Genomic DNA, 144,179 nt, shown 5'->3' with positions numbered 1-144,179 from the left:
AACACTAGGTGTGCCAAATACACTCAAGTCTTCTTCACCAGCCTCCAGAACCCCTACACCCTACAGTGGCATCATGGCCCTTCTCACAATAGGGTATGGACATTGTAGGGCCTATTGACCCTCCTTCTATGATGGGTCATGTCTTCATTCTAGCAGCGACAGACTATTTCCCTAAATGGGCTGAAGCAGTCCCGCTCAAGCAAGTTCCTAGTGCAACGGTGGCCAATTTCATGCGACATCACATCATATATTGGTTTGGAGTTCCTTGGGACAATGGCCCTCAGTTCAGAAGTCATCACATTGATCGCTTGGTTAACCAGTTTGGTTTCGAGTGGAGGTACTCAACTATGTACCAACCTCGAGCCAACGGATTGGCTGAAGCATTCAATAAGACCATGTGCAACGCTTTAAGGAAATTAGTATCAAAGACAAAGCAGAACTGGCATGAGAAGCTTCTTGAAGCCTTCTGGGCCTATCGCACTACCACACAAGTAACACTGATTCCACTCCCTATTCCTTGGTCTATGGAGGTGAGGAAAACTTACCCCTCGAGATTCAACTACCCTCGTTACGAGTCGCCAGACAGCAAGGACAGACTGAAGATGAGAGAGTCAAGCTTCGCTATCAAGAATTGGATGCGCTTGATGAAAAGAGATTGCAAGCCCAGCAGAATCTTGAGCACAATCAAGGGACAATGAAGAAAACCTTTGACAAGTTAGTCAAGGCTCGCTCATTCACCCATGGAGATCTTGTTCTAGCTGTCAAAAGGCCGATTGTTATGCATGGACGGTACAAAGGGAATTTTGAACCCAAGTGTGAAGGTCCCTTTATAATCAAAAAGGTCTCGCCATATGGAGCTTACATACTAGCACATCCTAATGGAGAGGAGGCAATGCCCCCTATCAATGGGCGATACCTAAAGAAATACTACCCATGATGCATACTCAAAAAGACATGATTAGCAACAGCAAAAGATTTAAAAAGGAGGGTAAAAAGAAAATGAACAAGACAGTCCAAACACAAATTTTAACTCTTTTATCACAGTAAGTCAAAAAGCCCATTATGAGGAGGTTACAAGTCTCTTGTATATGAGGAAAAGAGAACAGTTGACACCCGAGGTGTTTCTCTTGCATCTGAGGATAAGAGGATGGTTACATGTCAAAAATAAATGCTCTCCTCATGAAGAAGAATCAAAACCACCAAAGAAATGCTCTCCTCATGAAGAAGAAGCAAAACCACCAAAGAGGATGGTTACAGGCTAAAAGAAGAAGCCAACCATTTTCAGGTCAGCTTCAATTCATCTGACGAGCAAATCAAACATACAAAGCAGACTTCTCTGGCGAGGAACTGGCCTATGACGGAGAGCATACCTTGTTCATAGTGGATGCCCTTCCACAAAACAACATGGATTTCACTATTGTGCTAGAGGACTTGGCTTTCAACGGGCATCATAAGCCGGGCCTTACCACTGGTCACCACCCTTTGCCTACCAAAGTCAGTGTCGTGCGTGAACATCGGCGCACATGACTCATCGTCGTGCACAACAATTCCCAGATGCCACTCACTGTCACATGCGAGCAACATCGTGCGCATCATGATGCCCACCATGCACTGATAAACGCCGTTTGAGGCTAGTGCCGATTGTGCACTCAAAGCTTAGCACTTGCTGTGTTGCTAACTCCCAGTGCCGGCTGACTTTTTTGAGGCTAGGGCCAACTGTGTCTTCCGAAGGTTAGCGTCGACTATGATTCTACCTCCCAGTGCAAGCTACCTTTCTTAAGGATCAACGCCGGCTATGTCAACGTCGGCTATGCTTTTAAAAAAGATCCAGCGTCTGCTGCATATCCTAAGTCAATGCCACCATGACTATTCACCCCCCGATGACTTTTAATTTTCCCACGCCCCCTCGATTCCTGTGACTCCTCATTTTTTGGCGTAAGACGTTTCACCTCCCTGATGATTCCACGATTTCCAATGACAACCGTCACCACATCCTAGCCTAACACACGTCTCACACATGTGGAATCATGACTGTTCACCTTCCTGCAACCGTCCAGCTTCAGCTACGATCCATCTCCTCATAGCCTTCGAGTTCCGTCGAGAATTTCCTTTCCCATCGAAAAGCCTCTGCAACCGTTCTTCAAGTCACCGGAAAACCATTGCGCACCCACCGGAAAACTGCTAAAAACTAGCAAAACTTCCTGGACAGACCTCTATTGTAATTTCCCCTTCTTCTTCCGTTCACCAGAACTCTCAAAATCACAGCCAGAGTTCCCTTGCTTCCTGATGAACTCCCTTTCTTCTCACTGCAAATTCATGCAACCTCACAAAAGCACGGCCTTCCTCGCTGGCTTAGCCGGAACCTCCCCTGCTCACTGGCAAAACTTCTAACTTGGCTGGAATCCCCTGTGTGTTTGCCAAAGCACTCATCGAAAACTACCTTCTCACCTTAAAAATTTTTTACCTTAAGTTTTTATCCTTTGGTGAAACAATGAAAATGGGGTTTACCCCCCGTTATATAGTCGATGCTTTCCTCAAATGCCCCTCACGAATTAAGAATCCCTGCCACGTCAAAGAAGGTCAAACGTCAATGGGCCGGACCGGGTCGGGTCCTGACTTGAGGCCTAAGCAAAGTTCTGCCGCCCATAAAATCCCATGCAACACAGACCAGGACCGGGTCAGGCTCGGGTCAGAGCCCGAACACTAACCTACACCCAGCACCGGCTATGTTAACGAAACTACCCAGCACTGGCTGTGTTTTTAATAACTTTAACGCTGGATGTGTTCTCAGTAACTCGGAGCCGGATATGTTCAAGAGTTAGCACGACTGCCCTCATTGTTGGCTACGTTTTTTAAACCTCAGCATCTTCCGGGTATTTAAGAAATAATATTGGTCGACCTCAGCGCCGGCTGCGTTTTCATAAGACCCAGCGTCGACTGGGTGTTCAAGAAATGAGCATTGCTGCAAGCCGCATGCTAAATCCGTTTGTGTTCTACTATTGTTATCCCCAGTAGAGTTGCTGACTGTGACCTATTATCCCTAGTAGAGTGGTACCCAGGTCGTCCAACCTAGGCCATGACTTCTCATCCCCAGTAGCAGTCATACCATTACTGCAAACCATTATCTCCAACGGAGTTAGGGTCATTTTTACCACTGCGACCCCTAATGGGCCTGCCTTGCACCTAGTTATCCTATCCTCAAGGAGTTGAGTACCATTTTTCACCTATAAGGGAACCACACTTGCTCTCATTATCCCCAATGAAGTCGGTCTTCCCATCTGAGCCCCTTGTTAGCCTGAACCATTTTATCCCCAGGGAGTCAGATTCCCATCTACAGACTTATTTCCCATGCAGCTTAACCCACATGGAAACCCACGCCTCGGTCCATGCTGCATGGCCTTAAACTGCATAGCCTTGGTCTAGGTGCACGACCCTAAATTGCATGGTCCAAACTATATGACCATAAACTGTAGCGGAGGTCTAGCATCACGACCTTAAACTGCACGGTCCAAACTATAGGACCCTAAATTATAGTACACGTCCTAACCGCATGACGTTAAAAGCTTCAGCACCCTGGTCTGAACTATATGACCTTAAACTGTAGCGAAGGTCTAGTTGCACGACCTTAAACTGCATGGTCCAAGCTGCAGGACTCTAAACCGCATAGCCAAGGTCCAAGCTATATGACCTAAAACCATAGTGCATGTTCTGGCCACATGACGTTAAACTGCTTAGAACAGGTCTGAGAGGCATGACCTTAAATGCATCCACCACATACGTGCACATGCCCTTTATGTGCATCTTCATGCATGCCTTTCCTAACCGACCCATTTCATGTGCGCACCATCTTCACCGACTCCCCAGTGAGTTCACCTTCCTTCATTTTCATCATCTATCACTCCCTAGTGAGTTTTGCTCATGCTCACAGGACAGCGATCCATTCCGCCATCCATACTCGTCGTCAATTAGTGAGTCACCACTTTCCACCTTCCTTTCATACATTACCCATCGTTCATAGGTAGTCTCGTGCCATCTCCCCAAAGCAAGCTAAAACTACAATCATACTCACTCCATGGCCTCCATAGACTGTCATCCATCCCCACCACGGTCTAGTTGTATGACTTTAAAACTGTAGTGCACGTCCTGGCCGTCTGACATTAAACTGCTTCGCACAGGTCCTGAAGACATGACCCTAAACACACCTTCACAAAAAAAAAACAAAAAACAAAATAACGGGCATGGTATACACCTGGACAAGGGAACGTCATGAGTAAAAATGATGGATGGGCATGGTCATGAAGCCATGACTAAAAGAGTTCCATGAAAATAGAAAAAAAAAAAACCCGGGCACGATGAAAACCCCGAAAGGGCATCGTGAGTAAAAAAGGAAAATAAGGGTGGACATGGCAGAAAGTTCATAAGTAAAAGAGCTCCAAATAAAAGGAAGTTGGTGAAAACTGTCTCTACGGTGCCGCTTCTAAGCCCAAGTGAAAATCCACAAAGGACGCTTGGACCAATAAGCAGTTTGATGTAGCACTCGCCCCTTCAGATGACTTCAACCCACATTCAAAAGAAAAATCCCTGATGTCACAATACCAGGACCCAAAAATACAAGCCTCAAGGAAAATATTCCAACAGCCTGAGTCCATTCGTAGGAAGGACTCGATGAGCAGAAGATTTGCCAAGAAAGCAAGACAAGTCTCATGAAGAAGAGCATCATTCTCAAGTTACCAGCACACTCCAAAAATGTTGAAGATGCCTCAAGAAGGTTAAGTCAGTCATGACTTTGATGCCATAATCAGGATCAAGTGGTATCTTGATCGTCAGAACTACACAGTAGTGGCTAAGGGTTATAAGCTGGTCACCTCGATAAACTGAGGTACCCTACTTGCCGAGGAATAACTAGTGCACAAAGTAGATGGCGCTGACAGAATGCCCTTCAGCACACCATTCACAAAATCCTCGAAACATGGTTCAACACCAAAGGATGCAAATAAACCCTGACCAAATGGGAACAATGCCCTTCAACATGGCACTCAATTGCGAGATGAGCTTGATTCTAATCAATAAAGTCCGTACAAAATCCTCAACTATCAGAATCACAACTAGTCCCTTGAGGGTGAGGACTTTGATAGGATCCCTCAAAAAATTCTCTTCTGCCCCTAAAGTCTCCACAGACGGACCTACGAACAATGCATCCCAACATCTAAGCATCCTAGTTGCAGCATTGTGTGAATCTCTTCGACGTTCACATGGTCCTGTGGTTAGGAAAAAAAAAAGTAATAAAGTCGAAGGAAATTTTTCAAATGTTGTCCTTTTCTCTTCCCTTGAAGCACAACAATCGGTGGGGCAAGCTGTTTGAACACATTTTTCGACACCTTAATCCCTGATGTGGAATAAAGAGGAAGCTGGTCAATAAAGCCTGACAAAACAATGAAATTCTCAACAATTCTCAAAATAACCCCAAAACTGGTCAAGATCTTCATAAGTACTCTAAAAGGCCACTTGCCAAGTTTCATCACAATCCGACATGTCAAATGCAGTGAACACAAAGAAACAACTTCAGAAAAAATAGCCTCTAGCACCGTGAAACGAGCCCTTACAACTAGAACTATGTTTTTAGTGTGTCAAACAACTGTCAGACAACCACCATTGGATCTGACACCATCGAAAACCCCTATGGGTCAAGTTTCATCTTAATCAGACAGTTCAAGACAAATTTATGAGAAAAAACATTGAAACATGAGGAGCTACACACTATTCCCATGTGGCCACCCTACACCAAAACAATATTAAAAGTGATTGTTTTCACAATCACAGATAGAGACTTTCGGGACCCATATCTCACCTGTTTCGAGTCGGATCGCACTCAAATTCTGTGAGAATGTTTGTCTCGTCAAGATGAGCATTTTGATATGTGGTACACTCCGTGATGACACCCGAGCAGGGAGAAAAGCTAGAGAGAATTTACAGATTCGTGAAGAAGTTGCAGAAAATTCAGCAACGACACACCTCACTCGAGCTGCTAAATCAAAGCGATCACGCATAGGATCGACATGAAACTAATTCCATCGTGTGTGTAAGGTCTAGGGCTATCATTGGTTCAAACCCCATACATGATGAATAGCTGGATTTTACACAAGAAGGAGATGAAGTGACTGTAAATTTCGGTCATCGAATTCTAGGTTCCGGCCAAAACCCAAAAGTTGTGAAATCTTCTTTCGAGCTCTAAATCGCATCCCATTTGTTGCCACACGATCGTGATGGTATGCTCAGTCCACTACAATAAGAAATCACAGAAAAACATCAAGGAACGAGCATGCTATTGATCCGAAATTTTCAAGATTTATGCAAATTTCAAGTCTCATGATTGTGGTCTAAAAACATGATCCATGGCTCGAAGTTGGTATCAAATTGATCGTCATGCCAAGCCCTACAAGAAAACAATCATCTTTCGATCAAACGGGCATCAAAACAACCTCGGATCAGTCACAGAAGGTCACGCAAGTTCTAGGGCAGCAGCAGGGACTGTTCTATAATTCTATCTATTGTTAGCCAAGGGCAAAACAGTCCTTTTACATCCTATTTTCTTAATTTTTTTAATTCAAAATAATTCCAATTATCATCAATTAGGCTAGTTCTTGGATATCCACCCATGTTTGGGCTCCATTCGATATAAACATGCAAAACTTAATTATAGAAGACCTTGGGTTCATTCTTCAATCATTCAATAAAGATGTCAATTCTTACTTAAGTTCGTGTATGTATCTTGGAGTGAGAGAGAGGAGAAAGAATAAAAGGGTCGATACCCTCGGTAAGGTAATTTTCTCTCCTCTTTTCTCTCTCATCTCAATCTCTCTCTTTCTCTCTCCTCTGTTCTCTCTCATCTCTATCTTTATTTTTCTCTCTCATTCTCTCTCTCATCTCAATCTCTCTCTTCTTTTCTCTCTCATCTCTCCCTTTCTCTCTCGTCTCATCCTATCTCTTTCTCTTTCTTCCTCCTCTGGTCTATCATGTCTCTCTTTCCCTGCTCTTCTTTCTTTTCTTTACTCACCCATGGCGAACCTCTTATCAGGTGTGATGCCTTCCTGTTTTTTAGATACAAACAGTGAGTCGAGCCATGACCTGGTTGGCGGGCCGGACCTCTGTCAAAACTCTCTTGTCTCTCTTGTGTCCTAGACACCGAAGTCCATTGCTATCTATGCTCTCTCTTTTGTCTCTCTTGTGTCCTAAAAGATGATGTCCATTGCCGTCTGTGCTCTATCTCTTATCTTCTTCCACCATAGTCGGCGAGGGCTCAGTGCCGCCTGTGTCTTCTCTTTCCTCTTCTTCGACCACAACCAACAAAGGCTTAAAGTTGCCTTTGTCTTTTCTTTCCTCTTCTTCCACCTATGTCTTCCCTTTCCTCTTCTTCCACCACAGCTAGTGAAGGCTTAGTGCTGCCTGTGTCTTCTCTTTCTTCTTCTTCCACCACAGCTGGCGAAGGCTCAACGCCATCTGTTTTCTCTTTCTTCTTCTTCTAACACAACGGGTGAAGGCTCAGCACCACCTGTGTCTTCTCTCCCCTTCCTTCTGTAACAGTCGGTCGAAGCGCATCATCGCCTGTGTCTTTTCTTTCTTCTCCCTACTCGTCACAACATGTGGGGACACATCACCATCTAAGTGTTCTCTCTCCTTCTCTCATTGTCGTTTGTGTCTATCTTTACCTTTTATTTTCCCTCTATCCTCTGTCACGCTCTTATTCTCCTTTCCTTCTCTTTCTCCCCTCCTTTCTATTCTCTTCTTCTTCTCTTTTCCTTTTTCTTTTCTCTCTCTCTCTGATCTATATTCTTTCTTTTATTCTTTCATTTGATTAAGAGGGGTCGAGACTAGCCTTCCATGGTAGTTCTATCATTTAGCCATAAAGTCGTTGTGCTGGTCAGAGTTATTGTGTCCGCTTTATCGCTACGATAGACTAGCCATTGTGTCTAGCTATTCAATATTAATATTATCGTCTAATAGTAATTCTGTTGAGCCGGTCTGAGTTACCGAGCCTGTTCTACTGCCACATCGAGTCAATTACTTACTAGTTTAGCCACTGTGTCGGTCTCACCATCTGGTCAAATTCTTCTAACCTTAATGTTTCTTCTCTCATTCTTCTCTTCCTCTTTTTGAATGTGCACGCTGGTGTATGTTCCCCAAAGGCAAGGTGGGGTCCCTTGACCCACTTGTCTTGTAACATTTTCCATATGTGTGTGATTACAGAAACAGGAGAATATAGGCCAAGGGAGGTGATTCTGAACCAGTTTTATGACGGGGGGGCTTTATTCATGATCTAAGAGGGTACCCACGCGGGCCAGCCCGAGAAAGTCCCGAACCCACCTTAAATTCCTCTCTCATCGGTTTGTCTACCTGCCTTATTTGTTAGCAAGGTTCCCGAGAGAGCTATCTCAAGTCCAAGGTTCCCTCGAGACCCCAGACACGGGCTGCCATATCATCTAGATCCGGAAGGAGAGATCGAGGCACCTAACCAGCCATATTTACTTGTTTAACAGCCTCCCTCTTGAGCCTTTTCTTCTTTCCACGACCCTGGTGCTCTTGCCATGAGCCGCGTACTTTGATAGGAGCATGGGGAGTAGGGACTTCAAGGGTAAGAGTTTGAATCTACTCCATTATCTTGTGCAACAAAGCCTTGAATTCTTGAGTGACTTTTTGCTGTGGAGGTGGTGTGTTATCCATGAACACTTCACTACTCTTCACAAGTTTATCCAAGATGACTCGAAACCCATAGCAGTGGAACAAATCATGTCCCTTCATTAGGTGGTATTGGCATCACAATTCCTGACCTTCCTTTTTTAGATGTTTCGACATCTTAGGCAGGCAAGGTGTAATAATCTCTTGTTGTACCAGCTTTTCGAAGATTATAGGGAACATATCGAGAGATAGCCTGTCCATGAGAATGCTACAAAGCTATTCTCTTGTACCACAACCATATGTTAGGCTTCCATAGTCTCTTTTGCCTTCTGAGACCTGTTCAATTGACCTCTCTCTTCTTCCTTCATACTATGAGAAGTAGAGGGGAGTGCTTTAATAGCATTTTGCGAGGTTGTTGGTTTAGGTGGTCCGCAAGTTTGAACTGGGATGTTCACTATGATTCATCCTTCAACGATGGACTCTCATATAAACATTTTGAAACTCGCACACTAAGATATCTCATGGCCATACACTAGGTGGAATGGGCACCAGATATTTTTAGTATCTCGAACCATATTCTTGAGTTGTCTTGTTGAAAGCGGAGTAATCAACCCTTGTAGCACTACCATTGTAAAAAGGTTTGGAAGACAATGGTTACATGGTCTGTATTTACTCTTCTTTGACAGTGACTACATGTGAAGCCTCTGTAGTCTCGAAATACTTTCTGAGACTTTCTAAATTAATTTTCCCTTTCTAAATCAAGGTTTTGATGTGGCCTTTGAGTTGAAGGCAGTCTTGCATGGGATGGCTTAACATCCTATGATATGCTCAATAACCCGACTTGATCTGGTCTTTTTGGTTTAGGAAGAATTATCATGCCTTGTTCCAATAACATTCTCAAGAGAGTCGGAACCCATGCTTTGTAAAAATTGTACTGTTTGTTCAAATTTTGTGTGAATTGCTCCACTAGTACAAGTTTTGCAGTGGAAGCACCCTATTATAACCCTGATGTTGAACTTGCTAACGTTGGAGTTCCCCTTGACCCCGTAACTGCATTATCCCCCAAGAGGTGTCTAATGTCTTGAGAGGGGTGACATTAGTTGAGAGCTTGAGGATAATGGGTGCGGTCGTGACCGCTGCACTGACCGTGTTTCTTTGTTGACAACACGAGGGTTAGGTTTATTGTTGATGAAATTCCATCATTGACCTCCCCCAGAAGTTTAAACTTGAGTCCCACCATGATGTTTGTGATGACTATCCATTTTTATCACCTTCAAAATCATGTCTGAGAAGGTGAGAGGGTTTGAAGCCTTAACATGAAAGGAAATTTCTTTCTTCGTGTTTCTTATGCATGCCTACACGATATCAATCTCAAACATGGGGATGCTTTGATACACCGCGAGATCCCTCCATCTCTAGATGTATTCATTTTACTGGTTCATTCGCTCCTTGGGTCATTGTGATAAGTTTTATGGCATGAACTTCTCGGCCTTCCTCGTAAAAGCATTTGTAGAAAAAATGTTCCATTTCTTCCCAAGAATGAACTGAATTTGGGTGTAAACGTGCATAGCACTTGAAGGCAGGCCCAACTAAGATTTCCACAAACTGTTAAAGAAGTAGTTTGGGGTCAGAAGTTGACTCTTGACATGCTGACATGAAGTGTGCCACATGTTGCTGAGGTGGGTGCCATCAAAGACATGCAATATTCCTTTTTGGTAACCTAGTGGAAAAGGGATTTGATCAATAAAAGGTGGTTAAGGCTTCTCATAATTAACGTTTTCCTATGACTTTGAAGTATGTAAGCCTTGGATACTTATATTGATCATAGTTTGAATGTCTTCTTGGGTCACCGCTGGGGAAATAACTTGAGATGCTATATTTGGTTGACCATCAAGAGAGACAGATTCGAAGGTCTTGGAGTTTGGGCCATAGGAGGAGGTGGAAGCCTCCTTTATTCTTCTTCGAATTGAGGGGGAGAGGAGAATTGGCCTCTTGATGCGAGGATACCCAATTGGCCGAGCATTTTCTAGGCCTTTGAGAATGTCCAATATATTGTTCAAGATCTCATTGAAATGCACCATCGGATCTTCAGGACCATTGCCATCCTAGCTGACTACCATCACATCAGCTCTTTCTTCAGACCTAACTGATTCTTCGATGGGGGTAATCCCGATCCTTTTCACACCTCAATCTAGCAATCCAAGTAGGAAAGGCTCAGATTGGCCCAATTGAACTTGGGACTGCCTAAAAAATCGGGTGATTATTGGCTCTTGACGACCTTGGGGCCATGTTTCTGGCAAGCATGGCGCGAGACGGCCTTGGGGCCATGACTCAATTCTGATTGGCTCATGACAGACTTGGGGCCATATCTCTGTCAATTGCTCGTGACGGCCTTGGGCCGCGATTCAGATGAACTAGGTTCATATTCTTGCACCCCTATGATGCAGTTGTGAACGATGCCATGTGTCTCTGGTCCTACCATGGTTTGCAATGGGTAGAGCGAATTCCTCTTTAGTATGTCTTCTGAAGTTGAAGACTCTACTTTCTTTTTCTGGAGTGGCACCTTCATCCCCTTCAGTTTTTACTTGCAATTTCCAATAAATTTTCTCCCATAATTGGAATTGGCTTTGACATCCTGATCGACTGGGTTGTCCCAAAGAGATGAGATCAAAGTTAATCAACTTGAACAGTGTGTGATTCCTTGAGAGGAGGGAGCATGCAGTCGATTTTGGAGGTTTTGGTTTGCTTGAAGAAGGGATGAATTGCTTCATCGTCAGGGGCATCATTTTACCCTAAGTCCAATCTCGAGAGCTGACTCATACATATGAAGAAGGAATAGACAGGATGGTACTCGAAGGTAAATTCTTTGAGTACCACGTAGCCATGGGCTTAGGGGTAGATGAGGGTGTGTGTAAATAGCCCTTTCCCGTATGCCTAATATTTAAGTGTTTGGGGTGGCTTGGGAACCAGCCCCTGGTGAGGTGAAAGGTTTGGCATTTGAAATGCTAACCCATGCAATTATGGTAGTCTTAGGACCACTCCTTTTAGCATGCAAGTGCATGTTTCATTGTGACCCTTGACTGGGTCGTATGTCATGTGCTCTTTCGGGTGCAGTCTTTAGACTGCCCTCGAGTCATGTGAATATCATAAAATGCACGAGTGGTTTGAGTACCACTCTTGTGGATCCAGGTCCCAAGAGACCCAAAGTAGGTGAGGGGACAAGGGTGAGATTTTGCTTGCCTCAATTTATCACAGCAATGGTTAAACCATTGTCCATGACATGTGTAAGCATGTGGGGAATGGCTTTGGAGCCATCCGAGCAAGATGGTCCGGCGAGGGAATCGCTAGGATGATATGTGTGAGGCAACGTACTAATAGGGGTAATGCCCATGTAGAGTGAGGGTGGGGTACCTTTGTGGTTACCCACAGAGATGGTGGCCTTAGAAGAACCAACCATAGGAAGAGAAGGAATGGTGTTAGAACGATTCTTAAGCTTATGACTGGTAGAGTGTCTACAAGTAGTAGAGTGAGCATGAAGAGAAGTGATTTTAGGACCACTCATGCAATTGACATTAATGGAAGTACCTTTGATGTCGGAAGAGAGGGAATGAAGGGTTTGACTAGCCTTTCTTGAGTCTCCCTTAGCCTAAGCAAGGGTGATAGGGCCCGAGTGACCACTCAAGATATACATAGGAGCAGCGGAATGAAAAATTATACTTCCCATGGGTGAATTCGCGAATGTGGGGATGATGAAATCCCTAATTCGGATGAAAGAGGAGTAACTGAACTCCATAGCAGTTTTAAAGAAAGAAAGAGATGAAATATATGTTTGAGAGCAGTTCATGCCAACCATAAGGTGGCTTTTCCCAGTGGAGTCGTTAGTTGGTCGGGGCATGGGTTGACCGGTTCGTGTTTAACCCCCTCTCGAACAACCGCGTGGCCTCACGAGGGTCGCTCACACGCCTCGTGGTGTCACTTTGTGCAGATATGTGTGTCCAACTTGTGAGAGGATTTTAAAGAACGACGAAGAGATGAACTAAGGCACCATCCTCACCGAGTTGGGGTCATGGGAAATGCCCGAACAGAAACGCCCTCTTAGATCAATTCACGAAAGCCGTTCGGTTGTCCAGTAGCATGGTTTGGATGCGAACCCCTTTCAAACATCAACACTTCATCTCGGTTCTTTCTTAGAAAGCTATTATTGCAAATTCAAATAAAAATGTTCTTCTTTATTAGGTTTTGTTAATGAGTGGCTCGGTGTGGGAAGAAAGCCTTCTCGTGGCTCGGACCCTATATGACCGGATAGTCAGTTGAGATAGCATGACAGTCAAAATTCTGAAGAAGTCTAACTCGGGACGACTACAACTCAAGTGAATGGATGTCAAAAAAGCAATGTTTCTTACAACCTCGATTGACTGTGCGAGAACGTAGTTAGAGCAACAACCTCATTATTAAGACTCTAAAATATTGTCTTATGACCTTCCAGGTTCAAATGTTTTAAGCTACGAGAAGGACAATCAATGAAGTAAATGCATATGGCTAGGTGTGGAAAGAGAGTACGAGTATGAGTGTGAGGGGAGCACAAGTACAATTGCATGACGAGAGTGCAGGTAGGAAAGTGCATAGAGCACATGTAGAGGGGCACGAAGAGACCACAGGTAGGAATGTGTATAGAGCACGGGTACAAGTGCGCGACATGGCGTAGGTAGAAGTGTGCGTAGAGCACGAGTACAAGTGCATGAAGAGAGAGCATGTAGGAATGTGTGCAGAGAATAGGTACAAGTGCGCAACAAGGCACTGGTAGAAGTGTGTGTAGAGCAAGGGTACAAGTGTGTAGCAGGGCGTGGGTAGAAATGTTCATAGAGCACGGGCACAAGTGCGCGAAGAGAGCACGGGTAGGAATGTGCGTAGAGCACAAGTACAAGTGCGTAGCCGGGCACGGGTAGAAGTGTGCATAGAGCACAGGTACAAGTGCGCAATAGGGCATGGGTAGAAGCAGAGAGTGTAGATGGGTGTGCAGCATGACGCGAGTAGAAGTGTGCGCAGCAGAGCATGGGTAGACAAGTGCGCAGCAAAGTGCGGGTAGAAGCAAAGAGGGAGCTAAGCCTGCCCTAGGCACGGGTCAATGACCTCAGGCAAGAAAGAATGAGAGTGGTGCATGTGTTCCTAGGTGCACCTCGATGAGTCCCCATGAACGCACGTGAGAGAGAGGGCTTAGGTTTGGGTGTAGTGTGGTGTATGGAATCGGTTACGGTGGAGTAGGGAATAGGCGAAAGTGTATGATAGTTTAGAGTTATTTCTCTCTCTAAGAAATGTTTCTCTCTCCTCTCCCTTTGGTCTTGAACTTAAGAGCAAATAAAAGTGAATAAATACAAATTCACTCCAAAATGCTCACATATTATTATGATGAAGCCTTCAAAGACTAAAACTTTCTTACAAGTGACATGGGTTTCCTTATATAGGGCAACCACTAATTTGGGTTGGAATGCCCAAAAGTACCCCAAATTGTCAAAAAATACACTATTAATGAATTAAAATAATCATCCCATAGTTGGACCAAATGACCAAAATACCTCTCGGCACTTTTTAACAAATGACCAAACCATCCCTCCATGAGGGGCCTCTTGCCATGGCTAGTTTTCGAGAGCTTTTTCGAACACTTATGATGGTAATTCGGGCGATCAATCGTCGTAGAATTGATGCTTGCACTTTGTGAATGTTTTGATAGCCGTTGATCATCTTGAAATAGATTTTTCAAAAAGAACCCAAAATCCGATCAAGTCATAAACTTTGCAAATCATTAACCATCAATGTTGTTTGATTTGTGATATTCCAAGTCTTCATTTTAGTCACAAATTGGAGAGGACACTGTCACAATCATTTTGCAGTAATTTTGGTTCGTTTTGATCTAGAATTGAGCATTTTCCAAATTCGATAGTTTGCCGAAAAATGGTTTCAGGCAACCAGAAAAACATGCCCATATTCAACCTTAACATTTGCATCATCTGGCTTTCGATTACACATAAAATTTGTACCAAACTGTAGCTCTTCGACACACGATCGCAACGGACCCGTATTTGCAATGATCCGTCACTGAAATCTTGAGCTATAGCCTTACAAAGACATGAACATTTTCTTTGAATTTCTCTCTAAAAAATCTCTCACTTCGGGTCACACCAAGATGTGTGCCTTATATCAAAATGATTGGGTCATCAAGATCTAGCTCGTGTCCAAATTTGAGCTTAATCGAACAAAAACAAGCAAGATATGATCATTTGAAAATCCTCTTGAATTGAGATGATACAGTTTCAATAAATGGAAACTGGTTCGCTAAGGTCGCACCCACCCTTTTATAATAAGTTAGGCTTACAATGGTCATGGAGAATCCGATTGAATCGAAATTTGGTATCTAGTTGAAATTTGGTATCTAGGGGTTTTTCCACATTCTGGTTTCAATGCAGGTGGTCTGGTACTATTTTGAGACCCCTAAAATGGGGTTGTAATTGTAGGGTCCACTTTCAGTATGATAGGAGCTGGTTTTGAAAACCAAATGTTATGTCAAAACTTATCATAATGTAGCAAAACTTTGAAAGTGTCCTTTAGGTACGCCAAACTACTCTTTTAATGCAATTTGAAGTCGTTCTGATAGTTCTTTACATGTTGCCCAGTTTTAGGCTTATTTTTACGGTGTTTCCATGGTCTGGCGGTGTCTTAAGTACCAATATGACCAAGTTGCTACTGGCTCTCTCCTTATTCGCTTCGAGGATATAAGTACATAAAAAATCATGTGCAACACCCATCCCATACATTCTTTTTCCTATACACCATACCTCAACCTACATGAGCTGGACATCTAGACCCTAGACCCTAACCTTGACCCAAGACTAAGACCTCTCTCTCTCATGGGCATGCAAAGGGACCGATAAAGGTGTACCTAGGCTCAAGCTCATTCTAGGTCCACTCTCTCTGCTCTCTATCTTTCTCTCTCTTTTTTCTCTTCTCTCTCCCTTTCTCTCTCTTCTTTTTTGTTTTTCTGCTCTCTCTTCTTTCTCTCTCCCTCTCTCTTCTCTCTTCTTTCTCTCTCCCTCTCTCTTCTCTCTTCTTTCTCTCTCCCTCTCTATTCTCTTTTATTTCTCTCTCCCTCTCTCTCTTCTCTCTTCTTTCTCTCTTCCCACTTGGACCCAAGGCGGGTCCAAGAGCTCAAGCTCTCCCTCTCTTTCTCTCTTTTCATATCTCGTCCAAGCCTAGACCCGCACCTAGGGTAGGCCTGGCCACTTCCTCTCTCCATATCTCTCTCGTATCTCTCTCTCTCCTCTCCCTTGGCTTACAAACCCATACCTCATGCGGGTTCGTGTATCTTTCTCTCTTTTCTCTCTCTCACTCTCTTACTCTTTACTCTCATGTCTACCCTCTCTCTACTCTCCCGTCCACCCTGTCTATCACTCTACTCTCCCATCCGCCCCTCTCACCCAACTCCCCTATCTATCTACCCTTCTCTCTCACACTTCCCTATCTGCCCCTCTCTCTCACACTCCCCTATCCACCCCTCTATCTCATATTCTCCTACCCATCTCTCTCTCTCTCTCTCTCTCTCTCTCTCTTCTCATATTCTCATTGTTTGCCCCTCTCTCCCTCATAGCCTCTTGACCGCCCCTCTTCCTGTGTCATCTCCTCCATCCTCTCATCTTCCCCTAAAGTTAGACCCGCACCATAGGCGGGTCCATCCTCCTTTAAACCTCTCCATTCATGCTTCTCTTATTGTAAACTCTTTCTTCTCTCTCTTTCAACCCATATACCGATCTTTCATTTTATTTTTCCATTATTGTGTTATTCATTTATCTTCTTCTCTTATTTATTACTTCTTTCAGTTCTGAGCACCCAATTCGGGGTCTTCCTGAGATAGTGCCCTAGGGTTCTAACTCTCGGATTTCTACTCTAACCATCAGCTCGTACAGTGTAGTCGAGTTATAAGAGACATCGATTCTCTTACACTCGGTCACTCGAGTTGAGGTCACACAGTGTTCGGGTTGTGAGGGGCTTTCCTCTCTCTCTTTCTCTCTTTCTCTCTCTCTCACACTATCTTCTCTCCCTTGATCACTTTAAGGGGGGCTCTTTAGGTTAGTGACATAGCTATAGGCTCAGTCCTATAGTGCCACTTTCCAAATCCTCTGGGTACCAAGGCTTCAAGCATCTCTGATCGGTTGGTATACCTGCCCTTGCTCTCGAGCAAGGTTATGAGAGAGCGATCTCAAATCCCGGGTTCGCCAGAAACCCTAGATACGTGCCCCAGATCATCTAGATCCGGAAGGTGAGATCGAGGCACCTAACCAGCTTGACGAATCCACTAGGGACTTACTACCCCTTAGTCAGCTCGCTCTTGTTTGTACGTGAAGTCAAATACCTAAAATGGCTGGCAAATGTGGTTCCAGTCAAGAAGAAGAATGGCTAAATTAAGGTCTGTATTGACTTCCGTAATTTGAACACTCCCTGCCCTAAGGATAACTTCCCCCTCCCGTTCACCGATATGCTGGTCAACTCCATAGCTCATTGTCAAATCTTCTCCTTTATGGATGGGTATTCCGGTTATAATCAAATCAGGATGGCACCAGAAGATGAGGAGGCCACTGTGCTCTTAACCCCAAGAGGCATCTTTTGCTACACTGTCATGCCTTTTAGGTTAAAGAATGTTGGTGCCACATACCAGCGAGCCATGACGACCATCTTCAAGGACATGATCCACAAGGAGGTCGAGTGCTATGTGGATGACCTGGTGGTGAAATCTGAAACAAAGGATGCCCACACACAAGACCTTAAAAAGGTATTCGAATGACTGCATCATCACCAACTTAAGATGAACCCCTTGAAATGTGTCTTCGGTGTATGCTCAGGAAAGTTCTTATGGTTCATCATGAGGTACTGAGGACTGGAGATCGAGCCAGTCGAAATCGAGGAAAATCAGGACATGCCACCGCCTACGACCCTCCATGAACTGCGGTCTCTTCAAGGAAAGCTCGCCTACATTTAAAGGTTCATCTCGAACCTTTTAGGGTGATGCATGCCCTTTTCGTATCTCTTAAAGAAGGACACTCCCTTCATATGGGATGAGGCGTGCCAAGCTGCACTCGATGAGATCAAACAATACGTATTGAGTCCTCCAATTCTCTCTACACCAGTGTTGAGAAGGCATCTCATCTTGTACATGACCGCTCTTGATGAGTCACTCGGGGCACTCCTAGGGCAGAACAATGATGGAGGGAAAGAGACAGTGCTCTACTTTCTCAACCGTAGATGCAAGGGGCTGAAAAGAATTACCCTCCCATCAAAAAGATGTTCCTAGCGTTGATCTTTACGGTACAGAAGCTCCACCATTACTTGGTCGGTCACGAGGTCAAGTTAATCTCCAAGGTGGACTCAGTCAAGTTCCTTATGACCCGGCCATGTTTGTCAGGACGTTTGGCCAAGTGGGCATTATTGTTGATGGAGTTCGACATCACGTATGTACCATAGAAGGAAGTCAAATGTCAAGCCCTAACAGACTTCCTCGCGGCTCACCCAGTTCCTTTAGGATCTCCCCTGTTGTGCGACCTCCCAGATGAAGAAGTTTTATGTATAGCACAAACTCAGCCGTGGGAAATGCACTTTGACGGAGCATTCCAGTCGGATAGAGGGGGTGCTAGAGTTGTGTTCTTAACTCCCGTTGATGGAATGATCCATCTATTCTTCTCACTTGCAAAAACATTTTCTCATAACGAAGATGAGTATCAAGCCCTCATAATCGGACTGAATATCTTCGGTGACTCTGAGCTGGTCATCTGGCAGCTTAAGGGAATTTATGACATAAGGAAAGATACCCTCAAGCCTTATCATAACACGGCCAAATCCTACATGGCCCAGTTCGATGATTTCTCCCTGAGTCATATCCCTACAAGGCTAAACTCGCTGGCTGATGCACTCTCAAATCTCAATACCACCATTCAATTGTCTTCATCAGGGCCGACTCTAGTTTGGGTAACCGAATGGAGACACTTTGACTTAAGAGACGAAGTTGATGCAGATGACGAGATGGATGTCTTCCCTGAATGCCTGCCTTACCCATTCGGGGCACTCCTCGCAGCTAAGGATGTCATTGAGGCAGAGCAAGAAATGTCCCAAGGAAAAGGATCCAAGGTCAAGGAGCAGGAGCCCGAATTCTTCGACCTAATGTTTGCGGAGGTTGAACAAGTAGAGGACTAAAGGAGCCTATCATGGACTTCATAAAGCATGGAAGGCTACCTCAGGATCGGGTGGAACACAACGGCATACGACGGATGTCCACCGTACACCCTTCTCGTTGGAGATGTCCTCTTTCATCAGTCATTTGAAGGAATTCTCCTCAGATGCATCGATACACAAGAGGCAAGCAAAGTAATTGAAGAAGTGCACTCAATTATCTGTGGGCTGCATCAGTTTGGCCCTAAGCTCTATAAGTGCATACGCAGACTTGGCTATTGCTGGCCTTCCATGGTGGCTGACGCTCAAAACTATGCCAAAAGATGCCAAGTGTGCCAGATTCACTCAAGCCTCATTCATCAACCCCAGGAGCCCCTCTACCCTATAGTGACATCGTGGCCCCTTTTCCCAATGGGGTATAGACATTGTAGGACCCATCGATCCCCCTTCTGCCTTGGGTCATGCCTCCATTCTAGCGACGACAGACTACTTTTCCAAGTGGGCTGAAGAGATCCCTCTCAAGCAAGTTCCAAGGACTGCGGTAGGCAACTTTGTGCATCATCACATCATCTACCGATTCGAAGTTTCGAACCAAATAATCTCTTATAGTGGCCCCCAGTTCAGAAGCCATCATGTTGATCGCCTGGTCAACCAGTTTGGCTTCGAGTGGAAGTACTCATCTATGTACTACCCTTGAGCCAATGGATTGCCTGAGGTGTTCAACAAAACTCTGTGTGGGGTGCTCCGGAAGTTAGTTTCAAAATCAAAGAAGAATTAGCACGAGAAACTGCCTGAAGCTTTGTGGGCTTATCGCACCACCACTCGGATTGCTACAAACTCCACTCCTTGTGCCCTAGTCTACGGAGGTGAGGCAGTGTTGCCCCTTGAGGTTCAAATACCCTCACTCTATGTCGCTATACATCAGGGACTAACTGAAAACGAGAGGATCAAGCTATGCTACCAAGAGTTGGATGCCCTTGATGAGAAGAGACTAGAGGCCTAGCAGAACCTCGAGCTCAATCAAGAAAGAATGAAAAGACCCTTTGACAAGTCTATCAAGGTTCGCTCATTCACTCGTGCGAATCTAGTTTTAGTAGTCAAGAGACTGATTGTTATGCATGGGCACCACAAAGGAAAATTCGAGCCCAAATGAGAAGGTTCGTTCATAGTAAAAAAGGTCACGCCAAACGGGGCCTATGTACTGGCAAACTCGGATGAAAGAGAGGCGATGCCCCCTATCAATGGACGATACCTAAAGAAGTATTATCCTTGATGTATCCCTAAAACGTGGTATGTGTAGAAAGAAAAGAAGGAAATGGAAAAGAAGAACATCAAGCTAGTTCAAAAGAAGTTTGTTCTTCCAATGCATTAAAAAGAGTTACAAGTTACAATCAAGGGCCCATTACTAGGGTGACGACCCAAAATTTTCCTGGTCAGTTAGAGTCATGACAGGATAGAGAGGCTGAGAAGAGACCAGCGCAGGTTGAGTTGGAGAAGAGGCCACCGCCAGTTGGAAGAGCCACCACCGGGTGGATTTGTGAAGAGGCCAGCGCCAGTTGGAAGAGACTAGCGGCGGATGAGTTAGAGAAGAGGCTAGCGACGGTTGGAAGAGCCAGCGCCAATTGAAAAAGCCAGCGCCGGTTAGAAGAGGCCAGTGTCAGTTGGAAGAGACTAGCGCCGAGTGAGTTGGAAAAGAGGACAACGTCGATTGGAAGAGTCAGCGCTAGGTGGATTTGTGTGAAGAGCCAGCAACTAGTGAAGAGGCTAACGCAGGGTGAATTTGTGAGCAGCACTGGCTGTGTCTCTGACATGCATGAGTTATGTATGCCACTTGTTATATGCATGCTGATTGAGTGCCACATGTCAAGATTTTACAGTTTTGGTGACACTGGGCCAGCGCTATCATTCTTGCTTCATCTCTCTCTCTCTCTTTCTCTCTCTCTCTCTCTCTTTCTCTCTCTCTCTCTCTCTCTAAGACAGTGGAATTCAATGGTGTAGATCTACTTACTGTGATGTTAGCTCATTCCATCTTATTTTCATAACTGTAGAGTGAAGAGTGTTGACACCTATGCTTAAGGTGGGTGACCATTGGGGATTTGAAGCTTGAAGACGAGACGTTAAAAATTCATCCTTTGAAGACTTTTATTGTACATTTTGGATGTCTTAGTAATGTGTAGTAGACCTCATTTTGTGTATTGTGAGCCAGTAGTGCCAAGAAGAAATTGTAAAGGCTTTTTAATATTGGATGAATGAGATGGCTATACTTTTGAATTGTTATTTGTTTAATGAATGGTTTTATTCTAGTTTTCTTTCATGGTTTGCTCTTGATTCCACATTTTCATGCGTTTAGCCACTCCCACCAGAGTGACGTTCACGACCTCCGGTCGCGACCTCGCACTCTATTGCTCTTCGACAGGGGTCAAGGGGCGGGGTCGTGACAGCTATGATATCAGAGTGGGGTTAGGATTCTTGGCCTAGGGAATCTTAGGAGTGTCTGAAGGGTAGTTTTGATAAGCTAGTAACTGGGTGTTTCTGTTTTAGGTTGGAGATGTCGAGGACTCCTACTACCAACTCGAGTTCAAGTTACGAGAACACCGAGGCCTTCGATGAACTCGCCATAACTTTGAAGGCCTTGACACAAGTGTTGAGAGAAGCTAGGCCAGCTCCTTCTACCCCCGCCCCTGATATGAATGCTAGTAATATGGTAGAAAGGTTCAGGAGGATGGCACCTACAAGCTTTGTAGGGCATGAGAGAGTAGAAAAAGCTGAGAGATAGAGAAGGCCGATAGCAAAGATCTTTGAGGTTCTAAATTGCACTGACGAGAAGAAAGTCAGGCTGGGTACCTTTATTCTTGAAGGAGAAGTCGAGCACTGGTGAAGCTCAGTAAAACAGTCTCGGGAAGTGTCAGGAGTTGTGACTACTTGGGAGAGTTTTCTAAAAGTCTTTTATGAGAAATACTTCCTTGACTCTGTAAGGGAAAGAAATGAGGTAGAATTCATAGAGCTGCAACAGGGGAATATGTCTGTTGAGCAATATGCAGCGAAATTTGTTGAACTCTCCATATATACGCCGGATATTATTAGAACTGAGGCGCGAAAGGCTAGCAAATTTGAGAGGGGCCTTCGGCCCAATATAAGAAGAAGGATTATTGCAGCAAACCTTAAGACCTTTGCCCCACTGCTGGACTTAGCCTTAAAGATGGAGAGAGATGAGGATGATTTTTGGGCGAGAAGAGATGGAAGGTTGGGTGTCACCCAGTCCGGGAGTTTTAAGAAGAAGACACGACGCCCTCCAAGGAGAGAGTGGAAGGGGAGAAACAATCAAGATGGTGTCAGGATCCCGGGGATTGTTCCAAATGATGTAAGGGGCAACCGACGCCTAGTTTGCCCCCACTGTGGATTGGGGAACCATACGGAGGTGGAATGATTCAGAAAGACCAAGGCATGTAAATTGGGCCATTTAATTAAAGGCTGCCCTGTCAAAGGATCAAATGACAGACTCAGAGTTCAAGAGCGGGTGTTCGCCCAGACCAAGCAAGAAGCTAAGGCGTCAACCTCTGTGATTCGAGGTACGCTTTCTGTGTGTGGAATTGAAGCAAGAGTTTTAATTGATCCTAGTTCTTCCCTTTCATTTGTTGAACTACACTTTGCATGTCATTTGAATGTTAAACCTGTATGACTTGTTTGGGCCTTGATAGTATGTACGCCTATGGGAGAATCAATAGAAACTGATACGATGTATAAACAATGTGGGATTGTGATTGAAGGGCATTTGGTGCCTATAGATTTTATACTTTTGGATATTCAGGATTTTGATAGTATTTTGGGTATGGATTGGTTGTCTACCCATCATGCTACAGTAAACTGTTTTGATAAGACTGTAGGGTCAACCTGAACTACATTTTAAGTGCATTAAGCATGTTCCTCCTTTACACATCATCTCAACCCTTTGGGCCTCTCGCCTGTTAGCTAAAAGATGTGTTGGATATTTGGCTTATGTAGTAGAAAATCGGGGTGTTCAGTCAAAATTGTAAGAGATATTGGTGGTGAGAGAATATCTAGAGGTCTTCCTTGAAGAGTTAACTTCTCTGCCCCCAACTATAGAGATTGAATTTGAAATAGAGGTAGCCCTTAGTACTACTCCTATTTTTAAGGCACCTTATAGGATGGCCCCAGCTGCGTTAAAAGAACTGAAGGAACAATTGCAAGAATTGTTGGATAAGGGGTTCATCTGACCTAGCATGTCACCATCGTACACAACAGTTCTATTTGTGAAAAAGAAAGACGGGTCTTTAAGGCTATGCATTGATTATAGAGAGTTGAATCAGGTTACAGTAAAGAATAAATACCCACTGCCTAGAATTGACGATTTATTTGATCAACTGCAAGGAACTGAAGGAACAATTGCAAGAATTGTTGGATAAGGGGTTCATCTGACTTAGCATGTCACCATCGTACTCACCAGTTCTATTTGTAAAAAAGAAAGATGGGTCTTTGAGGCTATGCATTGATTATAGAGAGTTGAATCAGGTTACAGTAAAGAATAAATACCCATTGCCCAGAATTGACGATTTATTTGATCAACTGCAAGGGCCCCAAGTATTTTTAAAGGTTGACCTTCGGACTAAGTACCACCAACTATGTATTAAGGAAGGTGATATCTCCAAGACGGCATTCAAGACTGGTTATGACCACTACGAGTTCTTAGTCATGCCATTTGGATTGACCAAAGCCCCAACTGTCATTATGGATTTGATGAATAGAGTTTTTAGATATCTGGATGATTTTATGGTGGTCTTTGTTGATGATATTTTGGTGTATTTCAAGAATCAGACAGATCATAAAAAACATTTAAGAATGGTCCTCCAGACTCTAAGGGTGGAAAAATTGTATGCTAAGCTCAATAAGAGTGAGTTTTGGCTTCCCAGCGTGGCTTTTCTTGGGCATATTATTTCCAAAGATGGGTTGGCAATTGATCCTTGCTAGATTGAGGTTGTGCTTAAATGGGAGAGACCTATGAATGTATTTGAAGTCCACAGTTTCCTAGGACTGGCGAAATATTACAGGCATTTTGTAGAGGGATTCTCGAAGATAGCACTTCCCCTAACCCGCCTAACCCAAAAGGAAGTCAAGTTTTCGTGGTCTGATAATTGCTAGAGAAGTTTTCAAGAATTGAAGAAAAGATTAAGTACAGCCCCGATATTGACCTTGCTTGAGGGGAATGAAGATTTTGTAGTTATACTGATGCCTCACACAAAGGGCGATGCAAATGGGAAAAATTATAGCCTATGCCTCTAGGTAGTTAAAGCCTTATGAACAGAACTATCCCACCCATGATTTAGAACTGGCAGCGGTGGTTTTTGACTTAAAAATCTGAAGACATTATTTGTATGGAACTCAATTTAAAGTGTTCACCAATCATAAGAGCCTCAAATACTTGTTTTCTCAGAAAGAATTGAATATGAGACAAAGAAGATGGATGGACTTGCTTAATGATAATGATTGTACCATCAACTACCATCCGAGTAAGACCAATGTTGTGGCAGATGTTTTAAGTAGGAAGCCGATGGTGTCAATGACTTACATGATGGTCTAAGAGATGAAGCTACTAGAAGATGCAGAAGAGTGGCATCCTGCTCTGCCCCTTAATGATGGGAAAGGAATAATTTCATGTATGATAATAGAGCCACATCTTTATCAGCAAATCCGGGTAGCGCAAAAGGAGGATCCTCAGTTCATGAAAATTTTCGAGGAAATAAAATCATATGGTAAGGAGGACTTTGTCTTGGGCAGTGATGAAATGTTGAGATTCAAAGGGCGGGTTTGTGTTCATAACAATGAGAAGGTAAAAAAGGGCTATTTTAGAAGAGGCACATCACACCCGTTATTCAGTGCATCCAAGAAGCACAAAGATGTATCAAGATTTAAAAAGAGTCTTTTGGTGGAATAACATGAAGAGAGAGGTAGCACAATTTGTTTCCAAGTGCTTAACCTATCAACAAGTGAAAGTTGAACATTAGAAACCTGTGGGACAGTTACAGCCCTTACCTATGCCAGAATGGAAGTGGGAGCACCTAACTATGAACTTCGTGTCCGACCTACCGAGATCAAGTTCAAGGCATGATAGTATTTGGGTCATTGTAGATTGGCTTACTAAAGCTGCTCATTTCTTGTCGATCCGTACTACTTATACCATGGATAAGTTGGTCCAATTATACATCAACGAGCTTGTAAGACTGCACGGGATGCCCGTTAGTAATGTGTCCAACAGAGACTCAAGATTTACTTCAAGGTTTTGGAACAGCCTGCAGTCGGCTATGGGGACCAAACTTACTTTCAGTACAGCTTTTCATCCTCAGACTGATGGACAATCCGAAAGGACCATACAGACCCAGGAAGATATGTTGAGGGCTTGTGTTTCATATTTCAAGGGAAACTGAGATGATCACTTTCCCCTGATAGAGTTTGCTTATAATAACAGTTTCCAGGCTAGGATTCAGATGGCGCCTTTTGAGGCATTGTATGAGAGGAAGTGTAGATCGTCCATATGTTGGGATGAGGTCGGTGAGAGAAGACTGTTGGGACCAGAGATTGTTCAAGTGACCTCAAAAAAGATCGCTTTGATTCAGAAAAGAATTAAAACAGCTCAAAGTCGACAGAAGAGTTATGCCGATAAACGGAGATGGGAACTTGAATTTGTGGTGGGTGATCGGATCTTTCTGAAAGTATCACCAACTAAGGGCATAATGAAATTTGGCAAGAAAGGGAAACTGAGTCCACGGTTTATTGGACCCTTTGAGATTTTAGAAGGATTGGAGTCGTGGCATATCGATTGGTCCTACTGCCCGAGTTGGCTAATGTTCATAACGTGTTTCATGAGTCATTATTAAGAAAGTATCAGCCCGATCCATCCCATGTCCTAAAGTATGAGCCAATCCCGATCAGGCAGGATTTAACTTTTATAGAACAGCCTGTTGAGATACTGGATAGAAGAGTCCAGATTTTACGTCACAAGGAGATTCCTCTAGTCTGGGTTTTATATCACTTGAGGGAAGAATCCACGTGGGAGCAAGAAGATGAAATTACCTTGTACCCTCATTTATTCGACTAACGATTTTGAGGATAAAATAATATTTTAAGGGAGGGATGGTGTGACGACCAAACTTTTCCCGGCCAGTTAAAAGGCATGGCGAGATAGGGAGGCTGAGAAGAGACCAACACCGGGTGAGTTGGAGAAGGCCAATGCTAGTTGGAAGAGCCAGTGCCAGGTGGATTTGTGAAGAGGCCAGCACCAGTTGGAAGAGACTAGTGCCGGGTGAGTTGGAGAAGAGGTCAGCGCCAGTTGGAAGAGCCAGCGCCTGGTGGATTTGTGTGAAGAGGCCAGCGCTGGTTGGAAGAGACTAGTGCCGGGTGAGTTGGAGAAGAGCCAGCGTCGGTTGGAAGAGTCAGCGCTGGGTGGATTTGTGTGAAGAGCCAGCGCCTGGTGAAGAGGAAAGCGCCAGGTGGATTTTTGTGCAATGTCGGTTGTGTCTCTGACATGCACGAGTTGTGTATGCCACTTGTTATATGCATGCTGATTAAGTGCCACAAGTCCAGATTTTACAGTCTTTTGGTGACACTTGACCAGCCACCTCAACTCAAGAGTACTTAAGGCCCCTTCCTCACCCGTGCCACTCATTCTTACTTCATCTCACTCTCTCTCTCTATCTCTCTCTCTCTAAGACACAATGTGGGTAGGAGTGACTGTTCGTGAGCAACCACTATTGGGCGGGTGAGAGCGGTGAGGAGAGGAGTCGAGAAGACACCATTGTTGTTTAGGTAAGTGGATCCATCACCATTGCATGATAGTCATAAGGAAGCATGGAATTTATGCATGTAAAACGAGAATGAAAGCGTATGTGATGTAAGAAAATCCTTACGTCCTTTTATTTAGAAATTGGGGTAATGGTGAATGTTAAGAATGAATGCATGATTCTTAGATTACATAAGAAATGCATGCTATGCATGATTATGTGTGTATTCACATTGTGAGAGAGTGGTTGTTATCATGTGTCTCACCATGAAATGAAGATCATGGAATGCATGCTTGAGACATGTTGTATGCCACTGTGAAATTTCAGAAGTTTGCATGTTCTTGTAAGAGGCTCTTGAACAGCCAAATGGGGTCCGAGTGACCTCAACCCACCCCATTTGAAAGATATATGAGTCTAGTAAAATGTTTGTTTTTACCAATTGCTGAAATTATTTACAAAAATGAAGTTATGTTTTAAAATGGGAAGGTATATATTTATTGATTGTTTTCATGGATTTTTCATTTATACCACTGCGGTCACTGATTTTAGCTAGCCAAACGAAGCTTTTTTTCGGCCAAACTATAGCCATTTGAAAGATCTTTGAATGAATTAAAATTTGAATGCGGAAACTATTTTGAAAAGCTTCCTAGATTGAAAGTTATATCTTACTTTATGAAGGTATATCGTTGTAGGCAGTATTGATGAAAATCAGAACTATCACCTTGTTTGCCATGAATATTTGAACCACTAAATGGAATACAAATACTTTCAAATTTTCTTTGTTAGAAAGATATACGTCTTGGCGTAAACTTTTATTTTGTACCTGCCACAAGTTGCCTTACGGTTTGAATGTTATAATGATTTGAAGTAGGGTATGTTGCTACCCACTGTACACAACAGGGTTAGTTAACCCTCATTTCCTTGAACCTTTAAGAGGTCAAACTGAATCATGTTGTCTTTAAACCACTCTCAAGTGAGGGATAGGTGTGTTTGATACAAAATTTATTTTGGAACCATCTTCAAATTCTAAATGATCCAAATGTTAGGACCCCAACTGTGAGCGCACGTATGCATGCATGATAAATCAGGGAAAGAAGCTACAAAGACTATGGAAAATCAGGGACTTACTATTCAAAACACCAGTTTTGGTAAATTATATCAATAAGTTCTCCATGCCTTAGAAAGACTGTGCAACCAAGTTGAATTTGTCAAAGAACTGGAAAACAATAAGCATCTTTTGGGAAAATCTTGTGATAAACAATCTCTCAAGATCAAATGTAATTCAGGAAAACAGTTTGTATGTCCACCTAAATGGAAAGATGACAAAAACCTCAAACATCGAAAGAAAAAGAAAAATCTCAAGAGATTTAAATTTCTCAGAAGATCAAGGTTCCGAAATTTTAAACACAAGAAAGGAGACAGTTGCTATGTCTGTGGTAAAAAGGGGCATTTTGCAAAAAACTGCCCTAATCAGAAAAAGAAGAAAAAGATTATACACTTCCTTTCACAAGTTTTGGATGAAGAAATTGATGATGATTTAGAATCTGTGTTCTCTCTTGATGATGAGCAAACTCCAGAAACCCTATTGTCCATTGCATATTCTGAAGACAATGAGGTAAATAAAATAAGAAACACTCATGTCAGAGATATTGTCCCCACTGGAAGATCATGCAGAAATAGCCAGTTTACCCTTTCAGCCAACTCCAATAGCATTAGTCCAGATACTTCCTGAACATTATGGCAAACCTTTGTCTATTACAGCCTTTTTTTATATAGGAGCATCAGCTAGTATCTTAAAACCAGATTTGCTACCAAAACAGTTTTGGGAAACATATAACCAAACTTTTCGAGCTGCTAATGGTGAAAAATTTTCAATAAATCAGATTAGCAAACCCATTCTGATAAAACTATTTCCCAAACTTCTTATCCAACACTAACTGTTAGAATCCTATTTGCCCAATAGAGAACTATTGCTTGGATTTGATGTCCTACACCAAGTAAAACTTCAATGGACCTCCAAAGGATTACATTATAGGAACCTAACCTTACCCTGGATTGCTTCTTTTGACCAACCTCACAGTTTAGAAGCCATTCAACAAAAAATTTTGACAAACTGCTGTGCAAATTCCCATACTGAATTTCTCAAAAAATGCAAAACCCCTCTTTGGAGAAATCATAACTTTTATGTCAAACTACCTTTCAAGAAGAATAAGGACATAAATCCCACAAAAGCTTCACACAGAGGTTTAAATCCAGATCTTTTGGAACAAGCTAAACTAGAAATTCAAGATTTGATAAAGGAACAATTAATTGAACGTATAAGTTCTCCTTGGGCTTGTGAAGCCTTTTATGTAAATAAAAGAGCATAACAAATCAGAGGAAAACTGAGGTTAGTAATCAATTATCAACCTTTGAATGCTTTTCTTGCAGATGATAAATTCCCTCTGCCAAACCAAACTGCACTATTTTCACAAATTTCTCATGCGCACATCTTTTCTAAATTTGATTTAAAGTCCGGTTTTTGGCAAATAGGAATTCATCCAGATGATCGTCCTAAAACAACTTTTTGTTTACCAAATTATCATTTTCAATGGACTTGGTTTAAAAAATGCACCTACATATTTTCAAAGTTTTAAGCACCATTTTTTAGCTAATCTCAACACAAGCACTAGTATATATAGATGATATACTTCTTTTCTCTCCAGATCTTGATAGTCATATACTTCTATTAGAAAAATTCTATTCCTTCTATTGTAAATATGACATTATGCTTTCTGAAAAGAAATGTGTTTTTGCTACAATGAAAATTGATTTCCTTGGTATGCATTTCCATAATGGGATGTATAAACTCTAACCTCATATAGCAAAACACTTACTAGAATTTCCAGATATTTTATCTTCTGTAAACCAGATTCAACAATTTCTAGGAATTGTGAATTATATGTTCCCTTTTATTCCATAGCTTGCTCTCTTCACTAGTCCACTCTATCTCCTTCTAAAGAAAAAAACACCACCTTGGACAAAAAAACAGACTGAATGTGTTCTTGAACTCAAGAAACTTTCCGATAATCTTCCTTCTTTAAAAATCCCCTCTACAGAAAAAAGGATTTTACAAATTGATGCTTCCAATGAATCTTGAGCATGCATCTTACTTGAAGAAAAAGACAAAGAAAGAATGATTTGTGGATATAAACGAAGAAAATTCAAAGAATTTGAATTTCATTACCACTCAAATTTTAAAGAAATTCTTGCAATAAAAAGAGGAATTAAAAAATTCTAATTTCATCTGATAGAACATTTTTTCGTGGTAGAAATGGATCTTTCAACTTTTTCGAATATGCTCAAATTCAAAAACAAGATACTCCCAAATCCACAGTTACTCAAATGGGCAAGTTGGTTTTCACGATAGAATTTTGAATATAAACATATTTTTGGAAAGAATATTATCTTAGCTGATATGTTTTCTTGAAAGAAATATTCTGAAGATACTATGCTTCAAATAGTCCCTTCTGCGAAGTCATAATAAGAATGGAAGAAAATGAACCAAGAGATATTCCTGATGAAATTTATGACGTCATACTCACCAAAACGATGGAAGCACGAAATGAGATTATGCAACAGAAAATGCATGAAATATTAATCAGAAATCATGGAGAATGTTTTCAAGGAATTCGATGCCATTCTACATATCCTTTTGTATCCTTATTCCAGACCAGACACTATTATAATATGCCTAAAGAAGCCATTTGTTATCTGGTATCTTACCCAAAACCACCATATATGTTTCAATTTTCATGTGAGAAAATTATTATCGACATTGTCTTTTCATACAATGGAATAATTATTTCCATCCCAACCCCAGAGCCTTCAACTTTTACAAGTTTTTATTAAAACATTACCATTATAATTAATGGACCGAATCCTTTGATTATTATCATAGACCTTATGTTATTGTAGCCTTTCACCTAGACCTTCAATCCCAGATTTATTCTAAACATACTTTTATCAGCCAACACCCTCATATCCAAACCATTGGATGATATGATTCTAATTTCCTGAACTTCTGGTTATTTCAAATTGAATTATGGAAAGAACTCAAAGTCCCTATGTGATACATTAACATAATCCAGCCAAAATGGATTCCTTTGGATGTCTATGCAGGAACAACAGTATGGAATGATGAGACTTCTAGAGGTGCTGCCCGTCTACACCAATTACACTTATGGCTTGCTGACCATCCTCCACCACAAGAAGGACCAACTGATAGCTCCAGTGATGATTCTTATACGGGCCTCTCACATAGTCCATCTAACCATTCTTCACCAAGTTATGATTCAGATGGATTGCCACTAGACTATGACACAGATTAGAAGGTCGTCTGTCACTCTATTGTTCAAGATAAGGCCACCTGTCACTCTACTATTCAAGATAAGGCCACCTGTCACTGTTCATGTCAGCCACCTGTCCATTGTTCATGCCACATGTCCATTGTTCATGACATCTATCACTGTTCATGTCGGCCACCTGACCACTGTGCATGTCACCTGTCCACTGTATATGTCGGTCACCGACAGCTTTTTATTTTGTTTTGAAGTCCAGATTTCAAATCCGGTGCTGCTTTGGTGTGCTTTAGTTCTTCTTTCCAGTTAGCTTTGTTTCTGGTATGCTTCTTTCAGTCTTGCTTTGTCAATGCTCAGTTTCTAGTATGCTTCTTTCAGTCTATTGATGATGTTTTTATCTTGCCGCTCCTCTTACTCTGTTCATCCCCTTAGACATTTTATTTTGATTGTAATGTTCTTCATCTATATACACTCTGTCTGTTTCGGAATTATACACTCTGTATGTTTCTGAATGGTTTGTTCTTTTGTTAAGTTCTTAAGAAAAAAATTCATATCATTAAAGGGTTTTGAAGGAATATTCAGCTGAGTCGAAACAGACGAGGCCACAACAACTGATTCAGTGTCAGAATTTTGAAACATTTGGGTTTCTTATTTTGGTATTTGGGAACCAGTGGGAGGATGGACAGTAGTTGGTGGTGAAGTTGACTGGGGATTGGGAATTGGATGTTGGGATGAAAATGGGGCGTGCATATTTGGTTTTTTTCTCAATTGGGGAAAAAACATCGCTTCAAAAAATTGTCTTTCAAGCTCAAATGTCCTTAATGGTCTGAAACCGTAATTTCTAGGAGAAATAAGGTCAGTGGCTGGGTATAGAGTTCTTGTGGGAGGAAAAGGGTTAAGATTTCTTAAAGTGGGATATGCCAAAGATTGGTACTGGGATTGGTATTGGTACTGAGGATATTGGGATTGATATTGGGATTTCCAAAGGTCTTTTTCAAGGCTTTGAAGTTGTTTTTCCAAAGAAGCTTTCTCTTTCCTTTTTGAACTATCAAATAAGATTGCTCATTGATATCTTTTACTGTATACAAAATATGCATCTATTCTTCATACAACAATTGAATTCTTTCTTTTAATTGAACTATTATACCTGATTATCCATGCATCTGGGTAGAGATTGCGTTTTGTTTTTCTTCTATCCGAAGTAATACCAAATTCTGAGATTTGGCATTCTCAGCTTGCTAATTCAAACTCGCTTTGGCTAGAGAAATGGTCTTTTGTAAACCAGTGTTGCTTCTTGCATTGGGATTCTTTATTTTCCATACAAGCTTTTTATTTTCTTGGGGTCTCTCAAAATCATGTAAAGGAGGAAAATTTTGGGTATAATTTGAACTTTGAGGATCAAAAGCTAAATAGTCTAGAATTTGTTTATCTTTAGCATCATCCCATCCTGAAGGAACTATTTCTGAAACAGGGAATTTGGATTTTTGATTTGAACATCCATATATCACATAATAATCCCATTTTCCTGAACTTTCTCCAAGCAAACCAACAGATGGATCACCTTCAATATATCTTTGATGAAGATTTTGTTGTGATGATTTTTTCTTTTTGCTTTTTCTTTTTGGAAAATCATCTAAAACTTCTTCAAGACAAGTAGAGCAATCACAAGTATCAAACTAGTTATGGCCATCAGAAGTTTTTTGTTTGTTAACTGGCTTTCCTGTTTTATCCAAAGCAACAACAGGGACTTTTTCAAGCAGTCCATGAAATTGGATTGGAAATATTTCTTTGGTCTGGCTCTCAGCTATCCTTTGATTTTGAAAGTTTATCTGCACCGTTCCATCTGGCATTCTAGTCATTCTAGAATATGATTGCATCAATGGTTGACATTGATTTTGAAGAATTTAATAATTTGTCACCCATATAGATGGAATTAATTCAAGCAACCTTTCTCGAGAGATTTGTCTAGGAATATAATGACAGACAGGTTGGGAATTGTTATCAACTTTGATAAATAGTGTTGTATTTTCATGTTCTGGGGATAAAGGGGTAACTATATCAAAAGCATGGTTTTGTAGTCTATATACAATTTGATAATGGAGTGTGGCTACAGTGGATGTTTCAATCTGTTTGGTGCCTGTAATCTACAACTGGACTTTAAAAGCAGAGCTCAAATAAGGGTCGTTGATAGGAATATTAAAGTTTGGGAAGAAGGTAACAAATATGGCTCCTGTGTTCAAGGTTGTTTGTACAGTTCCAATACATGCATGCTGGTATTCTAAAAACCTATAATCTAACAAAGCAATTCGAGAAACTGCTTCCATACCTTTTCTTCCATGAAAAGTTAGAGCAAGCTTTATAGCATCGAAATGAATATGGGTATAACTATCTTTAAGCCATTGAGGAAATAGGTTACTGGGTAAGGTAATGGTAACATATTGTTCAGATTGGGTAGCAGGTATTTGATGTTGGTCAAAAGAAGAGCTTGAACATATTCTTTTATAGCTTCTGGGTTCTTCTGTCCACACAACTTTTTTATTTTTTTTGTCCAATTTAAACTAGACTTATCATAGACATGGTAAGGGTTTATCAACTGAGAATTAGTTTCTGAAAACTTTTCAGGGGTATAGGTTATTTCCAAAAGATGATCTTGTTTTGAAAACATAGGTCTGAGATTAGAACTAGAAGAAGGGATATTATCAACAGAAATTTCTGAAACAACATCTTCTGCCATTTTAAAATATAGATTATTATGTTGATTGTATATTTTGAAAAGAAGGTAAGGCCAGCTTTCCTTTTGCGTTAACAAAGTATGAATTGCCACCACGGCCTTCTCGCCTTCAATGGAATTCTGTTATGTTAACTTCAGAAAGCATTGACAGTGGAATAACATCAACACTGAAAATCAACCTTCAGTACATACCACGTTTTCTGATGCGAGAGATCCTAGACCAGCTAGGCAGACGCAGAGCATACTAATCTCAATCTGTGCTAGAGATTAACCAAGTCAATATAATGACCATTAATTTCAATTTAAACTTAAAGTACTTTAAGCGTGCTCTTATATCTTCTCATACGCATAATTGTAGATATTGCATGCATGCATTTACAAGGGGACAAGATACATGTGCCTTAATACATTTTCTGTATGAAACTTTTTCACATGAATACTCATCTATAAAGGGCCATCACAAAATATCACATTTTGGGTTATCTTCCCCATCAAACAAAGGCTGATCTTCATCAGAATCCCTTTGATATGGAGTTTTTAGGGGACCCAATCTCAATATGGCTCTCCTTAGGAACTTTATTAGGAAATCAATCGATTTGGCCCCTCTTTTTTAATTATTTTAAATTTTTTAATTTTTTTTTATTTTTATTGGCCAATACTCCAGGTCGTCACCGATACGCTATTTGCATGCAGGTTCATTGGATGGCCGATTCATGTTCTCGATCTTGGTTTTTAAACATTGAAACAACCTGGGTGATGTTTCCTAGACATATCTATCAAAAAGCACCCTATGGGCCGCATTTGATAACAGAGAAAATGGGGAAGGTCTTCGATTTTTCCATGTACTATAATTTTCACCCATAACATTAAAATCGAGGGAAGTCGAAACTCGTATTTTGAGTAAAGTGGCAGACCATAGGGACCCTGCGCTGCCACTTTAAGAGAAAATTGGAACTCAAATGAGCCCTAAAAATAGAGGAAATAGTTTATATAAGGTTGCAACTTTAAAATATAGAATTAAGGTGCACCTAAATAATCCATCATAGAAGGTTGATGTAGTATTAAAGTGCACCTCAAAAATCCATCATAGAAGGTTGTTTTAATGTTGGAAAACTTGCAAATTGATTATCTTGATGGAGATTTATGAATATGAAAAAAAAAAAAAGATTTTCAGTCCTAAAAATAGTGCATCTTGTAATAAATTATTTAGACTATCTATTTGCAAGTGTTTATAGACCTACTTAATTTGAACTATTTTTAAAATTTAAATTTTTACATTTAGAAATGAAAATAAATTCTCGAGCCATCGTAAGAATGTTTGACAGTAAAATTATATCTATAATAAAATTTGCAGTTGCGCCTTTAATTTGATGGAAAAAGTTTATAGAAGAAGGTTGCAACCTTAAAATGTGGGTTTACAATTGCACCTCAAAAATTCTATCAGAAAATGTTGTTTTAATGTTAAAAAAACTTCTAATTGATTATCTCAACATCAAAATGTATGAATATGAAAAATAAAAAGATTTTGAATTTCGAAAATAGTGCATCTTACATCATATTATCTAAACTGTCCATTTTCAAGATTTTCATATGTTTATAAATCTACTTGATTTTGTTCAAAATTTTATAATCACATATAAGAATAGATTTTTGAGATAATCCATGAGTTTTTTCACCAAAATTATATATTACGATATAATTCGGAGGTGCGCTTTAATTGGATTGTTTAAGGTTGCAACCTTATAGAAACCATACCCTAACGTGATTGTTTAACCGCGCAACGTTACGCATACCACACTCACAAATAGAACTCTTCAATTGCGCCCCGCCTACCCCAATCTCAACCTACCATTGCCGCTCGGCCCAGAGAGACGCAGCCCTGCAACGTTTCTTCTCCTCGCCCTAAGGTCACTCTCTCTTTGTCGGTCTCGCCATCTAGGAACCCTACTCTCTCGCTCTGGACGGAGGATTGCAGGTACACTATTCCCTCTCTCTCTTGGTATTGATCTCTTTGTTTCTCTCTCTACAATTTCTGAGACTGGTTTTGCTCAGCCTCATTTTCGTGTTGTCTCTAGATTTTATTGAATCTTCAGATGGGTTTGAGTCACTCTCTAGACCTTGAGAATGGTCTATCTCTCGACATTGTGGCTGGAGGTTTCATTGATCTCTCTCTAGAAGGTTAACAGGGTTTTTTTGTTAACGTTGGTTTTGCATTAGAGAATACCCAAATCTAATATACGGTTTTACTGTTAAAGAGATTTTATGGAATATCAGTACCCAACTTTGACAGGTTCAAGGTGGTTTATTCTACTCATTTAACTGAAGAATCATTCACAGGCTTGTTGTCTAGTTTCTTTTTTTTTTCTTCAAATTTTCTGCATTTTTGGTCTTTTTACCATGAATGGCATGTTCATTCTGGTATTTTTATTTGCATTGTGTTGTGAGGTGCGAATTTTTTTGCTTCTTTTGAGGTGCTGTTCATTTGCCTCTTTTGAGGTGCCATTCTTTTTTAAATGTGCTTTTGAGGTGGAATCTGAGCATTTTTGGTGTGATCGGATTCTAGTTTTTCATGATCTGCTAATAGTTGGCAACCTTGTGATTTGTTATTCATCTGTTGTTTGATTGCTTTGCTATTTCTGTAAATTTTCACATCTTAAGATTCTTCCATGAATATTTTATTCAGTTTGTGGATGATTTATTCATCATTAGTGCTGATTTTTTCTTATGCACTTCTTTTGAAATTTCTACCATGGATAAGTTGACCAGTCAATTAAATGAGTGGTTGGATTGAAATTTGTTCTCCTTTCGTTTGGTGTTCTAGGATAAATTGTTATGTTATTTTCATTCTTTGGAGTACAGTCGGTGTTTAGCTTCTAGTTGTCAATATGCTCTGCCTGTTTTTTGGGATCTAAATGTTCAATGAGCATTGCACGATATTAGATCAAACTTAAATCTCAACCATTACATTTATAAGAAATGCAAATGTAAAAGTTTTGGCCTAAAATTATTAGAAGGATTCATAATTGATTTGACTGGATGTTTTCATGCAAGTATTTTCATTCAAGGATCCATAGTTGGTTATATGGAATTGTACTAAGTTATATTGTTCCCATATTTGTTTGTATTTTTTGCCTCGAGTTATAACGGAATATTGTCATGCCTTGAGTTTCATAAGACTTTCGTGGTGAACTTTTGATATGGTTATGTAATTATCATTTATGGTGTACTCGTGTGGTTAAAATTTTATTTTTTATTGAGGGTTTTTCTCTCTTAAGTCACATAGATATGAGATTAAATTTCAATCTTAACGTTACATTGTAAGAAATGCATTACATTGGTTGTAGCAAGATAATCTTTTCAAACTATATATTTTGCGCATCAAATCAATGAAATACATAATGAATGGTTAAAACATGCTGTTTCCTGCTTTTCCACCAACATATGAAAATAGCAGCACCACAATTGATCAAACAAGGTTCCCCGCTTTCAAGCTACTAATTTTAACTTTCTTCCTAGATTACAGGAAAGTCACAACAGGGAGAATCCTAGGGAAACTGCAGAGAAAGTTATCAAATTCACCCTTGGTCTTGGCTTCTCTTCATAGAGTCACTTCTCTAATGTATTCATGCTATATTGCTGTGGGTTACGATTGTTTCATAACTCTCTCTCCCTGAGTGTTAGCTCTGTATCTCTTGCGAAGAGGGAGGAAGCCCTTTGATGAGGACACGCAATTGTGGAGTATTTGGAATTGCCCAATAATGGAGTTGTGATGCTAGAGAAACAAATGGGTAGGTTCCTTCTTCTCCCCTTCATCAACAACAATCAGTGTAAGCTGCGCCTCACAAATGCATATTCCCAGAGGTGGAGATGGCTTTACCTAGAGGAAGGAAGAGCTTTCAATTGTGGAAATTGCTTCAATCCTCTTTCTCAAATCAAGGAGCAACAACAGGTTCCCATTTCTCCGACTTTTAGGCCATTCTTTTGTGCATTGATTGAGTTTGTCTCTATTATTCCATTCAATATCATAATTTCAGCTTATCTTGTTATATATGGATATTTCCCATTTATGTGCTCTGGCATGTCTATGATTTTAAAGAAGAAACTCAACTTTGAAAACAAAGAAGAAAGAAAAATTTTCAGAGAACAAAATCATGCCTGCTACAAGTAATCTATGTGCTAAAGATAGGAGGCATCAGTGTTTGATATGTGCGGCATTTGATATATCTGTAAAATGTAGTCAGTATAGTTCTATAACCTTGCTGTTTTTTTAGATCTCTCGTTCTCTCTTTCTCTCTCAACAGATAATTTATCATTATTTGTAGAGATAATGTTTATCAGGAGATGTTATTGAACCCTGTCAACGCTGCCAGGAGCCAAGAAGACCTATATCAAGTACTGCGGAGCACAAACATTTGAATTAATACTTTTCCTAAGTTTTATCTGCTTCCGATCTATGTCATTATTCACTTCCCTGTAATTGTAATGCAATTGGGATGCAACGAATTTGGACCTATTTGCTTTGGTTAATAAATAATCATTTGAGCATAAGTTTTCTTGGTAGCTGGAACATTGTGCTTGTGACTTTCTTGAAGTTCGCTAAGGAATCCTATAGATAGTATGTTGATGCAAACTAAGAAAGATTATTGCCCATTTGGCGAATGAAGTAATTGGAATCTTTAGACCAGTATTGTGATCAAAATGTTTGTTGTCTGCCTAGTGTCTTACTTATGATGTTCTTCATTATCTTTTCTTCAAAAACTCAATTTTAGTTCCCTTTTGAGTCACCATCAACTTCCAACTCGCCAAAGGTACTCTCATCCTCAGAGTTCCTTAAGTTCAAATGGCCTCTTGGGTTGAAACCATTGAATATATGAATGATTTAGCTCTTATGACAATGTTATTAAATATTCTTCAGTTAGCATTAGCTTTTGCACATGTATATACATACATATAGACATACATACATATGTAAAGGACCAGGCCTTAGGGGAATAAGTAAAGACGCACGTCAAATTTCACTAGAAAATGCAATTCTGGCATTCGAAAACCCTCAGATTGATGATCTTGACCTCAACCATTATGGATCTAAAAAAAGGATATCAAGCCTTAAATATAGTAGATCTTGTAACCCATTATTTGGGCCATTTGCTTACAAATCTCCTAGATTTGCAACATTTCATTTAATCAAGGGAAAAAATAGATTTTCTTGGTTTTGGAGGTGTGTCCTTACTTCTTTTATAATACATGGTCTTATATACCCGCATCCTATATGCACACACGTATGCATGCACTTTTTTTACACCATTCATATATATGTTGTGCATACCATAATTGTTGGGAATGGGATCCAGAATTGCTCTAAGATCGGGATTGGGATCAACGGATTGAGAGAGTCCAAAAGTGCCGGTATGTCGGGAGTGCTGTCAGTACATCATTTTACACATGGAACCTTTTGAAGCAAGTTCATGCCTGCAAATTAAGACTGTGCAATCTGCACCAGCCAGCTATATTGGACGGTCCACGTGATGGGAACACTTGGAAAGAATAACTTTTCTATGGTATCTCATTATAATAAACTGTGGATTACTGCACTCTATGATCTGTGCGCCACATTAAATTCATGTACCCATGGAGTGAAGACACTATAGCATTTGAAGTTTTGGACTTCGAATGATGAACTTTTAAAAATTTTTTTAGGCCATCTCTCTTATTTGGTTTCTTAATACATATTAGGAGAGAGACATTATGGACCAAAAGAGATCATAAAAATATGTGAGCATCTAGACATTGAAAGTCATGGCTAGGGTTCTCAGCGCCCGCGCCCTCTTCCCCTAGGGAGGCACATAAGCCTCAAACCCTTGAAGTGCCTTGAAATCTCCTGGCATTTAACATTGGCAAGCCACATGAAATACTGACACAAACCTATATAACTATATTACATTTCCGTGGATCCCTGATGCACATGTGGCACAAATGGAAAAAATAAAAAATAAAAAAAATCAAATGGCCATAGATATTGACTATAATAATATGCACTATCGAATTTGCCCACGATTCATCCCATTTCCTTCGAGGGAGTGAAAAAGGGGGATGATACTATGAATATGATTTTAGATACTAACATTGAATCAAAATCAATCTTGAGTTTAAAAATTACTTCTTACCTGTAAGTTGCTTTCTAGCTGATCCAACTTTGTTTTAAATTTACCTTTTTTCTTTCCCAATGTGAATATCTGGCAATTTTCTTTCTCTACAGTGCAAGTCAAAATTGACAATTTTACCCCGGGGTTCTATCTTGCCCTTCTTCACCCTAAATCAAACACCCAGCCCCCCCCCTTTTCTATCCCTATTTTGTGCTTTTTTCTCCACTCTAAATTGAACCCTTTTCCTCTCTCTCTCTCTCTCTCTCTCTTTCTCTCTCTCTCTCTGCTGTTGTATGCTTTCCTTTCTCTCATTGAATCATTCTCAATCTCTTCAAATCCTTTAAAAAATCTCTCTCTCTCTCAAATCTCTCTCCACTTGTTGCACATCCTCCTCTCAATTTTAAATAGTTGGCTTCAATGATAGCTAGGCTTCAAAACTAGAAAGAGAGGAGTAATATGTGTGTGTGTGTGTGTGTGTGAGAGAGAGAGAGAGAGAGAGAGAGAGAGAGAGAGAGAGAGAGAGAGAGAGAGAGAGAGAGAGAGAGCTCTTCAACTTAGAGATAGAGAGCTTGAGAGATATTGCGCTAGCATACTTTGAAGTCTATTCTTGGACGCGACTTGCGTTTTGAGTCCTCGTATTACTTTAAATCATAGTTAAGGGAACCTTGTGGGTACGGTGATGATCCCTCTCCGAAACTTCGATCCCACGGTTCCTGCAAGGGATCTTGTAGGGACCCCATTTTTTTTCGATTTTGGGATCTCACTCCCATAAAATGGGGACCACGTTCGATCCATCAGTGGAATCCAGTTCCATTTCGAAATCGATCCCCACTCCCATCAACAATGGTCCAAGGTTGGTGCGTTAAAATTTTGGGTTCCATATTCTACTTTCATTAACGGATGATACCAGGTTAGAGATTGCCATTGTTTGAAGTTCCCATTATTTAGGAATCATAAGTTCCATGATGTTAAAATCCAGTCCCTTTTTTGCATAGCACGAAATTCTATTATTTTAGGTTCTTAATTTTTTTTTGAGAATGTTAACTTTGTATAAGTAAAAGAAATACTATCTACGACATTCCACATATCGAGTGCTCAAAATACAAAAAATATAGCAGAGAATGCACAAAAGCTCAAGGGGAGAGAGAGAAAGACCAAAACAGGAGCGACCCAACATATTGGGTGCTTAAAAGACAGAATCTAAACCGAGAGAGCGTAGTTGCTCAAGGGGACAGAGTAAGACCAAAAAAGGAGCAAGCATAAGATAATACAACGATTATGAGTGAAATTTTCCAAAACAGAAATAAAACATTTCTGAGAGAATCTTCAAGATTTTCTGGTGGAAAATGCTGTCGGGTCTGGCTGGGCTTCTGCTAAGATGGAACTGATGCCCTTTGGGAGGACTACTGGTCCATGATATTATTAACCCGCGATGCTAAGATTTGAAGTCCATACTTGGCAGTTGTATGTGTGGTATCTGCTGTCTTCAGCAGTGTGGCTTCCCATAGATCAAGCGGTTAAAGGCGATGGGGCATATGGCAAAGATGGAGTCTGAGATGGTAACCTTAGTGCATATATGGCATCTAAGGGCGAAGAAGGAGTTGAGAGAGATGAAAATGAAGAAAGAGTTAATAATTCAAAAAAAAGAAATTAATAAAGAGTTGTGAAGAAGATTGAGATGGATTGTGAAAATTCTGACAGGGAAAATGGAACAGGTCGGGCTGCAGAGGTTAAAGATTTGGCTGTAAATGGTTGACTGAGGTGGGGGTCTTGGGGGCAAGGAGGTTAAGAGAGAGGGTAGTTTCGTATGTTTTGGTCATTAATACTCATTTTTATATTTTTCCATCTTTTTTAGAAAATTTTAAAATAGCCCTTGGAAAACATAAAATGGGTTAAAATCTATTGTTTTCATTAACTTTCAACTTCATTTGAATTTGTTTTGTTTTAATCATTCTTTATATGCTTTTCATATTTTAGTTGATTTTTTTTTTATATTTTATTTCAACACGTTTTTGACCGCCCGAGACTTGCCCTGTTAGAGCGGTTGAATCGTCTGGTTTACTGGTTAGGCCGGTTAAACCACTTCCAGGCCTATGTCCGGTTAACTGTTCCGGTTTGATTTTGCGAACATTGATCTCAACTCCTTCTCCAACACCATGAAGCTTCTCACTTGGAACATTGGAGGCTTGGGACACTCCTCCAAAAGGGAGGCCGTCAAGGACTTGGCCTCGAAATATCATCCCAGTATTCCTGCTCTCACTGCGAGCCCTCTCTCCATCTCATCCTCCAGGTTGGAGGCCATCCCAGTGGGCCCAGTGGGTTGTCCTACCTGCGGAAGGGACTTCAGGGGGTATCTGGGTGATCTGGGACCCCACTGACCACCTCCTCCTATCTTCCCATCTAGGGGAATTTTATGTTACTGTTCTCCTGTCTCGTATCTCAGATGGCTTACTGTGAAAATTCTCAGCAATTTATGGCCCCTGCTTTGCTTCCCTTCGTTCTCGCCTCTAGACAGAACTGGACTTCGTGGCTTCCCTACTCCACCTAGTCTGGTGCTTCTGTGGAGAGTTTATACTACTTGATGGTCTCATGAGAGAAACTCCAGCTCTAACATCTCTCACGGTATGACGGATTTCTCGGATTTCATCTTTAGAAATGATCTCCTAGACATCCCTCTACAAGGAAACCACTTTACCTGGTCCAATCACTCCCCCCAACTTACTCTCTTTAAACTCGATAGGTTTCTCTTAGCTCTGAATTGGGAGGAACTCTTTCCGAGATTCCATGCCATGGCCCTGCCGAAACCCACTTCTGACCACTGGCCCATTCTTCTTAACACCCAAGCTATTCGTAGAGATCCGAAACGTTTTAGATTCGAATTGGCTTGGCTTGATGAAAAATCCCTACCAACTTGATTCAACTCCTCGAAGAGCAGGCTATAAACTCCAAACTAAGATTCAACTCCTCGAAGCCTCCCTAAAGACCTGGAGTCAGTCCATCCTTGGGAATTACTCACAAGTTAAGTCCTCTCTTCTAAATTCCATCCAAGACTTGGACCGTCTTGAGGAGTCCATAACTCTGAAAGCCATTGAATTTGATTTGAGAACCCAAACCAAACTTGAATATTTCTCTACCCTCAAAAAGAAGAGCTTTACTGGTTCCAGAGATCTAAAGTCAATTGGCTCAAAACAGGGGACCATAACACTCACTTCTTCCACCGGATAGCAAATTGTCGTAGAGACAATACCATTTCGACTATCAAGTCGAATAATAGCTATCTGATACAGCCTGGAGCAATCGAATCGGCTATTTTAAATTTTTTTCCAGGCCCTTTATGCTGCTCCACGAGTCCTAGACCTTTAATGGTTGACTTTGACTTTCATACCTTGTTGGAAGACCAGGCTCTGTGGCTGGAGCGTCCTTTCCTTGAAGACGAAGTCTTGAAAGCCTTAGATGACCTAGCCAAAGATAAAGCTCCTCGCTCATATGGGTTCCCCATTGCCCCTATCAAAATCTTTTGGGAAACCTTTCGCCCAGACTTCATGAGTTTCTTCATGGAATTTTTCCATCAGGGACAACTCCATAAAGCCATTAACGCTACTTTTATTGCCTTGGTCCCAAAGGTTGAAGGGCTAGAGGAGCTAAAGGACTTTCGCCCAATCAGTTTGCTCAACTCCTATAAAATCCTAGCGAAGGTGCTGACCTCAAGATTATAACAGGCCCTTCCCTCTATTATCTCGTCTTCACAGTCGGCCTTCATTAAAGATAGGCAAATCTTGGACGGATCTCTAATTGCCCACGAGTGTATCCACTCAAGGCATTTGGCTAAAAAGCCTAGTCTCATCTTTAAGATTGATTGGGAGAAAGCATATGACCATGTTGATTGGTCCATACTGGATGAGACAATGGTAAGAATGGGATTCCGTAATCTTTCGAGGGGATTACACCAAGGGCATCCTCTCTCCCCTTTTCTTTTCGCAATCTCAGCACAAGTCTTTAGCCGATCTTTATCCCGAGTATACCTGACAAGTCTCCTCACAGGTTTTAAAACTTCTCACTGAGGCCCTATAGTGTCGCACCTGCAATACGCAGACGACACTTTGGTATTCCTAGATGTATCTCCTCAAGAAATTGATTACTTGAGGCTCCACCTGAAATGTTTCCAAGTGGCCACAGGCTTCAAGGTCAATATGGAAAAATAAAAAATGATGGGTGTAGCTATCGCCAATGCCGAAATCAGAGAGCTTATCCCAAATTGGGATTGCAAAGTTGAGGACCTTCCCACAACCTATCTGGGTCTACCTCTGGGATTGGGAATACCGAAAAAGATACATTGGTCTCACGTGATAGACAAGGTTGATAGACGTTTGGCTGGGTGGAAAGGTAGATACCTTTCTCAAGCGGGCAGAATCACTCTGATCAGAGCAACCTTGGCCAATGCCCCTGTGTACCTTATGTCTCATTTTCAAATGCCAACTTTAGTGGCAAATCGGCTTGACCAACTTATGAGGAACTTTCTCTGGTCAGAACATGCAGAGAAAACAAAATATCATTTAATCTCTTGAGGTAAGGTCTGCTTACCCAAACATCAGGGGGGGTTGGGGATCAAGCTCCTAAGAAAACACAACTTGGCCTTTTTAGGAAAATGTTGGTGGCACCTGAACACTCATACGGATTCCCTCTGGGCTCAGGTACTACACAGTAAATACAAGATTCCTGAACACCCTTGGGTGCTAGAGAGGAGACTTTGGAGCAATGCATCAGGAGCATGGAAGTCGTTCACCTCCTCCCTCGCATTGTCCCAAAAATTCATCAGGCTTCATCCAAGAGAAGGAACAAGAGTGCGCTTTTGGTCAGATCTCTGGCTTGGACACGCGCCGCTAAGGGACCTCTTTCCATCCCTTTACGCCATCGTAGCAAACAGAGATTCTACTATAGAGGAGGAAATGGTGCCGGAGGGAGGTCGAAGAGTGTGGAACCCCTCATTCAGAAGAAACTTCTCCGAGGAGGAAACAAACCACTTTCTCTTCCTGTCAACAGCTTTGCACCTTTTTTTCATCCCTACACATGGGAGGGACCAGCTGGTATGGTCTCTTGCCCCTACAGGGGTCTTCTCAGTGGCCTCTTTTTATAAGAAACTCATCCAACCTCCCACCTTCCCCTTAAACCTTGCTTCGGCTCTTTTTAAGGTTTGGCATACTATAACACCCCTTAAAAGTGCAGACCTTCAACTGGATAGCAGGTTCTCAAAAGGCACTTACTGTCGATCACCTGCAAAAGAAAGGGATTCCCATCCCTAACAGATGCATCATGTGTTTGTGTGAGGAGCAATCTAATCCCCACCTATTCATCCATTGTAATCTTGTCCATGACCTCTAGAGTCTATTGCTACACCTGTTCGGCATCCATTGGGTCACACCAATGATGGTCAAGGACCTAATAGCTTCGGATTATGCATTTCAATGGCCGAAGGCTGGAAGAACCCTATGGAAGGCTGCAGTGGCAACAACAATTTGGGTGATCTGGAAGAAAGAAATGCCAGAATTTTCCAAGGACAGGTTAGCCAAGTCCCAACACTCTTTCATAAGGTTACATCCTTAGTGACCTTCTGGGCTTCTAGCCAACACCTTTTCAAGGGTATCTCTGCGAATTCTTTCTTAAGTCAATGGGATAATATACTATTTCACCGACCACGGAAGGCGCAAAGATCAAGCAATTGGAAGCCACCCCCTGACGGAGCCATTAAACTTAACTTCGATGGGTGTTCTTTGGGGAACCCCGGCCATGCAGGAGCTGGTCGTGTCTTTAGAGATCACCAACGCAATATCCTTTTTACTTCGAATATCTTGGCTTCCAAAATTCCCAGTATGTCGAATCAATGGCCCTTATGAGGGGCCTGAAAAATTTTGATCAATCTTGGGGGCAACACCTAATAGTGGAGGGTGATGCATATAACATCATAACATGGGCAACCGAGTGATCTATACCTCCATGGTATCTTGCTTCGATTTTTGATGAGACTGCATACATCTGCAGGGATATGGCCGTCTTATGGATGCATACCTCGAGGACATCAAATGAGTTCGTCGATCTCCTGGCGAAGGACGGGGCTAGGGCCCATGAAGAAGATCAATCCCGGTCCATCTCCTTTTTTGCTTTGGACCACAGAGGATACACTTAGAAGAATATCTTATTGTATACGGGCAACCTTATAAGCCCATTTTTTGTACAAGGTCTGTTCACCTATTTTTTACCGAGAGTCCCGTCTAGAGGTACTCTCAGATTAACCCAAAACTGTGCTCCAATTTTTTATAGTAATACAAAAGTTAACGTTTATCAAAAAAGAAAAAAAAAATAAGGATGAGAATGGAAGAGAGAGAGAGGGGGTGGCTATTTGTGGGAGAGTGAAACCCATTTTTCCTTTATACTCTTATATATATATCTTCCCATTCTTTTTGTTTTCTCTTTCTTTTTATTTTTTTCTTCCTTTCCTTTTTTTTTCTATTGGGGGGGAAGAGGTGGAGGGGCCCCAAATTTACCTTTGAGGGCCCTGGCTGGGGGATAGAAGAGAGAGTGAGGAGTGGAGTGTACTTAGAGAGAGGGGGAGGTTAGAAAGAGGAGACAAGGTAGAGAAGAGTTAAGGGTTGGGCTGTGTACGTTGGCCTAATTGAGCGCCTTCTTTTGCTAATGTATCAGCAGATGTATTGGCCTCACGGAAAACCAACTTGGAGGTGAGTGCTGGCATGGAGTTATATAGAAAGTAGATGTATTCAAAGATGAATTGTAGTCTCCAAGGAGGGGCCTGCTGTTTTGTTGCCCAGAGGATTGTGTTTTTGGAATCTGACTCTATTATAATTCCTTGAGCTGTATTTCCGAATGAAGCGATGTACTTGAGGCCTTTTAGAAGGGCCATAGCGTCAACAAAGGTGGAATCTTGGATTTCGATGTAGGTTGAGAAGGTCCATAGGGTGGCGTTGGAGTTTGCGAGGTGCCCTCCAATTCTTGAAGGGCCAGGGTTTCCGAGTGAGGATCCGTCTACATTGAGTTTAAGCAGGCCAGGTGGAGGAGGGATCCAGGTTGGGTTGGGTCTGTTATTGTGGGGGGAAAGATTGAGGATGGTTTTCCAATCTGTCAAGAAGTGTGAGATTGGATATTTCCCAGGATCAAAATTGTTTCGGCCCAAAAGGAAATAAGGATAGAGATGTTTTCGAAGATTGCTTCTTGGGTCCTTTGGGTACCTCTAAAGATTCTCGAATTTCTTTCTAGCCTTGCACTCCACAAAAGGGCTGCTATAGATAAGTGCCAAAGTTTTTTCCCTGTTTTGGTAGATGGGGGGGGGGTCACCCATTGGTGGCTAAAGAGCGTTAGTAGGGTGGACCATAAGGTAAGGGAAACTTCACAGTGTAAGAACAAATGTGGAATGTTTTCCTCTTCCTTAAAACAGAGAGTTCATTTATTGGGGAGAGACCCTTTTATTTTAGATTCTTAATTTGAACTAGGCGTAGTCTAGAATGACCCATTGTTTTATTAAGTCCTATTGTATAAGCCAACCCCCTTAGTTGTGAGAATATATATTCCATTTAAAATCTTATATTTATGATGTCCTATTGTTTTAGAGCCTTAAATCTAATTATAGTTGTGAGATGATAATATATGCTTTCATTTCAAGTTTAAAAAACTTCTTTTACATCCAGAGAGGAAGAGAGAGAGAGAGTAGTTCATCTTGTCCTCTTGCCCCTTCGGAGAGCCTTGGAGAATGATGGAAGCAGAGGAGACTACATTTGAGGAAGATGACTCTTGAGTGGTAGGATTCCGGGTTGCTGGGAACTCAAAGGGAATGGTGCATGCCAAACTTTTGTCATGGCCTGAAGATGTAGTGGTCATAAGAAAGACTAACTTATAGAGCTACATAATTAATCTATTGTTATTCAGGCAAAAATAAATAAATCCATTGTTTAGTGCGGGGGGGCTCTTGATAAGGGATCCCTGATAAATGGCACTTACGGACCTCGGGACCAATCAGTTGAGGACCTTGATTTCTATACTGTAAGAATTTTGATATTAGAACAGGATGAACCCCGTTATATGACATACTTAAACCTCGATTCCGTAACCAAGGGAACTCCTACTAACTCTACTTACAACCTCATTTATTTGTGTAGTGGAGCTTAGATTCCTGCTAGTCATAACATCGAACCCATTGACATTGGATCTCACTCCATAATCCTAAGGATCTCGCTCCTTATCTTGTTCATTGTACGGCCGCCAATCCTATCCCTAAGGAGCTTCCACTATAGGGCGGTTCGGCGAATCCCGCTCCTGTCTCCAACAACTATGGTTTAAATGAAATCAAAGTATCAACATGCTGTGCAAAAGTAGTGTGTGATTGTGTTCCGGTTGTTTCTTAGCTTCGCTGCCTTAGCTTGATAGCGTAAAGAGAATTTTATGCCATGAGTAGGGGATGCTGAGCATGCACGAGAGGAGATGATCAACATTCATAGCTCACCACTCGCAATGGTTTTTCCCAATGGTTTAAAAAACGGATCAGTGACTCGGATCGGGCACCCAAAAAACCTATCCGGATCGGCGAATCGGGGATCCGGTCCGGATTGGGAATCGAGTGAATCGGTTAGAATAAAGCTTCAAAAAAATCCGAAAAAATTATTAAAATTCATCATAAATATTGTTTTTTAGGAATTCAATAAAAAATGAGGGTACTCCATTAAGAATTTTCATGTTTTTGAATGAATATGCGAATATTGATATGTTCTTTCCCTGCATGAACCGCCATTCAGCATTTAATTACATCACACAAAAGGATAAACATAGAATTATCATGGAATAAGTATATCAACATACATGGACCACAATAAAGCATAAAATTAGTAACATACGATCTAAAAATAAAATGATAGACGACGTTGTTGTTCTTCTTGGTCACGCTGGTGCCATTGATTGAATTCGTTTGACAATTCATTGATTCGATCTAAAAACGAATCATCGATATTAGCAGGCGTCTGACTATTCCCAAATCCCTGAGTGTTTGTGTTTTGTTGTGTTTCCAATCCAAAATCCCCGAAGCTTGTCCATCCTTCATGCTCACTTGCACTGTCGTGCTCATCCTTACACTGTTGCTGTTGGGACTCGATATGTGAATAATATGGCTGGGATAGGGTGGCCTCAGAATCATCATCTCTCTCATTTTCGCTTAGACCCCCTTCCCACTCTCCCTCATTAGGTGCAATATCACCGACATCTCCGACGAATTGTGGATACGTTGGTTGACTGCTTCCTCTTTCATGCTGCTCATCACTTTTTTCGAGATCTTCATCACCGATAGCCTCAAGGAACGCTCTCTTGTACAACACTGGCTACTCCTCTTTTACTACCCATTGGTCTGCTGTGTTTGTGACAAATATTGTGTCTAAGTGTATCGGCCCATAGTCTTTAAGCTTCCTTTTTATTTGTCGCTCTCTGAGGTTTAAATTATAATGAACGTAAACTAGTTTATGAAGCTTCTCAGAAGCGAGTCGATTCCTCTTAGTAGTGTGCAACCATTGGAACGTACTCCAGTTGAGCTCACAGCCAGCAGCAGAATATGTCTGGGAGAGCACCTTGATTGTTATCTTCTTTAGGTGTATATCTCCCACCATTTAGCTGGATTAAAATGTAAAAAGCATTGTAAGGGTAAGAACAATTCATAAGATTAAATATATGAATGAACAAAATATTAGCGAGGGGATAACCTGGATCCATCATAGTTCGAGAATTCTTGGCAAGTCTAGTTCCTAAGGATCCTATAGCATACCTATACATAACAAGTTAAAACAAATATATTACGTTTTAGTGCATTATTCCTCACTAATATAACTACTCAATGAAGTTCTTACCCAAACATTAAATAATACCTCTTGTATTGCTGCTACTTGGTTTCGATGGCTTCTCTCCAACCTTGCAATAATGTATCGGACCCCTTCCATAATCTTGTGGGGTTGTTCAGGTGTCAAATAGAAAAATTTTGGGTTGAAGTAGTAACCAAAAAAATATATAGGTAGAAAAATGTCATTTACAATTTCATAAAAAAATGATTTAAACTGAAACATTGTAATGATATAAATAATATTTATCAGCATAATGAATTGGACGTCCAAATTTGGTGTTCCACCTCCTTTCTATAATCTCGATCACTTTGCTAGTAAAATTACACTTATCCCCAATAGCTGATTTCGCCCTCTCAATACCTTCATAAAGGATACCCATGGTAGCTTTCTTGTCAGCATCCACCATTCTTAACACCGTGACCAAAGGGGCAGTGGCCTCTACAACATTGGAACATCGAGACCAGAACCGCCTATTTGAGACTATGTTGTCCACTTTTATACCGGTACTGGACTTCGAGAGGCGGTCATTTAACCACTCTTCACAGGTAAACAATCTCTTTAATGCACCTTCAGACTCTCGAATGGAGTCCACAGCTAAGTAATAGGTCGCAAAGCGGGTTATGCAGGCCTGATTATCTCTTTTTTCTTATAGTGTTCTCTAAACAGAAATAAAATTTTAGAGTGGTTGTATATAAATCTCGACACCAACCTTCTTCTAGAGTCTCCTTCACAATTTTGATCTCGCCGATCTCTTCTAACATAAGATCGATACTATGTGCAGTACACGGGGTCCATACTAGATGCTTTCTCTTATCCATCAACTTGCTGTCCGCAGAAACACATGCACGCGCATTGTCTGTAATAAACTGGACTACATGCTTATCTCCCACCTCTTCCATTATTTGATCATATAGTCGTACGTAGAAGTTTGTATCCTTCTTTGTCCCTGATATGTCTTTGCTAGACAAAAAAGCGGTACCTTTTGGGGAATAGGCCAAGAAGTTTAAAAACTCCTTTTTGCTAACTTTATTCAACCAACCATCACTCATGAGAGTAATGCCTGTCCTTGGCCAACTCTGTTTATATTCTTCAATCCACTTTTTAACTTCCTCCACCTCTTCATCTAATATTGGTCCATTGAGCTCATATGTCATCAGGAGTTTTATCCCGTACTCGACTCTCTGGATTGCACTGACCATAGGTGGAAAATATGGGCTATTGGCTGCATCAAAGGGAATCCCTTTATCGTAGAACCATTTATCAACATATCTCTCTAACATGTTTCTTGTACCTTTAACCATATCTTTTAGGGTCATCTGTTGTGACTTAGGCTTTGAGAGAAATGGGTCTTTACGACCATGACTTGCAATACTGGCACTTCTAGGTAACTTAAAAACAATTTCTTCAACATCTGATTCTCCTTGATACATATTGCCACCAATCCTTCTATACATATTTGAGCTGGGCTTGCCATACATGCTCGAGCTGGGCCCGCCATGCATATCTGAGCTAGGCCCACCACCATGCATGTCTGAGCTAGACCCACCGGGCATTCTAAATCCACGTTCCCTCTGATATTGTTCATGTAAACTCAATTTTGTGGCCATGTCCAGCTCATTATTATATTGCTCTTCTGTATCATTCCTGCTTGTTGGTGTATATAAACTAGCTATCTCCTCATTCATCATATGTTTAGCAATTTTTTTACCTTTGTTAGCATTAAGAATTGCCGCCATCTGTTTTTTTACATTACTAGGGACACTAGTGCATGCAGAAACTTCTCCCTTAACCTCTACCAAGTGTTGCGTAAACGTATGTACCCCACTACTTATCACTCTTTGACAGTAATTACAAATAATTTTGTCTTTTTTGTTGGGATCAAGTCTGACCCCATGTTGCCATGCAGGGTCTTCTGCAGATCTTGACATGATTCAACTGTTTCAAGATGTAAAAAGTATAAAATTAACCTGACAGTTCGAAAAGAAAAGTAATCACCATGTGTAGTGATAATATGTTGCGGTAGTTCATGTAGTCATATTTGTTGTTATTTGTTATTGTAAAATACCTTTATTGACAATAATATTTTCATACATATCAATTACAAACATTCAGGATAATATAATACAAAATGTAAGCTCCAAACATAGCTACAACTCAATTATCAAGAACATACATTTTTTGCATTAAAAAATTAATAATAAAAACAATTCTTCACAGAGCCAGCTAACATCAGTCATTCCAACTAAAAAATCCATGAACAGCAGATAAAAAAAATACAGTTTTGCATTAAAAATATAATAACATGCATTTTTTTGCATGAATAATCTATCAACATACAATTTTTTCAACAAAAACTTTAACAATAAAAATTTAAAATATGGTTTAATACCTCATGATAATTAAAACCTTGTCACGATTTTCACATCTTTTCGGAAAATCATCATTTTTCAAAAAATTCGATCATGGAAAAAAAAAAAAAAAAAAAGTACACCAAACTCAAACAATAAAAATTAAAAATTGGGTTTAATACATCATGATAATCAAAACCGTACCACGATTTTCACATCTTTTCGGAAAATCATCATTTTTCAAAAAATTCGATCATGGATAAAAATAAATAAAAAAAAAAGTACAGCAAATTTTCAAAAAATTCGATCATGGAATACAAAAAAAAATTAACAAATTTTCAAAAAATTTGATCATGGATTAAAAAAAAAAAATCACAAATTTTCAAAAAATTCGATCATGGATTACAAAAAAAAATTCGATCATGGATTAAAAAAAAAAAATCACAAATTTTCAAACAATTCAATCATGGATTACAAAAAATTCGATCATGGATTACAAAAAATTCGATCATGGATTACATAAAATTCGATCATGGATTACATAAAATTCGATCATGGAATACATAAAATTCGATCTTGGATTACAAAAAAAAAAAACAACATAAAAAAACAAAAAATTCGATCGTGGATTACAAAAAAAGAAAAAAACAATTCAATCATGGATTACAAAAAATTCAATCATGGGTTACAAAAAAAAAACACAAAACAAAAAATTCGATCATGGATTACAAGAAAAAGAAACAAACATTTCGATCATGGATTACAAAAAATTCGATCATGGATTACAGAAAATTCTATCATGGATTACAAAAAATTCGACCATGGATTACATAAAATTCGATCATGGATTACAAAAAAAAAAAAAATACAAAAAATTCGATCGTGGATTACAAAAAAAGAAAAAAACAATTCGATCATGGATTACAAAAATCTCTATCATGGGTTACAAAAAAAACAAAAAACAAAAAATTCGATCATGGATTACAAAAAAAAAAAACAAACATTTCGATCGTGGATTACAAAAAAAAAAACAAACATTTCGATCATGGATTACAAAACATAAAAAAACAAACATTTCGATCATGGATCATGGATTACAAAAAATTCTATCATGGGTTACAAAAAAAAAAAAAAAACAAAAATTTCGATCATGGATTACAAGAAAAAAAAACAAACATTTCGATCATGGATTACAAAAAATTCGATCATGGATTACAAAAAATTCTATCATGGGTTACAAAAAAAAAAAAAAACAAAAAATTCGATCATGGATTACAAAAAAAAAAAAAAAACAATTCGATCATGGATTACAAAAAAATCGATCAAGTATTACAAAAAATTTGATCATGGATTACCCAAAAGGAAAAAAAAAAAAAAAAAAAAAAAAATTTTGTTCTTCACAGAGCCATCTCACATAAGCCATTTTAACTCAAAAATCCACCTCTAAGTGAATAAATTACATTCAATTGAGTACATTTTCTGATAAACAACAATATAAGGAATCAAAACTCTAAATTTTTAACACATTATTTGTAATATATCATGAAAAAAAAATCAAAAGGCGGAAAAAAAAAAAAAACAGCGGAATTTTTGTTCCGCAGACATCTCTGTGTTCATCTCAAATTTCATGCTGTAATTGACCACATTACATAAAATTGAAAATGTTAAATCATAATAGACACAATAAAGATTAAAAACCCTACAAATTTGAACTCATTATCTTCAAAATATGCAGTGAAATTAATCATATGGCGGAAAAAAAAAAAAAACCCAAACTTCTTACCTGGTTTTGTGAACCGGAGCCTTCAATCTCCAAAAAACTCTGTTTTTCTCAACAATTATCACAAATTAGTAACAAAAGGTTTTGATGCACAACTTTACGATCAAAATGCCTACAAATTTTGAAAGATTCATGCCCTATTTGGCATGAAACACAAGGAAAGGCGAAAACCCTAAAAATGCAAGTTTCGTGATCCAAAAACACCAAATTTTTCAACCATTTAATTCGTGTAAAAGCTGATTAAAGCTGTTTACAGCCTGCAAATTAGATCACATGCCAAAAAAAACAAGAAAAATGGTAAAAAAATGACAAATTTCGAAGAATCCCGTGAAGAACACTGTGCAACCCGTGTTCTTCACGGGACTCGTCGATTCCGTACAGTGAATCGACGAGTCACTGTGCAGAATCGTCCGGTTCTAGAGAGAACCGGACGATTCCCGTTTTTTATAGCGATTCGATCCCTCCTTGGCGATTCCCGAGTCGAACCGGGCGAGTCCGCTTCGACTCGGCTTTTTTTTAAACACTGGTTTTTCCAAATTCAACTTCAGGGCCCATGACTTTGGGACTATGTTGCATGGAAGGTGCATTGTATTGCATTCAGTTATTGACCATTTTCTAGCAAGGGCCACGTTAATTACAAATAAAACGCTATTTAGTTATTTGAATTTTCCATTATCACTCCTTGGATCAATGGCTCTTCTATTATCCCCAATCCTAGGATCAATAACTCTTAGAATCAACTCTGCATGTTGATTGCACAATATTACTATAACCTTATTCATAACGTTTTGTCCTTTTATTATCTGTAGAAAACGCATTAGGACTTTCTGAGTTTGATTGATTATAGTAGCTCAAACTGTTTGTGGTTCAGTTTCCAATCAGAAAAAATATAAAAAAATAAAAATTCAATTCATTGGCTTTTGAATCTTGAACTATGGAATGTCAATCCTTTATTGATGGAACCTCACTACTGGGTATCAATGCCATTCATATTTGATGCTTTGTTACTCTTGGGATCTAGATGCAATCTATGTATGGATTGGGATTTTGATGATAAGGAATTGAGACCCCACATAAGAAATTCGAGAGCCATAATATAAGAAGATCAATATCGTTAAGAATGGGGATCGAGATTCTTAAAAAGGGGGATTGAGATCCATAATAAAATATATTGCAACCCCCTTGAGATCCCTAGGGTCGTGGGAGTGGGCTTCGGAGCCAGAACACCACCCATGATGGTCGATCCTAGTAACTATGATGTATTCAAATGAACACACATGCACATGCATGCATTTTGTGCACACCATGTATACATTGTGTATATATGCATATATGCATACGCATATGTGGATGCATTTTATTCTCACCATTCATGTTCACATTATACATTGCAGTATGCATGCACATTTATTGTTGATGACATGAAGTCTGACTAAACAAAATGAAACAATTGCAATCATTGAGTGAGCAAATGAGGGAGGCAGGAGGGAGGGAGAGGGAGCTTACAAGGTGAGGGTGGGAGGGAGGGAGGGAGGGAGGGAAGTAAGGAAGGAGGGAGCATCAAGGAGATTAGAAGGTGATGAAGGGAGGAAGGTTACAAGGTGAGGGAGGGAAGGAAGGAAGGAGGGAGCATCAAGGAGATTAGAAGGTGATGAAGGGAGGAAGGTTACAAGGTGAGGGAGGGATGGAGGCAGGGACGTCAACGAGATTTACTAGGTGAGAGATGGAGGGGTTGAGGGAGGGTGGGAGGGTGGGAATGAGGGAGGAAGGAGGGAGTGAGGGGCATCAAGGGGGTTACAAGGCAGGGTGGGAGGGGCGTCAGGGAGATTACAATGTGACATCTCAATGACTAACGCGTGCACATGCATAATCTGCATCATAGATGCATGCATGCATGTTACTAGAGCATGTTCACATTTGTCCTCTGATTTTTGTTTACGTTTCTTTGCAGAAAATTGTTTGCGGATCATCTATTGATACAAATAAATGCTTCTTGAGATACCGTCATCCGTATGGCTTCGGGGAGAAGAAAAATAGCAAGCTTCCTGTTGTAGGTACATGGTCATGGTAAAATATGTTTATTTGAATGCAAGTATACTTTTATTTTAGTTAACGTTAGCAGGATATGTTTTAACTTTCTTAGGGGCATTTTCACGAATCACCCAGTTTGCTACAAGCGCAAGTTTGGAAGCAAGAAAAGAAAATTACTATAGAAGTATTTTCCCCTTGTCGAGATTTTCCACGGCCTTGGAATTTGGAGTGAAAGGAGAATCTGCACATTCAAGAATCTTGGGTAAAACTTATCTCGTCCTAGTAATTACTATATTATGGTTTATGTTCTTAATGGTGATGTCAAATGATAATGTAATATCATGATTGGTGTTTTATTCTAATATTGAAGATAATCATGAGATGGAAGGCAAGGAAAATATCATAAAACCAATGGTGGAATTCAGCAAAGTTGATATAGGGATGCTCCCGTCCGCGATACTTGTTGGGCGCCCTAATGTTGGCAAGTCGGCGCTCTTTAACCGGTACGACAAAGCAGGACAATAACTTGTTTTTGTTGTACTAATCTCATCCTTATTTTATTTAGTGTGAAAATTGTTCTTGTGTAACTATTCTAGAATTTTACATCTATGTTATTGTAAGCCCTACTTGTGTCTTCTTTTGCAATTTTTCAGTTTAATACGAAGGAGAGAAGCTCTTGTTTACAACACTCTAGATGATCATGTTACTCGGGACATACGAGAAGGTGTTGCCAAATTAGGCGATCTCAGATTTAAAGTATTGGATTCAGCTGGTTTAGAAATGGTAGCCACTTCAGGAAGTATTCTTGATAGAACTGCTGGAATGACTGCAAATGTGTTGGCAAGATCTCATTTTGCAATATTCTTGACAGATGCTAGGTTTGCTTCATGCTTGTCTGAACGTTTGAGAGTTTCTGTTAGTTAATTTGTAGGTAGACTTGCTAATGCTTTTCATTATTGCTTGTGATGAATTATGCTTTTGTGGAGTTGAATTATGTGGATTACCTCTCTACGTTTTCTATCATTGTTTCATGTGATTAGAGATGGACTCCAACCACTAGATCTGGAGGTGGGGAAGTGGTTGCGCAAGAATGCACCGGGAATCCGTATCGTCTTGGTGATGAATAAATCTGAATCATTGGATGAGCATAGTGGATCCCTTACTGGAGTGGTAGCAGAAGCTCATAGTCTAGGTTTTGGTGATCCTATACCAATCTCGGCAGAAACGGGATTTGGCATGGTGGAACTCTATGAAGCCCTTCGCCCTCTTCTAGAGGAATATATGATCCAAAAGATGGAGGGTAAGACTATGACTTTTATATTTGATTCTCAAATGATATTTATGACTCATAATTATTTGGCTTGAAAATGCTCCTAATGCTCTCATTGCTATATGATTGTTGCTCCACCTTTTGAGATTGCCTGCCTCTTTGTTATCTTTTTGGAATGATGTGGTGTCCTTAAGCCCCTGTTGGGTCCTTGGAAAAAATTGTTAAAAAAACAAACTATTTCTTGTGAAATACATTTTTTACTAAAAACATTTTCGTATAAATGGTTTTTGTTGTTTGGATTGAAAGATGTGGCTGTGTGGATTTCTAGATTATGAAAGGATTTTCTTTTTGTTTTCATTATTGTTGAATCTGAATTCCACTCACAAGGGCCACAATATACTGCTGTAAATGAAAATTGATACCTGAAATATAACCCTAGGACTTTTTCTTTTATTGCCAAATTAAATAAACACAATCTAGGAATGAATGCCATGCTTCTATTAGCAATTTAGTTACAGCTAATGTTCCTAGATATTCAGAATAAACATGCAAATATGACTGAAAATAAAAGCTAACAGCCAGGAAGACTTACTCGAATGTGCGTAGGTTCACCCCCATAGGACTTAGTATACCCTATACCCGATTTCCTAACCAATGGCACATTTTGTTCCGATTGGTCTTGATGAATTTTTAGAGCTGGGGAGCTTCCTTAGGCAATATCTCAAACTAAGTTTCTAGAGAGCATAAAAAACAATTAGGGTTTATTGGAACCCCTTTGCACCTCCCTTTTCTAGGGCTGTTTGTGCCTCTCTCTTTAAACCCTAACTAGGGTTAGGCATTCCACCCCCTTTTTCTTATGGTGGTGTGCCACCGAGAGAGAGAGAGAGAGAGAGAGAGAGAGAGAGCTAGAGAGATGAGATGAGAGTGGGGCATGAAGGAGAGAGAAATCAAGAGAGAGTGGATAGGGAGAGCTAGACAGATGAGATGAGAGTGGGGAGTGAAGGAGAGAGAAATCGAGAGAGAGAGAGAGAGAGAGAGAGAGAGAGAGAGAGAGAGAGAGAGAGAGAGAGAGAGAGAGAGAGAGAGAGAGAGAGAGAGAGAGAGAGAGAGAGATGCTTAGGATTTGTCTTAAGAATGGAGGGGGTTCCCCTCGTTGTATAGGCCTCAACTCTCCCCAAAGTTATGCCTATCCAATTATGCCTATCCAATTATGACTTACCTAGACCAATAGGAATTTAGGAAACCTATGAGGTGTGAGTGAATTAAATGTGACATCCATCCTGTAAATCAACCATCATGATTTAAAGGATTATATTAAGAACTTTATCCCTTTAATATTTGACCCACTTACCGTTCTAGTCTAATTAGCGCTAGACGATTCTAAAAAACATTATAGAACTTCCTTATTTATCTCTTTAAAATTGTAGGAAGTCAAAATAATGAAATTTAGGTCAAAACTAACTCTCACGAAGTAAGCACACATAATCTTTTCTTTTAGAAAGATTATCTAACTGAACTTAAAACAGATTTTAACTAAAACAGAAATCTGAAACAAGAAAGGAGAGAGGCGTGCCACCCCTATGGGTGACATGTGGGCCCCATGCCTCACCCATGGGATGTGGCACACCCACATATGGGGCTGGATCCAAGGGCCCAACCTATGCCCCTACACGCTACAATATCTTCAGAAATATCCTTTTTAAGGAACTTACAATAGGAAATGATTAAAAAAAATTGAAAAATTTCTAAAATTCACAAAAATATTTCTAATATTAAAAATAAAATATTTAGAAGTAGACTAGTACCAATTGGTCAAAGTGAGTGATTGCAAGGGCACTCCACCGGACCTAGTGACAGTGATTCACGATTGTCTTTTAAAACCGCGGCAACGAGACCTATGATCCACAGACTTAAGGCGGCAATGGGTTGGGTTTGGGCTAGACTGGCCTTGGCCCTAGCTTAGGCCTGGTCCCTAAGGGGCTGGGCTAGGCAGGCTGGCCCTGCTCAGCCCTGACGGGGCCAAAGTGGCCTTGATCCAAGCCCGGCCTTACCCGAGCGGGTCTGAGTCGTGCTAGATAGATTGAAACATAAACCAAGTAAAGGAAAAAGAAGGTCGTGCTGGACTGACACGGGCCAGCCCTGTCATGAGCCGACCCTCAGGGCCTTGTGACTTGGTCTTAGGCCAGCCCTTGGCTACATTTTGTTTCCCAAGCCATGGTTGTTTAGGGCTGGGCCGGCTGGGCCTCCTCGGACTACCTAGCCCATTAACACCTTTACCCACAGTCTCATGCAGAGGCTCGTCAAAGCTGTCACGGAATGTGGATTCTTGCAGTGCCCCCTTAAAAGCAAGTCAAGCACCTATTATTATAGTGTTAGGACTCTCCATGCACATGTATACGTATTCCCTTCCAGTCTTGCTTTGTTGTAATGCAGTTGTTAATTTGTTATATGTATATGCGGTGCAAAAGTTTGTTGAGGAATTAGCCCTTTCTCTCATAGTCCTACATCCACACACAGGAGACTACAGAGCTATTCTGACCTATAATGCATCCTTGGGCGTCTCTTCGACCTCAACAAGGGATGACCATCCCTAAACCTTTTTTGGTAGTGCCATATTCCTAAAGATAAGGGTTTGGGGCATGACCAAGGCCATAGACTGCCTAACCCTTGTTCAGTCAACATATACTCTCAATGAAGTGCATAATTCATTATAAATCATATATGCATGCACTCATGGTCTTTAAAGGCTATAAACCCCAACATCTCCCACTTGGCCTTTGAAGGCCGTATAATCACTCCCTCTCAGTCTCTCTCAAGCCAATCCCATATACATGCTTGGTAAATATATTTGCCATCAATCCTTTTGTCAAAGGATTTGCTAACATAGCCTCTATTGGGTGATAAGAACTTTGATCTCTCCTGCTCGGATCTTGTTGTGAGTGTGGTAGTAGTCCGCCTTAATGTGCCTTGATTCTTGTGAAATGTGGCTGTTTAGGAACATAAATTGCCGCCTGGTTATTGCATAAATTTCTCACAGTCACTTCACTAGATCACAAGGTTTCAAAAAACGCTAGGCGGCTGACCTGGCGCCCAACGCCCATCGCCTAAGCGGGCGCCTAGAACCTTGGGCGCTCTGTAGTACAAGTTCTATATATATAAAAAATATATTCATATATTTGTGTCAATTTTGTAATTTATTGCATTTGAAAATGTTGTATTATTGTAATATATTTTTTTATTTACAAACATATGATACATCGCATGTTGAGAATAAACTTGTTCAAAATTTCAAATTCAAACCACACAAAATTTAAAAGTTTCATAGGATGATAATCTCCAACTCTCCATATTACTAAGTGAAAAAGTTTAGGAAGCTTCGTCAAACCATAAAAAATCCTTTTGATTCTCAGAAATAGGTATAGCTAAGACATTAAGGGTTTATGAAATTGTTCTTTTAACTTTAGGGGTTAAAAATAACTCCCATAACCTATTTAAACCTTTTTTGGGGGTCAAAGATACCCCCTTTTCCCTTTTGGCGAAAAAGAAAAAAAAGGAAAAAAAAAAGAGCCCACGTCCCTGGGCTCACGCCTAGGCACCTGGCTAGCCCTTCTGGTCGTCCTCCTGGGCGCCTGCCTAGGTGCCCGCCCAGGTACATCTACTCGTGTTGGGCTGCCTGGGTCTGGGCGTGCGGTGTTTTGGTTCAGGGCGTTTAGGCGCTGGGTGGACCATTTTTTGAACCATTGCTAGATCAAATCTGAGTTACTAGACTACTTGACAAGCCACATACTCTAGCTCCATAGTTGAGAGTGCAACAATGTCCTATTGCCTTGAGCACCAGCAAACGACTCCACTGACAAGTGTGAAGATACCCTGGATGTGAACTTCATCTCATTTGGATCGCCCTAATAGTACACATATGAATATCCCTATATCTGTATGTCCGTGCCGCTCCATAAGTGAGTGCAAGATCAACATTTCCCTTCAAATGTCGCATAACTCCTTTAATTGCTTTCTAGTGCTCCATGTCTGAATTACTTTGGAACCTACTAATCATACTCATAACAAATGAGTCTGGTCTCGTTTCTAACATGGCATTCATCTGTGACCCGACTGCACTTCTTTATGGGATTCTTTGCATTGTCTCTTCTTTTTCTTCTTCTCCTAGATTACGGGACACATGGCTGGACTTTAACTTGGTCTTCTTATCAATAGCGTTAATATAGGGCTAACAATTTTCCTTTTCAAATCTTTCCAGTATTTTCTTGCGGTATGTCTTTTGGGATAATTGAATCGTTCTTTCTCTTCTGTTCCATGTGATCTCAATTCCCAAAGCATATGGTGCCATTCCATGATCTTTCGTATCAAAATGCTGGGACAAGAAAGCTTTTGTTTCCAATCCAAGGGTCATTGAACTACTGGCGATTAACTTATCATTCGCATATAGAGAGATGAATACAACATCACTTCCATATATATATATATATATATATATATATATATATATATATATATATATATATATATATATGAAAAACCTAAAAAATGCCTATAGGCGAAATGTTACAGTTTTTCGTCACCGCCACAGATTTGCTATGTCCATGGCTGTTTATTGAATGGACTACCCAAACGCTGTCCGTTATGGCTCCGCGTGATTTTTTGACCGTCATGGACCTAGTATGCCCGTGACGGTACCGCCACAGACATGCTAGGCCCGTGACGGTCGAAAAACGCACGCAACCAGATTTTTTCTGACGGTGATGCCTTTATGGGTGAAATCACTGTTCATTTTCGCCCATAGGGGTTGCGTATATATATATATATATATATATATATACACACACACAATAGTTCTCCTGGTTAGGCACGAAACCGGCTTTGGGCAAGGTCTCTTGAAAATTAATGTTTCATTGCTTTGATGCTTATTTAAAGCCATAAAAGGATTTTTTAAGTTTACACATCAGTTTTTCTTTTTACTTTTGTTTGAAGCCCTCAGGTTGTTTCATGTAAATTTCTTCTTTTAGGTCCCTATTTAGAAATTTACTCTTTGAAAGGTGGACTTTGTGATTCAGCTAAGTATATGCGGTTTAAAAATTTTCTCAGTTTTCTTTATTTATATTGGCTAGAACATTTACTAGTGTCCAAATTAGAACTTTTAATCCAATAACTAAACAAATCCAAATTAGAACTTTTAATCCAATAACTAAACAAAAATTAGGCCAAGGATTCTCACTTGCATGCCACTTACATAAATTTCGTTCAACTCATAAACAAAGTTACATATCACAAATATGAGATGAAGGAAGTATGGAAGCGAGTAAATACCATATACTGATATACCTTACCTGGGGTTACCCCCAAGGACTTGATACACCCCACTTGGGGTGCCTTGAACCATGGTGCACGGGATTGAGGTCCTCAACTTGGTCTCATGTTGTGGGAAGCCTAGGTACACCGTAACTTTAAAGCATATACCACAATATGGGATAGGGTACCTTTCTTCTATTCTAGGCTTTTAGTGCAAGCTGGGGCATGCCGCCCTTCCTAGACTTGCATGGGATGTGGCACCCCTCCTTACCTTAATGTAGAGAGAGAGTTGAGATGAGAGAGAAAGAGAGGGAGAAGAGAATGGCGTGCCACTTTTAGAAAGGGGAGAGAAAGAGCTAGGTCAAGGGAGAGAGGTATGTAGAGATTATCCCCCATGGAGGGTATTTATAGTGCAGAACTAGGGTTTGGGGGTCTAGGGTTTACCATCCTTGTGGAGACTTAATCTTAACTATCAATCTTAGAAGACCTGTGGGGTGAAGAGATCTTATTCACCCATTCTCTATATCAACCATCATGATTAAAGGGAATGTATTAGAACCATTATCCTTTAATTTCTTTAACCCATTCCCATGAAATATTTGATATGTAGAAAATAGGGAAAAATCGCAAGTTATGGAATAACTTATTAAGAAAAGCATCTTTATCAATCCATTCTATCTCTCAATCACAACATTTCAAAATATTTGAATCATTATCATCATAGCCTTTTCCCAATTATTTGGGGTTGGCTACACGAATCTTGGGCTGCCATTCTGCTCTATCAAGGGCCATACACTCAGTGAGGTTATAGGGCCCCGTATTTTTTCTCATTACTTCCAATCACGTCCATTTGAGCCTACCATTTGCCCTTTTTGAGCCTTCCACTTGAACCAACTCGCACCTCCTAACAGGTGTTGTATTGGGTCTGCGCTGCACATGGCCAGCCTAACGTAGTATACTTTTTCTCAACTTATCGCCTATTGGAGCCAAACCTACGTTGATGCATCGGAAAAGAAAGAAGCAATCAACATGAAACACAAGAGAAGAGTCTGTCTACAATAAAACTTTTCATTCATTCAATCAAAAAACCATCCCTTTTACATTGAATGATGTGCTTTTATAACAACCACTTTGTTTTAAAAAATTTCCCTTCCAAATAAAACGTAAGCCATTCTTTCCCTAATTGATAACCTTCTATCCAGGTGCTTCCCATTCCATAATCTTCCTTTTCCCTCTTATCTTTTTCTTCAACATCATTCTCCTAGCCTTTTCCCAATTATTTGGGGTCGGCTACATGAATCTTGATTCGCCTTTCTACTCTTCCAAGAACCATATCCTCAGTCCTTATCTCTTTAAAAAAAAGAAAAAACTCATATCTTTCCTTTCTCTTAGAGATCACCTCCTAGCCCTTATAAAAGACATGCCTATTAAAACAAACAGACTCTTATCACAACTCTTACCTTCTAAACCTAAAGATGACGTCCAACCTTAAAAGATAGATCTTTCTTGAAACAAAAGATAAACAAAGGATAAGTTCCCTAAAACTAAAAACTGTACCCTAAAAACAAAAACTTTTCTTAACTAAAATTCCTAAAGATTAATCAACAAATCTACCCATAACTCAAAAAATAAAATAATAAAAACTAAAAATAAAGTTTTGAATCAACCCATTCTTGATATGCATCATTCTCCTCGGGTCGGAGAAAACTCATCCTCGAGTTTTGAAATGTGTTAAGATCAAATTTGCATTAGTCCTACAACCTTCTTTATCTTAAATATAGTAAATGCGATCTTGGGACTTGTGGGTTTTTGCACTAATTAAATCATTGTGATTGTGCACTTAAACCCTCAAGGAATGGGTCACTGTCGATAGAAATTGTTTACCACCATGGGAGCATCTTCGAGATGAGAACTTTCGATAAAGTTCACATATTGATTCCTCTTTGTGTCCTTCATCTTTTTCTTCGTCAAATATCAATTTAACCACAAAATCTAAATTATCATCATTAGTGATTGGATCTCTTACAAGATCTTGTTCAAAATCTAAGTATGTATAAAAAATTGGTGGCAAATACCAATCTTCGTCCAGATGATTTTCGATACAATCTACATCAAAATTAACCTCGTTCTCCTTCAAATCATGTAGATCAATTAAATCCAATAATCAATTATCCTAAACATGAGGCTCCCAACACGGAGCGTGTGTAGAACTAGAGGTCAAGGCAGCTTCATTATTACGCTCCAACTTTGAGTTTGACTCTGATTCGCGTCATTCTATTGGGTTCTCAGGAAACTACATCTTCAAATAAATCATGAGCATTTGGGTGGTTTCAGACTGAGAGGGTGGCTTTCTAGCTACAATTTTTAGGTGGATATTGGTGGTCCTAACTCTCTCTCTAACGAGCCCCAAGAATTTCTTGTCCATACAAACTCCAAGTAAATAATGCACCATATAGCTGTCTAAATGATCGGATAACCACAAAAAACAGCCACAAATTATGCGAATCATGACCATCCTTCTCAATTAATTTCCCTCAATCAAATTAAGAACTAAATTAAAGCTTAAAAGTAGATAGACACAAATAAGTATATTTTGCATCTTTATGTTCATGATGACCATAGGTTTTCCAAGCTTAATACTGCAGAAATATAAAATTTAAAAATGGAACAGTAAAGCATCAGACAATTCAAGGGGCCGCAAAAAAATGCAATGAGTATGAAACCTATAGATTACGTATATTACCAAGGACTAAAAAAAACAGTGGAAGACATACATATAGAGAAGGTGAGGGATAAAGGTGTACTTTTTATTACTTCACTTTTTGTCTTCAACGATATGGTCCCCTTAGGCTTTCAGAGGGTGTGAAAGGAAAAGTGAGTATGATGAAAAATGTAATTAGTAGAGAAAGACGGAGATGTTGGGAAAGAAATGGTGTAAAAATAGATGTTGGTGAGGATAGTAATGAGAGAATGAGCGAGAGTACCAAGAATGAGAACAAAGAAAATGAAGTAGAGAAAGCAATGTTGATATTATACTTGTAGTGTTTGGTAGTGGTAGTTATGGGGCGTTCGAATTTTGAAAATCGTTATTTAGACATACACGTTTTTGTCTAGGGGTGTATTTTCGGCAGTTTGGATTTTTAAAACTCATACTAACGAGATGCACCTTTTCAAAAGGTGTCTCTATGTCTATCTAGAGAGTTTTTTTATGAATCCATTCTCTTTCTCACGTATTTTGCTCTCCCCCCTCTCTCTCACGTATTTCTCTCTATGTCATCTCTCTTTCTCATTTACGTTCTTAATTTTACTCCCCTAAACTATCTCACATTTATCCTTCTTAAATCTCATTTTCGTTTCACTATCTCTGTCATGTATTTCTCTCTCTCAATATCATATCTCTCAACTTTCTTATTCAATTGACTATCATCTAGGGGTGTCGTTTTGGCAGTTTGGATTTTAATAATTCATAGTAACGTGATGCACCTTTTTGAAAGACGTCTCTATGCCTATTTAGAGAGAGCTGTTTTAGGAAACCATTTTCTCTCATGTATTTCTCTCTCTCCCCCTCTCTCTCACATGATGTATTTTTTGCTCTCCCCTCTTTTACGTGTTTTTTACAAAATGGATGCACCTTTTTAAAAAGTCATCTCTATGCCTATATAGAGAGAGATTTTTTAGGAAATCATTCTATCTCTCACATAGTTTTCTCTCTCCCCCTCTCTCTCATATGTTTTTTATAAAATGGATGCACCTTTTTAGAAAGTTGTCTCTATGCCTATCTAGAGAGAGATTTTTAGGAAACCATTAAATCTATCATGTATTTTTCTCTCTCCCCCACGTTCTCGCATGACGTATTTTTCTCTCCCCCACTCTTACATGACGTATTTTTCTCTCTTCCCCTCTCTCTCACATGTTTTTTATAAAATGGTAGCGATTTTTTTTTTTTTTGGTGAAGAGATTCAACGGTTTGAGGAAAGGATGTCTATAAATCTATGCGATGGCCATGGAGATGCAACCCGTATTTTTCTCTTCCCCTCTTTCTCACATGACGAATTTTTCTCTTCCTACTTACATGACGTATTTTTCTCTCTTCCCTTCTCTCTCACATGTTTTTTATAAAATGGTAGTGATTGTTTTTTTTGTTAAGTTTTATTTTATTTTTTGTGAAGAGATTCAACGGTTTGAGGAAAGGATATTTATTTATCTATACGATGGTAAGAAGATGCAACCCTTTGTTTTCCTTTTTATCTCCCGTAGTAGTTATCTTGATTTCTTTACACAATGCTCACCCTTAACACCTATTTAAAGTCACTTGCTCTACACTATCTCTAGGCAGTGGGTCCTCTTTTATTTTTTTGACACTTGTCCACCCCTTAACCTTCGCGTAATAATGTAATAGTAGGCGAAGGTTAAGGGGTGGACAAGTGTCCAAAAAAAAAAAGACCCTATGCCTTGAGATAATGTTGGGCAAGTGACTTTAAATAGGGGCATTGTGTGAAGACAATCGAGATAACTACTATGAGAGATATAAAAAAAGGAAAATGACGGGTTGCATCTCCTTACCATCCCAAAGAGAAATAAACATCATTTCTTCAAATTGTTAAATATCTTCAGTAAAAGTCTAAACCCCAAAAAAAACTTTTTTCTTAAAAACAATGCAATCGCTATCATTTTGTAAAAAACACTTGAGAGAGAGGGGGAGAGAAAAAAATATGTGATAGGATGGTTTCTTAAAAAATCTCTCTCTAAATAAGCATTCTATTTTCTATTATGGTAAATTTTCCATAGTTTGAAGACATCAATGTAACACAATTATTTGGATACGCGATAAGTGTTCACTCAACTAATCACATCTTCTTGCAATGGGAGATTGCATAGATATACAATGAGAATTTAAGAATAACAAAGATTTCAATTAGCAAATGTGAGCAAATAGAGGATTGACAAAAACAAAAGCCGTTATAGAAAGAATTAGTGAAGCACAATTTGTTTGTTGTAATTAACCTTATCATGCAGCTGGCATGGCCAGGCAAGCTCTTACTGCTCCAGTGGTGGGTTGCATTTAATTAAAAATTAATATGCTTGCCATATTTGGGCTCTTATGCTTTGCCTTTCATGCCCACCCGCTTTTTGTTATATTATTCGTCAGCACCCACCCTTGTTTTCCCTCCCCTCCCCTCTCCCTATTCTTCTTCTTTGCCTTATCGTATTATATATAATGCCATTGCTCTGTTCTCTCCAACAAAAAATGCATTCTTAGAATCCAAGATCAGAGGGGATGTTGCTATTGCCTCTCTCATCCTTGTTCTAATTCTCCACTATAAGAAAGGATCCAAATTGGACTCTTTTATTTGTTGTCGTACTATTTGTCTCTCATCTCTTGTCCCCAACTCATCTTTTTCCCTTCTCTCTTTTATCCTCGTCTACCCTCTAACACCTCTTCCACTCATGTTAGACCATAGTCTCTCTCTTGAAATAAGCAATGAGATATCTCTCTCTCATACCTCTACTTCACCACCCTCTCTCTCACCTTGTCTTGCTACAAAACTCTCTCTTTCTTTTAGCACGCCCATCCCATAGTTCTCTCGATCTATAACTTTGAAAGCATGCGTGCTCATCCTCTCTCACCCTTGCTCAATATCTCTCTATAATCATTTGCAATTTGAAAAAACTTGTTAGAACCTTCAAAATTGGTTTTAAAGTTGCAGGTCCGTTTGTTTGATAAACTTTGTTTTTGGCAAGAATCTTAAGATGAGCCATTGAAGTTGCAGTGGTTTCTCTTTGTGGGTCAAATGTTTTGTTGGAATTTTATTTTATTTTATTTTTGTACTGATATTTGGGTACATTCGTCAAATGGGTTGTTATTGATATCGGTGAAATTTTTTTAATTGGAATCTTCAAAGGAGTTCTAGTTGCAAGGCTTCTCATTTTGTGGCTTAGATTTTTCATCAGAAATTCCTACAAAATCTTCAAAGAGGGTATTGAAATTAGAGGTGGTCCCATTTTGTGGATCAAGTTTCTAGCCATGAGGAAAATATGGGTTCTTAGGGAATTGCATCTTCAAATTAACCATGAGCATTTTGGTCGTTTTCAAATCGAGAAGGTGGCTTTCAAGCTACAGTTTTCAAGTGGAAATTGGTGGTCCCAACTCTCTCTCTCAAAAGAGCCCCAAGAATTTCCATCTAAAACCAATGAATAAAAAAAGAGCATAAAACATTCATTCAGAGGAGGAGAGGGATAAGGATGTACATTTTATTACTTCACTTTTTCTCTTCAACAATATGGTCCCATTAGGCTTTCAAATAGTGTGAGAAGAAGAGTGAGTATGATGGAAATTGTAATTATTAGAGAAAGAGAGAGATGTTGGTAAATAAATGGTGTAAAAATAGATGTTGGTGAAGATAATAATGAGCAAGAGTAGAGAGAATGAGGAAAGAGAAAATGAAGGAGCGAAAACAATGTTGCTATTCTACTTGTAATGTTTGGTAGCGGTAGTTATGGGGCATTCAAATTTTGAAATCCATTCTTTAGACTCGTACCTTTTCATCTAGAGGGCGTCTGTTTGGCAATTTGGATTTTAAAAACTCATAGTAACAGTGCGTACTTTTTCAAAAGGCTTTTCTATGTCTATCTAGAGAGAGTTTTTTAGGAAACCGTTCTATTCCTCACGTATTTTTCTCTCTCCCCCTCCCTCTCACGGTATCTCTCTATGTCATCTCTCTTACTCATTTACTTTCCTACTTTTTCTACCCTAAAATTTCTCACATTTATCTTTCTTAGATCTCATATTCCTTTCACTATCTCTCTCACGTATTTCCCTCTCTATATCATATTTTTCAACTTTTTTATTCAATTGGTTCTCATCTAGTGGTGTCTTTTGGCAGTTTGGATTTTAAAGCTCATAGTAACAGGATGCACTTTTTAAAAAAAATGTCTCTGATAGTAGTTATCCTATTTAAAGTCACTTAACCCCTATTTAAAGTCACTTGCCCTATATTATCTCTAGGCATATGGTCCTTTTTTATCTACTACTATATTATCTACTACCACAAACCATTGAATCTCTTCATCAAAATCCAATTTTTTTTTTTTTCTAAAAAAAGCAATCACTACCATTTTGTAAAAAAGATGTGAGCGAGGGGACGAGAGAAAAGTACATCATGTGAGAGAGAGGGGGAGAGAGAAAAATACATGAGAGGTAGAATAGTTTCCTAAAAAATCTCTCTAAATAGGCATGGAGACGCCTTTTTTAAAAGATGCATCCCATTACTATGAGTTACCTTATGCAAAAGCCTCGGGGTAAAATCCAAACTACAAAAAAGGCACCCCTAGATGAAAAGGTGCGTGTTTAAAGAACAATTTTCAATATTCGAATGCCCCAAGACTACCGCTACCAAACACTACAAGTAGAATATCAACATTTTTTTCTCTTCTTCATTTTCTCTTTCCTTATTCTCTCCACTTTCGCTCATTCTCTCATACTATCCTCACCAACATCTCTTTTTACACCATTTCTTTTCCAAAATCTCTCAGTGTCTACTCATTACAATTTTCATCATACTCACTCTTCCTCTCTCACTCTCTGAAAGCCTAATGGGGCTATATCGTTGAAGAGAAAAAGTGAAGTGATAAAAGGTGCACCTTTGTTACTCTCCTTCTCTGTTTGTTATGTGCTATGCTCTTTTTTTATTCCTTGGTTATTTTTGTAATCTGTAGGTTTCATACTCATTGCAGTTTTTTGTGGCCCCTTGAATTGTCTGATGCTTTATTTGTCCATTTTAAAGTTTATATTTTTGCATCCTGGAAAACCTTCTTTTCTCTCTCAAATTGATTACCACTAAATTTTCTTCTTAAACTGTAGTTTTTTATTTAACAAGGTTTTAAACCTTCTTTTTCTCCCATTTGTGTGCATGTAGATGACATGGAATTAAATATGACAGAAAGGAAAGATATATTTTGTGTAGTCAGAAACACAATGGATAAAATTTACCTCTTAACCTGCATACATCACATATAAATGTCCAAGTCATGGAGCCCTAAGCCTCTAAGATGCCTTACTTCAGGGTTTTGGTGCGCCCAGAGCCTGTTGCAATGAGTACACCCCATCGCATAAGATGAATTTTAGATTCCAAATTTTGCAGCTCTATCATCTAGACCACCACAATTATGATATGACAAATGAATTTTAACCGCCAAGCATTCTGCCCCCCCCATAAAGCAAAGCCGGTCGCACTACTGTCTTATAAAACTTCCTCTTATGCTTCATTGGTATGCGGTTATCACATAAAACTGCGGTTGCATATCTCTAAATCGCCCACCCAGCTCTACTTCTATATGCGACATCTTATTCAATCTCTCTATTTTCTTGGATTATTGACCTAAGATATCAAAACTGTGCTATTTTGGTATTTCTTGGCCATCAATCTGAACTACTTCCTCGTTTCTACTCCTATTAATACTAAACTTGCATTCTATATACTTTGCCTTAGTTCGACTAATTTTAAACCCTTTTAATTCTAGAGAATCCCCCTAAAGTTCTGACTTTGTGTTGGCGCCGTTTCAGGTCGAAAACTATGTTGTCTGCAAACAACATGCACCATGGTTCCTCATGTTGTAAGGGCATAGTTAATTCGTCCATAACTTAGATAAAGAGGTCTGGGTTTAACAAATTTATAGGACCCAAACTAGATTTGGACTCGGAAAAAATTTAGGGGACCCGGACTTGGCCCAAAAATTAAAATATATTTAAATATATTAAATAATATATATATTTATTGTTTAAATATTATAACAATATATTTTAGTTATATTTATTTAAATATATTAAATAATATATGCAGTTATTATTTAAATATTATAACTATATATTTTAGTTATATTTATTTAAATATTATTAAAATGTTATATATTAAATATTATTTAAGTAATATCACTATTCAGGTGGGGTCCACATGGACCTGGACCTGGACCTGGATGCGAATAAGGCTTGCTTGGTCCAATTTTTAGACCCATACTCAGACTAGGGCCGAGTCCAGTCGTCGAGTCTCGGGTCGGGTCCGGGTTCGGGTCCATTGCAGCCCCTAGTTTTAGAGAGAGAAGGAGCTCGTGCAAGGTGCGTTAACCCCTTGAGAATCCCTCCAATATATAGGCACATATAGGAAAGAGAAGGAAGACACTTGTAGAGTGAGTGGTCAAGTATTGCCTCTTAATGGCCACATGGCTCCCCACTCCTGTGGTCTAATGCTCCCTTCCTTTTCCCTTGTTATTTTTTTGAGTGGGGTAAAGAAAGAAAAGAAAAAGAAAATAAATTGGGCCCTTTTATTTTTCAAATATTTTAGAAACACATTTTTATCAATTAAATCAGTATATATTATGGTTTGCAAAGATTGCCATGGTAATAGAGTATATTACAAAAGCTTAGTTTTCTATATTGACATTGCATTTCTTTTGGGAGACATCCAATACTTTCAGTACATAAAATAATTAAAAAGAAAATGTAATTCCATTAACTATTTGGTAGATGGCTGGACCCTTATGCCTAATTATGGTAATAGTAGAAAATTTTGGGCATTCCAATTCATGGGTTTTTCTCCTTTTGATTCCTTCAGGAAGTTGAGTTATTCATTATTGTAGCCTTTGGATCTCTTCTAATGTTTTTGTGCTGTTGCGGTTGTAATCTTTTAGTGTCATTAATAGTCCTTTGGAAATGAGAACTACCTTACTAATGCTCTTTATTAATGTCATTATGGAAACAAAATTCCCTTATTAGCGTCCTCCTTTATTTTCTGGATTATTAAGTTGATGAAAATTTTACTATTGTAAGTCCTTATTTGTCATTAATGCTTGCAGAGAAATGCCATCAGGATGAGAATGCCACAAAAGATGTTGAGGCAAAGTTGCCACTGCAACTAGCTATAGTCGGACGCCCTAATGTTGGAAAATCCACATTATTGAATGCATTATTGCAACAAGAACGGGTTTTGGTTGGCCCAGAAGCTGGATTGACAAGAGATTCTGTTAGGACGCAATTCGAGTTTCAAGGACGGACAATATATTTGGTAATAGCTTAAATTCCTTGGTGCATTTCTCAAGTTTAAAAATTTAATATGGGGAAATGGTAGTGTGTTGCAGCCCGGTTACCAAAATTGGTGCTCCGCCCATTGAAAAAACAACATTTCCTGCGTGGGGACATCCAGAAAAATTTGAAAACCCCTTCAGTTGATCTTAAGTTTGATCTAGTTTGGAGACCCAAAATACCTTCAAACCTACTTTAATCTATTGCCCACTAGAATGGGTGGTCCAGATCTGACAATACAATTGCAGTAAATTTGAGGCATTTGTGGGGCGCCAAATCGTTTTGTTTTTAATTGAAAATGTTTTTGGGGTGTGAGAGAATTCACTGCAAAATATTTCCAGTCTCTTTCACACCCGTGATGTGGTTTTTCTAGTAGGCAGGAACACACCATCATTGCCCTTTAATATCTTTTTCCTGTTTCTTTTGCTTTATGACATTTAAAACCATCAATAAAATTAGGCATACATAGTCTTATTCTTTTAGGTAATTGAAGAAACATAAAATTTCTGGTTAGGGTTGTGTGTGTTCAATACTGATATCTCTTTCTGTAGAGTCATTACTAAGTTAAACTAAAGCTCTGAGATGCAAATATTTCAAATAAACAATGAGAAGACGCTCGTGTAGTTGATGTGATCTTATGACTGATTTTAGTTACAATAATATGTTTGGATCACATATAGTTAACTGTCTTGCAAAGCTCCTGACTAGAGTTGCATATAACAAACCTTGGTTATCTGCATATTCAATCCAAAGTAGTCTCCTTACTGTTGGACATTCAGTGGCAGCTAGTTGCTCGGGGCAATCGAGGGACATGTCCATCAGTAATGATAATTCTGAACATTCTTGAATGGGTTACCTTTCGATGTAACCAGAAATTTGAGATATTCCAGCTATCATAAGGAAAAGTTTCTTTGATCTAGTATTTTTTTTGGTGTGCATGTGTGTGTATGTGTTTGTTTGGAATCCTCTCATAAGCCATAAGCACCAATTTATAAATAATTAGGATTTTTAGTTGATGAAATTTTCAGGAAGTTGTTCTTGAATTTAATATCCATACAAGGGAGAACTCCAGTGTTTCAAGGTGGATTTCCATTTCCATGGAAGCTGAATGTTTATGGCTCAGTGTGAATCTTTGGAGCACTTCTGATAGGAAAATAATGATTTGGGAGTCGAATCGTTTTTGAGAGAATATTTGACTGTATATAAATACAAGGAGTTCCAAAAGTATTTAAAACTGGCTATCCACAGGTCAGGAAGTTTGTACAAGAGTGACGTTCAGAGACCACTCACTAGTGAGAGCTGAATATGTGGAAAGGAGCGAGCGTTGCGTCACACGGTGTGTGACCCCTGTACAAAAAAAGGGAATAAAGACGAAGAGCGGGGGGGAGGGGGGGGGTTTGGATTTATTAGAGAGATAGGGGTGAGAGGTCGAATATAAGAAGGATGGGGAAGTCCCTGAGCAAACATAACCAAAAAAACCGCCTTGGAGGGTTTGGAGTCACAAAAGAAGCCCTCAGAAAGCATCTGTACAGTAGTGGACAAAAAGTAAAAGGAACGTGCCTTGTCTAAGGCTCCTGTGAATAAAAAAAAGAGAGGGGGGCTGGGGGGCTGGGAGTGTTGCAGAATCGAGAGCCAGAAGAGAGGGTTGGGAGGGCCATAAAGAGTGGAGCCATGGCATGTGGACTCAGGGCTGCTGCTGCATCTACTTGATGTCTTTGCTTGTTGCAATGGATGTTGCCCTGTGGTTGGTTGCTGCCTTTGCCTGCCCCTGGGTCGTAAGATATCTCTTACTGCTGGGATAAGAAAATGCAGAGACTAGCATCGGATGTCAACAAAGCTTTCTGAGTTTTGGTTCGAGAGAGTGTAAATGTTGTAACAATCCACGAGTCACACATTCGAGAATATGAAAACAATGAGACTCAGAAATATCCTTAAGGTTGAAAGGTCCCATATGACCTTATTGTGCTTGGAAGTAACAAGGAAAACATTATGAATTCATGGAGCAAACTTACTAGATCCATAGTCTCGATCTCTATGATTTCTCCTAAAGTAGGAGTCCAAGAGTGCGGCATCCCACTTCTGGAACCACCATGGAAATTAAGATAACTGGATCTTGGGCAATTTTAAATAGGGAGAGCCACCGAGTGGCGAAAACATTGGTAGCCTAGCTAACCACAACCATACCTTTTTTACCCCTTCTAGGACTATGCCTAATATGGTGCTTAAACCTATCCCAGCAATGGGCGATACCTTTCCAAGTTCTCGAGGCTTGTGAGGGACATCTTGGGAATCACCCTGATTCCTGATGACTTTACTTCCATTTGATGACCTTTTTCCAAAAAAGGTTATCTTTGTTAGCGAACCTCCACAACCATTTCCTTGGGAGAGCCAATTTAGCTTGTTTGATCCTCCTGATTCCTAGACCTCCCATAGATCTAGGTTTAGACACTACATCCCTAGCTACAAAATGGAACTTTTGACTTTCTGCTTTTCCCCATAGGAAGTTACGCAATAATTTTTCTAACCTATTTGAGTCTGAAAAATGCATATGGAAAAAGGACATTTGGAAAATAGGGATTTAGCCATAGTTGCTTTGTTGAGTATGATGCGCCCCCTATAAGCGAGAGGAAACACCCTTTCCAGAAGGTAAGTCTATGGTGGAAACATGCTCTATGCCCTCCTAGGTTTACCCATGAAAGAAATGGCTATGTGGAATTAAGGGAGTAAAATAAAAAATTGTTCTCTTTTATTTATCAATCTGAGTTCACTTGCGCATGCACCAATGCATAGTTAGGGGAACTGTGGGGGTAGGGTGGCGTTCCCGCTTTGGATCCTCGATCCCACGGTTCCTCCTAGGGATCTCGTAGGGACTCAAGTTTTTCAATTTTGGGATCTCGCTCCCAAATAAAGGGGATCACGTTACAACCATTAGTGGATTCCAATACTATTTCGAAATAGATCCCCGTTCCCATCAACCATGGTCCAAGGTTCGGTACATTATGATATTGGGTTCCATATATGTGGAATGTACTTTAAAAAACAGACGAATCCATTTCCATTTGAAAATAGATCCCCGCTTCCATCAACCATAGACCAAGATTTTGGTACATTAAAATTTTGGGTTCCATGTTTGTGGGCTCTCTCTCTCTCTATTGCACACACTCACACACACCTCTCTCTCTCTACTGCACACACACACTAAACTCTCTCTCTGTTATGCCTACACATGGGTCACATAAATACATAGGGAAAGAGCACAAACGCACACTCAACTCTCTCAGTTATGCACACACACACACACTCAACTCTCTCTCTCATGCACACACACGAGTCACAGAAATGCATATGGAACAAGCACAAGCGCACACTCAACTCTCTCTGCTTATGCACACACAAGAGTCATAGAAATACACTGGGAAAGCACAAGCTCACACTCAACTCTCTCGCTACTGCACATACACACACTCAACTCTCTCTCTCTTATGCACACACGAGTCATAGAAATACACAGGGAAAGAGCACCAAGCACACACTCACCTCTCTCTCTCTCATGCACACACACACTCTCAACTCTCTCTTACACACACAAGAGTCACATAAATACACATGGAAAGAGCACAAGTGCACATACCTGTAGCATGGGAGAATGGAGCTTGTAGTGTGGGAGAGTTGGGAGGAGCAATCAGATTCACCAAAATGAGCACCACAAGCTAATGGCGAAAGGGCTGTGTGGGCTGGTTTTGGGTCCAAGGGTTAATATAAAGGGAGGTGGAATTGGGTGGGGAAGAGGGAAGGTTGGGGTGGGGGGGGGTACGTGTTGGTGATCTAAGTATGTAGTTGATTAAAATAATAAAAAAAATCCAATTTCTGTACTTGTAGATTATTTTTTGTATTTATGTGTAAGGAATATCTTTGTGGCACGAGGGACTATGTTATTAAAGTTATACCTCTAATGGGATTTGGAGTATATATAAGAAGAATGCAGTACATAAGTATACTATGGACTATCTAATAGAGTGATCTATACTTTTAGCATTTATCAAGTAGTATATGGGCACTTGATGTATCAAATTCTGGTAATATGCATCTAATTAAATAGGCTATGTCATACATATTAGATTTTGGACTAAGGACCACAAACTAAGTAGCAAAATAATCCATACTCCTTAGATTCATCAAGCATATTGGCAAGTGTTGCATAAAAATATGGTTCGATGCACTTATTTAAACATAAGATGTCATACATATTACATTTTGGACTATGGACCACAGACTGTATAGTAATGTGCCTAAAAGTATTTAATATTTCATCAAGTAGCATGTATGCATCAAGTAGCATGTATGCTTACTTAGAAATAGGGTGTCATACACTCATGTGTACATATTGGATGTTGGAGCATGGACTATGGACATTTACAGTAAAGTATTAAGTAGTATTTAGCATTTATCAAGTAGCATGTAAGCATGTGATGTATAGAAATGGGGTTAACTAGAAGATACCATACATATTGGACTTTGGAGGGTGGATTATAGACTACATAGAAAAAATATGATTCAAAGCACTTATTTAAACATAGGATGTCATACATATTAGATTTTGGCCTATGGATCACAGGCTATATAATAAAGTGCCTAAAAATGTTTAATATTTATCAAGTACCACGTAAGCATGTGATGTATAAAAATAGGGCACTACGGATTTATTTAACTAGAGGATGTCATACATATTGGACTTTGAAGTGTGGACTGCAACTAAGGGAACTCGTACTAGCTCTACTTGACAACCTCGTTGAACATGTAGTGGAGCATAGATTCTTGCCAGTCAAAACCTCGAACCCATTGATATGGGATCTTGCTCCCATAAACCTAAGGATCTCGCTCCCTCTCTTGTTCATTGTACAGACGCCGATCCCAAACCCATGGAACTTCCACAATAGGGCGGTTCGGCGATTCCCGAACGGATCCCTCTCCCGTCTCCAACAACTATGATCAATACACTGCTCTAAATAAGAACTAAAATTATAATACAAGAGGGGCTCTCTCTATGGACATATACACATATCCCTTTGCAGGGTAGCTTCTCTGAACCACAGTCCTGGAATGTGAATTACATGTCAACCCCCCCCAAAGCAAGTCACATGTATATATCACTATAGTGCAAGGGGGCTCTCTCTATGCACAAATACACGTATCCCTTCTCAAGGTAGCTTCCCAGTAATGTTGTTGCCATATATAGATGTCGTGCGGAAACTTGTTAAGGATTTAGCTGTCATTCTCACAAGTTTACATTTGTACAAAGGAGATCACGAAACTCTCCTGGCTTACAAACAATCCTTGGGCATTTCTCCGACCTCAACAAGGGATGACCTTCTGAAAACCCTTTTCAATAGTGCCATATGCCCAAGAGTAATGGTTTTGGACATGATTAGGGCTGTTGACCGCCTAACCCTAAGTCAATCAACTAACACACACTCCTATTGAAGTATATCGTCATCATCATTATCATTTTGGGGTCGACTACATGAATCCTGGTTCTCTATTTTGCTCTATTAAAGGTCATATCCTCAATGAGGCCATAAGTCCCCATATTTTTTCATACTACTTCCAATCATGTCGTTTTGGGCCTACCCCTTGCCTTTTTAGTCCTTTCACTTGAACTAACTCGCACCTCCCAACAGGTGTTGTACTTGGTCGGCACCACACATGGCCTGCCCACTTAAATCTACTTTATCTTATTTTATCGTCTATTGGTGTCACGCCTAAATTCTCTCGAATAGATTCATTTTGAATTCTATCCACTCTTGTCTTGCCGCTCATCCATCTCAACATCCTCATCTCCTCTACACTCATTCTATCGGTATATTGTTTTTTGTCTGCCCGACATTTCGCCCCATAGAGCAAAGTTGGTCTCACCGCTGTCCTGTAGAACTTGCCCTTCAGCCTCATAGGTATGCGGGGATCACATAAAATTTGCCCACCCAGCTCTAATTCTGTGTACGACATCTTCCTCGATCTCTCTAATTTCTTGGATTATCGACCCAAGATGTCGAAAGTGAGTGCGGTCTTTTTTGTACTTCCTAACCATCAATCTTGACTACTTCCTCGTCTGTGGACTTTTATCTCATTTGGATCACCCTTGTAGTTTTCATTTGAATATCTCTGTAGCTGCAAGTTCTATTCCCCTCCATAAGTGTGTGCGTAATTAACTGTTTCCTCTAAATATCATAAAACTCTTTTACTTTCCTTCCAATGCTCCATGCTTGCATTACTCTAGAACCTGCTAATCATACTCATTGAAAATGATAAGTTCGGTTTCATCTATAACATGGCGTACATCACTGACCTAATTGCACTCTTGTAAGGAATTTTCTGCTTGGCCTCTTTTTCTTTTGAACTTGTGGGAGACATGTATAGGTTTAATTTGGTCTTCTTATCAATGGGGGTTAATATGGGCTGAAATTTTTCCATTTCAAATCTTTCTAGTATTTTCTTGCAATATGTCTCTTGAGATAACTGAATGGTTCTCTCTCTTTTATTTCTGATCCCGAAACATAGAATGCCTCTGAAAGATCCTTCATGTCAAAGTGTTGAAAACTTTTGTTTCCAATACGAGTTATTCAACTATTGGTAATTAACATGTCATCCACATATAGAGAGATAAATACAACATCATTCCCACTGACCATGACATATATGCAATAATCCTTCTAGTTAGGCACAAAACCAGCTTTCAACAAGGTCTCTTAAAACTTAGTGTACCACTGCCTCAATGTTTACTTAAGCCCATAAAGAGATTTCTTAAGTTTACACACTAGGGTTTCTTTGCTCTTTTTTATGAAGTCCTTTGGGTTTTTTGTATAAATTTATTCTTCTAATTTAGAAATGCATTCTTAACATCCGTCTGATGGAGTTTGAAGTTGAAATGGGCTGCCATGGCTATAAGGATCCTAGTGGAGAGGAACTTAGCTACAGGGGAGAAGGTCTCATCATAATCTATCCCTTCTTCTTAAGTAAACCCCCTTGACTACCAATCTAGCTTTGTACTTATCTAATTCCCTTTTGAGTTCAATTTCTTTTTAAAGATCCTCTTGCAGGTTGTGGGTTTTCTATCAGAAGGTAGGCTCACTAAGTCCCAAACCAGTTATGTTTGATTGAATTAAGTTCATCAAGCATGGGCTTCTTCTTTGCTGTGCCTTTTCTAATAAGGTAATAGACTCTTGGTAGGAACAAGGTTCATGCATAGATACCTCTTCAATTCTCTCATAATATTCTCCTTGATAGGTGAAGAATTGAGGTCTTCTCCTAATTCCATTTCTTCTCCTAGGATGAGGTCGTTTGGGATCTTGGGCCTGACTTGTAATCACTATTATCTCATAGAAATCTACTTGTTTACGAGTGGCACGTCCCTCAAGGAACTCATCAAGGATATGGGGATCCCTACTTTTTAGGACAGGCTTTGTGTCAAGGTTGTAAAACTGGTATCCCTTACCATATGGTGGGTATCATATAAAGCTGAACTTAACGATCTTGGGGTCTAATTTTGTCCTATTTTGATGGGGTATCAAGAAATGAGCAAAGCGGCCCCAGATTCATGTGATGAAGGGATGGAGCACAACCGGTGAAAATGTCATGAGGACTTAGTGGGACAGCCTTTGTGGGAGTCCGATTATGGATATAAACGGCTAGCAAAACAACTTCACCTTAGAAATCCAGAGAGAGCTTAGCATGCCCCATCATACTCACCATTTCTACCAAGGTCCTATTCCATCTCTCGGCTATGCCATTTTGATGAGGAGTGTACGACATAGTATATTGGTTCTCAGTACAAAACGCTTTAAATAACCATGAGGAATATTTTCCACCTTTATCAGTTCTAAGCACTTCAATTTTCTTATTTGTTTGGATTTTCCCCCAACTATGTATTCCGAATCGGTCTAGGGCTGTTGACTTTTACCATAAAAGATATACATGGCCGAAACTGGAGTGGTCATTAATGAAAGCGATAAAGTATGGCCTGTGGCTTCTTTTTCTTGAATGAACCGGAGTTGGATTTCAGATACTAGTTTTACGAGTCATTCTCCTTTCTTCTTCGGCATTGACCTTGGTGATGATCTCGTCCAGCTTTGGCATCTTCTCTTGTGCAGTGAGGGCTGAGATGAAGGCTTCTCAAGAGCTTGGCATGGACTTCACTTGGTGGCACACTTGCATATTTTCATCAGGATTTTGTTTGGGTGGCCTTGAGTTCTCAGATTAGGGCTCTAAAAGTTTGAATGTGTTCGGTCAGCATTCCTTCCTCTTTCATCTTTAAGTGAGAGTATTGTTTCATTGCCATGGTTCTTCTAGTGAGGTAAGGGGTAGCATAATCAGCCTCGAGCTTCTGATGAATTTCTTTTGTAGTCTTCAGGGGCTCGTGCTTGAGGGCACGAGTGTCTTCCATGGTATAAGGAGGAGATGCTTAGCCACGGATTTTTTGGCTCTCCCACTGAGCATAAGTCTCACATATAGATTGTCTTTCATAAACATTCCCTCATGGCGTGGGTGGGGTTTTCTCAGTAAGCATTTGGGAGTCCTTGAAAAAAAGTCATAGCCAATTTTCCTTTACCAACTTGTATAATTCTTCCAGTCAAAATTTTCAGATTGAATAAGCTCAACCATAAAACTTTTGGCTGCCACCTTTCTTGACTGAAAAATAAAAGAAAACTCATGACCACTCTGAAAATTCAAAGGAGTAAAACAAAAAACATTCTCTTTTTCTTTAATTAATCGATCTGAATTCCACTTACGTTTGCTACAATATGCTTTTGTAAATAAGAAATAAAACCCTAAATACAACCTAGGATCTTGACTTTTACTTCCAAATAGAATAGACACCATCCAGGAATGAAAGACAAGTTTCCACTCACAATTCTAATAGAAATAATGTCCCTGAAAATTCAATAAATAAGCAAATAATGGCTGAAAATAAAACCAAACAGCTGGGAGGACTTACTTGAATTTGGCTAGGGTCACTTCGAAGGACTTAATCTACCTCACACCTTGATTTCCTGACTGAAGACACACTCTGATCCTATTGGCCTTGCTGAATTTTGCTTAATTTTCTGAGCCAGGAACCTTCCTTAGGTAATGCTTCACTAGGGTTTTGTGAGAGCATATGCTAGATTTAGGGCTTTATGTAACCTCTGGAATGCCTAGGGCTGCCACAAGGAATCTCCCTTTCTCTTAGGACTGCGTGTGCCTCCCTCTTCAAGCCCTAGGTGGTGCACACCACCCCCTTAAGGTTTCTTGGGTGGTGTGTGCCACCCACTTTAGAGAGAGAGAGAGAGAAGATAAATGAGAGAGATTGAGGTCTGGAGGAGAGAGAAGAACTAAGAGAGAGGCTAGTGAAAGTTGTGCAGAGAATATGGGGTCCCCTCCTTATATAGGCGTTAAGGACTACATATATGCCTATCCAATTGTAACTCTTCATAACTATTAGGATTTTAGGAAATCTATGAGGTGAAAGAATTTAATCAGAGCGATCAATCGCATGAAACAGTTATCATGATTTAAGAAGGAATTGTAGGAACCTTATCCCTTGAATCTTTGACCTATATCCACTTTCGGCCAAACTCGGATAAGACCAATCTTAAAATAATCTTTTAGATCTCCCATATCGTTCGAGTTTGTAGGAATTCAAAAGTTATGGTTAAAATCATTTCAAAATTAACTCCCATAAAGTATATAATCTTTTCTCCAAAAGATTTCCTTTAACTTAAAAACACCTTTTAAAATTAAAATAAGAAACAAAAAGAAGAGAGGTGGGGGGCATCCACCCTATATGTGAGGTGTAGGCCCCAAGGGCTCCCTGCCCCTCCCATGTGGTTGTTGGCAGACATGTGGGCTGGATCCATTGGCCTCCTTGTGCACCATAACACCCCTCCACAATTCCAAAATTTCACAAATGCCTTTTTAAGGGTTTTTATTACTGAAATTAATTCTAAAAATTCTGAAAATTTTATAAAAATCACAAAAACATTACTACACTGAAAACGAAATGTGTTGTAGTGGACTAGTACCAAGGACCCAAGATAAGTGATTGTTAGGCCATTGACCTAGAATTTTGATCCTTGACTATCTTCCCAAACCAACCCAATGAAACCCATGACCACACAGTCTCATGCAGGGGCTCCCGATGGTTTGTCAAAGCTGATCAATAAATAGTGGAACCTCAATCCCAAAATGTGGAGGTTCCCCCCTTAAGAGTAAGTCACATGTACACATCGCCATAGTGTAAGGGGGGCTATCTCTATGCACGTGTATATGTATTACTTTTTAGGGTAGCTTTCTTGTAATGTGGTTGTCTTATGTACATGTCGTGTAGAAGTTTGTGGAGGATTTAGCCATTGCTGTCACAAGCCTACATCTGCACATAGGAGACCAAAGAGCTCTCCTGGTACAATCTATTTGATATAAAAAAAAAAAAAAGGTTGGGATGAAAACCCGAGAGGGCAGCCCAATATTCCTCTTCTTTAATTTCTTTTTAAGTTGTTTAGTAGTTGGGGGATTTAGAATTGTTTGGGACCTTTAGGGCCTGTTTGGGTACATGGAATTTAAGGCATGGATTTCTAATATCTTGGATATTGCCAAAACCACCGTTTGGATTCCTTAATGACTAGGATACTTATAATCAAGAAAATCAAAATCATAGAAATAAGACCTGCTTTTCCATGATTTCATTTCCACACCAAAACCTGTTTTTTTGAATTTCCAAGGCCCATGGATATCACTCATGGGCTACCTCAAGCCCAAACATAGGGAACATTTACTAGGCATGAAAATTTTAGAGAGAGAAACTATCTCAAATGTTAACTTTTAGAGAGAAGTATGTTAAAATTTTAGGGAGAAAGTACTAAAAAATTTTAGGGAGAAACTATTTCAAAATTTTAGAGAGAGAAACTATCTCAAATTTTAAGTTTTAGAGAAACTATAATATTTTATAGAGAGAAGCTATCTCAAATTTTTAGAGAGAGATTATTTCAAACTTTTTAGAGACAATCTCAAATTTTAATTTTTAGAGAGAGAAACTATATCAAATTTTGGAGAAAGTACCTAAAAAGTTAAAAGAATTAAAAACTATCTCAAAATTTTTAGAGAGAAACCATATCAAATCTTAAATTTTAGAGAAAGTATTCTTAAAATTGTAGAGAGAAAAAGTATTGTTAAAGTTTTTGTGAGAAACTATTATAAATTTTAGAAAGAAAAACTGACAAAAAAAATTAGAGAGAAATATCTCAATTTTTTTAGAGAGAAACTATATTGAATTTTGAGTATTAGAGAGAAACTATATCGAATTTTGAGGTTTAGAGAGAGAAATTATATTAAAATTTTAGAAATAGAAATTATGTAAAATTTTAGGGGGAAACTACCTAAAAAATTTTAGATATAGAAACTATCTCAAATTTTTGGAGAGAGATTATCGCAAAATTTATATTTTTAGAGCGAGAAAGTATCTTAAAATTTAAAGAGATAAACTATATCAAATTTTAGATGGAGAAAGTACATGAAATTTAGATGGAGAAAGTACATGAAATTTTTAAAGATAGACTCTCAAAAAATTTAGAGAGAAACTCTCAAAATTTAAGTTTTGGGGACAGAAATTATCTCAAATTTTAAACTTTAGAGAGAGAAAGTATATACTTTCTCTCTCTAAAGTTTAAAATTTGAGATAATTTCACTATATCAATTTTGAAGAGCGAAACTATCTCAAAATTTTAGAGAGAAAAACTATCTCAAACTTGAAGTTTTAGAGAGATTAAAATTTAAGAGAGTGACTATATCAAATTTTAGAGAGAGAAAGTACATAAGAAATTTTAGAAAGAGAAACTATCGCATAATATTTTTGAGAGAAATTATCTCAAATTTTAACTTTTAGAAAGAGAGTATCTTAAAATTTGAGAGAAAAACTGTCTTATTTTAGAGAGAAACTACTTAAAAATGTTTAGAAAGAGAAACTATCTCAAAATTAGTGAAGAGGGGAACTATCTCGAGTTTTAAGTTTTAGAGAACGAGTATCTTAAAAGTTTACAAAGATAAACTATATTAAATTTTAGAAAGAGAAAGCACCTAAAAATTTTAGAGAGAGAAACTATCTCAAAATTTTTAGAAAAACAACTTCAAATTTTTAGTTTTGGATAGAAAGTATATTAAATTTTAGAGAGAGAAACCATATCAAATTTTAGAGAAAAACTACCTCAAAATTTTTATACACTTTCCCAAAATTTTAGTTTTAGAGAGCGAAAGTATATTAAACTTTTAGAGAGAGAAACTGTATCAAGTTTTGTTACCAAACAATGGACATGGAAATGATTGCAAGGAATCCATGAATTTTATATAGTTTATCCAAACAAGAGATTAGAGGAATCCATGGCAAAAATCCTTGTATTGAAAATCCATAGATTTCCTTGGATTTCAAATATTTAAGATTCCTAATTTCCTCCTATCCAAATGGGCCCTTAGGGGTTTATTATTAAGTTAAGGGTTATGTCTGAGACTACTTGGGACTTTTTTGGGATTTTGTTTTCTGTAACCGGCTATGTTGGGTATTTATCAATCTTTTAGCTTAGGGTGGATTTAAGGGTTGAGATTAGATTGAATGAATGGCTAGGATTTCCTAGGAGCTCTTAGGTTTCTTTGGGTGTTTTAAGTACTAGTTCCATTTTAGTTTTGGAGAAGATTATTCTTGAGAGCAAGGCTTCCCTCTGCCTGAGAATGTTAGGACATTGAAGCTTGACGCTCCTTGTCACTCCAATCACCTTGTCGTAGCGAATCGGCATGCAAGGTCCAATCATTTCCTTTGATCCATTGTTGTACTCCTTTTTCCAGCAATGATTAGAGGTATTTATGTCATTTGAACTTGGAAACTGAGGGATTCTTTGTTTTGAGCTGTTATTAAGCACTCATATTACTTGCATATTTTCTTTTTTTATATTGCTCTTGCACTCGATTTACATCATCATCCCTGGGCATCTCTCCAACTTCGACAAGGGATGACCCTCTAGAAGCCCTTTTTGGTGGTGCCATATGTCTAGGGGTAACGGTTTTGGACATGACTAGGGCCATAGACCGCCTAACCCTAGGTCAGTCAACAAACACTCACACTCCTATTAAAATGTAAGATCCACTATAATTTATATTGACATGCTAGCACAGCGTTTAAAGGCCACAAAACCCCAACCTCCTATGCACAGGGGAAGTCCTATGTTTTTTATAAAGAGGATCACTACCCCACATCCTAGTGCCCTTGCAAGGTTTCCATGCGAATCACCAGAAGTTTAGTTTTTGCCATATTGACTTTAATGCTTGTGGAGATCTCAAAGCATCTATGAAACAGCCAGAGGGAATCTAGTTGTTTAAGGGAAGCCTCACAAAAAATTAAGGTGTCATCAACATAGGAGGTGAGAAATGTTAGGCTCATTCCAGAAGCATGGAACCCCGAGAGCAATCGCCTCTCTTAGAGGTGCGACAAAGCTTGGGAGAAGACTTTCCTCTTTGATGGTGAAAGGGAATGGTGAGAGGGGGTTTCCTTGACTCAGTCCTCTAGATGCCTGGAAAAAACCTTCAGGGGAACTATTGATGAAGATGGAGAAGAAAGGAGCCGAGATGCATTCTTGGATCTAGGATATCCATGTTTGTCCGAAAGATATCTTACTTAGGACATGCCACAAAACCCCGACCTCCTACACACAGGGAAAGTCTTATGTTTTTTGTAGCGAGGACTAGTACCCCACACCCTAGTGCCCTTGCAAGGTCTCCATGCGAATCACCAGAAGTTTAGTTTTTGCCATATTGACTTTCATGCTTGTGGAAATCTCAAAGCATCTATGGAACAGCCATAGGGAGTCCAGCTATTTAAGGGAAGCCTCACTGAAAATTAAGGTGTCGTCAACATAGAGGAGGTGAGAAACGTTGTGTGGAACCCCGAGAGCAATCGCCTCTCATAGAGGTGCGATAGAGCTTGGGAGAAGACTTCCTTTATGATGGTGAAAGGAATGGCAAGAGGAGGTTTCCTTGATTCAGTCCTCTAGAGGCTTGGAAAAAACATTTAGGGGAACCATTGATGAAGATGGAGAAGAAAGGAGCTGAAATGCATTCTTGGATCTAGGATATCCATGTTTGTTCTAAAGATATCTTACCTAGGACCTCGTCAAGATGAGAGTATTTCACATGATCATATGCCATCTATAGTCTAGTTTTACAATCACACGTGGTCACCCTAAAGTTGACGAGAATGGATAAGTTTTTGAGCAACTTGGGCTTCATCCAGGATCTATCTATTGGGGACAATGGCTGATTGGGATAGGGAAGTGACTTTACTAGGGACGAATCTGAGTCGAGAGGCGAGAACCTTAGTCAAGATCTTGAAAAAGCTATTGAAAAGACTTATAAGGCGGAACTCCTTGAGATGTTCCCACCTTTAAAACTTGGGAATTAAGGCTAAGAAGGTGGAATTCAACCCAAGTTAATCCTTCCTTGGTGAAAGAACTCACTAAAGAAGGCCAACATGTCTGTTTCGAAGTTGTCCCAATGGCTATTGGAAAATCAGGACCTGAAGCCTTAGCCTAGCTAAGGTTGGCAATAGCTTTTTAATTTCATCTATGGAGAAGGGCCTCTCGAGCCGGGAAGCCTTCTTGGAGGTTTTGAAGTTGGGATCTTGCATAGTGGGTTTGGGTCCCTGGGTTTTTAATAAAGAGTTTTTAAAATAGCGAATAATTATTCTTACTTGATATGGATCGTCAAAAGTTTGTCTCTCCACTGTGATGATAACGATCGAGGTAGTGCTCCTATGACTATTGGCAATTTTATGGAAGGTGTTGTTATCGCCGACCATGAGCCTTTTAACTTTGGATCTTTGATACCAGTAGATCTCTTCCTGTCTAAGGATGTTTTTGATGGTGGCATGAGCTTCCTTTCTAGTGGTTCTCTCGTGGGGAGAGCGGGGTTTGGATTCTCAAATGTCATCTAGGTTGCAAATGCCATTTGTTAAGGATCCAATCCTCACTCTAAAGTTACCTAGAAGCTGTTTACTCCATCGTTGCAAAGATCATTTGAGGCTTTGTGGTTTTTGGTTAAGTGAGAACTTGTCGACCCATGAGTCTAGAAGGTCACTCCTCCTCTGGGAAAAGAGGATCTGAATTTAGTTCTTTGTAGCAAGCGAGCTCAAACCTGAAAGGTTGGTTTAGGGACAACACTGGGGTAGTGTCTAGACAGATGGGCTTGTGTTGAGGTGGTTTTTGTGAGGCATAAGGACATGGTTCCTGGAAAGACCTATTCCCAGTCCTCTGAGACCAGAAACCTATAGATTTTGGTTCGGATGGGTTTCTGAGCATGGTTGGACCTTGGGAAATTTGCTCCATTGAGAGGGATGTCTACAAGGTTATTGGATTGAATAAAGTCTGAAAAGCCCTCTTGCTCGCCATAATTCTAGCGTTTTTATTTTTCTCATGAATCCACCGAATGACATTGAAATCGACAAAGTTTTTTAGGGATTTGGGCAAAAGGATTGAAGTTCTAGATACACGGTCTCCTTAGCTCTAGGGAAATTTGGACTATAGATAACTGTGGAGGTTTAGCAAAGACCATTCGAGATTCTCAACAACATGCAGGAAATGTTGAAGTTTGTTGGGAAGACCCTCTGAAGATCGTGGATGGTTGGATCCCAAACGATCCAAATACTAGTGCCACCCGAAGCCCCAAAAGCTTCGAGGGCAACCCATTGACAGGGATTTCTTCCCCAAATCTGGCGAAACCTAGAGGAGGTTGGGAGAGGGGAGCTTGCTTTCTCTTATAGCCAGAAAATTAGGACAATGTTTCATGGCTAAAGTTTTGACCGCTTTCTTCCTGTGCCCTAGGCCTCTAACATTCCAAGCAATGACCTTCATGTGTGTGTGTGTGTGGGGCGGGGGGGGGGGGGGGGGGGGAGGGCTTCAGTGGAGGGTGGACTTGAGTAAGTCCTACAAAGTATTACTAGGAGAGGAACTATCAAGGATTATCATAATTATTGGAATCTCTCCACCGACCTCGCGATTCCGGTTCCGAAACCCGATTCCACGTTTTTGTTAAGAAATCTCTACAAAAACTGTTTTTTGAAACCAAGGAAACTCGATTCAACACATCTTTAGAAACTATTTTTCGGAACCAAGGAAACTCAATTCCTTAATTTCGGAATCTCAATTCAACACATCTTTAGGAACTATTTATTGGAACCCAGGAAACTCGATTCCTTAAAGGCAGACATTCCTAAATATATCGAATCTGGATTCCATCGAAGATTAAATCTTAATTAAAAAATAAATAAATTCTAAATATAAAAAGAAAACCAATTTAATGTACATAATGTCCAATGTCTATAATGGTTATGCACTTCCTAAAGGAAATTGGAGTGGAAAACTTCCTTCGAATGCTTCTAGTGGTTGCAGGTTTTCATTATTTTACTTTAAATTGAAAATATAATTGATAAATACAACACATACAATTAAAAGTAAAACCATGGCGTAAGCATAATCTTGTTTTGTCTTTATAATAATGAAGTCAAAATCACAATTTAGAAATACTTATCTTTTGTATATAATGACCGTAAGCTCAATAGTTAACACAATCACTTTAAAATTTGGGAAACCTTCTAATAAGAGACATCTAGTATAGGTTCTAAAGTTGATAAGGCTCAAGATGTGTTTGGGGCTTCCTTCTCCATAAAAATTAAATCTTGATTCCTGGTAGGGGTCATCATACGCATTTCATAGGCCATATTATTGTAAATCTCAATCTCAAACTAGCATTGGTCTCTGATCCGTATACTTCAAAAACATGATTCCAAATATGTTAGAATCACGATTTGAAACATCAACATATCTTTGTTCCACATATCAGAAACTCGATTCCATAGATGTCAGAAACTCAATTCCGCATATTAATGAATCTTGACTCCTAGATTATCGATTCTAGGGGTATGGGAATCTCGATTCCAAGGTGGAAGGAATCTTGATTCCATATGTGGATGAAACGTCTGGGAACCCCAATTGTTTTAGGGGGACAAGTTGGGTGGGGGAAAGGGGCTTAAATGGTCTGAGGTAGTTAGGGTTTAGGCAGAGCGGTGGGTGGGGGAAGGGTGGGTGGAGTGGAGTGGAGGGAAAATATGGGATAAATAGGGAGAGGGCTGAATCCCTGGAGGAGGTAAGTTTAGGGACCAAGGAGAGAAGGATGGGAGAAAGGAAGGTCTTGCGTTAGGGTTGAGAGGGCTGGGAGGTATAGAAGGTTGGGCAGGAGGGGTGGGGCTTCGGTGGTTTCTAAATAATAGTGTGGCCCAACTTGATGAGCAAAATCCGCATCCGCTTATGAGAAAATAGAAAGATAACCAATTTTCAATTCTGAAGCCTAACATCTCCTGATAACACTCATATCAAACTGTTTATGATGCAAATCGGAAAGATCTTTAGAGGAAGATCCCTAAAATCTGAACACCACAAACTGATTTTTAAAAATGTGATAGAGAGTGGGACAATCAAATTCTGATATGAGGTCAGATATACTTAAAAATTAGCAGATCCTGCTCTCAGATCAGTGGTAGAGCCAGCATTGATCCAAAATACCAATTACTATGTAAAAAGTAATAAAACTGATTCAATTCTAATAAAATAAACAAAATATAGAAGAAACACAATAAAGCCTAAATATGTATTAGACCAAGCCAGTTGGCCTAGGACTCCCGAGGCTTTGAGGCCTCGCCCATATCAGGACCAGCTGAGTTTATGGTGTGCGCCCTCTGTCTTTCTTCAGGTTTTGACCAAGCCTTGGCTTGGTTGGATGGATTTCTTGATTTAATGGTTGCAAGTGGCCTAAAGCTATCGTTTTCGTAAGTTTAGGTTTTTAGGTCTCATAGTCTCTAAGCTTTTTAGGTCTCATAATACCTAAGCTTTCTCTGGACACAACTGCTAATCAAGTCTAAAGGGTCTCTAGAGTCTAAAGAAGTGTCTAGGGGTTCAAGAGGTTTCGAAATGACATTTTATAAGCTAAAAATCGTCTGGAATAGGTAACATACCCTAACCAAAAGATTTTCCAGCCTGGACTGTCGTTTTGGTGGTCCAAGACGTGGGCGACACTAGAAACGTCGCCCAGACCAAAGTGATCCAGGTTCATTGAAACTGGCCAAAAATAAATGACTTGGGAGGGGTTGGCATGTGAAAACTGCCAATTTGGGGCAGTCGGGTCTGAGCGACACTGGTAGTATCGTCCAGACCAAATCTGCTCAAAATCGGTAGATTCCAGTCTGGGGTGATTTTGGGATCGTCGAGATGCTGCCTGCAAGCTATCAGTCGATTTGGGTCAGTCTGGACTTGGCGACACTACTGGTGTCGCCCAAACCAAACTACCCAAAATGGAAAATTTCCAGTTTCTGGAGGGATCTAGGGGCTGTCAAGATGCTACCTGCCAAAAATCAGCCAATTTGGATTGGTCTAGGTTGGGTGACACTAGTAGGGTCGCCCAGACTAAAGCTGCCCAAAATGGCAAATGTCCAATTCTGGGGGTATTTATGGGCTCTTGTGATGCTGCATGCCAAAAATTGGGTCAAAACAAGGTTTTTTTTTATTTTTAATGATTTTTTACCTAAAATAGGGCATTTTACAGGATTTTGTATTACAGGGCAGGCAGTATGGACTATGGTGTTCTATGGTTTGGGGGTTTACTAGAATAGTGTGGTCTTAAGGGTTCAGGAATATCACAGAAATGCCAGTTTTAAAATGGGGTGTCTACAATTGCCCCTCTTTAGCACTCCCTATCCTTCGAGGGATAGGTGAGTGGTAAAGAAGTAGACACTCTTTAACTCTCCCTGTCCTTCAAGGGGCTGGTAAGTGGCAAAGATGATGCAGACATTTTAAATTTCATCTTGATGTTTCGTGGTCAGAGGGCACACCAACTATCTCTCTAAGACATTGCGCTTCCCGCTCATCCATCTAGGGCATTTCATCTAAGGGTTTTTGACGTCAGATGTTGGTGAGTTACACAAGTTTAAAACCTGAGTAGGATTTTCGGGCCATGCCATTATACTTCACGGGTTTTCACAATTTCAAATTCTTAAACCTGCCATTTTCTTTGATTTTCTTAGGGTTTCCTAAGGTCTTTTATAGGTTTTACCTGTTTTAGGAAATGTTTGCCTGGTCAATTCTGAAGAGAGATGATGCAGCAACACGGTAATCATCATATACGGGTGTCCAAGCTCATTTGTTTTTAAAAGACATTTTAGAAATTTTGAAAACAAGGGGGGGAATTTTGAAATAGAACCCAGAGCTTCGGACAAGTCACCATTTTAATAAAGGAATTAAAGTTTTTGAAAACATAAGACATAATGAAAATTTTGAAATGAGAAAGATAGTTTGAAAAACAAACTTCTAGTTGGCAGTTTTTGCTCCTGCAACCATAGAGCCCTCTAAGCAGCTTAACGTCATGCAACAATGGATGAATACACCCGACCCTTTACGTCATACGGGGTTAGACGAATGCACCCGACCTTTAATATCATACGGGGCTAGACATTTTTTGAATACACTCGACCTTTTACATCATACGGGATTAGATGTTTTCTGAATACACCAGACCTTTTATGTCATACGGGGTTAGACGGATACACCCGACCTTTTACGTCATACGGGGCTAGACGAATACATCCGACCTTTTATGTCATACGAGGTTACACGTTTTCTGAATACACCCGACCTTTTACGCCATACGGGGCTAATTGTTTTTTGAATACACACGACCTTTTATGTCATACGGGGCTGGACATTTTCTTAATACACCCAACCTTTAAGGTCATACAGGGTTAGACGTTTTCCTGTCTTGGTTCTTTTACGTGGCATGAGTTTGACATTTTCCTGTCTCGCCTCTTTTACGTCGCACGAGTTTGATACTTTCCTGTCTCGGCTCTTTTATGTCGCACGGGTTTTACGTTTTCTGAATTGGATTTTGGTTGGCGGTTAAGGCTCATGCCACCAAGGAGCATCTGAAAATTTTCGAAAATTAATTAAATGTGTGAAAACAGTCTTTTTCGTAAGAAAATTGCAAAACAAAAACCTATTTTTGTCCTCGAAAGGCTTCAGAATTGGAGCGGGGGCACTTTTGTCCCAAATGTTTTGGGCGACACTACTGGATGGGTGACACCCAGTGTCGCGCAAGCCATCGATGTCCAAAATCAAATGACTTTGATTCTGGAGGTTTTTAAGGTTTCCTTATGCTTATTTCTTTGAATTTTTTTGGGTTTTCTTTTGAAATTGGTTAACAGTTAAGTCTCGTTCCACCGAGGAGCATCTGACAGATTGTTTAAGGCTAATTTATTTTAAAATCATTTGAAAAAAGTTAATTTTTAGAAAGACAAAAAATGAGGAAGATGATTTTGGACCTGGGAATATCCTGGAGGTTGAGCAAGGGCATTTTTGCCCAAACCAGGCGTACGGATATGGGCGACGCACCCTGGTCGCCCAGGCTACCGACCACCAAATCTCAAAATTTATGTTTCGGAAGGTCTTGGGGTTGCCTAATCCTCATGGATTTCGGATTTGGAACCTACAAGATGGGTTTTTGGACGAAATTTCTCATACCTTGCACTTTCCTCTTAGAAAATCCAAGTCTTCTTCGTTTCTTTTCTTCATTCCATTTTTGATCTTCTTCCTTGTTCTTTTCGTCTTGATCTTCTTCTTCCTGGTTTTCCATGGCTCTTAGGAAGAATGCTGACCTTTCTAAGGGTAAGGGAAAGAGTGCAGATCAAGCTCATTATAGGAGAGAGGACGAGGCCCTCCCTCCTTTTGCTAGGGTTAGGCATTTTCCTGAGGGCCTCCCCTCCCATATTTCGCAAGGCCTACGAACGGGTGATGCTCCTTGATGAGTTTAGGGTTATCCTGTTATCGGCCCTTGGTTCAGGGGTTGGTTCCTCTCTGCTTGGTAATGGCATTAGCTAATGGCCTTTTTTGCTTCGATTTCGATGGTGGGTATCTTGAGCATGGCATCTTGTCATGTGAACTTTCCCCTTCTTGAGACCCTTGCTGAGAAATTCAACTTTCAGACCAGCACCTTCTTCTTTCCTACAGGAGAGACGACTCTTACTTTGGAGGAAGTTGGTAGGATCTCTGGCTTGAGTTTGTCTGGTGTCGCATATCAACCATCCACGGCAATAGATGATCATTCCTTATTGGGTGCGCGACTATTGAGGCCGCCTACTCTTTTCATGGTGATTGGGTTGACATGGAGTTGCTTGTCCTTAATAGAGAGCAATCCCTAGCCGTGGAGAAAATCCGTTTCTTTCTCTTTGTGCTTTTGAGATCGATCCTCTTTCCGAGTGGTCGAAAGACCGTTCGTGGCTCTCTCATCCATCTAGCCCATGCTTTCTGGGAGAGAGCGGGTTATACCATTATTCCAGCCGAGTTAGAGGGCATATACCAGGGTCTCCACAACTGAGTTACTCGAGGGGATCAATTCATCGAGGGCAGTGTCCTAATCTTGCAAGTGTGTTCTTGAACTCAATCTTTTACTTCGTTTTTGCTTCTGAAATTCAATTTTTTTCCTCGTTTTTGTTCCTGAAATCCAATTTTTTATCATAGATATTCACTGGAAAAGATCCGGATTGATATGGGGGCATCTGACTTGGGACACTAGGTGACACTAGTAGTGCCGCCCAGCGGTTTGGGTGACACCAGTCATCCTGCCTCGGATGATTTCGAGGTTCTGAATTTCAGTTCCATGACCTGTTGGGGTGTTTTGGCTCCTGCCTCTCGCAGATTTGGGCTTATGAACACATCGCAGTTATCCGTCCTCCTCGATCCACGACAGCTGTATCTGCTGCTCTGGGACTGGCGTATGTCAGTGATACCACCCGGCCTCGTGAAGTCGATCATTATCGTCGGATTTTTGACGAGTTGTCGTCGTTTGATTGGGTAATCAGGGGCCTTGAGAATGTGCCCCTGTTTCTGCCGCCTATGGGGTATTCGTGTCTCCTCTTGACAGGGCAATACTTCATAGAGGGCAATTTCCCATAAAGGGTGCCTTGTCAGTTTCAGCATATTCAGAACTATACATCTCCTGGAGAGGCGATTGATGGTCGCCCTGTCTTTCTACTTCAACAACACTCTTCCACCCTTTTGGTTAAAGCAGGTTTATCGTGGAAGGAGGAGAAACCTTCTTTTGGCGAAGGGCTGATCAAGCTAGACAAGCCCACAACCACTTCCAATTATGATTCCTGGTGGGAACATGCTTTGTCCTCTTCCATTATGCCCCAAGGCTTCGAGATTTCGCGGTGAGTCTTTTACCCCAGTTCAGAATCCCATGCCTTCTAGAGAAGACGATGCCTCTTTTTTGAATAAGCGAGTCAAATCCAATGAGGATGTGTCAGATATCAGTTTGGAAGAAGCTGTAGTTGAGTTGACTCGATGGGTGGCCTATGTCAAGGAGAAGGATGCTGATCCTAAGTCAAAGATTGAGTAGTCATAGCATTTTGTTTTTTTGTTTTTGTTTTCTTTTCTTGTTTGAATAAGTTGATATCATGATCACATTTATTTTTCAGCAGTTTTATTTCCATTGAAGTCTGTTAGGACCTTAGAAATGTTGGTCTTAAAACCCGATTTGATTGTGTGAGTGCATGTAATAAACCCATTTTCAATGGATGAATAAGATCGATATTTTGAGACATCCAGAATTTTATTTTCAGTTTTGATTGATTCTCAGGGACTCTGAAGGCTTCTCTTTTTTTTTTCAGAAATTTTCCATTTTTTTTAATTTTTTTCATAAAAGGTTTGGATAAAAAAATATTATTATTATTTGAAAAAGAAGGGAAATTGGGATGGGCGATAGAGGTGGTGTTGCCCGGAAATTTCTCTCTTTTTTTTTTTTAAAAAAAAAAACGATTTTGATTGGGCGACAAAGGTTGTGTCACTCATGATGACCCTTTTCTTTTATATATATATTTTGCAAAAGAGAAGGGAAATTTGGTTGAGCGACTCGGGTAGTGTTGCCCGGGAACCATAGATAGTGTCGCCCAATTTTTTTATTTATTTATTTATTTATTTTTGTGGGAAATTGAGAAGGGGAGTTTGCTTGGCCAACATGGGTTGTGTCCCCCACACAACACAGCTAGTGTTGCCCAATTTTTTATTTTATTTTTTTTTATTTTTGTGGAAAATTGAAAAGGGGAGATCGGTTGGGCGACAAAGGTAGCGTCGCCCAAAAAAGTTCTTTTTTTTTTTTTTGTGGGAAATGGAAAGGGATTTTGGTTGGGCGACACAGGCAGTGTCGCCCAAGAAAGTTTTCTGTCCACCATATTTGGTCGTGCAACCTTTCTTTTCCCTCTCTCTCTAAAAACGTTTCTTTTGAAGAGTGTTGCTCTCTCTTTCTTCTCTCTTGATTTTTCCTTTTAAGAAAGCACTCTTTTTTTTTTTTTAAGCTCAAACCTTTCTTTCTATCTCTCTTGATTATCAATCCTACTCTCTCTCTGTCTCTAAAATTGAATTGGAGTCACTCCAACATTCAAGTTTGTCAATTCCCAACCCTTCTCTTTCTTAAATGTTTCTCATCAAAACACCATTTTGTTCCAAAATTTGATTTGGGGTTCTTTGGTAGTTGAAGATGTAAGGCAAGGAGTGTCAATGGATGCTCGGATCGGGTGACATTTCAAAATCAAAGGGGCAAGAGAAGATATGAGTTATTGTATTCCCTTTTCAAAAAATGCTTCAAAACATAACAAGAGGGTGACTTTGACAGGATGAAATCATATGAATTTTAGTCCAAATTTTAAAAATCTTTCTTGAATCGTGGAATTTACATAAGAAACTCTGATTGGCATGTCTTCTCTGTTGATAGAAAATCAATTTAGATGCTTGTTCTTTTACTTTGAAATATGCTTGGATATGACATTGATATGTTTGCTTAAATGTCTTAGAGAATATTGGATTATCTTCCCTTTTGGGTGGTTTTGAAAGTGGTATGCCACTTATTTTGGCTCAATAAAAAAAATGATTTCTTTTCCCTAATTTCGAAGTAGATGATGATTTGCGATATTTTCATAAGATACTTCAATTGTGGTTAGATATTTTTTGAAAAAAATGCCCAGACATGTATAGATTTTTTTCTTGAAATTGCTTCTAAAATGTTTATGACTAGTTTGGTTGAATGGTTGAGAGTTGGGTTGAATTGTGTTTAAAACAATTCAACCATTCATCCGAACTATTTATAAACATCTCAGAAGCAATTTCAAGAGGAGAATCTATACATGTCCGAGCATTTTTTTCAAAAACTATCTAACCACAATTGAAGTATCCTATGAAAACTTCGCAAATCATCATCTACTTCGAAATTTGAGGAAAGAAATCATTTCTTTTTAGTGAGCCAAAATAAGTGGTATACCACTTTCAAAACCACCCAAAGGAAGACGATCCAATATTCTCTAAGACATTTACACAAACATATCAATGTCATATCCAAGCATTTTTTAAAACAAAAAAACAAGCTTCTAAATTGATTTTCTATCAACAGAGAAAACATGACAATCAGAGTTTCTTATGTAAATTCCACGATTCAAGCAAGATTTTTACAATTTGGACCAAAATTCATATGATTTCATCCCACCAAAGTTACCCTCTTGTTATGTTTTGAAGCATTTTTTTAAAAGAGAACACAATAACACATAGTTTCTGTTGCCCCTTTGATTTTGAAATGTGACCCGATCTGAGCATCCATTGATGCTCCTCATCTTTCATCTTCAACAACCAAAGATCCCCAAATCAAAATTTGGAACAAAACGGAGTTTTGATGAGAAACTTTTAAGGTAGAGAAGGGTTGGTATTGGACAAACTTTGAAAGTTGGAGTGACTCCAATCCAATTTTAGAGACAGAAAGAGAGTAGGATTGAGAATCAAGAGAGATGGAAATAAAGGCTTGAGCTTAAAAAAAAATGAGTGCTTTCTAAAAACGAAAAATCAAGAGAGAGCATCACTCTTCAAAAAAAACTGTTTTAGAGAGAGGTAAAAGAAGGGTTGCATGCCCATATATGGTGGAGAGAAAACTTTCTTGGGCGACGCTGCTCGTGTCTCCCAACCAAACTCCCTTTTCCATTTTCCACAAAAAAATAATAATAATATTTTTTTTTTTGGGCCACACCACCCGTGTCACACCCAATCAATGACCCCTTTTAAATTTTCCCAAAAAAAAAAACAAAAAATTTGGGCGACCCTAGCTGTGTGCCTGGGCAACACAACTTGTGTTGCCCAACCAAACTCCCTTTTCCCATTTTCCACAAAAAAAAAAAAAAATTTTGGGCGACCCTATCTGTGTCGCCGAACCAAATTTCCGTTCTCTTTTACAAAATATATATATAAAAAAAAGGTCATCATGGGTGACACCACCTGTGTCGCCTGGGTGAGACTGTCGCCCAACCAAAATCGTTTTTTTATCAAAAAATAGAGAAATTTATGAGCGACACTACCCCCGTCGCCCATCCCAATTTCCCTTCTTTTTCAAATAATAATAGATTTTTTTATGGGCGACACTATCCGTGTCACCCAACCAAACCTTTTTTGAAAAGAAAACAAAAAAAATGGGAAAATTTCTAAAAAAAAGAGAGAGGCCTTCAGAATCCCTAAGAATCAATCAAAACTGAAAATAAAATTCTGGATGTCTCAAAATATCAATGTTATTTATCCATTGAAAATGGGTTTATTACATGCACTCCTGCAATCAAATCTGGCCCTAAGACCAGCATTTTTATGGTCCTAACAGACTTCAATGGAAATAAAACTGCTGAAAAATAAATGTGATCATGACATCAACTTATTCGAACAAGAAAAAAAAAACAAAATGCTAAGACTACTCTGTCTTTGACTTAGGATCAGCATCCTTCTCCTTGAGGTCCGCCATAAAGGCCACCCATCGAGCCAACTCAACTTTAGCTTCTTCCAAGCTGATATCTGACACATCATCATTGGATTAACTCGCTTATTCGAAAAAGAGGCATCGTCTTCTTGAGAAGGCACGAGATTCTAAACAGAAGCAGAAGACTCGCCGCGAAGTCTTGAAGCCCTAGGGCATAATGGAAGAGGGCATGCATGTTCCCACCAGGAATCATAGTTGGAAGTGGTTGTGGGCTTGTCTAGCTTGATCAGCCCTTCGCCAGAAGAAGGTTTCTTCTCCTTCTACGATAAACCTGCTTTAACCAGAAGAGTGCCGTTGAAGTGGAAAGATAGGGCCGACGATCAATCGCCTCTCCAGGAGATGTATAGTTCTGAATATGTTGAAACTGGCTAAGCACAACCTTTGAGGGAAATAGCCATCTATGAAGTATTGCCCTTGCCAAGAGGAAACACGAATAACCCATAGGCGACAGAAACAAGGGTTCATTTTCAAGGCCTCTGATTACCCATTCAAACGATGACAACTCGTCAAAAATCCTACGATAATGATTAGCTTCACGAGGCTTGGTGGTAGATACAACTATCGAGGAGGACAGACAACTGTGATGTGTTCATATACACAAATCTGCGAGAGGCAGGAGCCAAAACACCCCAACAGGTCATGGAACTGAAATTTAGAACCCCAAAATCATCCGGGGTAGGATGACCTAGGCGACGCGAGCCTACTAGTGTTGCCCGGGCGCCACTACCAGTGTTGCCCAAGTTAGACGCCCCCATATCAATCTAGGTCTTTTCCAGTGAATATGTATGATAAAAAATTGGATTCCATGAACAAAAGCGAGGTAAAAAAATTGAATTTTCGAAGCAAAACCGATGTAAAAGATTGAGTTAAAGAACACACCTAGAAAATTAGGACACTGCCCTCGATGAATCGGTCCTTTCGAGTAACTCAGTTGTAGAGACCCCGATATATGCTCGCTAACACGGCCGGAATAATGTGCTCTCTCCTAGAAAACGTGGGCTAGAGGGATCAGAGTGCCACGAATGGTCTTTTGACCACTCGGAAAGAGGATCGATCCCAAAAGCACAAAGAGAAAGATACGGATTGGCTCGGCGGCCCGGGATCGCTCTCAATTAAGGACCCACAACTCCATGTCAACCCAATCACCATGAAAAGAGTAGGCGGCCCCCCAACAGTCATAGACCCAAGAAGGAATGATCATCTGTAACCGTGGATAGTTGATATGCAATACCAGACAAACTCAAGCCAGAGATCCTAGCAACTTCCTCCAAAGTAGGAGTCGTCTCTCCTGTAGGGAGGAAGAAGGTGTTGGTTTGAAAGTTGAATACCTCAGCAAGGGCCTCAAGAAGGGGAAAATTCACCTGATAAGATGCCATGCTCAAGATACCCATCATCGAAATCAAAGCTAAAAAGGCCATTAGCTCAGGCCGTTGCCAAGCAAAGAGGAACCAACCCTTGAACCAGGGGATGATAACCCTGAATTCGCCAAGCAGCATCACCCGTTCTTAGGCCTTGCGAAATATGGGAGGGGACACCCTCAGGAAAACGCCTAACCCTAGCAAAAGGAGGGAGAGCATCTTCCTCTCTCCTATCATCAGCTTGATCTGCTCTCTTTCCCTTACCCTTAGAAAGGTCAGTATTCTTTCTAGGAGCCATGGAAAATCAAGAAGTAGAAGAAGATGAAAGATGGAAAGAAGAAGACTTGGATTTTCTGTGAGGAAAGTGGAAGGTATGAGAAATTCTGTCCAAAAACCCATCTTCTAGGTTGCAAATCTTAAATCCATGAGGATTAGGCAACCCCAAGACCTTCCAAAACAAAAATTTTAAGATTTGGAGGTCGGTGGCTTGGGAGATACAAGCTGTATTGGCCATATCCGTACGCCCTGTTTGGGCAACACAGGGTGTGTCATACCGGCAACACTCTAGTCTCGCCCAAAATGTTTTGGGCAAAAATTCCCCTGCTCAACCTCCAGGGTATTCTCAGATCCAAAATCATCTTCCTCCTTCTATTGTCTTTCTGAAATAAACTTTTTTCAAATGATTTTAAAATAAATTAGCATTAGACAGCCTGTTAGATGCTCCTCAGTGACACGAGCCTAAACTGTCATCCAATTTCAAAAGAAAACCCAAAAAAATTCAAAACAATAAGAATAAGGCAACCCCAAAAACCTCCAGTAACAAAGTGATTTGATTTTGGAAGTCAATGGCTTGAGCAACAAAGGGTGTGTCACCCAGTTCATTGGGCAACACAGGGCGTGTCACCCAAAACGTTTTGGACAAAAATGGCCCCGCTCTAATATCGGGGACAAAATTTGGTTTTTGAGTTGCATTTTTCTGACGAAAAAGACTGTTTCCACACATTTAATTAATTTTCAAAAATTTCCAAATGCTCCTTGGTGGCACGAGCCTAAACTGTCAACCAAAATCCAACTCAAAAATCATCAAAGTCGTGCGACAAAAAGAGCCGAGCCATGAAAACGTCAAACTCGTGCGACGTAAAAGAGCCAAGACAGGAAAACGTCAAACTCGTGCGGCGTAAAAGAACTAAGACTGGAAAACGTCAAACTCTTGCGATGTAAAAGAGTCGAGACATGAAAACGTCTAACCGCGTATGATGTTAAAGGTCAAGTGTATTAAGAAAACATCTAGCCCCGTACGACGTAACAGATCGGGTGTATTCAGAAATTGTCTTGATCAATATGACATAAAAGGTCAGGTGTATTTGTTTAGCTCCGTATGAGGTAAAGGGTCGGTTGCATTCGTCCATCGCTGCATGACGTTAAACTGCTTAGAGGGCTCTATGGTTACAGGAGCTAAAACTTCTAACTAAACGTTTGTTTTTCAAAATATCTCTCATTTCAAAATTTTCATTATGTCTGGTGTTTTCAAAAACTTTAATTTATTTGTTAAAAACAAAGGAGCTTGGACAGCCGTATATGATGATTACCGCGTTGCCGCTTCATTTCTCTCTTCAGAATTGACCAGGCAAACCTTTTCCTCAACAAGAAAACTTATAGACGACCTTAGGAAACCCTAAGGAAATCAAAGAAAATGCTAGGTTTAAGAATTTGAAATTGTGAAAACCCGTGAAGTTTAGTGGCATGGCCAGAAAATCCAACTCGAGTTTCAATCTTGTGTAACTCACCGACATCTCACGTCAAAAACCCTAGGATGAAAATTCCTTAGGTTGGTGAGCGGGGAGCGCAATGTCTTGGAGAGATAGCTGATGTGCCCTTTGACCATGAAACGTCAGGTTGAAATTTAAAATGCTTGCATTATCGTTGCCACTCTGCTGCCCCTTGAAGGACAGGGAGCGCCAAAGTGTCTACTTCTTTGCCACTTACCTGTCCCTCGAAGGACAGGGAGTGCCAAAGAGGGGCAACTGTAGACACCCCATTTTAAAACTTGCAAATTTTGTGATATTCCTGAACCCTTAAGACCACACTATCCTAGTAAACCCCCAAACTATAGACCACCATAGTCCATACTGCCTGCCCTGTAATCCAGAATCCTGTTGAATGCCTTGTTTTAGTAAAAAAATCATTGAAAATAGCAAAAAACCTCGTTTTGACTCAAATTTTGGCAGGCAGCATCACAAGAGCCCGTAGATACCCTAAGAACTGGAAATTTGCCATTTTGGGCAGTTTGGTTTGGGCGATACCAGTAGTGTCACCCAGCCCAGACTGACCCGAATCGGCTGATTTTTGTAGGAAGCATCCCGACGATCCCAAAATCTCCCCAAATTGGAATCTGCGAATTTTGAGCAAATCTGGTCTGGCCCAGATTGGCAATTTCCTCATGCCAACCCTCCCGAGTCATTTTTGGCCAAGTTCTATGAACCTGGATCATTTTGGTCTGGGCGATGCTCTCAGTGTCACCCAAGCCTTGGACCACCAAAACGACAATCCAGGTTGGGAAATCTTCTGGTTAGGGTATGTTACCTATTCCAGACGATTTTTAGCTTATAAAATGTCATTTCGAAACTTTTAGACCCTCTAAACTTTGGACACTTCTTTGGACTCTAGAGACCCTTTAGACCGGATTAGCTCTTGTGCTCAGAAAAAGCTTAGAAAATATGAGACCTAAACCTAGACTTAGGAAAACCCGAGCTTTAGGCTACTTGCAACCTTTAGATCAAGAAATCAATCCAACCAAGTCAAGGCCTGGTCAAAACCTGAAGAAAGACAGAGGGCGCACAACATAAACTCAGCTGGTCCTGATACGGGTGAGGCCTCGAAGCCTCCGGAGTCCCTGGCCAACTGGCCCGGTCTGGTACATTTTTAGTCTGTATTGTTTTTCTTCTATATTTTGTTTATTTTATTATAATTCTATTAGTTTTGTTACTTTTTACGTAGTATTTCGTATTTTGGATCAATGCTGGCTCTTACACTTATCTGAGAGAAGATCTGCTCATTTCTGAGGAGATCTGACCTCATGTCAGAATTCGATTGTCCCACTCACATTTTTAAAAATCAGTTTGTGGTGTTCAGATCTGAGGAATCTTCCTTTGGAGATCTCTCCAATTTACATCGTAAACAGTTTGACTCTAGAGACCCTTTAGACCTGATTAGCTCTTGTGCCCAGAGAAAGCTTAGAGATTATGAGACCTAAAAACCTAGACTTAGGAAAACCTTAGCTTTAGGCCACTTGCAACCCTTAGATCAAGAAATCCATCCAACCAAGCCAAGGCCTGGTCAAAACTTGAAGAAAGACAAAGAGGGTGTACGGCATAAAGTCAGCCGGTTCTGATACGAGCAAGGCCTCGGGTGTCCCAGGCCAACTGACTCGGTCTGGTACATTTTTAGTCTTTATTACGTTTCTTCTATATTTTGTTTATTTTATTAGAATTCAATTAGTTTTATTACTTTTTAGATAATGTCATATTTTGGATCAATGCTGGCTTTGCCCGGTCTGGTACATTTTTAGTCTTTGTTGTGTTTGTTCTATATTTTGTTTATTTTATTAGAATTCAATTAGTTTTATTACTCTTTAGATAGCGTTTCATATTTTGGATCACTGCTAGCTTTGCCACTGATCTGAGAGCAGATCTACTCATTTCTGAGTAGATCTGACCTCATATCAGAATTTGATTGTCTCACTCTATCATATTTTTAAAAATCAGTTTGTGGTGTTTAGATCTGAGGGATCTTCTTCTGGAGTTCTCCCTGCAACAAGGGGCACATAGAGTGCGGCAGGTCATGGGCATGATGAGTCGACCAATTACTGTACCCCGCTTGTTCCCCTTCTCTTTGAATCATTATTCCCACCTAGGTCCAATTGCTTGGCCGATGTCATGGTGTAAGGTGTCCTCTACATGTCGTCTTCTTATGAGGTTTGTGCTATTGAGTAGTCACATGGTTCCCTTTCTCTTTGGTTCTAATGGCAATGGAGGTTATTGGAGAGGATAAGGTGGATGAGGACGGAGGTGAGGTAGGGTTGGGCTTAGAAGGTTTATATTTATTGGGGAAGGAAGGAGGGTATGAAAGATCTAGACCATACGTATGCTCTTTATGACCCAGTTTGCTTTGGCCTGGGATACATTGCGTAAGAGGACAATGAGGGACATGATTTGGGAAAGATAGTGATGTAGATTGAGTAGGCTGCCCATCCACCGCATTGGGAATCTCTTCTTCTACACTTATGGAAACTTTTGTCCTTCCTTAAGGAAGGTCATAGCCACTTGAGCAAACCAGGGGGGTGCAACTAACCTGTCACTCCAGTTGGGTTATTGAGGGTACGTGGCGATAGATTGGATATGGCAGGTTGAACGGAGGGTGCATTTGATTGACTGGGAGATTGCAGGGTAAGTAGGGTAAATCATGTGGGGAGGGAAATGGGATATGGTTCAGTATCTGAAAAGGATGAGGTGGCTGTGCATGTTAGGGCAAGATCGAGGAAGCTAGGATGTGACACTTGGGCTGCAGGGGACAATATCGAGGGGAGGCGGGTGCCTAAAGGCGGCTCTAGATGGTTTTACATTCATGGAATTGTTGAAGGCCTTTAGGTCCCAATCAACGATGGTAGAGGATTCATGATTATGGGGTGTCTTCTAGGAGTATGATCTAGCTCTTGCAATAGAGATGACCCTTGTAGGTTCATTCCACACCCATTCTTCTGGATACGCTGCCAGTCATCAGGGAACCTAACCTTTTTGTTTCGCGCTAGCTTGGCTTGAAGAGCCCAACATTACGTTTCTGATCCCATCGTGGTGGGATTCATGATTATGGGGTGTCTTCAAGGAGTATGATCTAGCTCTTGCAATAGAGATGACACTTGTAAGTTCATTCCGCACCCATCCTTCTGGATACCCTGCTGGTCATCAGAGAGCCTAAACCTTTTTGTTTAAAGCTAGCTGGGCTCGAAGAGCCCAACATTATATTTCTGATCCCGTCGTGGTGGGCCTCCTCCTCAAGCGACGTCTGTGGTTGGGCCAATTTCAGACTTCAGCACAAACTCCAGCTCCTCAAATTTACTTTGAAAGATTGGAATTGCCAGCTCCTAGGCAATTTTGTTTCCAGAAAAATGATTGTTATTGTTCCTCCAACAAAAGGCAACTCAAGTCCCTGACTAAGCTCGATTACCAGCTCCTCTACAAAGAAGAGATCTTCTTGTCCCAGAGATCCAAGGTCAAATGGGATGAACTCGTGGACCACAGTACCACTTTATTTCACAAGATAGCCGACTATAGGAGGCGTGATAATTCCATATCCCACCTTAATGTGAGTGACATGGTCTTCGACCAACCTCCACCTTGTGGAAGAGGGTGCCATCAATTTCTTCTCTCAACTTTTATCATCCTCCAATGGCCCCAAGCCAAGTATGGTCGATTTGTCTTTCCTTTCCATTCCATAGGACAGAGCCACCTGGCTCGAACGAACTTTTGTAGAAGAGGAGGTCTTGAGAGCTATCAAATCCCTCAGACAGGACTGAGCTAATCCCAAAAGTTGAATGGGCTGAGGTGCTTAAAGACTTCAAGCCTATCAGCATGATTAATAGTTTCCTACAAGATTCTCTCCAAGGTCCTTGCCTTTAGGGCTAAAGGAGGTCTTGGGCTGGGTTATCTCTTCGACCCAAGGGGCTTTTGTCAAGGGCCGCTAGATCCTGGACGGTACACTATTCACACATGAATGCATCCATTCGAGAACCATATCCAAATCTTTCGGACTAATCATCAAACTCAATTGGAAGAAAGTTTATGACCATTTATATTGGGACATTTTTTACAAAACCACCTTTCTAGGATGAGCTTTGGGCAGTGTTGGGGGGGCTAAGATGCACAAATGTATCTCGAGCTCACTCTTTTCTTTTCTTATAAATGGCTCCCCCAAAGGATTCTTCCCTACCTCTAGAGGTATTTGGCAGGGGGACCCTCTTTAGCTTTTCCTGTTTGCTATAGTTGCGGTAGTGTTCAGTAGGTCCATCTCCAGAATGTACCAATTTGGCCTCCTCAGGGGCTTCAACACAGGGACTCAAGGCCTTGTGATCACCCATCTTCAATATCCAGACGATATCCTCCTGTTTTGTGATGCCTCCACCCAATAGGTCTATTCCCTTCTACTCTTCCTTAAATGTTTCGAATTGGTCACTGGGTTTAGGGTAAACATGGTCAAGTCCAAGATAATGGGGGTGTCCGCTGGAGCCCACCTCATTCTTAGTCTGGGAGATATGTGGGGCTGCATAGTCATGGAATTGCCTTCAACTTATATGGGGCTACTTCTGTGCATTGGCAAGCTCTAGTTGTGGCCATGGAGCCACATTATCGACAAGTTTGATTGAAGGTTCATGGGTTGGAAAGGTAGGTTCCTCTCTTCGTATAGAAGGATAACCCTCATCAGAGCCACTCTTTCCAGCATCCCTATCTTCCAAATGCCCCTCTTTCACATGTCTGCCTCGGTTGCAGCTAGGCTAGAACAGCTCACGCGGAACTTCCTCTATTCGAGAGGGGGAAATTACACATATCATCTCATCTCTTGAGCCGAAGTGTGCTTACCAAAGGCCAAGGAGGCCTTGGTATTCTTAGCCTCGAAGTGAAAAATCTAGCTCTTCTTGGAAGGTGGTGGTGGCGCCATGCCACACGTGATAACCACCTCTGCAAAGACATCATCTATAGAAATATCATTGTGGCGTCTCAGCTTGGCTCCCTAACTGTAGGACTGGTGGTAGACCCTCGAACATTTGGAAATCCCTCCTCCGGAGCCTCAACCTCTTCCTCGCTAATATCTACTTCTACCCTCATGAAGGCAATAGGGTCCTCTTCTGGTTTGATCTCTGGATCGGACATTCTCCTTTGAGGGATCTTCTCCAAATTGTTCCTCTTAGCAATGTTCGAAAATTCGGCTGCCCGACCCCTTAGGCAAAAAAAATTTAAAAACGCTTAGCTGCAGTCTGGTTGGGGTCATTATGCGCCCTGCTTCTAGGCGCCCACTTAGGCGGTTAAGGTGCCGCCTAGGTGCTATTGGCTGGGCGCTCGCCTAAACGCCGCGTCGTGACAACTTGCGGGCGGGCGGAAAAAAAACCTCGGTTAGAGTAATTTTTCCTCCTAAAAAGTGGGGAAAAGGGTTTTAGGGGCTATTCTAAACCCCCAATAGAAAATCCATGGCCTTTAGGTTGAGAAAAACCAAATACCACTCTTTTGCGATTTATCGAAAGATCGATAAATTTTTTGCCTTTTCGATTTCTTCCCAAAACGAAGGCAATAGTTCTAGGGTGGATTTGGAGCTTCCAGTAGTTGATTTTGAGAACTTTTGGCGATCCAATAGATGAGGTTTGCACTGACATCGACTTGATTTTGATAATTTTAAAATATTATCATATTTTAAAGAGGGTATTGATTTTATTTTGCTACAACATATTATGTTATGAATCATGTGTTTTTTCTTTTACTTTTTTTTTTTTTTAATGATATATTTACATGTTTGTATTTAAAAGATTGATTTTTTTGATGATTAATTGAATTTGTTTCTCACCTGGACAATGTTTGGGGTGGGGGAGAGGGGTTTGATTTTGTTGAGGGCACCCTGTCTCTGGGCACCCGCCTAGGCGGCCAGGCACCCAAACCACCTAGGCGCTCGAATCCGTCTTTTTGAACATTGCCTCTTAGAATGTTTTCCCGTCGCAACTGTGGCCAACCACTTTGAGAATTTGGGCCTTGCCAATGTTTAGATCCCCAACTTCAGGGGGCCTATTGATGACCACGAGATGGATTTCTCAGTCTTGTCAACCCTCATCCATTCAATCTTCCTCCCACCCCAACGTGCCAACAAGATAATTTGTCCCCTGTCCCATCAGGTGTTTTCTCGGTAGCCTCCTTCTACTGCAAAATAACCTCACACCAAACCTTGCCTGCAGCACCTTCCTTTATAGCTGCTAAAGTCTGTTTCCCTGTTGTCCCTCCCAAGATCCAAGTCTACAATTGGATTTCCCTATCTGAGAGAGCCTTGACGGTCTACCAGCTCTAAAGATGAGGTCTTCCGATGCCCAATAGATGTGTCATGTGTGCTAGGCAGGAAGAAACAAATGCACACCGTTTCCTTCCTTGCGACTTGGCCAGATCCATTTGGGTAGACCTTCTACAACTTTTCAATTGGTTATGAGTATCCCTAAGGTCAGTCCCACACCTCTTCACAGCCTTTCTCTCTCCTCTGTCCAAATCCGGCTTACTCCTATGGCGGGCTTCAGTGGTGGCCATGTTGTGGGCCAACTGGAGTGAAAGAAACAGCAGGCCATTCTGTGGGAAGAAGGCAACACTCGTCACCTTGAAGGAGAGGGTTCTTACATTGGTCATCTTTTGGACCAAAAACTACAAAGTCTTCAAACACTTCTCTTAGACCTACTTTCACCAAGACTAGCAAGCGATGCTATACCTGAGGCCTGAGGTCAACTAGAATCCCTCGATCCGCTCTGTGTAGACTGCCCAAACCCGGCCAAGCCACGCTAAGCTTCGACAGTTGTTCCTTCAGCAATCTGGGACCCTCAAGCATAGGGGGTATCTTTAGGGACAAGGATGCCCTCGGCCTCAGGAACTTTAATCCTGGTTGGGGACTTGATTTGGTCATTGAGGGAGATTCCAAACTTCTCACAGCCTGGGTCCTCACGCTACCCCTAGAGAGTTGACCATATTTTTTACGAAATTTTCCACTTCTGCAGAGCTATGGCCGTCTCATGGAGTCATATTTGGAGAGAAACCAATGCAGCATGAAACACCCTCTCTAAGGAGGGAGGAGCACAAGACTCTATCTAGGGGATATTTGGCAACTTTTTGAGCTCTTAGACCCCACTTTTTTATCTAGTTTTCTTTTTGTGAATGTAGAACATTTTTTGAACCCCTTTGCGGGTATTTGTACTGAGCACCCCACTTGTGTGGGCTGCCTAAATTCTTGTAATACACTTTGCACCTTAATACAACAGTTAGCACGTTAAAGAAAAATGCTCAAGGACTTTGAAGGTCTTTGCATAATCTAAATTTTTAGCCAAGTCTGACAAACATTAACCCCTATCAAGAATAAGGATTCTCACTCGCATTCTACTATGTTTTTGCCTCAGTATATGTTCTATCATTGCCTTCTCATCTTACTTCACATCACATGCAGTTAGGTCATCACAAAGATTCATCTGCTGAGCAACAAATTGCCATGTGCATCTTGCTTCAGTACTCCCTACTTCACTTCATATTCCTCTTCAGTGTCTTCTATGCTGTAATAGGATTGACTACAACATGAATATGAGGTCACGTCTCAACAACAGATCTTGGGTTTTCTGTCCCCAGCATTTGCTTCCATTTTGTAGTCCATCCACGTTACTACAAAAGACTTGATTTATTGGGATATATATACGTTGACATAATTGCCTCCCACTGGAGCAGCCTACTATTCTACCCAAAGCCTCTTTTTTTATCTTTTAATGTTATTCTAGCTTCAAAAAAAAAATAACGGAAAAAGAAATCTTGCATGCACTTCTTGAACTGAGCCCAATCCTTTACCAACGATCTACCAGCCTTATAAATTTCTTAAAATTGCAAAAGATAAGTAAAAAGAAGCATGTTTTTATTGATGGCAGCGTTACACACCCCCCTCCCCCTGCCCCCAGAAAAATAAAAAATGAGGCCCCAAAAAAGTTCAGATTACTTTTTAAGTGATTAAATCTGGAAACTCATAGAAATCCTGAAATTTGAAACTTATTACTCTGATACCAGTGTTATTAGGATTGGACCAGTAGATGGACTGGTAAGGGCTTCGGTGTCGTCCAAGCCTGTTCGACGGATCCTATTTTTTATTTTATAGAAAAAAACAAAAAGTATTAAAATCTTTTAAAACAGAGAAAAATATTAAAAGAAGAGAAGTCTGTAAAAACTGAAAAGTAATAATGCTAAGGATATATGTTGAGTTACTAGATTACTAGATAGTAGAGAAACTATCAAAAACTTTATGAATAGAGAACATGCTGAAAAATGGGATTACAAGTTGGATGAGCATTTGGGTTTCAATCGGCCAGAAAAAGGGCTTTGTTTAATCCAGATTTGGTGGGGCTTGGGAACTTGGCCATAATGTTTTGGCCCAAACTTGCAAGATATCTGGACAAATTTGCTGAATATTGGCTGGGAAAAATGGGTGGCTCTGGGCTTTCAATGCGTTAGAAAATTGCTGGAATTGGATTAATGTATCAGTCAGGGTTTTCTGTAGGTTGGAATCTTGGAGCAGTATCTTGGCCAATCTTGGAATAAACATCAGTGAAATATTCAAGATCTATTAAAGGATACCCGTTCTTTGCTATACCATTTAATTCCTTGATATTTAACTTGTATCCAATGCATGTCAACACCAGTGTCATCAGAACTAAAGAAGTGCTCGATTTTTTGCGGTTGAACTGGTTGGATCTGGTTGTCTATTTTTAAATATTTTAAAAAATTGAAAAGATTGGACCCTGGGGGGAGAGGGTGGAGTACTTTCATTTGACAATATAGTCACACATTCTGCATGACCAGTGACTTGAGGTTTCCCAACAACTGTAAATACCGTATTAATCTCATAGATTTCAATAAAGTAGCTATGAATAGTTGCTGCTGTGAGCTTGAAATGTTCAAGGCAAAGGGATCTTTACAAAAAAAAATTGGAACATATTTTTCCAAATAGATAATTATGAAAAAGAAAAACAGTTGTGGGTCATAGATTTCAATAAAGTAGCTATGAATAGTTGCTGCTTCGAGCTTGAAATGTTAAAGGCAAAGGGATCTTTACAAAAAAACCTTGGAACATATTTTGCCAAATAGATAATTATGAAAAAGATAAGCAGTTGTGGGTCGTCTTTACTGATCGCTTTCACTTTGGATGACGAACTGGCTGGTTCAATCCAGCGACGGATTTTTGATGATTCTGACTGGTTTTGATCCTCTTTTGGGTCGAACCTGATCAAGCTGGTTTTAGTATTGACTCCTGTCAGATCCAGTCGGATCTTACCATCTAACAATGGTTCTGATAACACTGCTCAAAACTTGTTCAGTGTAGCATGTTCAATTTTTTAATGTATAAATATAAAACATGTTTTATATATCCGATATAAAACATGTTATATCTATCAAATAAATACTCTCATATGCTTATATGACATGTTCATAGGTACTATGTTAGCTGAGTTTAGTTGATTGGCTTTCTGAAATTAAATTATATTACTGCCTTTATCACATTATTAGAAATAGCTTCTGGTGAAGCCATCTTTGTTTCATATAGCTGCAATCTGTCTCCATGATGGAAAAATTAGCTGGTTATGATTTTTTTTATTATTTCATTTATGAGGACTTCTTTTGGCTCTGAGTTCTTAAAGATAGTATTTTGACTTAGATTTTGTTCCCTCAGATTTTCTATGATTTATTGTACAGGTGGACACTGCAGGTTGGTTGGACAGAACAAAGCAAGAAAGAGGACTATCATCCTTGAGTGTTATGCAGGCGAGAAAGAATCTTATGAGAGCTCATGTGGTTGCCTTGGTACTTGATGGCGAAGAGGTACAGCACTTTGTCCTGTTAATGTGGAGCTGAATTCATATTTTCTTTCCTTAAATATTAATTTGGATTTGGAATCTTCTTTACCACTTGCCATTATGTTTAATCTACTGCGTAAGTTGTATATCATAACCTTTAAGTTGTATATCATAACCTTTTCTCAGCTTGTTTGGTTGTCGAGTTCCTGTTTTACAGTCATTGCAGCAGATAGTTTAATTTTCATTTTTTACCCTACTTAAGATCCCTAATTGGTTGTGGTGAGCCCTGCTCAATCTTAAAGTATGACGAAGGTCCAATGGAGGGCATACATGGGTTCTTTTCAAATTTTGAACTCAAGTTAATTTGAGTCTATGACAACTAGGGAAACAGATAGGTTATAATTTGCAATTGACATTTTTCTTTCCTTTTTGGATAATTGGCAACAGGTCTATGTTCTAGCATACATTATGAAATATTATAGTAGTGTTCTTTACAAAGTCATTAATGACCGATGGAGAGCTGTCACCATTTGGTTGCCTCCTGGGAAACCTCTCCAAATGTTGACATGATTGCACACTAGGATTAGTATGACCACGATTGACAATGTATATCAGACTTTCCCGTTGCTACTACATTTGTGGTGGACTATAGGATGCAATTGCCCCTCAATAGGTTAGCTTTCATTCTCCCTTTGATGGATATAATTCTCTTAAGAAAATGATAACTGAAAACATAGTAGCCTTGTCCATTGATTCAAAAAGTGATCTGCCCAGCGCCTAGGCGGGATGGGGGTCTTGGGTGGACCAACTAGGCATACTGTCCCTAGGCGGCCGCCTAGGGTACCTGGGCGGGCGCCCAGAGGACTGCGCCTGACTAGGTGAAAAAATACCCATCAGGTGGGGTATTTTGGTGTTTTTCGTTTTGTTTGGATAATAAAAATGCATATTTTGTACAAATGTGTACCTAAAACAGGGTTACTTGACACCATTTGCCCCCTTTTTAACCTAGGTCGCTCAGCTTTTAGGCGACCGCCTAGGCGCTGGGCGGCCTAACCCCCCCCGGCCGCCTTAGCTGCCGCCCGGCATTTTTTGGAACACTGGCCTTATGAGCAATAAAATGCAGTGGCATACTCCCTCAGCCTCATCACCTGTTTGTACTAGCTTATTTGATATCAATTTGCATCCCTAGGCACTTGATCTAAATCTTAAAGAAAATTTTTTTAAAGAAAATTATCGATTTCTATTTAAATCCTCCCGTCTTCGTGGAACTGACAAGCCAGCTGTAAGCTATTGGTTTACATTCAAGGAATTATGTTTTATGATCCTTTAGTCCTTCGAAATTGATTTCTGAATTTGTTACTTTTGTTCTAATGTCCTTGATCCTATGAATGCTGCATTTGCTTTGGAATATTGAATCCTTGTTTGGGGACTTCTTGTGTCTGTCTGTAGGAATTTATGACACCCCAAAACCAGCCAACCCTTATTAAAGTGCCTGAAGATACCTTACCTTAGTTCAAGAAAAATATTTTCGAGGTGATGACCTCTAAAATACGGAAATTTGAAGTCTGTACCCTAGGTCCTACAGATTACTTCGACTTATAATTTGAATTTCAGGGTTAAGATACCAAGAAAATTGTAGGGTTAATATTTAAGATGTAGTTCTCATCAGTGGTACATGAAGGTTCCCTGAGGTATGTACATTAAAATAAATACCATTAAAATTTGTGTGCATATTGAATGGAATAACCCGTCATAAAAACTTCCTCATATGAAGCCAGTTATTTTTTCCCTACGCCAGTTAAAGAATAAAACTACCTCTATAGTTTCTATTTTCCTTGTGGTTCCTTGTAAGATTCTTTCCATGATATGATGCACACATGACAGTAAAATTTGTAGTTCCCGGTCACTCTTGTTTCAACTCATATCCTTTTAGAGCATTTTCATGGCAGCTGTTTGTTTGTTTTTTTTTACTGCAAATCTGTTCAGATAGCAAAAGCTAAAAGCAGTATGCGGCATGCTGAAGTTGTCATTGCGCGACGTGCAGTGGAAGAAGGTCGTGGGTTAGTTGTTGTGGTGAACAAGATGGATCTTCTAAGAGGGAGACAGAATACAAAGTTATATGAAAAAGTTATAAAAGCTGTTCTTGAAGAAATCCAAACTCTTCTGCCTGAGGTCCGTTGTGCTTATTGCATTGATTCATGTTACTTCATTATTTTGTTATAATTTTTCCTCAAGGATGATGCAACATACGGGTTTGGATTTTGGAATTACATTTAAGAAATCCATATGATTGTTTGCAACTATCCACATCACGTAAAAGTTGTATTTGTAAGGACTTCTAAGTGTTTTGAAATTGAACTCACTAGTTGCCCAGTGCAAGTCCATTTGGTGAGTTCCAACTGGACTCTTCAGGTCTTGCCCGATCCAGGGGAGTTTGCCACAAGCATATCCTGAAAAAGGGGAAATTCAGGAAAAACCATAAAAGAAAAAAAATGAAAAATCATAAAAAATATTAAGAATGGCTATATACAAAGTTAATTGGTGAAAAGTTGATTTTATAGGCATGCACTCAATGAAATTTTTGGCCAAATATATTTCGCTATTCAAAATCTTGCAAATCTGAGATTTTGAATTTTTTTTGGATTTTAACTAATCATTGATTTGATAGATGACACAAAAATAAGCTCTGGGAAGCAATTTTAGGGTGGATCAAGCTAGGAGATCAAGCTGGGAATGCAAAAATTTCTAAAGAAATCAATCTCTCTTGTACTCATAGTGAGCAAAGTATTGTGTTACTACTTTGGTGACATTTTCGCTGTTTGTTGTGGAAGTGAATGAACTGGACACAAATTACTATGGGTTTAAAAATGTTAGCATGGACATCAGAAACATATAACCCATGAAGCTTGCAGTTTGTACAGATGCTATGCTGCTATTACATACTAGCTTGTGATGTCTAAGATTCCAATTATGTACAATTTGAATTTGGTTCTGGGAATTTACATATGTCTTTGTTTGATTAAGATTTTTTAAGCTTCTTGTTGGTTTTTGGTTTATTTATGTTGTAGAGGGAGTGTACTGCATATAAATAATGTGTTCTTCAGAAGTTTCACTTGCTGCCATATGCTGTCCATTTATGGAACAGAGTGGAGAGAAACCATTTTATGGATATGGCAGATTTTGGGCAGAGCCATGTCTGTGCGATGGTCCTTCTCCACTATCTTCTGAATGGAAGAAGACAACATGCTTGTGTTCCTACTAACGTGCATTTATTTTATTTTTTTGAGAGAAGGTTACATTTATATAAAGCATTTTTTGCTCTATTTATATGCATGGTCATAGGTGGCAGACCTGAAAATTGACTTCGTGAGCTTCCTATAAGTTTGACTTGTCACTGAACCAACTGAATTAGATCATGAAAGAAACATCGAATATTTTCATAAATAAGAAAATAAAACATATTACAAAAAATAAGAGTTTGATGTCCTTGTATTTCCAGGTTACCTTTATCATCATGTACTCGGTGCCTGGAAATAGAAACTTGCAATTTGGTTAACATATTTATGTATTTTATTAAAATGTAGGATCAACCCACAACATTTGAACGTATTTCTTATTTACTATTATGATAGAGCAAAGGTAACTCTGAGTGCAATAAATTCATATATTGAATATGTTTAAATCACTATTTTATTATTTTATAAAAGAGTTAAAACCAGTGTTTCGAGACCCGGCAGAGTCTACTGAGCCGAGTCAACTTATACCCAGCTTGTGCCGAGGCAAGTTGTACTGAGTACCTCAGTACAACTCATTAAGGAATAAAAGGGGGGGTTGTCCCCCTCTTTCTCTCTCTGTACCAGGTAGGAGCTCTCTCTCTCAATCCGTAACCATGACTCTTTCTCTATCTCTCCCCCTCTCCCTCTCTCCCTCCCTATTGCTCTTTCTTTCTCCCTCTCTATTTCTCTCTCTCTAAAAGGGGGCAGAAGTTTTACCCTTTTGTCATCTCTCTGGAGAGAGATCTGCGAGAGAGAGAGAGAGAGAGAGAGAGAGAAAGAGATTGTGAGGGTGAGAGAGATCCAAAAGACACTGAAGAAAGAGATCTGTTTTTTTTTTTTTTTTTTTTTTTTTTGTGGTGTAGGGGAGGAGAAACCAAAGAGAGACGTAGCCAAACCCATTGGTCACGTTGCCAGGGCCCCCTCTCTGCGGTCCAAATGGCCAAAGCCTCTACTCTTTTTGATTTTTTGATTGATGTCCTTTGCTCGAGCTGATTTTGAAAACACTGGTCGAATGCATCATGGATTGGGTTGAAACATCATGTTGATGAACATCCACCCTATGCAGCTCAACTCAATGTGGCAGTATGGCTATGTATTGAATGCACAGCAAAAGCTTGGTTTAAATATTTGGTCACAAAAACATTTCTTTTGTTGATTTTCTGATTGGTATCAAATTTAAACATATTTTAACATTTTTGCCACGATGTTTGTGCCCAGGTTACAGGTATACCTGTTGTATTTGTGTCGGCATTAGAAGGAAGGGGAAGAACAACCATAATGAAGAGGGTTGTGGAGATATATGAGAAGTGGTGTCTAAGGTTGCCAACTGCACGCCTTAACTGTTGGTTACGCAAGGTAAGGCTAGATGGCTAATTTTGTCATGGACAATCATTTTAACCTTTGCCATTATCATCCATTTTTGAACTTTGTGCCTTCTGAATTTGCATTGATTCAAAAAATTCCTTGTTGAAATGTCTAATCTAGTGGTAATCCTAGTAATGACAAGGATGCCCTGGTTCTGCAAGTGTAGGTTATGAGTAGGCATTCATGGAAAGACCAAGCTGCTCAACCCAAGATCAAGTATTTCACCCAAGTCAAAGCTCGGCCACCGACATTTGTAGCCTTTGTAAGTGGGTCAACAGAGCTTGCTGGCACAGAGATAAGGTTCTTTGCGAAGTCTTTGAAAGAAGATTTTAATTTGGGTGGTATTCCCATCCGCATTACACAAAGGTGTGTTCCTCGAAATAGGGATCGTTCCCTTCAAAAGTCCTCATCAGCAAAGGCAAATACAAAATCAAACACCAAAACTCAATGTAGTTTTACTTCTGACAAGAGAATGTTGTCATGTGACTAGTAAATGTTGGATTTCTTTCATTCAACCCATAAAGATGGTATGGAGAGTTAGAGCAACTCTATAGTGGCCACTTTCTCCTTTCAGATGGGTGGGTGAGGTTCATATCCACAATATAATATGTGCAACAAGTGTGTGCAATCCAACTATGGGTTGGACACTAATAGAAACTCTACACTCATCCGTTTGGCATTTGTGCAATGAAACAAGCTTCTATCTATTGTTCCCACATTTGAAGCGAGTTAATATCAACCTTGTCTTTGAAGGCCCAGGGAAGCAAGATGCAGAGCATTGGGGTGTTCAGAATTTTTTGGCTTTGCTGAGGAGCTTGGTTGTACATATCCTAAACTTTTTGTTTGGAATAGAGCTAATCAAATGCAATTGGTTCTCAAGGAGTTTCAGTTCTCAATCACTTCAACGATCATAAGGTGGTCTTTTTTATCCGATTTTTTTTTTGCACACTGGAAGTTTTCCATAGAAGATACGCTAATTTATTTCGACTAGAATGAAAGTTTTTCAAATAGTGTACATACACATTTTAACAATGGGCCAAGTAAGAAATCAAATTTGACTACTACAACCAAAAGTTGGAAATGGTCTCAGATGCTATAACCTTGATATTTCGTTGGTGACTTGTGTAGATTGTGATAAAGGTGGGAAAAGGGAAAATTGGGCGCACCTCTTTATGGGAATGCTTCTATTAATTTGCACGCTTTAATGGAACTTTTGTTCTTTGGGCATTTGAAACCTTTGCTTCCATATCAAGGCCAATAAATGGTATGCATTTTGATATCATGGATAAGACCCGGCTCACTAACTACCAAGTCCTAATAGAGCACGTGGGCAAACATTGAGGCTTAGTTCACAGATCCAAGGATGGACCCGGACTCATTTGGATCGCATGATCTATGAATCTGTAAATTGGCGCGGCTCAATTAGCTAGGAATGTCAAAATTTGGAGGCCTCTCTGGGATAATTGAAGTGCGCATGAGACGGAGGGCATGGGATTTGTAGGAGAGATGATTGGGGTTGAAGATTCATTTCCAGAAAATAAAATTTTCACCTATTTCATTTGATGATCTTTTTCCCAAAAAAGGTAGATGCAGAGGAGTCGAGAAATTTTTTTTTTTCCCAATTTGAAAGTCAATGATGGGAGATTACTCACTTCTAGGGAAGAATTTCATGTGAAAGGCCCAAACATGCTATTAGAGAAAACAATTAAAATTTAAAATCCTTTAAAGTAAGAAAAAAATAAAAGAAATCTCCTTTGCTAGGTAATGGCGATTTTATATCAAACGTTACTTGATTTATAGGTTATCACCATTTTAGCTTTTTCCTCGAAATCATTTCGCACGGTAAATGCCTAGCATTAGCATTCAAGTTGTGATGGCATAATGAACCCCTTTCCTTCTAGTTCTTTAATTCTTCATTTTCTTTGTTGATTGGTTTACTTTGAAAGGGAATTTGATTGTTTAGAGCCTAGGTTCTATATATATATATATATATAAATTTTGAATTGGCTTCTATACTCATGCCATTTATCTGTCTCATTATTTCATCGTTGTCATGCACTTTTTCTAACTTCTTAACATCTTTCATAATCTTTATTATAGAAGACTTACCCTGAATTTTATTTGTCATCTTGAATGCAGGTGGGATTCGAGGTACGATTTCTTTTTCTCCTATAGTAAAAATTATCAAATCACTAGTGATTGTTTAAAGGTTAATTCAAATTATCGAATCTCTAGTGATTGTTTAAAGGCTAATTTCGTTTAAGGTTATATAACTGATTCCTACCTAGTATCCTCCATCTTCAATGTTAACAAAATTTACCAAGATTATTTTTCTCCAATTTTTACTGGGAAATTTATGGAAAATTCCATCGATTTTCTTATGCCATTCATGGCATCTACCTCTTGGCCTTGTGAATATTTCACCCAAATTTTCTACAATTTCTTAGTTAAAAATTTGTGTTAGCAACTGTGTCAAGAAACAGTTTTCCAATTTTCTCCTCCATTCGCAATTTTTGCTGGTACTAACAAAAGATATTTTAATGCACCATTTTTCTAATTTGATACCTATTTTCTTTTGAAATCTCTTCATATAATTAATTTGGACCATGATATATTTAATTACTGCCATTATTTCTAATTATTATATTGCTATTGAATATAACTCACGTTACATATGTTATTATTTATATTAATTATGATAGATGTTTGAAACCATTATATACGATATGATATAGTATTACAATATTATATAACAGTACAAAATTATATATATATATATATATATATATATATATATATATATATATATATATATATATATATATATATATATAATATGTGTTGTAATATTGTTTATATTATTATTTATATTAATTATGTATATTAACATATTATAATATAGTATCATATAATATAATAGCATTATAATATACATGTCGGTGCGGTGCTATGCCATGGTGGCACCGGCTGGTTATCTAATTATTACGTATAATGGACCTTCCATGCATAATGTCTTTGTCTATTTCTTTGAAACAATAAAAGCTGTTGTACCACAATTCACAAGACAACTTGGTGGGATAATTATTTAATATATGAGAATAGAATGTTTATTAAGTCTCATGAAGAAGCTAATATAAATGGCCAACCTATAACAACTGAATAGATCAAACTACACAAGATGCAATCAGAACTCTACTTATTGCAATAATACGCAATTTGTAGGATGATTAGAAGAAGTCCAAGAGAAAATTAGAGAATTATTGCATACTCTTTATTTATAGATCCTGATCCGGATGGTATAGAGATGTATATTTAATTAGAGTACTACAATTAACGTGTTGTAGTTCAGTAACATAAAAAGAGATTTATTTTTGGATTTCCTAAATCTTTCGCTAATAAAAGGAGTTCATTACTCTATTATGCAGTTCAGTAACATAGAAAGAGATTTATTTTTGGATTTCCTAAAAACCTTCGCTAATAAAAAGGAGTTCATTACTCTGACCATAATTATTCAGAAATAGCACAGAGGGTCGATAAAGTAGAAATAACGTTATGTAATCATATGAAAAAAATTAAAAAAAAAAACAAATAAAAAAAGGACAAGCCTTTTATAAGAAATAGTTAAGAGCAATGGTTTAAAAAACGGATCGGTGGCCCGGATCGGGCACCCCAAACAGATCGGTGAATCAGCGATCCGAATCGGGAATCGGTCGAATCGGTTGAATTAAGCTTTAAAAAAATCTACAAAATTATTAAAATTCATTATAAATGTTGTTTTTTCGGAATCCAATAAGAAAACGAGGTTCTACATTATTAATTTTCATTTTTTCATCAAATATGTGAATATTGAGATGTTTTTTCTCTGTATGAACTTATTTTGATTATTAAATTTACATCACACAAAAGAAAAATCATAGAATTATCATGGATGAAATATATAATCATAGATGGATAATAATAAAGAATGGTTTTAATCGATAAAAAATGGCCACCAAAATCTCGAATTAGTGGAGAACATTATATATTGAAATTGAACTTATTGGTTTACATCTTATAATTATTTTATTATACAAATAATAACAAATCCAACCTCTTATTTCTTTACAATAAATATTTGTTGTATTACTTTTGATTTTTTTTTTTGACAAAAACCTTTTATTTCTTATGACAATAACTTTTTATTTATTTTTTTACAAGAAATGTTTGTCGTATTACTTTTTTTTTTTTTTTTTAACAAGAGCCTTTTTTTTTTTTTTTACAAGGAATACTTGTTGTGTAACCTTTTTTTTTTTTTAACAAGAACCTTATATTTTTTTTATAATAAACTTTTTTTTTTTGACAAGAAAAAAAAAATATGTTGTATTACCTTTTTTTTTTTTTTTACAATAACCTTATATTTTTTTTTACAATAAGCTTTTATTTTTTGACAAGAAAATTTTTTTTTTGTTGTATTACCTTGTTTTTTTTTAATGAGAACCTTATATTTTTTTTAACAAAAAATATATTTTTTTATTGAAAACTTTTATTTTTTTTAATTTGTTTGTGAAGGAATAATGGCACCTAGGTAAGAATTGATCCCACAACGTCCAACGCACTAAAGCCACGCTCTAACCACCACATTAAATGTTAACTTGTGATATAAAAAGGTCACTCAATACTTATATCATATTTCTTTCTGAGCTATTACTTTGGCGCAATTGTCCCACATCGAACCCATAGAACAAATTTGGTAAAAATAAATAGCCTTCTGCTACCAAAGCTAGTCACACGCGAAACGCAAGTAGCAATGTGGGTTTGTGATGGAGCACAGAACCAAGCGAGTGGTGACGTCATCCAGCGATTCACGATTCATTGTACAGAATCGCTGGTTCTTCTTTAGAATCGGGCGATGATTCCCGGTTTTACAAAGGCTCTTCTCAATGTTTAAAAACTCGTCGAGTCGAGCCAGACTCGCCCAGTTAGACTCGGGAATCGTCTAATACCGAGCCGATTCCATGAAAAAATAAGGAATCGCCCGTGTCTAGAGAGAACCAGGCGATTCCCGTCGATTCTTAATAGTGAATCGCGAGTCTTACCGAGAGTGACACGTGGCACCTAAAAATCTTCCACATGTGCTAATTCACCTCACTCATATGGCCCCCTCTCTTTTCTACACGCGCAGCTGATGGACTAGTACACAACATTTTATAAAGAACGAAGGGTCATTCATCTTTCGATGTTGGATAATTCCCACAAAAAACCATTCAAGCAAGATGATTGAATATGTATTATACTATAAAACTTAATGAATCACATCAGGCGATGTGGTTGTGTTGGTTGACAACCTTGAATTTCAAACGGGCGTCTTGAGTTCGAACCCCCCGCGCCTCGTCGTTTATATAATACAACATTTTCTTAAGATAAAGATAAAAAATAGAGATAAAGATAAAAAATAAAAAGCTTTTCAAGATAATGAATAAAAAACTTGAAATAAAATAGAAAAATTAAAAAGCTTTTCTTGTTGTAAAAAAAGCTTAAAAAATAAAAAATAAAAAGCTTTTCAAGATAAAAGATAAAAAATATAATACAACATTTTTTTATTTTTCTTGTAAAAAAAATACAAAGTAATATAAAAAGTATTTCTTGCAAAAAAATAAAACAAAAGGCATAAAAAAAAATTTTGACAACAGAAAAAAAACAAAGGCAAACAATACTATTGTAAAAAATTAGAAAAAAAAAAAAAAAAAAAAGGCTTTTCAAGATAAAGATAAAAAATATAATACAATCTTTTTTCATTTTTCTTGTAAAACAAATACAAGCTAATATAACAAGTATTTCTTATAAAAAAAAAAACAAAAGGCATAAAAAAATAAAATGTACTTTGGCAGCATCTTTTTTTTATTTTTCTTGTAAAAAAAAATAAAAAGTAATACAACAAGCCAAAAAAAATTTAGTGTAACGTCTTCTTCTTTTGTCAAAAAAAAAAAAAAAGATAATCAATAAGTATCATATTTTTCTTGTAAAAAAAAATAAAAGATAACACAATAAGTATTTCTTGTCAAAAAAATAAAAGGTATTTTTTAATACAACCTAGGAATAAATGGTCTAATTATATTTTTTATTTTTATAACATGATGGTCTTTAACATAAATTTAGTAATATTAATTTAAACATAGAATTCATACAATGAGGCCATTTGAAATCTCTCTTTCTGCTAACAATGTTTTCCACTAATTTATTCTAGAAACCTAAAAAATTAAAGAAAATTGGTACGTATTTTAATAATTTTTACATTGATAACCAAATCTTTTATTTTATTTATTAATTTTTGTATTATAAATCATGTAGTGTACTATTTTTCTTATAGTTGTCAATAATACATTTTAAATTAGATGATATTATAAAATTTTTGGATTTGTTATTATTTATATAATAAAATAATTATAAAATATTGTTGGCATATAATATTATAGTTAGTTAGGTTATAATAATTTGGGTTTTTTTAACGGATTAGGATTTTCCGTCAATTCGAGATTTTAGTGGCCAAATTTTTATCGATTTAGTCAACTCTTTATTGAAGTCCATAGATGATTATATAATTAATCCATGATAATTCTATGATTTCTTTTGTGTGATGTAAATTTAATGGTCAACATAAGTTCATATAGGGAAAGAGTATCTCAATATTCACAAATTGATGAAAAAAATAAAAGTCAATAATGTAGTACCCACATTTCTTATTGGATTCCTAAAAAACAACATTTATAATGAATTTTAATCATTTTTTTGGATTTTTTTGAAACTTTAATCCGACTGATTCAGCCGATTCCCAATCCGGATCGCCGATTCACCAATCCGGATAGGTTTTTAAGGTGCCCAATCCGGGTCACCGATCCACTTTTTAAACCATTGGTTCTTCTCTAGAATCGGGCGATTCCCCGTTTTACAAAAGAATCGATACAGAATGATCGATTCCCTGGACGATTCTCGGTTTTGCAAAGATTCTTCTCTAGAATTAGGTGATTCCCGGTTTTACAAAATAATTGACACATGATGACCGATTCCCTGTTTGAATCGCCGGTTCTTCTTTAGAATCTGGCGATTCTCGGTTTTACAAAGGTTCTTCTCTAGAATCGGGCGATTCCCGGTTTTACAAAGGTTCTTCTCTAGAATAGGGCGATTCCCGGTTTTACAAAGGTTCTTCTCTAGCAAGGTCATAAAAAACTCTGAGTCGAACTGGACTCGACCGGTTCGACTCGAGAATCGCTCGAGGACACACCAGTTCTGCACATAAAATGGGAATCGCCCGTGTCTAGAGAGAACTGAGCGATTCCCAATAGTAGACTTGCGATTCCGTCCAAGTTAGACCTAGTCATCCGAAAGAACACAGGCTGCACAATGTTCTTCACGGGATTTCGATTTTTTTTTGGTCATTTTGTGATCGATTTTCAACGTTTTTAGCCTTATAAACGAATCTTACGGGCTTTAATTCAAATTTCAAATCATTTTCACTCAATAAAACGAATTAAAACCACCGTTTTTTATCAACAAATTTGGATCGAAGAGTGAGTTTTATGGTTTCCGCCATTTCAGTGATTTCAATCAAAATAAAGGTTCATTTTTTGTAAAATTTCAGGCTGAGTGATTGTAAGAGTGTTGGTCAGAATTTTGTGTTCATAATTTGTGATTATCTTGGTCTATACATATCAATTTTGAGTTTGAAGGCACGGATGCACGAAGAACAGGTAAAAACTCTGCTTTTTTTTTTTTTCTGCCATGCGATCAAATCCAGTCAATATTCTACAAATTATGTATTAAATTTATAGGGTTTTGATTCTTTGTAGTGTTGTTTATCATTAGATATATTCAATTTGATTATATTTATTCAATTTCAGTTGGATTTTATAGAAAATAAGAGTGATGTATGTTAAAAAAAAAGTGGACTGTCTTCTTCTTTTTTTTCAGTGATTTCAATCGAAATAAAGCTTCATTTTTTGGAAACTTTCAGGCTAAGTGATTGTAAGACTGTTGGTCAGAATTTTGTGTTCATAATTTGTGATTATCTTGGAGGAATACATATCAATTTTGTGTTTGAAGGCACAGATGCACGAAGAACAGGTAAAAACTCTGTTTTTTTTTTAAAAAACTCTTTTTTTTTTTTTTTCGCCATGCGATCAAATCCAGTCAATATTTTACAAATCATGTATTAAATTTATAGGGTTTTGATTCTTTGTAGTGTTGTTTATCATTAGATATACTCAATTTGATTATATTTATTCAATTTCAGTTGGATTTTATAGAAAATAAAAGTGATGTCTGTTAAGAAAAAAGTGGACTGTTTTTTTTTTTTTTTCAGTAATTTCAATCGAAATAAAGCTTCATTTTTTGTAAAATTTCAGGCTGAGCGATTTTAAGAATGTTGGTCAGAATTTTGTGTTCATAATTTGTGATTATCTTGGAGGAATACATATCAATTTTGAGTTTGAAGGCACGGATGCACGAAGAACAGGTAAAACACTTTGTTTTTTTTTTTTTTTTTTTCTGCCATTCGATCAAATCCAATCAATATTTTACAAATCATGTATTAAATTTATAGGATTTTAATTCTTTGTAGTGTTGTTTATCATTAGATATATTTAATTTGATTATATTTATTCAATTTCAGTTGGATTTTATAGAAAATAAGAGTGATGTCTGTTAAAAAAAAGTGGACTGTTTTTTTTTTTTTTTTTCGCCATTTTTACAATTTCAGTAAATATTTTGCAAAGAATGTGTTAAATTTATAGGGTTTTGATTCGTTATAGTGTTGATTATCATCTCATGTATTAAATTTTATCTGATTTATTCAATTTGAGATTTATTTTTGAGATTGAATGACTGATGTCTGTGAAGAACTGCTTTTTTTTTTTTTTTCCTCAATTTAATCGATTTTATTTAATATTTTGATAATAATGTGTTAATATTATAGGGCTTTGATTCCTTATAGTGTTGTTTATCAAAATATGTATTAAATTTGATGTAATTTATTCGATTTGAGGTGGATTTTTGGGTTGGAATGACCGATGTTAGGTTGGTCTGTGAAGAACTAGGTTTTTTTTTTTTGTTTTTTCATGATCAATTTTTTTGAGAAATCGTAATTTTTGAAAAAATTGTTTATGATTATCATGAGGAATTAAACAATATTTTTTTATTTTTAATGTTAAATTTCTAGGTCAAAAAATGGCATGTTGATAGATTATTTATGCAAAACAATACATGTTATTATATTTTTAATGCAAAACTGTATTTTTTAATTTGTTGTTAATGCAAAAAAATACATTAACAAATAAATGTCGTTAAACTGTATTATATTTTTAATGCAGTTTTGATTTAAAAAGTTTTTTGAATTGTCAAACAAATTCAATCAATGGCACCAGCGTGACCAAGAAGAAGAACGACGTCATCTGTCATTTTATTTTTAGATTGTATGTTACTAATTTTATGCTTTATTGTAGTCCATGTATGTTGATATACTTATTCCATGATAATTCTATGTTTATCCTTTTGTGTGATGTAAATTAAATGGTAAATAATAGTTCATGCAGGGAAAGAACATATCAATATTTGCATATTCATGTAAAGAAATGAAAATTCTTAATGGAGTACCCTCATTTTTTATTGAATTCCCAAAAAACAATATTTATAATGAATTTTAATAATTTTTTCGAATTTTTTTGAAGCTTTAATCTGACCGATTCAGCGGATTCCCTTATCCAGATCGCCGATTCGCCGATCCATATTGGTTTTGAGGTGCCCGATCTAGGTCATTGATCCGCTTTTTAAACTATTGTTCTGTAGAATCGAGCGATTCCCGGTTTTACAAAAGAATCAACATGGGATGACCGATTCCCGGGACGATTCTTGGTTTTACAAAGGTTCTCTCTAGAATTGGGCGATTCCCGGTTTTACAGAAGAATCAACACGAGATGGCCGATTCCCAGTTCGAATCAGCCGATTCCGTGCCGACTCGACAATTTTTAAACCACTTATTTTGTTATCACTTGAGAGATTTTGTTATCATTTCGGCATGGATAATAATATATTATACAACAGAAAAAATAAAAAATATAAACATAAAGATCATAAAAATCGCCAAGAGAAGTCTCATAAGAAAAGAAAGAAAAGAGATTCTAAATTTAAGAAATTTAGGTCCCCCAAAAAAAAGATCATAAAAATCGCCAATAAAAGTCTCATAAGAAAAGAAAGAAAAGAGATTCTAAATTTAAGAAATTTAGGTCCCCCCAAAAAAAGAACATGTTGTACGTTTTAGATGTAAAGAAAAGGGTCATTGTGCTAATTGATGAAATAGAAAAAAATAACTAGAATAATAATATTCGTGAATCAACAGATGAAGAACCTGAAGAAGAAATATAAGAACCTGAAACTCCTAGAAAATGAAGTTCCTCAGTATCAAGGGAAGAACAAAAATGTCATACATGTATCTATAATATACCAAGTATAAATGTCCTAACAAGAAATTGTTAAACCAATTAGAAAACTTTTAAGAAAGTAAAAGATTAAAAACATTTAGAGTTACTTTGAAAATTTAAATCAACCAAAAGAAAATAAACAATTTTATAGTTTTCAAGAAATATTACAGGATGTAAATAAAAAAAGTAAAAGATTATAAACAGTAATATTTGGTTAATAAACAATCTTTTAAAGGGATCTCCTTTGGTAGGTTGATTATCCTAAGTAAGCTTGACTCTAGTCTTCAGGGCTGGTTAGCTATTCTCCCTCATTAGGGTCATTAGGATTTATATTTTGTGAAAATATCTTATTTTCTTCTTCATCATCTCTCAAATGTTGTTCAAAATCAAAATTTTCATACTACCTAGCCGCAATAATTAGGGCTAAGGCTGGCAGATTTATATTATTATTAACAATATATCTCCAACAAATAATCCAAGGGATGTCTTTTAGCAATAAAATATATTAGCAAGTCATCACCATATCCATGCTTTTGATAAAAATAGTTTAAGAGTTTTTTAGGCAATATCTGATGTTTAGCTCTAAAATGGTTCCATCATATAAGGAACCAATTAGGGAATTTAAACTGGATACAATCTTCGGTTAACTATATCATCTATGTATGTGTGAATCTACGATTTCGAATATAGGACAAATAAGTCCATGCTTCTATAGATTTTGAATATAGAACACACAAGTGATGTAAATAAAAATTGGGGTTGTTAAAATTTTTTTTTATTTTTTTTTGTTTTTTTTTTAGGCATGGGTATTGCGCTGGGATACGTTAGGTGGGAGGATTTTTGTGTATGAGTTGACACCAAAAAATGTCTATCTTTTGGTCTAAGAAATAGTTTATCTTGATTAATTTTTATTATCTTTTAGAAAGAGAAGATAAGTAGAGATTATTTTTTACTATCTTTTAGAAAGAGAAGCTAACATGAGATTTAGAAATATAGATGGAAATAAAGATTTATGTGGGAGTTAGAGAGAGATGTAAGAGATTTTATTTTTTGTGGGATGTTTCATTTATTTATTTATTTTGTTGTAAGCCTATTTAAAGAGATGAAGTCCCTCATTATAAACAAAGAGATATTGAAATTGAGTAAAGAGTTGATCTTATGAAAAGATCTTTTGGGGTAGATTCCTTTGCAGACCCAGAGAGATGGTATGTTCTCTCATATTTATTATTATTTTTATTTTAATTATTGCTTCCCTCCATCTTTCTTACATCAGTTGGTATCAGAGCAAGTAAAATCTAGCTATTGCCATGCCACCAAAAGTTGACCATGCTATGGATGATCGTCTGAGACAAGTATTAGAAAATTTAACCAAAGTCATAGAGGATGTTCGAACCATATTTTGTGAAATGAATTAGAGGTTAAAATGGTTGGAGAACACTGTCCACTGCGAAGAGGGCGATTGGAATCATGAAGATTTGACACCAGATTTCATCGTAGAGATGAATCGAGACCCACAACTAACTAGAGGTACCGATCAAGAATGTCACAATCACATTGTGATGCAAGATCCACGATTTGAGGAGTATCAACATCAACTCGATCTTCCCAAATTTTACGAGGAACTTGAAACAGAAAAAGAAATCATAATTGAGTCTGAGATCCTAGTGTTTTAATTAAAGATGAGCAAAAAGTATTTCATGAGTCGGTTTAGTGCCGAGATGTATACTTCAAGCTCGAGATCAGGCTTCTCCCAACTTCGAGAGAATGATGCAAATAAAAATTAGAATTATATAAAAAAAAAATTTGTTTTTTTTAGGAATAGGAATTGCGCTGTGATAAGTTAGGTGGAAAGATTTTTGTGCATGAGTTTTAATAGGGGCATGAGTTGACCCCAAGAAATGCATATCTTTTGGTTTATGAAATAGCTTATCTTCTAAGATAAATAGATATTATCTTTTAGAAAGAGGAGATAAGTAGAGATTATAATATTTTAGAAAGAGAAGATATCATAAGATTTAGAGAGGTAGATAGAGAGGGAGATTTACGTAGGAGTTAAAAAGAAAGAGATAAGAGAAAGATTATATTTTATGGGTTGTTTCATCTATTTATTGATTTTTTGTCAAGTGTATTTAAATGGAAGAAGTCTCTCATTGTAAATAAAAAGAGATTGGAATTGGGCCCCGCCTGACGACTCTTTTGTTCTTTATATTCTCTTTTACTTTTTCATTTTTTCCATTTAGCCCGGCCTGATGGGGCTAAGGCCAAGCCTGGCCTCTATCGCCCGATGAGGCCCAAGCAAGGCCTAGGTCAGTCCTATGAGAATTAGGGCTAGGGCCAGGGCTGCCTGGCCTGTTATGAGCTTTAGGGTTAACTTTGGCGTGGAGACCTGGTTGGACAAAAGATGTGCTCAAAATATTATAATGCTCCTATGAAAGGATATTATACGTTCACTTGACTCGGTAAAGCCTTTGTAGGTGTATTCGGAGACCCCCAAAATTTTGGGGGCCGTAACCTCAATCAGGCGACCACCTTCGAGGGAAAAAAAAAAGAACAGAAAGAATAGCTACCTAAGATTAAGTATAGACAGTCCAATGAAATCATAGATAACCCCCTGACCTACTTTCTAGGTATTGCCACCCCTAGTACTTTGTAAACCACATGCTTAACCCCAAACAGTTTATTTTTGGAGCCAACGCCAAGTCAAAAAGCGGTGTCTTTTAGGACGAAAATACCCCCATACAATTTTACATATTTGACAAACAAAAGTGGGGATCGTGATCATCATTTTGTGTTGAGAAACGTTTTGTGTTCCCATAGTCCGCCATGTGCAGTGTAGATTGAATTGCCTTCATCTACATCTTGATTTCTAGGGATTTTCTCTACCCAAATTTTTGAGCATCTTAGTGAGTTTTGTATATCATATCAGTGAGTTCTTTATCATATTTGAGAATAAAAAATGAGGATATATGATTACCATTGTTCTTGAGAAAAGTTTGATGTTCTCTTGTTCCATATTGTGTAGTTTGTTTATAATTTGACCCGTTTGTGTGGGATCTCTCAACCTTTTGAAATTTGATCTCAAACATATTTCTCTCTTTAATTGAATCTTCTTAAGTGGTATACAAGTGATTATAAGCTTCTCAAAGTGAAGTGATCTCCAGTATTAACTATCCATGCTTTTGTCTATGGGACAAAATTAAGTCCTTAAAAGATTTGATTTGTGACCCAGTCGCAAAAGGTTCAACCTATGGCTTCCCAAATGATTGTTTGCATGTTTATTTGTTATAATTTACAGTTATTTAATTATTTGTGCTATGGAGGAATTGAGAATGTCATATGTGGAACATGTTTGTTCTTATGTCTATACATCCTATGATTTTATGCCATGTTGAATTATTGGCCTCATACTATGCAAGTAGAATACATAGTTGGCTCCTCATGATCAGGTCTACTTGCATATGAAAACTTGTGGTTTTGATGACGATGAGGATTGTACATGAAGTGATCATATAATTCCTAAGTGATGAGAAAAATTTGAGTATGTATGTTGTGTAGTGTTATAAACATAAGTATTTGAGTATTTGAGCATTGTATTGTATTTTGTTGTATTTAGAATTTGGGCCATGAAATAGGATTAATTAGAGTTGTAATTTTTATTTTAAAATTTGTATAAACCAAGCTTAGTGGCTGAAATTTGTGTATTATTGTCTTCTTTCATGAAAATCAATGTATTATAGGATCATGATTCCACAATAATGAAAAAATTTTAAATTGAGTAACTAGCGACTTTGTCTTGTACCACTTACAAAGACAGCCGCACCCAAAGAAAAATCCCAAAGACAAAGAGAAGCCGCCAAACTGTCAAGTTCTCAATCACCCATTAAGGTCAAATTCCTCTCGTGGACACAAAACATCCAAAAGAGCCCCAAGCAATTAGTAAAAAAAAAAAAAAATTCCTCTCGTGGACACAAAACATCCAAAAGAGCCCCAAGCAATTAGTAAAAAAAAAAAAAAAAAGAAAAAAGGATAAGGCATCCAAAATCTCGAAAGAAAAATTAACAAATGGCCAAAAATTTCCAAAAATTAAGACGGCCTACAAAATCCAGAGCAAAACGAAAGATGCTCAAAATTTTCCAAAAGTTAGGAGAAGGGGTCCAATATCTCAAGATAAATCAAGAAGGTGCCAGAACTTCCAAGTTAAAATTGATCACAAGCACAGTTTAAAAGATGAGAAATTACTTGATGATTCCTACTTACAAAAGTCTCATCCAACGTTGGCCAGACTCGTAAATCCACTAGAAGGATTATAAGTGGCTAAATTCCAAGGCCTATTTTTTAAAAGAATTTTTGGAAATTTCAACTTCAAAATATTTTCAAAACCCTCTTCGGGAAAAGTTTTTAAAAAAGGCTATAGGATTTCATTATCTTAAACTGCATTTAAAAAAAATAGAAAATTTACATAAAAATCATTATATTTTGCGCTATTACGGATATACCAAATAGTTTATGTTATTACATGTATGCCTATTTTTTACCTTTTACAATGCAAGTTTTTAAAAAAGACCACTTTACCCTTTTTCGGATGTTCAACATCCAAAAATAGGTCGAAAGTTAAACGTTAAATCCGAAAATACCCCAATTGTTGAACGTTAAGTATAACATTTTCAGATGTTGAACATCCGAATTTAAGATATTTTCGGATGTTCAACATCCAAAAATATGCCTATTTTTTACCTTTTACAATCCAAGTTTTTAAAAAAGACCACTTTACCCTTTTTCGGATGTTCAACATCCAAAAATAGGTCGAAAGTTAAACGTTAAATCCGAAAATACCCCAATTGTTGAACGTTAAGTATAACATTTTCAGATGTTGAACATCCGAATTTAAGATATTTTCGGATGTTCAACATCCGAAAATACCCTGATAGTTAAATAAACCTTATTCTTCTCTGTTTTTAGATGTTGAACATCTTAAAATCTCTTAAATTCGGATGTTCAACATCCGAAAATATTATCCTTAATGTTAAACTATCGGGGTATTTTTGGATGTTGGATATCTGAAAATTCCTTAATTTCGGATATTCAACATCCGAAAATAGAAAATTTAATATTTAACTTTAGACCTATTTTCGGATGATGAACATCCAAAATTCCCATCAATTCGGATGTTCAATATCCGAAAAAGGGTAAAATGGTCTTTTTGAAAATTTGTGTTATAAAAGATAAAAAAACGGACATACATGTAATAACGAAAACTATGTGGTATATCGATAATATAGCAAAGTATAATGGATTTTTATGTAATTTTCTCTTAAAAAAATCTCCCTTTCTTCAACTTTTCTAGTTTTATTGCTCCTTTTATTTTCAAAACTCTATCTTAGGAGTAATTCCAAGATGGATGCTTTTGAAATTGTCTTGTGATTTCTAAACCTTAATTCTTAGTTTAAATCATAACGCCCGACACTTGGTTTTGTTTTTCCAAAATCCTTCATATTTTATAATTTTCTAAAAATATTTTCTAAAGCAATTGAGTTGGAACGCATATACATGATGTAATCACGTTTTCGCGTTCTAAGCCTTAGAGAATGAATCTAAAAATCCTTAGTAAGACTATCCCAGGTAAAATCTCAAACCAATCAAAACCACAAACCTAAAAGAACCTTAGGAGCGAAAGGAACCGTGGAAAAGGTCGCTAAGTTCAAAATTCAAGATAAAATTTAAAAGCCTAAGATCAAGTGGCATGACTACAAAATCCCATTCGAAATCCAATGATGACAACATAACGAAACATCTGAAGAAAAGCTTAGGTAAAAAGGACTTAGCCCTTGGTGGCTAAGTGGGATGACGTAGCCTTTCGAGGATGCTCCAAAAAATGGACTCATGTGCCGTCTGCCCATTTGGTATTTGGATCAAATGCAAGGTTGAAAATTGGCAATGGGTGTCTACTTTTCTACTCACTTGTTCATCGAAGAACAAGGTGTGCCAAAGATGGTCAAACTGTAGACATGTAATTTGAAATTGTTAATTTTCAAAAATTTTATTAACCGTAAAATTGCATTAATCTGAAACCCTCAACAATAGGAACCATAATACCCAAGTGCACCATAGGCTTATAATTCATTATTCCTGAGAAACCTTTAGAATCAATCTAACTCTAAACCTAAATTCAGCCAAATCAACCTAAATCAGTCCAAATCAATACAATATCCTGATTGATCCATATTTTTTTGAAAAAGTAGACATAGCTCTAGAAAGCTAGGAAAAACTAGATCAAACACCAAAAAGATGCTAAAATTGAACCAGACAACCACTTGTGAACTTAGCAAAGGGTTCGACACCATCAAGAAAAATCTAGGCTAGATTAGCTCCAGCAATGCGTTATGTGTCACTAGCTGCTTTGAGCACCTAATTTTCCAAGAGATTCAGCCCATCCCAGATAAGTCCTTTCCAGTATTGGCTCAACTGCCAATTAGTTTCTAGAGGGTGTTTTTCCGGGATTTTGCAGAGCCCTAGATCCTATAGAAAATATGGATGTTTTGACTAGTCAACCAGTCAAACCCTAGAAGTCCTAATCTCAAATCAAATAAAAGTCTTCATCCTAGTTATATTAGAGCCCAATTTGCAGCCTACAAATACCCCCTCTAGGCTCCTATAATTCATACTGAAACTCTTAGATAAATTTTTTAGAAGTTAGAGAGAAAATCAGTTAGGCTAGAGAAACCCTGGAAAACTCAAGGTTTCCTAACCCTATTGTATATCTCATAATATGGAAGGTATATATTATAGTCAGTATATATATGAAGGGTAAGTATAGTATCTGTATTTTATAAGATAAGCTTGTATATTCATATGATTAATGGACATTGAGTCTCTTTAGAGAAACCCGAGACACTTCACATGGTATCAGAGCCAAATTCATCGTAGCCGTATCCATTCCTTGTCCCTGAAGCATTGTTGCTGATTTTGAAGACAAGTCTGTAGCTCACCTAGTCGGTGCAACTTCTGTTTCGACTCTCTGTTGAGTCGTGTCTTGACTCTCTGCTGAGTCAAGTTTCAACTCTCGGATCTGTCTCTCTGCTGAGTCGTTTTCGACTCTGATTTGTTTTTTTCTCTAGAATTTTTTTTGTCTGATTGATCGACCCTACTCTAATATGGCCCTCAGTTCTTGAGGCCATCTGTTCGTGAGACTTGTTGATCCACTGCTACGCTATGTACTTGTTGATCAAGCAATCTGAACATGACAACCACTGTATCTACTAGTCATGCTATGCACCTGAAGATCCAACAACTCATTTTCACAACAAGCTCCAACTGCTCTCTTTCATAGTATCTTGAGTTTGAGAGGGAGTGTGAAAGGAAAGCATATATTGTGTATCTAATTAATATGGAAGGTATATATTATAGGCAGTATATATATGAAAGGGTAGGTACAATATCTGTATTTTATGGTAAGTTTGAATATAGTATAAATATTTGTGATTTATTCTATTCCTGTCATTTGCATTTGTCTATATAAGACAAGCTTGTATATTCATATTAATTAATGGACATCGAGTCTCTTCGGAGAAACTTCACATTCTCTACAACTTAATTTGAGAAAAGCCTTATGAAGAACAAGACCTTCGCAAATCAAACGTGAGGAAGAACATGCCCTAGGTACAATTCAAAAAATTCTTCAAGGAAAGAGAATGGAGTAAATCAACTCGCAGTCTGATACAGGTTCCAGACATCATAGGCTAACTCGCTCAATCGAGGTAAATTCTTTCTTTTATTTCCAATCTATTTATTCCTGGTTTCTTGGTTTTCTACTTGATTTTTGTGTTATTTCAAGCCGGTCCTACCGACTATTTATGAGGAGAAAGTTGATCCCATGGATCAGTCTCATCATACAATACAATGGAATCCACCATTCTCCATCAAATTGTTGATTGTTTAGTTTAAAACATAAATCAGAGAGGATTTCTTCCGGGATCTTCCCAGATTCGGGTGTAAACAAGACTACAGTTGAAATCTTTACAAGTTTGAGCTCAAGAAGTCACTTGATTTTGCCAAAATTCACATTTAATAATAGAATTGGCTACTTGTGTAGCAAAAGTTCATATGAAACAATGGATTGGCTACTCGTCCTAATGAAAATTCACATGTATTCATAAACTGGGTACTTGATGCAATGAAAAATCACATGTATGCATAAACTGGCTACTTCGTGCATTAAAAATCCGCTTGTAATAATAATAGATTGCGAACATACCCCACACACCTTCAAGTTGGAACACTTTGCCAATGGGCCACCCTCTATTATTTATGGCACTTTTTCTTAGCTTTCTCGTAATGTAAATGACAACTGAAATAAAGTTCGTCAGTGGAGTTGAATGTTATATACTGGCAGCTTTGAGTTGAATATCGTAATTGTCTAATAAGGTTGTGGAAAAATAAAAGGATGCGGGTTTCCATGAGTCAGCCGACTCACATGTACACATGCAGCCTCCCTCTATTTTATCTAATTTTTTTATAGATTCATCATCTTGCCAAGGCGATCATGAATATTAAAAGAAAAATAGCATTTTAAAATTTAAAATATTTCTTTTTTGTATTGTTTTGGTGAACCGTCTATATGAAATCTATGGCGGGTACACTTTATACAACGTCCATCACCATAGACTCACGCAACACTTTTCCAAAATAAAATGCCAAATGCTTTTCTAGAAAAATAAAGAGGAAGAAAAGAAAATAAAAGTGCAGCTCCAATGGAATGGTTGCTTCTTGCACTAGAGCACCTGAAAAGGAAACATAGTAAATCATAGGGGTAGACCCATTTGCAACCTATAGCCCTTGGGAACCAACACAATATTTAAGGGAGGAGCTTTCTCTAGGGGGGGGGCTAGAGTGGGTACACACTTGCACTTACCACCAATTTGTTTATGAAAGTTATTGTACCAAACTCAAGTTGTAATGAGCATGAAGGATAGTGGAACCACATGCTCCTACACAACTCACCTAAAACAATATTCCACTTTTATAGATCCCTTGATTTGCAGGAACAGAACTTACTTGATTTCCAAAATAGGAAACATTCTAGAATACAAACGCAAACCAGAACTAAGGCTTCTAAATGTACAGTAAAATATGGACAAAATAAACGAGTATGTGACGAACTATGAAACCTAGAATGCATCACTTGATTTTATAAACGAACAAAGGACCTCAAGAGGACAGGTCTAGGAAAATTCACGTGCCACTTGATTTAGTTTGAAATAGAATCCCTAATGAGCATAGGAAAAACCTGTGTTCAGTTTTATCATGAAGCATGGAGACTTAACATAAGTAAATGGAACACTAAATGCCATGAAACATCACCGCCGGATCCTTACATTCATCCCCATATGTTGTTGTTGCCATGGCTGGGTGAGCTCTAGCATTGATGTTCAGATGGTCTTTTGAACGGTCACCTCCACTGCCCCATGAAAATCATAGTAGCTAAAAGATCATGGGAAAAGTATCAATCATACATCCTCCTAATTTTCTTAAATTCACTTTTCTGCGCTAATAATCGTAAACAGACATAGTACCTAGGGAAAGAGCGCATTCCAGCCGTCAAAGAGTTTGCTGATCTGAAAAAAAACACCCAGAGAGTGGTGAGTCTCTCCCATATGCAATTCATGATTAAAGCTCAAACTCAAACCAATGAAACAGTAAATTCATTAGCTTCCGAAAAACTAGAAAGATACCTCCCAAATTTTAGGAATTTTAAGGATATCCAAAGTCCCAAGTAGCCACCTCCCCACTTGTATAAAAAGCACTTTATGTACATACAATGTTTTAAATGCATTTTAAAAATTTCCACGTCCAGAATCATTGAAAATAACTCCACCTTTGTCCAGTCAAATTGATAATGTTCAACCCAAATCATTTTTGGGACAAAAATAGACTACTTCGGCTTCCCTACATCATCTTTCTAATGGAAAATTAAATTACTAGAAAATTGATGACCAAATAAAAGTTATAAATTTTTAGAATGCATCAATCTTGTACAAAAATATTGATTTCAATGAGACAAATATAATGTCATATACCATGGTAACACGCTCAACATGCCCACAAGAAGCCAGACATTGTATGTTTGAGGATAAGAATACAGTTTAGGTATGGCCTTCTACCTAATAAATATGGCACGCTGAAGGCTCGGATTGTTCTCTGTTCTCTAACTAGCTTTTATTGCTGAATAAGAATAGAATGCAAGATATATATTGCAGGGTGCAACGTGAGTGTGAGGCACAAGGAAATACATTGGTGGAATCACATTACACCTAGTTGACATGGCATATGAATAAGGCAATTGTAAATCATACATAGAAAAGGATACATCTCATTTTAATGGATATTTTCATTTTATTGATCCAGCAGACATGGCAGGGTGAAGAATTGCTACAATAGTACTTTTGATAATTTGCGAGGATGAACATGGCGGGCTGAAGAGTTGCAAGGATAGAAGATCATTTGATAAATTGCAAGCAAAGCTAGGACCAATAAATACGAATGTGATCTTAGTATTTTCAAATGAAACTAGGAATATAATTAACTTAAATTTATAATTTCATGAATAAGATAAAAAGTACAAACCCCCTGCTTCAACGAAGCAGAGATTCCATTATCAAATATCAACATCAAGAGCTCAACAAGGAAAACAATGTCATCCAAAATGCAACAAACATTTGCAATGAGGAACCAAAAGAAATCACAAAGATGCATCAAATGATACACAGAAGAGCACAGAGAAATGAGCCAAAAAAGCATTACAGAAATTTACATTTCAGTATAAGTCTCTCTCTCTCTCTCTCTCTCTCTCACTAGAACAAAATTAGAAAAGAATACGCATTAGAAAGAGAAATCTTAATTCTTCATGCATCGTGTGTATTAATTCCAGCTAAGCAACACGCTCAAAAACACAATCCAGATCAATACAAAATTTTGAAAAATTTTAAGAGAGGGAAAAAGAGATGGAGAGATTATAAAGAAGAAATCAAACAAAGGAAGAACAAGCAGGCCAATGTCACATTTAGATGGTTGAAAAAAAAATCATCTCTTAAAAACCTAGAAAGAACACAATAAAAACCCGATTACATCAACACAACTAGGCGTCAATTATAAGATTTGTTCAGGCAGTACTCTAAATACCAATAAGTAATCAAAATATAATAATAACACAATATTCGAAAAGCATGATATACTTAGGGATTTCTATGATGGGACAAAATGCATGTCTTTCAATAGAATGAATTAAATTATAAATAAAAACTGATGGAATATACAACTAAAATGCCAACAAATAAATAAACTTCATCTTGTTCCTTTTCTCTTTTAGCTATAAAAGGTCCCAGGATGAACCTCTGGCTTATCAAAAAACCAATTAATCCATTAGGAACAGAAAAAAAAGATAATCAAAACTATCCGCTATGTCCTTCAATATTATCATCCCAGTTCTATGAATAATCTCTAAAAATTGAGGAAGCATTTTTCAACTGTATAATTAACAAAGGAAAAAGTTTATATAGGTTGCAACCTTATAATGTCGAGCTACGGATGCACCTCAAAAATCTATCGGAAAAGGTAGTTTTAACGTTGAAAAACCCTTTGATTGATCATCTCGACATCGAGATGTATGACCATGAAAAATAAAAAGATTTTAAGTCTTAGAAATAGTGTATTTTACAACCTATTATCTACACCGTCTATTTTCAAGATTTTCATATGTTGATAGATCTACTTGATTTTAAACATTTTTTAAATTTAAAATTTTATAATTAGATATAAAAATAGATTTTGAGATAACCCTAAGAACATTTTACGCCAAAATTATATACCATGATAAAATTTGAAGGCGCACCTTACCTCTATAGCTACGGATGCATCCGTATGCCAACTGCACCCATTTAACAAATCATTTTCTTTTCTTTTTTTCTTTTTTTCTTTGTTCCTTGTCATTTGTTTCTTTCACTCTTTCAAACTTGAACAAGGAATATGAACCCTATCAATTCCAAGACTAGGATTTCCAATACTAAAAAAAAAACAGAGGGAGAGAAATACTTCAGTAGGAACTCTGAAGTACTCAACAGACGGCTTTAAGTAGCTGTCATGGTGACATGTGTTTCTTGCACGAAAGGTCTTGGGTTCGTATCCTGACTTTGCTTGCTTCAAATGCATGGCCCCCCCTCTCTCTAATGTACTCAACAGAAAATGAATAAATGATATCTCCTTTTCACTATAGAATCGAAAATTCCAAGCATTAAAAACACAAAGTTCCACTGGTGGGTTCTTTAGCCAAATATTCATTTTTTCGAAAAACATAAATTACTAAAACTGCAAAACCAGAAACACCAATGCAAATCACTGCATTTTTTTTTTTTTATAAACAAACCAATTTGGTCAATACAAGAAAAATAAAGGGAAAATTTCCTACAAACCCCTCCAAAAAAATTCAATTTCATAACAACCCCTCTCACATATTTCCCATCGCATGGCATTAATTTTTAGAATTATACTCATCCACCCTTCCTCATTCCCTCCCCTTTCTTTGTTGTCTCTTCCCCAATAACCGGCCCAAACAAAATATGCATTTTCTCTAGACAAGAAAAATAGAAGGAAAATTTCGTACAGACCCCTCCAATAAAAACTCAATTTTATAATAACCCCTCTCTCATTTTTCCTATCACAAGGTATGAATTTTTAGAAGTTTATATCCAATGTTACATGGATACCAATATGCATGTTTGTATCTAGTACGTATCAAAGCATCTAGTACAGCAGGCTAGGAACTCAGTAGTTTAAGATACATCCATACAACAAACATTTTAAGGTATATATAATATAAATTCTAGTTTATTAACGCCTAAACCATAATGGCATTGTGGTAACGCTTAAGGCGCAAGTGGGGTCCCACTTACGAAGTCCCTTATTCGAATCCCCAGCGCATGAAATTTTTTTCATACCTCCTCATTTAAATAAAGTTTATATTTTAAAGCTTGCCAAACTTGTGCAGCAGCTGATGGAGACATCGTCACATTAGCACTCGTGCTACACGCTTAAAAGGCTCAAGACCTGCTTTGGTGGGTTTATGAAAGGGTTTTATATTTTTTAAAATTGTTTCATGAACCCGTTAACTTACAAATGTCTATCTTAAAGATGAACGTTATCTAAAGTGTATTACTTATAAATAAGATAAGGGCAGTGCATAAAAACATACTAAAACATTATATTTTTAATTTTAAAAGTTTATTTTCTTGTTTATATTTATGATCATCTTGGCCTAGATGATGAATCTACAAAAAAAATTAGAAAAACAATCAAATAAAATGAATTTTAGTGGGGGCGGCATATGGACATATGAGTCGGATGACTCATAGAAACCCCATCCTTATATGTTTTTCTAATGAAAAAATACGTAAAAATAAATAATGACAATAAAAAAGTAATGCATTATCAAGAATTGAACCACTCCACCTTCAACTTTAGACATCCATGCTACCACATGGATCCTTGTGTGTATATGTTAGAAAATAGCTCAACACTTTAATTTAAAGTATTGATACATACTAAAAATTGCTGACATCATCAGACATGTATGGTCACGTGCCAGTGGCATGTCTGCGCGTGTCAACATGTGTCTACATGTCAATATAAATAAACACGTGGTACTAAGAAAAATATGAAGTGTCTAGGTAACACTGTATATATCACTTCACCCCGTCCTCACGTCCCTCCCCTTCCTTTGTTATCATTATCCAGTAGCCTAAACAAAATATGCATTCTTTTCCCAATCCTCTCTCTCTCTTGTTCCTCAAAAGCAAGAGATGAGGAAGAGGGTTATTGAGGTAAAAATAATTCTTTGACGCGATTGGTGAGGTAAAAATAAAGAATGAACAGGAGAGATGTGAGGAGGGGGTGAGATGATACACATTTATAAAAATCAATATCGTGTGATAGGAGAAATAAGAGAAGGGTTATTATTTGTAAATTAAAAAAAAAATTAGGGGTCCATATGAAATATTCCCCAAAATTAAAGTCTCCTCATTGCTACATAACAGAAGATTACTATCCAGATATTTATAAATAATAACAAAAATAAAGGTAAAGTATCATGCAAAAACAAACAAAAACAAAAGAAATAACTTCCAAAAGCAATAAACCACGCAAACCCCTAAACCTTACCATGGCTTGTAACTCGTACGAAAAAAAAACAAGGATCATATGCTGATCCCTTTACCCGCAAAGGCTATAATGCATAGAAACAGGGAAAACTGTTAAAGAAAATGTGTTTCTAAGATATTTGTAAAAATAAGGGCCCAATTTCTTTTTTCTTTTTCTACCTGACTTAAAATGTAGTTTAAAAGGAACTAATGTTTTTAGAAGAGAAAAGGAAAGAGCCATGTGAAGAGAGGGACAAGTGACTATTAAGAGATAACACTTGGTTATTCTCTCTCTACAAGTGTCTCTCTCATTTTTCTTTAAGTGGTTATATATGGGAAATGATTTTGGGGAGGCCAGGGCACCTTGCACAAGCTCCTTCTCTCTCTCTAAAACTTATTTTTCTCTCTTAAGCTTCCTTGTGAGTTGGGTACTAGGGACATGTCTCTTATCTCTGTGACAGTCCTCCAATGTCATGGGATAAATTACAGCACCGTGTTGCCTCTCATAGTAATTTCTCTCTATATTATCTCCTAACTCTTATTTTACAGCATGTTTGTCTTCCTTCTTATGCAATATGTTCATTGAAAACTCATTCTCAGCAAGTTTCTCCTTAGAAAAGCTACAAAACTGGGCCTGCAGATCTCTATGAATTTGGTGAGTTTGTTCAAAATTTTAATCATACTTTTGTATTTGAAAGAGTACTTTAAGTTTGGGAAAGTTTGCATGAGAAAGGGGAAAAAATTATAGGGTATTATTGTTAGTTTGTTGGAATGATTTATATCGGATTTTGATGAGTACCTGCTTGCAAGAAATTACATTGGAGTTTCTTATATGATGTTACAACAGTTGCAATCGGTTTTGCATTTTGATTCCTTTGTGGAAGACAAAGTGATCTTTGTGCATCTTTTTGAGTTTTACATCAAACTTTTGTGGATATTTTGAGAGAGTTGGATGCCATATGTTTGCTAATTTTTTTGATTTGGCTCAAAACCCATTTTGCATGTTACTGTACCTTTACTTACTTTTGAAAACTGAAAAGATCCATTGTATTTGAGCCCAAAAACAAGAAGCTTTTTTACGTTCATGATTGCAAAAAACTCAAAGCATATAGGAGAAAAGCAAAGAAACAAGAAGAAGAAGAAAGAAAAGAAAAAGCCGTAACAAAACTATACTTTGGACAATAAGTTTCAACGAGGCAACAACTCAACATTATATATGTAACAATCTGTAAAAATACATTATTCAAATATTCATATTAATAATATGTCATTCAGAGATTCTACAAATTAATCCATAAAAGGCGTTACATATTCATAAATAATAGTCTGTAATTAGATATAAAATATTTAATACAAATAGAATGCATATTACAACTGTTGGCCCAAAAACAGTGCATATTTTTGGTTTTCAGAAGTGAATAGAGCTAAAGTCATGCACGTTGGGTTTTGAACTCAACTAGAAATATTAACAAGCATATGGCATGCAACTCTTATCAAAAGAGTCACAAAAGCTCGTTGTAAATTTCTTTAGGACTCAAAAGAGATGCACAAAGATCATTAACTTTATTATCCGCAAAGGAATCAAAGCCCAAAATCTATTGCACCTATTGTAGACTTCTTCTAAGCAACCCCAATGTAATTTCCAGCAAGCATGTACTCATCAAAAACCCCATATAAATTACTCCAACAAAATAAAATGATGCCCAATAATTTTTCCCTTGCTCATACAACCTTTCTCTAACTCCAAGTACTATTTTAGATGCAAAGTATGAACAAAAAACTTAGAACAAACTTACCAAATTCATAGAGATTTACATGCTCAATTTTGTAGCCTTTTTAGAAAAAGAAACTTGCTGAGAATGAACATTCCATAAACATATTGTATAAGAGGGAAGATAAGCTTGCTGCAAAACAATGGTTAGGAAATAATCTAGAAAGAGAAACTACTATGAAATGCAACACAGTGTTGTAATTTATCCCATGACACTGGAGGGCTCACATAGAGATGAGAGGCACGTCTAACCCAGCTCACAAGGAAACTTAAAAGAGAGAAAGACGTTTTAGAGAGAGAGAACTCGTGCAAATGTACCTTGGCCTCCCCAAAAACCTTTCCCATATATACAAAAGGAAAAATGAGAGACACTTGTAAAGAGAGAATGGCCACTTGTCCCTCTCTTCACGTGGCTTTTTCTTTTTCTCTACAAAAAGCATTAATTCCTTTTAAAATACATTTTAAGTGGGATAAAAAAAATAGAAAATAAATAAAAAATTGGGCCCTTATTTTGCAAATATTTAGAAACACATTTTCTTGAACATCCCCCACTTATTTCAAAATATTTGTACAACCACCATATAAAACTTTTAGTAGCTACATAGAAGTTGCTTGAGGTCTACATCTTCAAACAACAAATCCATCCACAGATATGATCCATCCACTCAATGGCATCAACCACACACATTCCCACAGTCATCAATTGCCATGGCATATTGTGTGATCAACCATATCATGAACTTCACCTACTTGCTTCTAGATTAGTGAACTTTCTCTCTCTCGCTAGTGTCCTCCGTAAGGCATCGGACACTCACATCGTGAAACACAAATCACCAAAAAAACAAGAACCTTTATCACCTGAAAAGGGGAATAACTATCAACACAGTGAATCATGCTATGACCCCTTAAGGATCCTCAAACTGTCCAAACTAGCCATCACAAAGTGGAAAACGGGGTCTATTAGACATGCCAACTAGAGGTCATGCTCAATGAGTCATACCAAGTACAACTGTCCAGTTCAGTCACCACAATGCAAATCACAAAGTCAAAATACTGCCAGTTGGAGGTCATTTTCAACTGTCCGGATATCCAAGCTAGCTATCACAGTGTGGAACACAGAGTCAAAAGACTAGTAGTTGGAGGTCATGCTCAAGTATAACTGTCTAGCCTAGTCTCACAATGTAGATAACATAGTCAAAAGACTGCTAGCTGGATGTGGTTCGTGACACTTTCCCCTCTGAGGGATTTTGCCACATATGTGAACCATTAAATATTTGAAGACTTAACCTAACCACCCTCGGAAGCGCTTACACATGCCACATAAGCCTCATCGCCACAAAGGCGGATATGCCACACAAGCAAAAGGTAATCACATAACATTCCACATGATCAATAGTCGAGCCACTAAGGCTCATCACATGCGCATCACAAGAAACCTGTGGATCTCAATCCCATACCCTTTACACACCTTTTGCGTGGGTTTATGTTGACACCTTTAGTCAACGGGTCAGCTATCATGAAATTTGTGTGGAGATACATTACTTCTATATCCTTTCATTCCACATACTCTCTCATGGAATGATACTTTCTATCAATGTGTTCTTCTATATAGTGGTACATAGAATATTTAGAAATAGCTATGGCAG

General features: G+C 38.5%; 1 protein-coding gene and 2 long non-coding RNA genes across 9 annotated transcripts; 2 read left to right on the top strand and 1 right to left on the bottom strand.

Moving 5' to 3' along the window:
• The first annotated feature begins 35,591 nt into the window (after positions 1–35,591).
• Positions 35,592–117,027, top strand: LOC18434173 (GTP-binding protein). Of its 7 annotated transcripts, none has more exons than XR_016047368.1 (12): positions 35,592–35,721; positions 37,270–37,695; positions 55,850–55,952; positions 56,042–56,191; positions 56,300–56,432; positions 56,583–56,807; positions 56,970–57,229; positions 72,353–72,561; positions 111,391–111,516; positions 113,536–113,663; positions 115,985–116,122; positions 116,298–117,027. XR_016047368.1 is itself a non-coding variant. In XM_088855606.1 (11 exons), exons 2-11 carry the CDS (start codon positions 37,516–37,518, stop codon positions 114,172–114,174), a joined length of 1,587 nt encoding a protein of 528 aa, XP_088711732.1. In that variant the 5' UTR covers positions 35,592–35,721; positions 37,270–37,515; the 3' UTR covers positions 114,175–114,511. The 7 variants fall into 7 exon arrangements, 3 of the variants coding, with proteins under 3 accessions (XP_088711732.1, XP_088711731.1, XP_011623348.2); XR_016047366.1 differs by having other exon boundaries at positions 37,263–37,695; XR_016047369.1 differs by lacking the exons at positions 115,985–116,122; positions 116,298–117,027 and adding an exon at positions 114,160–114,511.
• A 6,722-nt stretch (positions 117,028–123,749) lies between these two features.
• On the top strand, positions 123,750–130,410 carry LOC148779130 (uncharacterized). Its single transcript, XR_016047364.1, has 3 exons — positions 123,750–123,855; positions 124,119–124,228; positions 124,510–130,410. It is a non-coding gene; the product is annotated as an uncharacterized LOC148779130 (long non-coding RNA).
• Positions 130,411–135,610: 5,200 nt separating this feature from the next.
• On the bottom strand, positions 135,611–138,435 carry LOC148779129 (uncharacterized). The gene is made up of 2 exons (XR_016047363.1): positions 136,149–138,435; positions 135,611–136,056 (listed from the first exon to the last, which is right to left on the bottom strand). It is a non-coding gene; the product is annotated as an uncharacterized LOC148779129 (long non-coding RNA).
• Positions 138,436–144,179: the final 5,744 nt, after the last annotated feature.

This window comes from Amborella trichopoda, chromosome 13 (genome assembly GCF_054954075.1).
Source record: "Amborella trichopoda isolate Santa Cruz 75 chromosome 13, AtrichopodaSantaCruz75HAP2 v2.0, whole genome shotgun sequence".
In the NCBI taxonomy this organism is placed as follows: domain Eukaryota; kingdom Viridiplantae; phylum Streptophyta; class Magnoliopsida; order Amborellales; family Amborellaceae; genus Amborella; species Amborella trichopoda.
Note: the sequence above shows the minus strand (reverse complement) of the source record. Positions and strands in the feature narration are given on the sequence as shown.

Bases quoted from the DNA above. Each gene is read 5' to 3' on its own strand.
- LOC18434173 (XM_011625046.3), top strand. From the start codon at position 56,311: ATGGAAGGCAAGGAAAATATCATAAAACCAATGGTGGAATTCAGCAAA. The intron at 56,433-56,582 runs GTACGACAAAGC...GCAATTTTTCAG, and splicing joins AAGTCGGCGCTCTTTAACCG to TTTAATACGAAGGAGAGAAG. The intron at 116,123-116,297 runs GTAAGGCTAGAT...CTGCAAGTGTAG, and splicing joins TTAACTGTTGGTTACGCAAG to GTTATGAGTAGGCATTCATG.